Below are 118,439 nucleotides of genomic sequence, written 5' to 3' on the forward strand. Positions count from 1 at the left end.
TTTGACAAAATGAAACCACATATGGTAAAACTAATTAGTACAGAAAGTTCTATAATGTTTCTGGATCCTAAATTTTTTAGACATGAACATATGACCAAAATAGAGTTCCACAAATATTCTCAGATGTTTCTAAGCAATGAAACTATTTATTATAATTAAAGCATACTTAACAAGCATTAAATCAAATATATAGCTAAACAGATCTAAAATTTCTCAAACTTACGCAACAGCAAGGTTTTAGTGACATGCATGCATGGAAAAAGTTTCAAACACAGAACTTTAATATTTCTACCAGCATAAATACATTAGCAAAACTAGTAGATCTAGGAGTCTTGAAACTTTGACCTAGTTAAAGATGTCAAAAAGGGTTCAAATTTTTACCAGATACTAGTAACACTGCAAAACACATTCTAGCCAAAACCACATGAAGTTACTGAGTACAACTCCTAAAACAATTAAAGAATATTTATTCTATTCTTTTTCTTGGATTAACATGCAGACCAAAACTGAAGATGTGTATGTAACAAAACTTGTAGGTATTGTAACAAGGATTCCAAAACATTTGGATTTGTATTTTTCTAATTTTTCTATGAATTTCTAGGTATTTTCAAAGTTCACTGATTTGAATTCTAGAGTTCATGTCGTTTTTACACTTGGACCCCTGGAATCAAGTTTCTAAATTACGAATAGGTGGGGGAAACGATGAGGACCCCTGGATTCCGGTGAAGATCGGCACCGACGGTGAGGGAAAGGTGGGGGAAACGATGAGGAGCTCGAGCCGCACCTTTTGGTGGCTCTGGCTCAGTGGGAGATGGTCGGGACGGGACTCGTCGATGGCGAGCAGCGGCGGTCGGCGTAGGGGATCGGCGGCGAGGATGCTCCGGCGGTCGAGGGTGGAAAAGGAGTGGCCGAGGAGCTGCGCGAGAGCGAGCTGTAGCTGAAGGTGGGGTCTGCGCAGGCGGAGAGGCCGTGGAGAAGCGGGGCGATAGTGAGCTCGAGCTCGCCAGCGTTCGGGTGGGCAGTGGCGGCGTTCTGGGAGTTTGGGGTGGGGAACTAGCGAGAGAGCGAGGGGATTGGAGTGCGGGGGTTCTCCTGGTGCTGAAGCGCACAAGAGAAGGGGAAACCGGGGCTCTTCCCCGAGCTTGCCACGGCGGCGGCGAGGTGGCGGCCGCGGAGCATGACGGGGGTAGCGTGGCGAGGAAAAGGGGGCTCCAACGCGGGTGGAGTGGGGCCAGGGGGTTGCGGGGGTGCCGCGTGTGGCGGTGGGCAGCAGGAGGTGGCCTGCAGCCCTCCCTCAGCGGCGGGCGGCGCCGCTCTGCGCCAGCGGCAGAGGAAGTAGAGAGGGAGAGAGGAGGAAGACACAGGCTGGACCTGTTTGCAATTTCAGAAAAGTTTAGGGGTCCTACAACTTTGATGTTGTGAAAATTTTGATTTGACCAAAGGTTGAAAGGTTATTTTGAAAACATAGAAAGGATTTTGAATTTAATGGACTTTCATCTTTTCCAAAGCAAATTCACCTTAATTTCAGACTGAAAAGTAAAATTTCCTGCCATGTAATGATTACACTGAATTTTACAAAGAAACCCTCCACAAAAGCAATATTCACCCATCTTATTCAAATTAAATTATAGGAAGGTCCTTGCATCAAATCATATTTACACAATTAACCTTATTATTTTTTTTAAATAAGACCCTTGTTCAAGCAATTAAGCACATGATGCATAAAATAAATACAGTTCTACTGTGCAGACACCTAAGGTGTCACAGTATTCTTTCCTCTATGACGCTTCGTCTCATGCACTGGCTCGTTTGATCCGCCGGAGATGGAGTTGATGGCATTCACCGTGCCTCCAACTGGATCATTTCTCTCTCTGGGATTGTGCCGGGTTCTAGCTTCGGTGGTGGAGGGAGGTAACTGGAAGTTTGTGGCTGGTGTTGTGGGCGCCACCCTTGATGTGGGGCCGAAGGGTTTTGGATTTGCGGAAAATGTGGAGCCGAAGGCGCTGGTAGGGCTGGGGGGTATATGTGGGGTTGTAGTGGAATGTTGGGAAGGATGGTGAGAGGGTGGGGTATGCCAAAGTCCAATGGGGTTGATGCGAAGGCTGCCACTGAATTTGTGATGGCGGACCTTGTGGCTGGTTTGTGTGGGTAGAATTGACGGGCTTTGGCGGCTGCTCGTTGTTTGTGGCTCGCTCCAACTCTTCTTTTTTCTCCTTGATGAGGGGGCACTCATTAGTCCAGTGGCCTTTGTCTTTGCCGTGAATGCAGCAGTAGGGGACTTTTTATTTCCGGCCGGAGTTTTCTTTCTGACCACGACTGGAATTTCTTCGATCGCTCCTCCCTCCTCTATTGTTCTGAGGCCGGGAGTCGCGGGCTTCGTCGCCAGAGATTGTGTTTACGGCCTTTGACATCTTTGCTTGCTCGGACTGATACTGGTTTTGTCGGTCACAGTTGCGCCCCCTCTTTTCATTCATCTCTTCTATTCTCCGACGCTTTCCTATGTTAGAAATGCAGTACTCTTGCATAATCTCGAAGAGTTTACTTAGAGTCTTCGGTCTACGGCGTTCGAGGTACTCTCCGCATGGGCTGAGACTCAAGCCGGCAATTGCGGCTTCAATGATGGTCTTCTCGTCTACATTTGGAGCCCTTGCGCGAAGCTTGACAAGATTGTGCAGATATTCTTGCAGCGAAGAACCTCCTTGCTTTAGGTTGTGGAAGGCACAGGAATTGACTTCTTCAGGCTTCGGTGCTCTGAAGGCAGCGGTGAGCTCTCTTCGGAGCTGGTCTCAAGTGTGGATGTGTCCAACCGGGAGATTGGAGTACCAATGTTGAGCGAGTCCCTTCAGCGAGAGGACGAATGCTTTTACTTTGCAAGCCTCGCCGCCCCCGGACGCTTCGATGGCCGCTTCGTACTTGAGTAGAAAATCTCTTGGATTGGAATCCCCATCGAACTGTGGGAGGATGGTTGGGTTGAAACGTGGAGGCCACGGGATCTCTTCGAATTCTACGGAGAGGGGGTGGTGGGGTTCTGCTGTGGGTAATGCTGTTGTGGGCGAAGCTTGTTTGGAATCACGTACTCGCCTTCCTCTTCGTCCGAGTACTGGTCTTCGGTGAAGGGGGGTTGATTGCAAAGTCCTTGAGGCTGAGGCACTTGTTGCACTAGTCTTAGGTCTTGACGAGGGGGTTTCATCATCACCAAATGATCTCTAATGGTCTGTCGCATTGCCTTGCAGCGAAGTTCTTGTTCTTTTAATTTGTTGAGTTGTTCCTCTAACTCTTCAGCAGATAGCTGGTGCCCTTTTCCCTTTGCTGTTGCAGCTGCCGTATTGGATGTGCCGGCTTGTGCTTGCTGCGCTTGAAGTTGCCTCTTTGCGAGGCGTGCGTCGATTCTCTTCATGGCTTGGATGTCTTCGACGGAGATGCCGAGGTCATGGAGGTCGACCTCAAGGCCTCCGTCAGCGAGGTCTTCGACCTCGAGGTCTTCGTCGTGGTCGTGGTTGTTGTCGGCGTTGATTGGGACGATGATGTTGTTTGAAGGCTGGGCTTCGGTCAAAGCATTGGCCTCCGAAGCGCTGGGGTTTGGTTTCTTCTTTGCTGCCATGTGGTCGTATCGAGGACGAACCGCGGGTGGGCGCCAAAACTGTTGGTGTAAGACACTCTTCGGGGTGAAGAGGTCACAACAGCTCGGGTAACGAAAGGTGAAGTCCTTAAAGAAATAGCAAAGGTCATAATAGAATCACGAAAATCAAAGCGACATCATTTGCTCTCTATTTCATCACAATTCTACAGTTACATGGGAGATATTTATAGCCCAAAAACTCAACTACTCCCTGGACAAAATTCCTTTACTGCCCCCCCCCAACTGCCAGCATCTCGGAATATACCTTGGGAAAAACGTAATAATACAACACCTGACACCACTTAGTGGAATTACAGCTGTACACTCCGTACAGAGCTCCGACAGTGGAGCCGCCTTGCTTCGTGCCTCTTCGCAACCGAGGGTCTTCGTTGTTCCGGCGAAGGAGCCACCGGAATCGCCTCGCCGTTTGTCTCTTCGGCCCGTGCGCCGTCCCTTCGCCTCGCTTGCTGCCTCTTCGCTTCTCTTCGGGCGGCTTAGAGCAACTCCGGCCTTCGCTCGGCTTACTTCACAAATTGTCCTCCTCGCTCGATGCCGAACGCCTTCGCCGATGGCCTTCGCTCTGCAGCGAAGGTGGCATCCCCAACAAGAGGCTTGCCGAAAGTCCGGCAACCTCGAGGAAGGTGGCGGCAGGGCCATCTTGGCCGGGTTTCGAGCTTCAGCGGCGCGGGCACGCGGCGTAGCTCGACGACAACGGCGCGGACCAACTCTGGTGCTACTACGGCCGGATCTGGTGGCCCCTTGGCCGGATTTGTCGCACCCTTGGCTGGATCTGGAGGGCCGCAGTGAGTGCTCGCCGACCGGCGGCCGAGCGCGGGCGCGATGGTCGCTGCAAGCACGTTTGAAGGGGCGGTGCCGGCTGCCGTGACGGCGGCCGCCGCGGGCATGGGCTGCTGTGGCGAGGAGAGCAGCGCCGTGGCTCCGCATCGCCCATCCCCCGGGGCCCGTGGCGATTGTTTGCTGGCGTGGTCTTCGCCCGCTCTACTGTTCGACAGCTACGGGGCAACGGTAGCAACGGCGGGCAGCGGTGGTGCACGCAGGCATGGCGGCCTCGCTGGAAAGTGCGCACCAGGCGGGTTCTGCTACCGGGGATGGCATGCGTGTGGCCTCCCCGTCGGTGCCATGGAGGTGCGGCTTGCGGTGGCCTGCATGGGAACCTGCTCGACGGTAGTGGAGGGTGGCTGCGTGGAGGCAACGTGATGATGCGAGATGGCCACGGCGCAGGGAGGCACGGCGGCAATGCCGGCCCCGGGATTGCTACTGTGCTTTGCCGAGATGTGGGCACGCAGCTGGGATGGGATTCTCCGGGAGAAAGCTTGCCGGCGGCGATGACGACGGCACCCGAGGGCGTCGTTCCCCTCTTGGGGGCGTTATCTTGGAGCCCGTCCCTGCGGCTAGTTTCTCTAGGTGAAAACCCTATCCATTTGTGGGACGAGCGATGGCGGCACCATTGGCGTCGTAACCTTCCTGGAGGTGTCCTTGGTGGAGACCCATCTCGGCTAGCTGGTGGATATGGTGGCTTGGCGGGGCAGCTCGTTGCAAGTGGCATGCTTGAAGGGGGTTGTTGAATTCAGCGGTGGCGACCGAAATCATGTTGGAGGCCAGGGGTTGTCGTATGGGCGTTTATTTTGGGCTGCTTGCAGCGGACCGCGGCTGCTGGCATTGCCTGGCAATCGTTAGTGTGGCGTGGGACTGCGTCGAAGGAAGGCGCTTGCGGCACCAACATCATAGGACAACTTGGCTTGCAGCGGACTACGGCGGGTCATTCAGCCTTGTTCGCCGACTCCGGTGTGGTACATCGTCGGAAGATGGCGCTAGCGACAACTTGGTTTCCTACCATGGCGGCGGTGGCTAGTACGCGAGCTTCGCAATGAGATGCTGTCGTCCGGAAGGCATGGTTCGACTATCGATGGGGATTGTGGAAGCGGGGCATCATTGTTCTTCATCCTGGTGGCAACATTATAAACGAATCCGCGACTCGGAGTACTGTGGCGGAAGTGGCGTGGCCCCCGCGTGTGGTGTCATCGGCGAGGCGACGAGAGCGAGGAGGAGTCCAACGACGGTTGTGGCAAGGCCCCCGCACGTTGTGTTTTCGTGGCGGCGACTGCGAGACGGCCTGCGTGCGGTCCGGATTCAGTGGTTCCACTCTGCCAGATGATGTATGATGTTGCAACGGCACTACGGCGGCAGGTTTCGCATGGCGGTGGTCTTATCAGTGCGGTGCTGTCCGTTCCTCTCGTTTCCCTATCGACTTGAGGCCATGGCTCGATGGCGACTTCAGATGATGAGAAAGGTTGTTTGCCGCTGCGGCTATGCTTTTTTCTGCCTCTGTTGCCCTATGTATTGTCCGCGTCGATGTCCCAATCCGACCGGACTGTGTTGTCTCGTTTGAGACATGTGGTGTGGCTTGTGTCGACGCCACAATCCGACCAGCCTGAGTTGAGTTTGGCGTGTGTTGAGGCTCCAATCCAACCCACCAGTGTAGTTGCCGTGATATTTTTCTTTTTTTCCTGATTATGGCCTTCCAGGGACATAATCTTGTATTTTTTCTGCTATATCAATAGAAACGCACTCGTCGAGTATTGTTCGTTCAAAAAAATGTTCAATATCACTCGTTGAGTGTTGTTCGTTCAAAAAAAATGTTCAATATTTGGATGTTGGCTCAGTTACGCTTCGAATGTTGTAACTTGGGCAATCGTTCGTTCAAAAAAAAATGTTCAATATTTGGATGTTGGCTCAGTTACGCTTCGAATGTTGTAACTTGGGATGATTGTGCTGCTATATTGCGCCATGGACAAGTTAAATTTAATCGTTGTTGCAACTTTGGAAACCATTGTCATCTGTTTGTTCTGCATCCATAGTGTAGAGAATGCTCTCTACCTCTTTGATTCAAGAAAAAAAACATATGTACTGGTGGATGGTTCTAACGGTAATTAATGGAAGTCTTGCCATCTGTGAAAAGATATCAGTGCGAATGAAAAATTATTACCACTGGTGGATGGTACTAACGGTAATTATTAGCAGGGGTTGTTTGGATCCATCTACTAATAGTCGGATAGTTGTTTATTGGTGAAAAATGTTTATTAGCACCTATTAGCGGCCTCCAATTAGCTAATGGACCAATTATTAGCTGGGTGGGTCTCTGATAATTAGCATGATTATTAGCACTGATGGTTGTAGACAGTCCACAGACTCTTATTGGAATGTATTTTGTTAAGTGAAACATTAACAAATATTACTAATAAATTTGATCAATCATCAGTAACCTACTCCCTCTGTCTCTTTTTAACTGTCGCCGTCGGTGTGTGTGCCACAAATTTGACTCGATTTGTAGAAAAAACATGCAATATTTGTATCTCCAAATAAATTTATTAAAAAACTAGATTAAAAGATTTATCTAATGATATTAATTATGTATCATAAATGTTAATATATTTTTATATAAAATTAATCAAAGTTTTTTCTCGAGAAACGAAAGCGATAGTTATTTGAGGCTTTAACCTGTATACCCTTATATAAAATGCACTCGACCTCTGTACCCTTAAAAAATTGATTCGCACCTGTATGTCCTAATGTCAAGTTTTTTTACCTCCATATCCTTCCGTCCACGTTCTGTTAGAGCGTCCGCAGTGTTCGTTTCCTAGTTGGTTCGATGCATTAAATTCAGCTATAGGACTGGGTACGAGACACTGTGTGCTTGCTTCTATAGAGAAACAAGTCCCATGGAAAGAATCAAGCACTGTACATTAAAAAAGAATATAACACTGACACAGGTGACGTAGCTCCAACGGCTCCAACCGCCGAGCATTCAGATTTCAGATTTTCAACGGTCATGTGAAATGCACAGAGAAGTGAAATGCAGGTCACTTGACCGTTGCCTTCAAAAAAAAATGTTCCTTGCTACTTCCTACAGCATGACGCTTCTACAAAAGGAGCCCCAGCTTGCTTCCTTCCTCCCAACAATCCTCTGCTGCCTCCTTGTTCCCAGCAGCCTCCTCCTCTCCTCCCAGCAATTTTTCTCTACCTCATTGTTCCCAGCAGGCTACACAAAAATAGAGAAGCAAAATCAAAACAACTCAATACTCATATTTCTTAGTTCACATGGAACCCACAGAGGGGAGTTTTGGTAGGTTGCTTGGCACTGATCCTAGAAATCCAAGAGCTAACACAAACTACCAACATATGCTAAATTTCACACCCAACACTTTCAACCAGACTCAGGTCCCCACCCAACCACCATTCAATTACTCCCATCAACATAGTCAACCTACTCATGCCATGCACAACATGAATCTCTATGGTGGTGTAGGCAACCTCCAACAGTATGGCCAGTTTTCACCAAGTTTTCAAGGTTTTCAACCAGTACCCAACTTTGGCTTCCCAGGTGGAATGTTTGCAGGTGCTGTTGGTGGTGCATCTTCACATGGGTCAGATTCCGCAACCCCGCAGTCACAAATAAGAGAGACGGAGCAAGATGAAGAGAAGGCAGATTCAAGCGGCAGCAGCCCGAATGGAGGAAAGAGGGATGCGAGAATTAATTACTCTGAGGAGGATAACCTACGCCTTGTAAGTCTTTGGATTAAGCATTCAGTAGATCCAATTCGTGGCATAGATCAGAGGAGAGAGACCTACTGGAGCAAGATAGCAGAAGCGTTCAATTCAGGCATGCCTGAAGGTGCACAAAGAAGGACAAGGGGACAGCTCAAAAGCCATTGGGTAAGAATTAATGCAGTTGTTACCAAGTTCAATGGGGTCTATGGTCGAATGGCCTATTGTAGTGGGGAATCTGAGGACATGCTGATGGACAAAGCACGTGCTACATTCAAAAGAGAAAACAAGAAAAAGCCATTTACACTTGAATATGTCTGGAAGATTCTGAGGAAGGAACCCAAATGGTATAGAAATCCTAGCATGGATTGTTCAGAGAAGAACAAAAGGACAAAAGTAGATGAATCTGGAGCATACACTTCATCTTCCAACCAAGACACAGACGAGGCGGAGACATTCAAAGAAGTGCGGCCAGAGGGGCAGAAGAAAGCAAAGGCTAGGATGAGAGGGAAGGGAAAGGCCATACCACAGTCTCCCCTAGGGTCACAACCAGATGAAGACATGGTTTTGTTTCATGATGCAATGTTGAAGAGAGCAAGTGCACTAGAGAAAACAGCAGAAGCGTCTAAGGAGCAGGTTAGAATGGACAAGCTAAAAAACTATATGCAATAGTTGGATAAGGATACTTCGAACATGAGTCCAGCAATTCTGAAGCTCCATGAACAACTCTTACAGGGTTTAGCCAAGGAACTATTTCCATCTTCAGACAACTAAGCAGATCATTATGAATTAGTGTGTCATGTATGTGTTGTAGTAAATGTATGTATCACTACTATTATGTAATAGTGTGTGGAATTTGTGTTGTACTAAATGTATGTGGCACTACCTTTATGTATTAGTGTGTGGAATTTGTGCTGTAGTAAATGTATGTGGCACTACCTTTATGTATTATTTTTCATTATTGATAATATCAATATTGATTTGTACCTGTTTTTGCAATGTGCCACCTGCTCTCCTTGTTCTCATTATCTGAAAAAAAAGGAGACATGAAAATCAGAAATAGCTGTTGGAGAATCTAGCTGTTGGAGAATCAAGCTGTTGGAAAAACTAGCCGTTAGAAAAGCCAGCTCCTGGAGAAGCCATCTATAAATACTATGAAGGACAGGTAACACACAACTCATTCATTCTCATATGCTACAATTCCTTCTACTCCATCCACCAAACCAGACCTCTACCAACAAATGGCTGAAGACTCTGAAAACCAGTCCATCACTAGTGAGGACCTCCAAAAACTAATGTTGGAGGAAATCAATGACCCAATGGTGGCTCGTGTTGAAGCAAAAATGCAAGCTCGGATTGAAGCTATACTTCAAGCTCAGTCAGGCACTAGCATCAACTCGCAAAGGTACATTAATAGGGATCATGAAGCTGGCCATGCAAAATTAGTTGCTGAATACTTTGCTGAAAATCCTTTGTACACTGATTACCAATTTCGTAGAAGGTTTCGGATGAGAAAGCACATTTTCTTGCAAATTGTGGAAGCATTAGAAAATTGGTCCCCATATTTTCAGTTAAGGAGAGATGCATTCGGTAAGGTGGGTCTTTCACCGCTGCAGAAATGCACGGCTGCCCTCCGAATGTTAGCATATGGATCACCGGCCGACCTTATGGATGAATCATTTGGAATTGCTGAAACCACAGCTTTAGAGTGTCTAATCAAGTTTGTTCAAGGTATTAGACACGTATATGGGGAGAAATATATTAGAAAACCTAATGATGAGGATATCCAACAATTACTGCAAGTTGGAGAGGCACGAGGGTTTCCAAGGATGTTGGGAAGTCTAGATTGCATGCATTGGCGATGGGGAAATTGCCCAGTTGCATGGAAGGGACAATTTACCCGTGGTGACTACAAGGTACCCACTATCATGCTCGAAGCTGTTGCCTCATATGACCGTTGGATTTGGCATGCCTTTTTTGGCACACCTGGTTCAAACAATGATCTAAATGTGTTGAACCAATCTCCATTGTTCACACAAGTGCTACAAGGGAGAGCCCCAAAAGTTAAATTTACAATTAATGGTTCAGAGTACAATATGGGTTACTACCTAGCTGATGGAATTTATCCTGAGTGGGCAACATTTGTAAAAACAATTACTTTACCTCTTACTGAAAAGGATAAACTATTCGCTCAGCATCAAGAGGCAGCAAGAAAAGATGTGGAGTGTGCTTTTGGGATTCTACAGAAACGATGGGCCATTATACGTCATCCAGCACGTCTATGGGATAGGCAAGAGCTAGAAGATATTATGATGGCATGTATTATTTTGCATAACATGATAGTTGAGGATGAGATGGACTCCTATCAGTTGCATATTGACACCACATACGAAGAGGGTCGAGCTACCAGACCAATTGAAGGACTGGACCATGGACCAATTAATGGATTTACCATAATTCTAGAGATCAATGATATGATTCATGACAGAGAGACTCATAAACGTCTTCAGGCAGATCTAGTGGAACATATATGGCAAAAGTTTAGTGGCCGACAACCTTAGAACATGTATTCTGTAGATGTCCTTTTCATGTATCTTTTGTTATTTTTATTTTTTTGTATTGTTGTTGTAAACCCAAATCAATGAAAAATTCTATTTGCAACTTCGGTTAGATGCAGAAACAATAATGCAATGCCCTAAACTATCACACCATTCCAAATCTATTAGACGAGCAGAGACAAACCATGCCTGATGCTCTCGGTGCTGAGGAAAGATACGCCTGGTGCTCGTACAGGACGGCCGGCTTCTGCTCGTACAGGACGGCCGGCCACTGGTTCAGTGGTGACGATGGCTGCCTCGTACAGGATGGCCGCCTCGTATAGGATGACCTGGCCTGCCGCCTCGTACCTGGCCTGCAAGGGTCGGCAGGCTTCTGCTCCAATGTTGACGACGGCGGCGACGTGCCCTTGGACGCTCCGCCGTTGGGGCTCTCCTGCGCCGACTTGGGCAGCCCGCAGCGGATGGGGAAGCGCAGGGGCCGCAGCGGATGGGGAAGCGCAGGGGTGCGGCGGATTGGGAAGTGCAGCGGTGGATTTGGCGAGGCAGCGGCCGGATTTGGCGAGGTAGCAGCCGGATCAACGAACTCGGACGGGAGCCACAGGGGAAGAAGAATGGGGAAAGAAGACCGATGAAGATATTATGGGAAGGAATGCTCCGTCTCTTCCCTTGTCTGGCTGTGGGTCCTCTTATCAAACCGCATCCATTTCTATACACTGTGAGATCGGTACTACGACCCGTCATTTCATCTGTGGACCCCATTATCGAACCATACTCGGTGCGACGCACTGCGGACGCTCTTAGAAGATAACAGTTTAGGAGCTATGACAAGTAGGACCAACCTAGGAAACTTTCTATATTGCCCCTCATCCCAGGCTTTTACCGCCACACGAGTCTCCTGCCCGAGCCCTCTCAGGCGCCGCCGCCACCGCAGCCTCCTCCAGCTCTTCCTCGCGGCCGGGGTGCGGCGAGGCCGGCGACCGCGGGCGGGGCCCAAGCCCTCCTCAGGCGCCACCGCCGCCGCCGCCTCCTCCGGCTCTCCCTCGTGGCTGGGGGCGCGGGTGGGGTAGAGCCTCCGCGCGGGCATGGCGAGGCCGGCCGACCGGCCGGCGGCCGCGGGCGGGGCCCCAGCCCTCCTCAGGCGCCGCCGCCACCTCCTCCTCCTCCTCCGGCTCTCCCTCGCGGCCGGGGGCACGGGCGGGGCCGGCCGGTAGCCGCGGGCCTCTACCTCCGCCGGAGCCCCGCTGTCGTGGACCACCGCCATGGCTCCGTGCGGCCTCTACATTGGGGTACGCCGCGCCGGCCGTGGCCGTCGACGCTGTCATCTCCAAGGAGCACAAGGCCACCGCCGCTCCATACCGTCGCCCGGCCTCCGCGCGCGCTTCACCGCCGCCGGCCAACTCTCGGGCCCTCGCCCATGTCTCCGCCCGCCGCGGCCCGCCTCGCGAGGGAGGAGGAAGGCCTCGCCGTGCGCCGCCTCGGCCAGGCCTCCGCCTCGTCGCGCATCACCGTGGCCCGCCTCGCCACGCGCGGATGAGCTCGTCTCGCCACGTGTCAGGCATGGGTAGTGTTGTCTTCATTACTTTGGGTATTTAGCATTGTGTTCCTGGTTATCAGGCCATGGGCCGTTGCTAGTGTGCGTGAGTGTGTCTCCGGCCCAAGAGCCGTGCTATATGTACTGAGACAGCCAATATGGCTTGCCATCGAAGAAAAGGAAATGAACTATCCTATCTAAATCTTTCTTCTTCCTCCCGTGCTCTCCTCTTCTCTCTTGTGTTTCTTCCTCTGAACTTTCCCTCCAATCTCTCTCCCTAGCTCAAATTCAGCTATCGTAGTGCTCTGATCGCTCTCAACAGAGATCGGGACACTACATTTGGTATCAGATTCAGACTATCCTTGGCGCGCCTCCACCCCGTTCCACCATCACCGTCGTATCCTCGGTCTGGTCTGCCTCATCGGCGACTCGACCTGCTCCGCCACGAATCCTTCCGATTCTGGCGTCCACGCCCCGCCCACCGACTCCCAGTCGGCGGCGGCCACCGCAAATCGACGGTTAGCCGCTCCGGCGCCATCGACCACCAAGTTTTATTGCGCCGCTTAGGGTTTTAGTTTGGGGATTTATTCCTGTCGTTCGCTCGGCTGGGCACACGAGTTCGCCACGGCGCCAAATCGTCAAGCCGCACACACCAGACAGCTCTGCGCGGCAATGGATGAGATGGAGGAACGTATCCACAAGCTGTTCGAGGAAAAGCTCACGACAGTCATTACAAAGCTGGAGGACTTGTCCATGGTGAAGGAGCAGCTCGCAGACGTGAACACCAAGCTTTCTGATCAGGTGAGCCGCCTTGAACAAGTTCAGACTAAGGTGGATTTGGCGATGACCTCCCTGGGCACGGTCCAGCAGGAGCAACAGCAAGTCGCTCATGCGCTGAAAACCTCCACGCTGCCAAAACTAACTATTCCAAGGCGAGATACCTCAGGATTAATGGGCTCTCATCCGCGATTTCCTCCTCCACCGCCGCCTCAATATCATCCTTCTACAGTGGTATTTCCCCCATCCCCTGTTCTCCCTTATTCAAATGTCCCTGCGTCCGATGCCAGGGGCGCTGCTGGTGATGATCGCCAACTTGTTCCTCTAGGCACTGGTAGTTCTCGTTCTCTTGGGGTTCCGGATGATTCTGCCTCTCGGCGCCCTTGGTTACCCAAGATGGAATTCCCTCGTTTTGATGGTACTGATGCTAGGATTTGGATAGATAAATGCACCGCTTATTTTTGCTATGTTCCAGATTCCTGATGGATTTCGAGTTACTGCTGCAACCATGTATTTGGATGGTCGTGCAGCACATTGGTTTCAGGCTTATAAAGATTCATATGGAGTGTTGAGTTGGGATGAGTTCCAGTCTGTTGTACTTGCTGAGTTTGATGTCACCTCCCATAGAGAGAAGATTATGGAGCTATTAACTCTTAAGCAGATTGACATTGTGGAAGACTATAAGAAGTCCTTTGAGCAGTTGGTCTATCATATTCGTCTATATGATAAGACAATTAGTGAGCCATTCTTAATCACTCAGTTTGTGCTTGGCCTTAAGGAAGAATTACGAGAAGCTGTTGAGATTCAGTTACCCGACACTGTGACTAAGGCTGCCACATTGGCTGCCATCCAAGAGGGACTGCTACTCCGACAGAAGAAGCCATTCCATGAGCTTTCATCTCCCAAAAGCTATACTGTTGGTAAATCCGACTCTACAGCACCACCTTAGGCTGGTGAGCTCTGGAAGGCTAGACAACTCAAAGAATACAGGAAGCTCAATGGGTTGTGTTTTAAATGTGGTAAAAAGTTTACTCCTGGCCACAAGTGCAAACAGCCTACCAGTCCCACACTGAATTATATTGTAGTGGAAGATGGGGGGGATGGTGGCATTATGCTGTCAGACGAAGTGCTAGAACTGTTGGAATCTCCACAATCTCTGTATGCTCCAGAGGATGTTTTTGTGTCCCTGAATGCTATTTCTGGTGCCAACAAGCCTAAGCTTATTCAATTCCGAGCTTTAGCTTGTAACCAGGTGGTTCTGCAGTTGCTTGATACTGGCAGTTCACACACTTTCATTAATGCTGGTCTCCTTGCCAAAGTGCCATGCAATGTGGTGGACATTACTCCTATGGAGGTCAGAGTAGCTAATGGGCAGACTCTTCTTTGTTCTCAAGCTGTGAAGGATTTTTCATGGTGGGTACAGGGTCACACATTTACAATGGATGCTTTGGTTCTTCCGTTAGGAGCATATGATATGGTACTTAGGATGGACTAGTTGGCACAGTTTCGACCTATGAATTGTGATTGGAAAGAGAAATGGGTTGAGTTTACATATTAGAACAATGTTATCAGGCTGCAAGGCGTACTACCCCAACCTCAATTACAGCTAACTGAAATGTCTTCTGAGCAATTGTACAAGTCTGGTAAGGGCAATGATATCTGGGCACTTGAAGTTGTCACTCTACATGATACACTTGCCCCCTCAGAACAGCATATTCCTCCCATCATTCAGAAAGTGCTCACTGAATATTCCCAAGTTTTTGAAGATCCCAAGACCTTACCACCATCCAGGATTTATGACCACTCCATTCCTTTGGTCCCTAATGCTGCCCCAGTTAACTCAAGGCCTTATAGGTATTCTCCATTGCAAAAAGATGAAATTGAACGACAAGTGGGCGATATGTTGGCAGCTAGCCTTATTACACCCAGTATGAGCCCATTTGCATCTCCTGTTCTTCTAGTCAAGAAAAAGGATGGCTCTTGGAGATTCTGTGTTGACTACAGAAAGCTAAATGATATAACTGTTAAGAACAAGTTTCCCATGCCTACCATCGATGAATTACTAGATGAGCTCGCTGGCGCTAAATACTTTGCCAAATTGGATATGAAATCGGGATTTCATCAAATCAGAATGTTGCCTAGTGATGAATTCAAAACTGCATTCAAGACTCATCACGGCCATTTTCAGTTTAAGGTAATGCCTTTTGGACTTACTAACGCCCTAGCAACATTTCAATGTCTCATGAATGCAATCTTTGCACCTTACTTGAGAAAGTTTGTACTGGTGTTCATGGACGACATCCTAGTTTACAGTCCATCACTAGAGGCCCATGCTGAACACCTCAAGATGGTGTTTCACGTGCTGCAGCATCATCAGTTAGTAGCTAAATTCAGCAAGTGCACTTTTGCCCAGACCAGCCTTGAGTACCTTGGCCACATCATATCTGATAAGGGTGTCTCTACGGATCCTTCTAAAACTCTTGCAATGTTGCAGTGGTCAGTGCCTACCAATGTCACTGAGCTTCGAGGGTTCCTTGGTCTAACGGGCTACTATAGAAAATTTGTGCGTAATTATGGCATTATTGCTAAGCCACTGACAAGCCTTCTCATGTTGAAAACATTTCAGTGGTCTGCCACAGCTCAACAAGCCTTTGAGCAATTGAAACAAGCGATGTCCACTACTCCTGTGCTCTCACTACCCAATTTTCAAGAACCTTTTGAACTAGAAACATATGCTTGTGATACAGGAGTTGGGGCTGTTCTATCTCAAAAAGGTCACCCTGTGGCATTCTACAGTAAGGCACTTGGGGTCAACAATCAGAAGCTTTCTATCTATGAAAAAGAATTCATTGCAATACTAATGGCAGTTGACAAATGGAGAAGTTATCTTCAGCGGGGCGAATTCACCATCAGGACCGATCATAAGAGTCTTTGCCATCTTCAAGACCAGACTCTATCAACTGATTGGCAGAAAAAGGCAATGGCAAAGTTGGCTAGATTACAGTTTAAACTCCATTACAAGAAGGGCTCTGAAAATAAGGTGGCTGATGCTTTGTTTAGAGTGGGACATGCATTCGAATGCTCAGCTATATCTTGTGGGACACCTATATGGCTCCAAGAAGTGGTCAATTCTTATGTTACTGACATCAATGCTCGGCAATTGCTTACTGAGTTAGCTGTGGTTAGTCCCAACTCTCATGGGTTCTCCCTGAAACATGGTCTGATTTACAAGAAAAATCAGGTGTGGGTGGGTGACAATACAGCTTTAAAAACTAAGATCATTTCGGCTTTTCATGACTCTGCTATTGGAGGACACTCTGGTGTGCAAGCTACATACCACAGAGTCAAGAAGTTGTTTTATTGGCATGGACTCAAAGGTGATGTGGACTCATTTGTTAAGCAATGCCAAATTTGCCAGCAGGCCAAGCATGAACATTGTAAATATCCTGGGTTATTGCAGCCTCTGCCCATTCCTGACAGTTCTTGGAAAGATTTATGCATGGATTTCATAGAGGGCTTGCCCAAGTCTTATACATATTCTGTGATTCTGGTGGTGGTGGATAGATTCACCAAATATGCACACTTCTACCCTTTGAAACATCCCTTCACTGCCAAATATGTGGCCCAAGTCTTCTTTGACAATGTGGTGAAGTTACATGGGGTTCCCACTTCAATTGTGTCCGACCGTGACAAGATCTTTACAGCCCATTTTTGGTAGGAACTTTTCACTCTGTTGGGTACCAAATTGCTCATGAGCTCTGCCTACCACCCTCAAACAGATGGGCAGACTGAGAGGATAAACCATTGCCTGGAAATGTTCCTTCGATGTGCTGTGCATGATTCACCTACCAAATGGCATAAATGGCTGCCTTCTGCTGAGCTGTGGTACAATTCCAGCTATCACACAGCCCTCAAATGTTCTCCATTCAAAGCTTTGTATGGGGTTGATCCCAATCCAGGAGCTGTGCCAATGATTACTTCTTCTGGTGATTCTGAGTCTTCTGAAGCTACTGCTGTACTTCAGGACAGGCAACTTCTCCTGGATACACTCAAAGAGAATCTGCTCCAGGCCCAACAAAAGATGAAATCTTATGCTGATAAGAACAGATCCCCTCGACAGTTTCAGCTGGGTGAATCAGTCTTCTTGAAACTTCAACCCTATGCTCAATCCTCAGTTGCTAACAGATCATTTCCCAAGCTGGCCTTCAAATATTTTGGTCCTTACAAAATCTTGGAAATAATTGGCACTACTGCTTACAAATTGGAGCTCCCTGTTCATGCTCAGATACACCCTGTTTTCCTTGTCTCTCAGCTGAAACATTCTGTGCCTGACAATACCCCTGTGTTTTCTGACATTCCTGCAATTCCTCCTCTAGATACAGTAGATGTGGTGCCTGAGCGAATCTTGGACCGCCGCCTTGTGAAGAAAGGAGATACTGCAATCACTCAGGTTCAAGTACAGTGGAGTGGCCTGCCTCCTGAGATGTTTACATGGGAAGATTACTACGGTTTGAAGACTCGGTTTCCATCTGCACCAGCCTGGGGACCGGCTGGCTCTGAAGGGAGGGGAAATGTCAGGCATGGGTAGTGTTGTCTTCATTACTTTGGGTATTTAGCGTTGTGTTCCTAGTTATCGGGCCGTGGGCCATTGCTAGTGTGCGTGAGTGTGTCTCCGGCCCAAGAGCCGTGCTATATGTACTGAGACAGCCAGTATAGCTTGCCATCGAAGAAAAGGAAATGAACTATCCTATCTGAATCTTTCTTCTTCCTCCCGTGCTCTCCTCTTCTCTCTTGCGTTTCTTCCTCTGAACTTTCCCTCCAATCCCTCTCCCTAGCTCAAATTCAGCTATCGTAGTGCTTTGATCGCTCTCAACAAAGATCGGGACACTACACCGCGCTGCACCTCCGCGCCTCCGCCCGCAAGAGGGCCTCTGCCGGCCGTGCCCGCAAGAGGACCTTCGCCGCTCCTTGCTGGGTGATGATGGTCGCCGACGCCACACGGCGCGCGCCGCCGCTGTCGTCCCGCGCTCGCGCCGCGACGGCCGGAGGCGAGCTAAGGGTCGTGGCGTCTGCGGTCGGGCCGGCGCAAAGGAGGCCGGCCTGGAGCAGGGCGCGGGAAGGTGGGCACGTCCGTAGGGGTCCCGGCCGGGTGCCTACGACGGGAGCAGGCCGCGCACCATCCCAACCCTGTCCGCCGCGTCGAATCGAGCAGGGAAGGGTGGCGTGGCCCCACGGCTTGCCGGTGGAGGTAGCAGGAGGAGGCGGCGGCGAGCGCGGCGGCCGGCAAGCGTGGAGGTCGTGCGCGAGCGGGGAGGAGGAAAAGACAGGGGCGGCGGGGGTGGTACAGCAAGCTGGGCGAGAGGGAGCGGCGGCGCGTCGCAGGACACCGGGGCAACATCTTCTCCGAAAGGCAAAATTGTTTTGTCCTAACTCCGTTAGCCACCGTTAGTACTTATTCCGTTTAAAAAAATATACAAGTAAATAAAATTTGATGGCAGGATATACAGGTGTGAATCAATTTTTTAGAAGTATATAGGACAAGTGCTTTTTACATAAAGATATATAAAGATATACAGATTAAAGCCTCTAGTTATTTAGAGACAGAGAGTACACTTGAACAGCTCTGCAAGTGGCAAGTGGCCCACTGGCGACTATTACCGATGCCCTCCACACACTTGAGCGTCGGCCTCATCTCTTCTCCATCCACTCCAGTAAGATCCATCACCCGGCCGGCCGGCGGCGAGGCGATGGCTAAGCTAACCGGCGGCCACCACCACGGGCTATAGTCCACGTGAGGTTTCTGGAGCAGCTCCCCTCGCGGCTCACCGTCTCCTCGAGCTGCCGGAGGGCCGGCGACGTCCTTACATCGGTTCCCTCCAGATTCGGTCAACGCCGACGTGAAGCTGCTGCTGCTGCTGCCGCCGCTGCCCTCGACTGAGTTCTGAGGGGAGGTGGACCACCATAATTCAGAAGAGGCTCCACCAACGCTAGGAGCGGGGAGGAACCGGCAGCCGTGCGACCATGGATGCCGTGCAAGGCGTCCTTTCACTCGTGGGGGGCGTGGTCCGAGCGCCGGCGGATCTGGAGAAAGTGCTGCAGCAACTCGAGACGATGCAGTTGCCCTCCGCTCGCTTGCTCATCAACCAAAGCGAGTGGAGCATGTTCAAGAATACGGAGCTAGACAAACTTATCTGGCAGCTCAAGTACGCCACCTACGATGCTGAGGACCTTCTCCGCGGTTTCAAAGACCAGGCGCAGCGGCGAAAGATTGAGGACGCAGGCCGGAGCAGGGCAGGTCAACTCTGTTCTTCCACTATGAGTAATGTAGCACATATTTTCCACGGTAGCAGTGGAAGGGTAAAGGGAGGCTCAAGATAAGCTAGAAAAGGCTCGGGCTGAGGTTGAGAACGAGCTCACTAAGAGGGGTCTCCATGTTGTGCCAGTGAAGCTCATGCCTATAACAACTGAAATCATCACCGCTCCTCAAGTGTTTGGCCGTGAAACAGAACGGGATCAAGTGATGGAGGTGCTGGGTGTGACTGCGACCATTGACCGCATCGAAGAATTTGATCAGGTGATCACACAAATGGGCATGCCACTCACTATGGGCAGTACATCTGCAGGTTCATCTAAAGGAAAGAGCACCCCAAGGCATCAAAAGAAAAGAAAGAGCACAGCGGCATCTACATGCAAAGCAGCCAAGCGACTCGGTAACAGTAGCAGCAGCCCCAAATTTGTTGAGACTACCAACTTAGCTGGCAATGTTTCTGTCTTGCCGATTTTTGGCATTGGCGGGATTGGGAAGACCACACTAGCTCAGCTCATCTACAATGACGAAAGGGTGAGAGCCCACTTTACTGTGAGGATATGGGTCTGTGTTTCTGACCTCTTTGACGATGAACGAATGACAAAGGAGATCGTCAAGACCATCTCTGAGCCAAACATTGACTTGTCGTGTGATATAGGTGATCTTCAAGTACAACTGAAGGAGCAGTTGAAGAGCCAAAAGTTCCTTTTGGTACTCGATGATATTTGGCTGATTTCCCAACAGCAATGGGAGTATTTTTATGCACCGTTGAGGCGTGGCCTTGAAGGTAGCATGATCTTAGTGACTACAAGACACCAAAACATCGCCCATCTTGTGGCCACCAGCAGTTATGAGCCTGTCCAACTCAAAGGATTGCCTGATGATATATTTTGGGAATTCTTCAAGGAATGTGCATTTGGTAGAAAGCTACCAGAGTCATATCCTCGCTTGCAAGAGATTGGTCGGAAAATTTGCTTTAAGTTGCGCGGTACTCCTTTGGCTGCCAAAACTCTCGGACGCTTGTTGAATAGTAAGCTGTTTGAGGACCATTGGAGCTATATCGAGGGCAGTGAATTATGGGAGCAACCCCAAAAGGATGGCGATATATTACCAGCCCTTAGACTGAGCTACTTGTATCTCCCAATTGAACTTAGGAGATGCTTTGCATTTTGCTCCATGTTTCCAAAAGATTATAGCTTTGAACGACATGAGATCGTTGATATTTGGGTGGCACAAGGCTTTATTGCGACAGAGGGGAGGATGCGTCTTGAAGACGTGGGGGGCAGGTACTTGGATGAATTGAAAGGAAGGTGTCTTTTCCAAACTGATCCGAAGTTCCTTGATCAGGATAGGTATGTAATGCATGACTTGATCCATGATACTGCACAACAAGCTTCTATGCATGAATGCTTATTGATGACAGATTTGCGCAATGAAGTGATACATGAGTGGTGCCATATGTCAGTCGAGGTGAATGTTAGCAAATCCTTGAGCACACTTGGAAACATTCTACATTTGAATAAATTGCGTTCACTTAGGTTTGATACCAAATTGAAGGTTGAGATGACTTGGTTCAGTCTGCTCTCTAACATCCTGTTTTTGAGCCTAAGAGATTGCACACTAGACGGGCTACCTGAAAGCATATGTGAGTTGAGTAGCCTCCGTTATCTTGATATATCCCATAGCCATATAAAAGAATTGCCAGCGAAATTCTGGTGCCTTTACAGCCTACAAGTTGTTGATGCAAGGCATTCACGTCTGACAACAATTCATCAGGATGTAACCAAGCTAACCAACTTGCGTCAACTAGCACTACCCGTGAAAGCTTCCGTGTCCCTAGCAAAGATACCTGGGCTGGGAAATCTGTCTTCCCTTCGGAACTTGAGCTATTTTACAGTTGTAAGAAAGAATGGGGTATTTCAAGAGCTGAATGGCATGAATCAGCTCAGAGGAACGCTATGTATCAGATGTAACCATACTGTGAGGAGCAACGAGGAGGCTGCTGAGGCTAGACTCGTTGACAAGAAATACCTCAAGGAATTGAATCTATACTGGCGAATTAATCCAGGTATTTCGATTTCGAGACCCGGTGAGAATGAAGTGATTGAGGGCTTGTGTCCTTATGAGAGAATTGAACACCTTAAGGTCCATCACTTTTGGGGGAATAGGTTACCAAGTTGGCTTAATCCGAAAAATCTGCAAAATTTAAGAAGCCTGCAGCTTTCAGATTGTTTGTACTTTGAGACTTTGTCAAATCCCTACTTTGCTAGTGGTACACAAGGTGATTCAACGGGTCAGCATGCAAGCAGCAATACCCATTGCAGCAACGGCATTGCATTCATTGCCTTTTCACGTCTCACTTGTGTAAGTCTTGTCAGATGCACAGGACTGAAGAATCTCGATCAGTTCTTATCCCCGAAGAACCTTCCATCCCTTGAGTCGATATCGCTTGATAGATGTTACGATCTGGAATCAATACCTGCCGAAAAGTTTGTGGGATTTGTTCACCTCCGGGACCTGAAAATTAAATTTTGTCCAAGGTTGGTGTGCTCACGGCCATCAGAGGAAATAATGGTTTTACCCCCTTCACTCCGACGGCTCTGTATTTGGGGATGTGGTGAGCTCGACAGATCATTTCCATCCTGCCTACAGAATCTCACCTCTCTCATTGTACTGTGCTTGATTGAATGTGACAACGTCGAGTCGATCTCGTTGGACTCGATCACCTGCATAAACACGCTCAGATTCCTGGCTCTCAAATGGTGCAAGGAGTTATCATCAATTGGTGGATCAGGCGTTCCTTCATCCGTAGTCTATAACCACGTATTCTGGTGTCCTAAGCTAAGCTATGACACTGGTGGCTCCACGAGGGCGCGAAACGAAGAGAAGGAAATCAGACAATGGGCCGGGATAGCTGATATTATATGAACTATATGGCTGAGTAAAGTATATTGTAATTTTTAAAGGCTAGACCTTGATTTTATTTCTTTACTATCCATCAAAGTCCATGCACTTGCGCAGTCCGGTCTCATTTGTTAATACCTGCTGTTTGTCATTATTTCAACTTTGCTAACGAACTTTTCAACTGGAACCCGATATGCAGATCTGCCGAGCCCCGAGGACAAGGCGGAGCCACCAGCCAGCTAGTGCAGACACCTCTCAACGTACTCGCTGCGTTTTGGAATGTAAAGTATTAGAGAGTTTAAAATTTGTATCTAAATATAAGACATTCTAAAGTTCTTTGAAAAAAACATATTAATCTCCTTAATTTTCATACTATTTTTGTAAAAAAAATTAATTGTGGTTGGCTAGGCGTGTAAAAAAATATGCTAATCTTCTTGATTTTGATATAAGTATTGAAAATTAAGCTGTTGACACCGGATTTTGGTAAATCCAATGTAAGTTGAATTACGAAGCAATCGGCTGTTTGTGTTGACTTGAGAGATGACAGCAGTTGCCGATGGAGCTAGAAGCCTGCTAGTTGGGAATTCTCACGTGGCAAGAGGAGCACAAGCTAACAAGATATAAAGTTACTATAAAGGAAACAACACGATCTTCGTTAGCAAACGTGATTTGCGTCTTGACTGGATTATTTTATTTGGATGATTGAAGCACGTCAAATGGAATTTGGGGTCTGCACGTGCATATGTCCATTTATTTGTGTTGCAGATGGCGCACGAATTATTTGGCTCAAGCCGGATAATCATGTAGTTAACATGCAAGTCAAAGCTCAGGAAGCTTCACATACAAGAGATACAAAGAAGGATCAGCATGCGCGGGGCAAAAGAGCTTAGGCTGACCACAGCGGAGGGAGCAAGAGCAAATTTGCTCCCTCCTCGTTTCCCACGCCCTCTCTGTCTACAGTGCCAAACAGTGCATCTAGAGTGTATTTGCTCCTTTCGCTGTGGACGGTCTTAGAATAAAATAAAGAAGGGTTGCCGCATGGAAAGTGATCCAGATTAATGGAGTCCATAGTTGATTCCGCATGCATGCCAGCCTTTCCACGTGCGAGTCGGAGGAAGCTTAATCAAGGAGGGTTCTGTAGAAAGGAAATCAGAGTAGAGTCATGTATCTTAATATTAGTTTGTTTAGATATTTTTTCTTTAGCAAGTTTGGTGTGCCGTGACCGGCTAGGTTGTCTAGGCTATAAATATGTACCCTCATTCATTGTGAAAGGTTTATCACACGATCAACAAATAAACTCTATTTTTTACTTGCAATTTACTTTTCGGCGAGTTCTTTCGAGTTGATCAAGGACGCATCACATTCGAGCGACTTGATCTGCTGGTAAATTTTCGTTTACCGAATAAATCTGAGCTTTACCTTCCGAGCGCATCACTGTGGCTTCGTTCAGATCTATTCAAAAGTTATCGAGTTTATCTAGGCTTTGACTTCCGGCTGTATCGTTGTCGTCTCGTCTAGATTTATTCACCAATTATCGATATCGGCTAGATTTGTAGGTTTTCCTACGCTTTTTGGCCATTATCACACCTAAAAACATATTAGATCGGCTTTAAGTTTTGTAGTAACACTTTTATTATCTCAAGAGCCGATTTAGATCTGTTTTTAGTTTACATCATCTGAGTTACACATTCGTAGCTTAGATTTTATTACAGACGCATAATCGGCTACTCAAAGCCGGTTTTGTGGTCTAGTGCATCGGCTGATCCTGCCGACGCACTCGTTTATTACACGCTTGCATTTAAATATTCTTTTGTCGTGTATTGTATCGGCAAAGCTTGCCGGTACGCCTATCTGAGGGATAATCGGAACTCCAGCCGATACACCCTCAAATTTAATGTTTACTCTGTCTCCTTGTCAATCAACAGGTCAGATTGACTGGCACGCTTGGTCTACTTTCCGTGCTTGGTGAACACTTGCCCTCGGATTCCAGTGTGTTGATTTTTGTGTCAACACATCTTTTGTCACGGTCGGTGGGACCCGACATTATCATCATGAATTTTCCAACGGAGATGTTCGAGCAAGCTATGAAACAAGCGATGATGAATTGGACTAATAGCCTGGCGAGCACGGCAAACAATACAGTCAAAGGTGTGGATGCTGGTAAAATTATTCATCAGTTTAATCATCGTGCATCACAGCCGATGGTTTTTTAGCATCAAACATCGGCTCAGACAGGCGGTTATCAATATTATGCATCGGCTCTGCAGCCGATGGCTTTTCAACAATCGTGGTTAACAGTCCAACGGCCACAACCTGTGGTTCAGCAACCGCAGCCGATGGCTTGTCAGCAAGTCTACATGGGATCTTGCTATCAACAGCCGGAATACTCGGCTAATGCAGCAGCTTGGACCGAATCACAGGCGAGGGTCCAGTATTATGAACAAACATCGGTTCCTCAGCCGATGAGTTTTCAATCGCAGTATTCTCCAATTACTATTCACATCAATTGGATAGCAATCAGCTACAAGTATCGGCTTTACAGCCAATGGCATATCAGCCACAAGCTATGGACCAACAGTGGGTGGCTCAAAAATCTCGGCCAATAGCTCAGCAGTCTTGGCTCAAGGGCAGCAGTTTTCTCAGCTATCGGCCCAGCTACAGCAACCAAGGAATTGGGAGTCACAAGGATTGGTTCAACAACAAGTAGCTTATCAACCACTAACCAATCAGTCTGTTGTATTAGAACCGCAAGGATTTGCACAACTGGTCATATCGGCTCAAGTTGAAGACGTTCAGTCGCAGTTTACACCTCAAGAATTACAGCTGGCAATCCCTCCTCAACAGTTAATCGCTCAACTTCAGCAGCCAATGAATATACCACAGCCAATTAATCATCAGTGTGTTGTAGCACAACCACAATTGCCAACGGATCAGCAGGTCCAATTGGCTATTGGGCGAGAAGACGTTGAATTGGAAGAAATTCCAGCCGATGATAATGACAAGGTTAAGATCAACTCGATCTTATGCCCATGCATCGGAAAGGAATCTGAGAAGTACGGATTTGAGATTAGTAGAGCCGACAAGTCACAATCAGCTATCAAGATGGAGATTAGCGTGCAACCTGTTCCAGGAAACGTAGTTGAAGTCAACGGCCAGAAAGAGACACTTCTAGCGTTGACATATGAAGAGGCTAAGGAATTAGTGGCCGTTGATCGGAAGATTGCTAAGGTAGGGCAGAAGATAATTTCTCAGATTATTTACTCGCTGCCCGGACGTATTGCCTAGAAGTATCGGCCATTTGGAATTTGTTTTCCATGGGATCCAGGCGGACAAGAGATACATGCATGATGCTAAAGGAAACCATCTGGCCTAAATTAGTTGTTCTTACACACAAGAATGGCCGATGGGGGAAAAGAGATGATAAGATATTCTTTCGTCTACATATTATCCGGATTAATTTGGCATGCCAAGTTAATTACGGAGGACCACAAATGATGTGAGAAAAGATCCGTGCATGCAAATATATTTGTTTGATACAATCGGCTGAAAGTTGAACATTCACATGGCCGCATGTACGCATGTACATGCAAAAGGATCAATTCAAATAGTGCCTATCGGCTGATTGGTTCAAGGATTTCACCGACGGAGTTAATGAAAACGTTACATCAAAGATGGGGTTATACTAGCGTACTCCTGCCAAGGCTAGTGGAATATGAAAAAGTTGTTTACTCTTGCCGATTTGCTTAGCTATTGAATTTCTTCATCGGCTAATCATTATGAGGTGTTACCACAAGCCGGTGAGATGACCAGAAGATTGGATTCAGACTACAGGATTTGCACTGGCCTTTTGGCTCTAAAAATAGCCAAGACAGATGCATCCGTCGGTTCTATGAAAGATGGCCGATGCATCTTTATATATGTCAGCTCTACAGTGGAATACGATTGATATATTTCTTTTGGATAACTGAAGGGAGAAAGACAACAGGTAGAAGGTGATTCTTCCCCAGCTAACGTGTTATGCTCTATATCGGCACTATACTGTTTATGATCGCCCAGACACCGGGAGCCAATATCCTTTATACGTTTACGATGAGTACACAGTTCTATCGTCAGACAGATGGCATCGGAAGAAGACATTGAGCACGTTGGAGAGCAATTGGAGCGTCACTATTGATTAAATAAATTAAAGGAGCAGTAATCACTGGAGTGTCTTCGTTAATCACCTCCTTCTCTTGTATTGATGGTGTAACCGATCGGGGCCTTGGCAAGAAGGAGCTTGAGCTTACAAGTGTTTATTCGGAGGGGCAGTGCAGCGGTCTTTTCTGAAGGAATATTTAGCCGATGGAATTATTTAAACTGGATGCTCATTGGCCGGCACTTAAAGAAACATCAGCCCGTGGAAAATATTGAGTCAATGAAGCAAAGCTAACAGATTGTTTTAGCGGCCAAATATCTCCTATTGCGGTGCACTGATCGGACAAAGCCTAGTTTATCGGCTCAGGGGGCAGCGCGAAGCCGAAGACAGCTGGCGTCGAGTTTATTCGTCCCTCCACTATCGTCTGGGCATGCATGCAAGGACGCCTGATATGGGTCATGGTTGGTTCATTAGAATGTTGATCGGCGACATTTTTTTTCTCTTGCTCAAGCTGTGCATGGGGCAGCAATCATTCGGGAGCTTTCATCGGCCACTTGTTTTTCTTATGAATGATAGTGTGGCGCGGCCGATGAGCGCAATAGCATGAGAATCAAGCCTACACATGTTTCTAGTCAGCTGACAGATGGTAACCGGTGAGTGTAACCTTAGAAATCCCTGGAAAAACCAACGTTCTGGAAAATTGCACCGAAGTTAATTTTAAATATCATCGGTTTAACCGGTGTATATAACCTTGAAACACCCTGGAAAACCAACGTTCTGGACAACTGCACCGACGTTAATTTCAAATATCGTCGGTTTAACCGGTGTATGTACTTGTCCAGACTCTGATAACTGCGTTTAACCGACGTATAGAAAAATGGAGTCGTCGGTTAAACCGGTGTATAGACTTTTTCTGATTTTGCCTTTTCTGATTTGAGTCTTGAATGAAATCCAAATATTTTTGAGATATAAGTTGAAAACCACTTATTTGAACTTCTAGGAACATGAGTGACCAAAGTGTGCATCCATTTTTAATTGACCATGTTTATGCTCAAGTTACTTGGCCTTAACCCCTCTTAATAGTGCGACCTCTACAAAACTATAAAACCTATACTAACCTAAGTGTCCTTCTCAACCTTGCGACACTTAGGACTAGAAAGATCCTTAGTATTGTTATATACTTGAGTTGAATACCGAGATCGCCTTTTTGAACAATGAAATTGAGGGGCCTCTTTAACGTATGATCCAATGAGCGATAATATTTCATTAAGCTGCACAAACTCATTAGTCACAATAATGGTTGTCATTAATCACCGAAACAAACCTTAAGGGCCTAGATGCTTATAATCTCCCCCTTTTTGGTGATTGATGACAACACAAACATAAAAATAACGAGAGAGCGAGAAAGATAAACAGGAGAAACTCAAGCAAACTCGAAAAAGAACCAAAGAGCTCAACGGCTCAAATGGAATCCATAGATATGTCTCAAAACACAGCATACGCAAGAGTCAAATGTACATATCCATGAACTAACATCAAATGAGATATAAAACATCAAAGTCCTGTAACTACGAGCTCTCTCTAGCTCTACCCTCCTCCTGACTCCAACTCCCCCTAACTCTCTCTCCCTTTGGCATCAAAGCACCAAAAAGGCAAGCTACGGGTCCTGCTGTCGCGGCACGGCGAGGAAGCGGTCCAGGTCGTCGTCGTCGGACGGAGAACCCTCGGTGACGGACGGGAGCTGCGGGTCTGAACTGACTGGAGGTGTAGCTGTCGTGGAAGCTCTCGTGCTGGCACTGCCTGGGAGAGGGTCCGTAGAAGTGGTAACCGGGTCAACAGAAGAAGTGTCACTATCTGAAGTCGTGACTGCTGAAGCTGTCGGCTGCATCGACTGCGGAAGTATAGACTCCTCTCCTCCTCCTCCCCCTGGAAGTGGTGCCTGTGGAACGATGGGGAGGGCGACTAACTGAACCGCTGACGGTGACTCCTGAAAGAGCGTAGTCACTGGCAGTGGCGAGAAGAGCGGACGACCGGCAGACCCAAGAAGTGCGGACATCGAGAACGTGGTCTCCGGTGTCGTCGAAGGAGCTGGAGCTGCAGTAGGGGCTGGAGCTGGAGTGACTGCAAGCTGAGATGCTCCAACACCCTGAAGTCCTAGCTGTTGCGGGGCGAGTCCGGTGTGAGTGTAAAGCTGTGTGATCATCCCGAACATCGCCATCATGCCCTGCTGCATCTGCTGGAACTGAGCGTCCGTCCTCTGTGAAACTCAGTCAATGAGCCCGACAAAATACTCCTCAGCTGCAGCATGCTCTCGGGCAGCCTCCCTCTGAATAGCTGCAAGCTGAGCCTCATGGGCTCTCCTGGCCTCCTCCTGTGCAATCCGATCCTCTCTCTGCTGAGTGACAAGCTGCTGAAGGAGAGAGATGAGCTCGGACGGCTGAGTCACCTGGGACTCTGAGACAGTAGCAGCTGCTGGTGACATCTGAGGTGGCTATCTGGACCCTCCTGCCTCGTGGTCGTGACTGGCTGGTGCTGCAGGAAAGTACTCGTCATCCTCGGAGGAGTCTGACTCAAGCTCAGACCAGTGAATCTCATCATCTCCTCTGGGAAGCTGTGCCTCTGCTGCTAGAAGTGCCTCGTCCTCCTCTGCCACTCGGGCCTGCACCCCAGCTGACAGCCGTGCCATAGCAGCTCTGTCTGCCTGTATGCCCCTCCTCCGGTCCTGTGGTGCAGTGGGACGGTAGACTGGGAACCTGGGGGCCTCATCCTGACGGTAAACTGCACTGATGGGTGACTCAGCTGGCATGATCATAGAGCAGATGTAACTGATCCAGTGAGCATAAGGAAACTGGCGTACAACACTCATCCCATCAGTGATCACATCCTCTATCTCAGCCAGAATAAAATCCACTATGTCAAACGGCTCGTGAGTGAGGATGTGTAGAAGCAGTAACTGCTGCAGACCTGTGAACCCCTCTGGGTAGCCACTCCTCGGTAACAAGGTCCTCCGGAGTGCCATGTGAACTGCGTACGCCTCTGGGGTCAGCAAGCTGGGAACTCTGGCATACGATGCTGGAAATGGCTGACGGAAGCACTAAGAGATCACCTCGTGAGAAGGTGCACTCCCGCCAATCATCGCCCTGCGAGGTGGATCTGGATCTCCGTATACTCTCTCGTGCAGGGAGACATCGACCAAGTCGACTCCAAGGATCCCTGCAATCGTCGCCCTGGACAAACCAAAGACCTGGCCTCCAAACATGAAGTGCACGGCTCTGTGCTCGGGAGCAATCCAGGCTGTGGCATAGAACACTCTGACCCAGTCCTCAATATATCTGTTCTGCTCCATCTCAAGTAGCCTAGGCAGACCTCTGAAGTGTACAAAGTGCTCTCTAACGTCCGCTCCCCCTGCGGCTGTCCTCAGTGAAACCCAGTCGAGCACTCTATGCGGAAAGATCAGATGTCCCCGCCTCTGATAGGTCTCGTAGAAACTGGCCTGAAGGAGCGACCAGAACCTACGGTCAACCCTGCTGTCACGTGTCACGGGGAACCAGTCCTCCTCTGCTACACTCCACCTGAGCCTCTTGACCTTCGCCGCATTGGCCTTGGTCAAGTTCTGGAGCAACACACCTGGCTCCAAACGCACAACAGTGTCCATACGGAACACTGCGCGCTCGGCCTCTAGGGCCTCGGCTCTGCGAGCTGCTACTGCTGCAGCTGTGGACCTGCGAGGCTCCTGTGGCTGGTGACCTCCTCGCATCCTCGGTCCAGTGCGACGCTCGGTCGCTGGTGAAGACTCTCCTGCTGGGGACATCTGCCGAGTGCGGCCAGAACGTCGTGGAGTCGGTGACCCCTGAGTACTCTGCCCCTGAGACTGCTCTGACTGCGCTGCATCTGAATCTGCATCTGAATCTGAGCGATCTGACTCTGCTGCTGCCTCAGTCGTGGCCCTGATGGCCCTGGCACCTCGGACCCTGCCCATACCTCTGCCTCTGCCTCTGCCTCTGGCAGGCTGCTCCCGAAACGCGAACGGACAAGCACGACCTGACGCCTGCTCCTCGGCGGCCTTGGCCACCATCTTGGCCCTCTTGGCCTCCCTCTCTGCCCAGGTCCGCTTTCGGACCGGCTTCTCGACCACGACCTCCTTCCCCTTCCTTTTCTCGCGACCCATCTCGGTCAGGCAATAAATCGAACACCTCGCGAGCATTGAGCGAGAGTGTGCTGCGGCTGCGGCGTGTAGGGTGCTGCTGCGAGGGCAGCGCGTGGTGCAAGAGCGGTGGCTCTGACCATGGCGGTGGCGCGGAGTGGCACGGCGGCGGCAGCGCGCGGGCAGTGGCGCACGCGGGCGGCAGGGGCTGCGCGTGAGCGGCGCGGGCGCGTGCGGGCGGAGCGCGAGCGGCGATAGCGCAGGCTGCGCGTGGTGGCGGCTTGGGCCGGTGGCGTGCAGGCGGGCGGCGTGAGGAGCGAGCGGCTGCGGCTGCGTGGATCGGCGATGGCGGCGTGCAGGCGAGTGAGCGGCGTGAAGAGAGAAGGAGAAACAGAGGCCGGCGGCACGGGCAAGAAACATATATGACACATGGGCCCCGCATTTTTCCTTAACGCCGGTTAAACCGATGCTTAGGTCTAGAACGCCGGTTGAATGCATCGGTTCAGTTCACCAGAGACTCCAGCAGAAATTCATCTGAACGTCGGTTGATCCGACGATATGCATTTTGAACTCGCCGGTTGAACACTGCTATCACCGGTTGATTGTTAGGTCAGATCAGTGTTGTGTTCACCGGTTGATCCGATGATGTGACAATTGCATACGCCGGTTGAACGCCTGGTTTTGACTGAGCTGAGACAGAACTTAGTAACGCCGGTTAAACCGATGGTGTAGATCCATTAAGCGTCGGTTTAACCGGTGAACCCGAAAAACCTTCACTCAGCTCACTCTTCTATGCTAAATCCAATAAACTTATAAAATTCAACTAAACTCAAGTTAATGGACTTGCATAGGCGACTTTGGCCCTCAAAATACTTAGGATAGCATAGAGCTTAGTAATTTTTCTTTTCGAATACAAGGAAAAGCCGCAAAGCGAGACAAAGCGCCAAATAAAATGTATGAGCCTTGTCATAGGAATATTGAAGATAGAGAGCTTCAAACTCATCATGACATGACTCACTAGGCAATAATGCACCTAACACTTTGCTCTATTCACTTTTCATGAATTAAGATCTTGCATATGAAACAAGTCTCATTTTCATCAAGTGATCTCCTTTGTGACCCTTACGCATGCAATGATGGTGCAAGCTACAACCATATGCGAGAGAAGGATAAACATGAAGTGCACATCTATATGACAAGAAATGCATAACAAGAATTTAAATTATACTTGTCAAGTTTGAACCCACGGAAAGCTTCTTCATGATGAGCCTTTCTACAAGCCTAGAGGAAAACAAGTGGACCACCACCTCTAACTAAACCCATGCTCATCACTATCTTACCATGGTTAGACAAGTGTCCTATATGTATGCATTTTTCTATATGACATGGCAACTTACATGACGTTTGCCGCATCTAATATATTAAGCTCATTCCTTAGCCAAACAAATGTACTCTCGTCCAATGGTTTTGTGAATATATCCGCCAATTGCTCTTCGGATCTGACACCTTGAAGAGATATGTCTCCTTTAGCTTCGTGATCACGCAAGAAGTGATGGCGAATATCAATGTACTTTGTGCGAGAGTGTTGAACCGGATTTTTGGCAATTTTTATGGCACTTTCATTGTCACAAAGGAGTGGAATCCTATCTAGTTTCACACCAAAGTCCAAAAGGGTTTGCTTCATATATAGGATTTGGGCACAACATGCACCGGCCGCTATATATTCCACTTCCGCGGTGGACAAAGCCACGGAATTTTGCTTCTTACTCGACCAAGAAACTAGAGAACGCCCAAGCAAGTGGCAACCCCCGGAGGTACTCTTGCGATCCACACGGCTTCCGGCAAAATCCGAATCCGAGTATCCCAAGAGATCTAAGCTAGCGCCTTTGGGGTACCACAAGCCTATGCTTGGGGTGTGCTTGAGATACCGAAGGATCCTATTCAGAGCCGAGAGGTGTGATTCCTTTGGGTTTGCTTGAAAGCGGGCACACAAGCACACACTAAACATTATATTGGGCCTAGATGCAGTAAGGTAAAGCAAAGACCCTATCATAGAATGATAAAGAGATTGATCAACCGGTTTACCGTCCACATCCAACTCGAGATGCCCATTGGTTGCCATGGGTGTCTTGATCGGCTTGCATTCATCCATCTTGAACTTCTTCAAGATATCTTTAGTATATTTTTCTTGATGGATGAATGTCCCTTCCTTCAATTGTTTGACTTGAAAACCAAGGAAGAAGGTCAATTCGCCGATCATGGACATCTCGAATTCCCTAGACATCATGGTAGCAAACTCATGGCTTAGTAAATCATTAGTTGAGCCAAAGATAATATCGTCAACATAGATTTGACAAATGAAAAGATCCCCGTTGACATCTTTTGTGAACAATGTGGTGTCCACCCTCCCGATCTTGAAGCCTTGCATGATTAGGAAGTCACGAAGCCTCTCATACCAAGCCCTTGGAGCTTTTTTGAGCCCATAGAGTGCCTTGTGCAACCTATAAACATGGTTAGGATTCCTTGGATCTTCAAATCCGGGAGGTTGCTCAACATAAACAAGTTCGTTAATAACGCCATTTAAGAATGCACTTTTCACATCCATTTGATATAACTTGATATTATGATGCGAAGAGTAAGCAAGAATGCGGATAGCTTCAAGTCTTGCGACCAGAGCAAAGGTTTCACCAAAATCCAAACCTTCGACTTGAGAAAAACCTTTTGTCACAAGTCTTGCTTTATTGCGTACCACTACCCCATATTCATCTTGCTTGTTTCGGAAGACCCACTTAGTGCCGATGATGTTCTTGTTTTTCGGAGGAGCTTCGAGGACCCAAACTTCATTGCAGGTGAAGTTGTTCAATTCTTCTTGCATGGCTATCACCCAATCCGAGTTCTCAAGCGCTTCCTCTATTCTAGTGGGTTCAATACAAGAAACAAACGAGTAATGTTCGCAAAATGAAGCATGCTTAGAACGAGTTCTTACTCCTTTGGAAGGACTACCAATGATTTGATTAATTGGATGATCCTTGGAGATACGACCATGCTTCACTAGCGGTTCATGCGTGGATGTTTGTTGAGGTGGATCATGGGTGACTTGTGCTTGTGGTGGAACATTTTGCTCTTCTTGTTCTTGGACTTGGGGTGTTGGCATTGGAACACTTTCTTGAGATTGTGGATCATCCTTTTCTTTATCTTCATCCATTTGGGGTGTCGTGGAGGTGCTTGGTGTAGATGAGGAAGGTCCTCCCCCTTGATCATTGTCTTCATGCATCTCTTCCGGCTTGATATCCCCAATGGACATCTTCTTCAAAGCTTCTTCAATCTCCTCATCACCAATATTGTCATAGCCAACAACCTCCTCTTGGGAGCCATTGGATTCATCAAACTCCACATCACATGTTTCTTCAACTAACCCGGAGGTTTGATTGAATACTCTATATGCTTTGGAGTTTGATGCATAACCAAGAAAGATTCCTTCATCACATCTACTCTCAAACTTACCGAGCCTTTTCTTCTTATAAATGAAGCATTTGCAACCAAAGACTCGAAAGTAGGATATGTTTGGTTTCTTCCCGGTGATGAGTTCATATGGCATTTTCTTGAGGAGTCGGTGGGGATACACTCGGTTGGATGCATGGCAAGCCGTATTGATTGCTTCCGCCTAAAACTTCTCGGACGTGCCATAACCATCCAACATTGCTCTTGCTAGAGTGATTAGTGTTTTATTCTTTCTTTCGACCACTCCATTTTGTTGAGGTGTGTAGGTGGCGGAGAACTCATGCTTGATGCCCTCTTCATCGCACCATTCTTAAATCTTAATATTCTTGAACTCGGTGCTGTTGTCACTCCGGATCTTCACAATTGGGGAGTTGTACTCCCTTTGAGCTCTTCTTGCAAATGTCTTGAAGACTTCCGGAGTTTCACTCTTATCGCCTAGAAACATGACCCAAGTATAACGTGAAAAATCATCAACGATTACTAGGCAATAGAGATTACCACCAATGCTCTTGTATGTGGTTGGACCAAAAAGATCCATGTGAAGTAGCTCGAGCGGCTTGGAGGTAGACAACATCGTCTTGATGGGATGATGTGTTGCAACTTGCTTTCCGGCTTGACATGCTTTACATAGTTTGTTTTTGTCAAAGGTGACATCCTTCAAGCCGGTGATCATCCCTCTCATGTGGGCATTTTTGAGGTTGCTCATGCCAATATGAGCAATTCTTCTATGCCAAAGCCACCCAAGAGACGACTTAGTGAAGAGGCATGTCATGGAGCTTGTTTGCTTTGAAGAGAAATCCACCAAGTAAATGTTGTCATGCCTAAACCCCGTGAATACCAATGACTTGTCTTCTTCAAGGGTTACTACAACACCATTCTTTTCAAAGGTACACGTTAGTCCAAGATCACATAATTGAGCAATTGAAATAAGATTAAAACTAAATGCTTCTACAAACAAGACATTAGAAATGTATAAATCTTTAGAAATTGCTATTCTAGCCAAACCTAAAACTTTTCCCCTTGAGTTATCACCATAGGTGACATGTTCATGATCGCCGGGGTCTTCAAGAGAGGTGAACATGCTATCATTGCCGGTCATGTGTTGAGAGCAACCGCTATCAAGTACCCAATGTTTTCCACCGGCTTTGTAGTTCACCTACACACATGAGAATCAATTTTGAGTTTTTGGAACCCAAGCGAGCTTTGGGCCTTGCACATGTGTGACAAGAGCTTTGGAAACCCAAAGTTGCTTGGGGAGCTTCTTCTTTGCTTCCTTTGTGATTTTGCCAATGAATTTGGCCTTCACCTTGCCCTTTACCTTACTCAAAAGAAAATGTTTATTTTAATGCATAGATGAGTAATTCTTAGGTAAAGTAGGGAAAGAACGTGATGGCAAAGGACACTCCCTAGTGTGGTGCCCGGTGACTTGGCAATATTGACAATATGATCCAACTTCTTTTATGAAGCTAGTCTTGATCTCCGGAGATGGAGTAGTGCCTTGATTTGGCTCCGGAAATGAACCAAGACCTCTCTTGCCATAGTCGCCAGCATTGTTGAAGAGAATTTCCTTGTGGATGTATTCTCCTCGTGAGAGCTTCTCCACACTACTCTTGAGGCTTGCCACTTGATCCATCAATTCCTTTTCCCTAGAAGGAGCAAGCTCGGGCACAATATTAGTAGCATGTGCATCATTGAGTAGGTCATCACATGAAATAGAAGCATTGACCATTTCAATATTTTCATTGAAAGAGTTCTCAAGACTTGGGTCAATTGCTTCATAGGCAAACTCAAGCTCTTGATATTTGTGAGCTAACTCCCTATGCTCTTGCTTGAGTTTTTTGTGGCTCTCTTCAACTTGCTTAGCAAGTGCAAGTGACTCATTGTGCTTTTTGAGCAAGTCATTGTAATTTCCAAGCAAATCGGAGTGAGCTAGCTCTAACTTGGCATGAGTGCTCTCAAGAAGTTTGACATTGCCATTTTCCCTCTTGATGACGGATGTATACTCATTGATGAGGTTAGCAAATTCATTAGGATCAAGCTCATCATCACTATCACTATCACTATCACTATCCCTGTCACTATCCTCCTCACATACCTTTGTGTTACCTTTTGCCATGAGGCACATGGGAGGTGGAGATAGCGATGGTTCTTCATTGGTGAGAGCAATGGTGACGATGTCTTCTTCATCACTTGAATCTTCACTTGATGAGACATCGGTCACCAATTCTTGTTTTTCCACCAAGAAACTTCTCTTGTTGTGGCCTTTCTTCTTTGGGAAGAGCTTGGTCTTCTTGTCATGACTCTTCTTCTTCCCAAGTTTCTTGTTCTTGATCTTCTTTTCATCTTCATCATCATCGCTTGAATCATGGCGATGCTTGCTCTTGTTGTCCTTCTTTCTCTTGTCCGGCTTGGGGCAATCGGGGGAGATGTGACATTTTTCTCCACAATTGTAGCATGTTTTGTTCTTGACATCTTCCCTTGGCCGGAATATTCTTCTTTTAGGGTCAAAGTTGTACCCCTTCTTGTTGATCTTGTCACTCAAGCGTGTGAACTTTCTCATCATGAGAGCAAGTTCTCCATCATCTTCATCATCGGATGAGCTTTCACGATGATCTTCTTCTTCATTGCTTGAGCTTGATTCTTACTTGATCATCTTGAACTTGCGGGGCTTGTTGGTCTTGGTTTTGAGAGCGATTGATTTGCTTGTATTTGGCTCTTCGGACATACCAAGAAAACCCATTTCATGAGCGCGAATTTCACCCACAAGCTCTCCCACTTCCATCATATCAAGATTCTCCTTTTGAAGCATTGCATTGATGATATTGTACTTGGGCTTCGGAAGGAGCATGAGTATCTTGCGGTTGATGGAGCCACTGTCAATTTTAGATATTTCAAGTGCATTAATGTTCTTGACAATGACATTCAAGCGAGAATACATATCATTGTAATTTTCATGAGCTAGTATTTTAAAAGAATCATATTTAGCTCTAAACAAGTGATATTTTTTCTCACGAACTTTTGTGGAGCCTTCATGAATTTCAATGAGCTCTTTCCAAATATCACTTGCCAAGTCTATGCCATTAACTCTAGCAAAGACTTCCTCACTATTAGCTTTGAAAATTGCATTTCTAACCTTAGCATTCCACTTTAATTGTTCGGGGGTGGGATTTCCGGTGAACCCGGTCTTAGTCGCTAACCACACTTCGGGGGCAATCGCATCAAGATATGCGGCCATGCGAACTTTCCAATAAGTAAAGTTCTTGCCCTCGAAGTGAGGCGGCGAACCACCCATCTTGGCCATAGCTCTAGGCGGTGAAGCCTAATGATCCAAATGAGCAACGAGGCTCTGATACCAATTGTAAGGATCGATGGACAAAGGGGGGGGTGAATTGGGCCTTTTTCAAATTTCTAAAATAAAGTAAAGCAACCTTAACCTATGCAATACTAGTAAGGCTCAATTCACCAACCGGCTAACTAAGCAAACTACACAAGCTATAAAGGATACACCAAGATGTGAAACTAAGCAAGGTAGAGCTAAGTTGTGATCTCTAAGGTCAAGCACATGAATAATTGCATGAAAGTAAGTGCTTGAAAGTAAAGAGTGGGCAGGAGACGACCAGATTTTTTCTCGTGGTGTCGATGTGTTGGCATACACCCCTAATCCACGTTGTGACACTCACTAAGAGTCTTGTCACCTCCCATGTCACCGAGACGAGGGTGCTCAGTAAGAGTCTCCGTTCACCATCCCGGCATGGTGGAGTTCAAGCCACGTACAAACTTCTTCGGGCTCCCACAATCAACTTGACAAGCTCCGGAAGAAACACCTCAATCACCAAGATCGCCTAGGTGCTGCCAATCACCAAGAGTAACAAGTTAGGGCCTTCACTTGAGTAAGAACCGATCACCAAGAACGGATGCACACAAGCTTCTCTCTACTCAAGTCCTTAGTCTTGCTTCTTGAATGATTGAATGAACAAATGTGTGGAATATGAAGCTCAATGTGGCTCTCAACAATAATATGAGTGTATGAATGTTGCCTGGTGTCTAGAGACTGCAAAATGACCCATTGGAGGGGTATATATAGGCAGCTCACGCGGATAGAGCCGTTGGAGAAAAGCTGCCAGAAAAGTACGCAACGCCGGTTAATCCGACGGTCCTCCAAAAGTCATCGTCGGTTTAACCGATGAATGTAAACTGCCCATTTGGAAAACTAGCCGTTACAACTTGGGCAAATTAACCGACATATCATCGGTTTAACCGGTGAGTGTAGTTGTCCACTAATCAACTGAAAAACCAACTCTCTGGACAACTGCACCGACGCTAACTCAAATCCATCGTCGGTTTAACTGATGAGTGTAACCTTAGAAATCCCTGGAAAAACCAACGTTCTGGACAATTGCACCGACGTTAATTTTAAATATCGTCGGTTTAACCGGTGTATATAACCTTGAAACACCCTGGAAAACCAACGTTCTGGACAACTGCACCGACGTTAATTTCAAATATCGTCGGTTTAACCCCTCTTAATAGTGCGACCTCTACAAAACTATAAAACCTATACTAATATAAGTGTCATTCTCAACCTTGCGACACTTAGGACTAGAAAGATCTTTAGTCTTGTTATATACTTGAGTTGAATACCGAGATCGCCTTTTTGAACAATGAAATTGAGGGGCCTCTTTAACATATGATCCAATGAGCAATAATATTTCATTAAGCTGCACAAACTCATTAGTCACAATAATAGTTGTCATTAATCACCGAAACAAACCTTAAAAGGCCTAGATGCTTACAAGAGTCATTGAGGAGCAAGGTTATATTTTGATTTAAAATCTTTCAAAAAACCCAAATTATTTAGCAGGGGAAGTAAAGTGGATTTGATTCTTTGCATCGGTTTAAAAGATTGTGATAAAAAAGCCTGAAGAAGATCTTCGGCTATAAAAAAGGATTGTACCAGAAAAGTTTATTGCAGTTTCCGGTTTGCTACTGTCTTCATCTTTCAGCTGAATTATGGTGGGAAATTGGAAGAAAGACTTTGGTTATGGAAAAGCAGTATCAGAAGAGCCGAGGTGTTAGCTATCAAGCAGATTGAGGCATCGGGTTTACAAAATTTCGAAGCATGAAGCATTCATATTCCGAAACTGGGGGGGGCTTGTGTTGACACCGAATTTTGGTAAATCCAATGTAAGTTGAATTACGAAGCAATCGGCTGTTTGTGTTGACTTGAGAGACGACAGCAATTGCCGATGGAGCTAGAAGCCTGCTAGTTGGGAATTCTCACGTGGCAAGAGGAGCACAAGCTAACAAGATATGAAGTTACTATAAAGGAAACAACACGATCTTCGTTAGCAAACGTGATTTGTGTCTTGGCTGGATTATTTTATTTGGATGATTGAAGCACGTCAAATGGAATTTGGGGTCTGCACGTGCATATGTCCATTTATTTGTGTTGCAGATGGCGCACGAATTATTTGGCTTAATCTAGCCGGATAATCATGTAGTTAACATGCAAGTCAAAGCTCAGGAAGCTTCTCATACGAGAGATACAAAGAAGGATCAGCATGCGTGGGGCAAAAGAGCTTAGAATAAAATAAAGAAGGGTTGCCGCATGGAAAGTGATCCAGGTTAATGAAGTCCATAGTTGATTCTACATGCATGCCAGCCTTTCCACTTGCGAATCGGAGGAAGCTTAATCAAGGAGGGTTCAAAAATTAGAGTCCATGTATTTTAATATTAGTTTGTTTAGATATTTCTTTTTTAGCAAGTTTGGTGTACCGTGACCGGCTAGGTGGTCTAGGCTATAAATATGTACCCTTATTTATTGTGAAAGATTTATCACACGATCAACAAAGAAACTCTACTTTTTACCTGCAACTTACTTTTCGGCGACTTCGCCACTTTTTTTTTCTTTTCGGTAAGTTCTTTCGAGTTGATTAAGGACGCATCACATTCGAGCGACTTGATCTACTGGTAAGTTTTCGTTTACCGAATAAATCTGAGTTTTAGCTTCCGGGCGCATTGATGTGGCTTCGTTCAGATCTATTCAAAAGTTATCGAGTTTATCTAGGCTTTGACTTCCAGATGTATCGCTGTTGTCTCGTCTAGATTTATTCACCAATTATCGATATCGACTAGATTTGTAGGTTTTTCTACACTTTTTGGCTATTATCACACCTAAAAATATATTAGATCGGCTTTAGATTTTGCAGTAATACCTTAGTTATCTCAAGAACCAGTTTAGATCTGTTTTTAGTTTACATCATCTGAGTTACACATTCGTAGTTTAGATTTTGTTACACACGCAAAATCGGCTACTCAAAGCCGGTTTTGTCGTCTAGTGCATCGACTGATCCTGCTGACGCACTCGTTTATTACACGCTTGTATTTAAATTTTTTTTTGTCGTGTATTGTATCGACAAAGCTTGTCGATACGACTGTCTGAGGGATAATCGGAACTCCAGCCGATACACCCTCGAATTTAACATTTACTCTGTCTACTTGTCAATCAACAGATCAGATTTTAACATTTACTCTGTCTCCTTGTCAATCAACAGATCAGATTGACTGGCACGCTTGGTCTACTTTCCGTGCTTGATGAACACTTGCCCTCGGATTCCAGTGTGTTGATTTTTGCGTCAACACAAGTAATTGATTAACTAAGCAATGCACTAATAAAAAATACATGCGTTTGTTCTCTACCTCCATAATCTATCTGTAAAAACCCAGTAGAGTAAATCGATTCTTTGGAGCATCTTCAAAGACCCTCTTTTTTATCCATTATACATTAATTTTATTTCTATCGAAACGTGGAAGGCAAATGGGAGCTGCACCCGCAATGATAGAACTCTTCCCTCCTCAGAGAGGGCACAAAAAAAATATTATAAACATGGGTAACGGGTTGTTGGGTTGGGCACAAAACAAAACCGCGTGTCGAATTTTACAACAGACAAAACACAGCACTAACACATAGGCCGCCCGTTTCAATTGGTATGCTACATACACTAGAATAAGCATAAATTAAGGGTCTACTTGAAGAAAAGGCCTTTCTTTCTTCCTCTTCTCCTCTCAACAGCCTGCGAAGGTCGGATGTTGAGCGTTAGTGCAGAAACAACACGCAGATGTGAGTAGTATCTTTGCAGGTATTTGATGGACTATGGATAAAAGTCCCCACCCCTCCCACTATAACACCTGGATTTTATGGTCGGGTTGGCTAGATGGGGCGCGCTAACATGGTATCAGAGCCGAGGTCCCGGGTTCGAACCCACCCGGCCACGCATTTCCGCTACGCGATTTTCCCTGCGCCTCTCTTGTGCTGAGACCTGCTGCGGGCTACATCGGGCACTAGAACCTGCTGCGGGCTACGCCGGGCTCGCACGTCGTAGGGGGAATGATGGACTATGGATAAAAGCCTCCACCCCTCCCACTATAACACCTGAGTTTTATGGTCGGGTTGGCTAGGTGGGGCGCGCTAACAGTATTAACGCAAGATACCGCCATAACTGACTGGGCATGTTGCTAGCCAACAAAACCATCTGTCACGCTGCAGGTTCTAAGCAACACATTAATTGCTAGGGGTGCGCACTAATTGTTTCACAGTTAACAAGTAATGTTTTAGAGCAGAAGAGATTGCTGTGCCATCAAACATGCTAATAATAAGGGCAATTTCTGGCTAACTTGGACACCACGTGTCATAAAAAGTCATCTTCGATTAGGAGGGTTGTGTGTTACCCTGGTGCTGAGGCATTTGCAAGCACTCGTTGTTCTAGGGGGGCAAAAAAATAGTTTTGGAGTTTGAGGTCATAAAGTGCAGTTTTCTAGCTCAATGTTCAAAATGAATGAAGGACAAAAGTTAAGGATTATAATGGGCCCTTCTCATTATAAAAAATTTACTATTGGTTTCATTAAACTGGGTTCACAAGCTCATGACACCCACTTACTATTGGTGAATGAAGATTACATTAAAGATAGGATGCTAATATGCTATGCCTTGTACAAGAGATAGTTCATACCATATTTTTGAACAATCTTAACACAAGAACAATGGTATCCCGCAACCTGCAAAGTTAAAACATGAAACAAGATAGGCAGTACATATTTATGTTCAGCATGATATTATTGTTATGTAAAGCATAAAGAGATTGTCTAGTGGATTATTCCGAAAGCCAAGGAAATTCGAGTAAAATTTTCAGATATCCAAATCAAAAGAGGGGGGGTGGGGGTGGGGGGTATAGGGTTCTAGACTGCCACACTTTCAATACTAAAAGACATGGAAAAAGGAGTTTCAACAGTGCCAATTGAAGTGATGATGCATGCAGTTTTTTGGCTCAAACAGTAGCAGATATCACTGCTGCTAATATATTTAGCCACTTGGGACTGTCAAAAATTTTACTGCTAGTAACTGAAGCAAACAGAAGCCTCATTTGGTACTCACAGTGTATTTTCTGCTGGCTTCAGATTATAATCAACACCATCAGCAGATATAATCGAAAACTCCGTTTGACGCCCATATGGAATCTTAATCTGAATAAGGACATAAGGTATTATAAGATTTGTTGTAAAGTGCACTTCATAAGCATATACTATGCATGCACGGGTTAAAATCAAATATGTGAAATTGAAGCAGTTTCAAAGACAGCTGAAGGGGTGTGTTTTTTTTTTTTTGGGGGGGGGGGGGGGGGGTAGCAGGTGACAACGTAGAAACTTTTTTTCGAATTTAAAAAAAAATTCAAGCAATGACAACATAGAAACTTCAAGTGCAAAACAGAATTGTGCTAACCTTTCTCTTAAAAAACTGTGTCAACCCACGCTGGTTAAAATGAAGTAAATTATAATTGCAAACACAAAACACAAGCAGATACAGCACTCCATTTCCTGAAACGGCTTATGCTAAAGAGTAAAGACTTACAGCAGTTGCTTCCTGAAATTTCTCTGTGATAACAACACCACGCTGCCCATTACATTTAATGCTGTAACCTTCCCTCTTTATTGCTAGAACAGCTGGTTCCCACATGTCTAAAAATCTGACCTGCTGTTGGAGAATTTGATACTTCAGACAGTTGCATGACATCGGAAGTAACAAGAATACTTTTGCTATGTGAATGGGTAACTGCAAATGACAGAGAGCATACAGGCAGTTGAACTTGGACTTCATAGGTCATGTGCCCAATTTCAAGAGTTTTCTTAATAAGCTCCTTTGTTTCAGGATCTGCATCAAAGATGGTTGCTCAATTCAGAACTAAACTATGCAATGCTGCTGCTATATTATTATCTAGGTACTCCATCCAAAATAACAAGGCATGCATACATTTCAAAATTCAAACTTTGTAACTTTTGACCAACAATTATGCTAACTATACATGAGTCGAGTGATACAAAAGTGGTAACACCGGAATCACATTTGAATTATGATTATGTAACTAGCAGAAATACTACTAGAGAAATTTATGATCAAAATTCAGCTTAGAAGAACGTGCGCCAAATCAAGTTACACCCTATAAAAAATGGACACTTGGAGCATCAATAATGACCAGTGTTCTTGGGAATTAAGGAATGCAAGGAGATCAAACACAGTCTCTTTGGCGCTCTTCAAACTTGCCCACTGGCCAAAATACCATTAGTTTGTTATACTTCAACACAGATCAACTGCACCAACACATTGGCTTAGTATAAACGAGCTCTGCCAATATTAGACCGAGCACCAAAATATTTGCTTTCTACTAAAGTTCAATCCAAAATGAAAAAGCTAAGGAAGTACTGCATTATCTCAGGTATCTGTACCATCTCATGAGCATCCAACAAAGCTGAATGCATCATGGAAGCTTAAAAGATGTGAACCCTAGCACCCAAATTCTTTAAAGTTGCACTTTGTTTGAACAATACTGAAGTGTAAGGGCAAATACCATAATCACAATTCACAGTTCCTAAAACTCACCACACGAAATTTTTCTTTGCTCGTTAGCAAAAACCTTGATAAATTCCCCCTGCAACAGGAAATAGAATATTTCAAGAAAAATTAACACTAGAAGTGATAGAAGAAAATCAATTTTCTAATTTCTAGAAAGCATTTAACTTTGCATCATATCTCAAGTTCTTAACTCATTTGACATAGCATATTGGTGAGTAAACTTTACAGAAAAGTTACTTTCACCAGAAAATCCAATGACCCAGTTATCCAAATGCAAGTGTGATTCTGTACATCAGCGGAAACTTTCACTGCAACCATTGGGTTACGATGAAAATAAATATTATCTGCTAACACACTAGATTTAGTTTCAAAATAATATTTCTCAGAAACAGGGTTCCACACAAAAACAAAATTCTTCCCATGAAATCTTTCTCACAGTACCAAATGTGAACGGTATATCCATTGCTCACTGGAAAATTGTACATCAGATTTCGTCTGAAATTATTTGTGCATTCTGCTGTGATGTGTGAATGGAATGGAAAATAATGGTATCAGTATTGACTACAATGGCAGAAGTGGTCAGAGCACCCTACTGACCTACCGTCAGATCTGGGACCAAACAAACAAAGTAGAAATGAGAGGCAGCTCTGATTTTTAAAGGCTAGATGCCATGATATTTTCGCATTTTTGCCCTTTACTCATATTGGTGGGGATAAGAGCTGAAATTTTGCATTAGGGTCCCTACATCAAATATCCATCTCCTAGAACTATTTTGATCATTTCTTGTGATATTAATTGGATTCTATTGCCAAAATTCAGAAATCAACATAGCACTGGAATTGCTATCATACAAATGGTATAAAAAAATATCTAGCCCCCAAATTCCCAAATGTTCGGAAAGTACAGTATTGTAGTATAGCTTTTCAAAAAAAACAGTATTGTAGTATAAGGATCAATCATGCCAGATCTCTACAGACTAATCTGTCACGTCACCAGGGCAGGTACCAAATGTCCAGCAGACCTTAGGGCACGTGTTTTTACCATGATAGCTGTTTCTTTTCTTTAAATGGTTGTCCTGTTTCGTAGCATAGTAGCATAATGTAACTGTGGCCAGGGCCTGCATGACTTTAACAAGTCTCACATTGTAGAACTCAGTTATGCTCTTCTTAATACAAATATATGCACCTCTCCTGCAAGTTCCCGAAAAAGAAAGATCAACCACATGACAATAAGTACCTTTCTTTTCCTATCATCTAGGGGCTGGACTTCAATGGCTAGTAAAGTGTCCACATCATCAGCTGTAACAACATAGCTAGGCTGCCTTGCTCCTATATAAACAAAATAAAATCAAAATCATTGAGACATCATGACATCCTAGTTAATGCAACAAGTTAACAGAGCATAAGCTCACTTATAGCGTATCAGCACAAAAGGGAAGAAAAGAGAAATGGTACCCTCTATGAAATTTACAGAACCATCTTCTAAGTGGCGCACCCACTGCAGACACAAATAATTTGCAAGAAGTGAAACTATGTTGAAAATTTGAAACTCACAACTTAAGTGGTGAGCAAGAAATTTATTTCCTTATTCAGAATGTGGATAGACAAGAACTTGAAGCACACCTCAAAATTACAAGTGGTGGTACCATTGATGGGGTACCCACTTGCTAAAAGTTCTCGTCCAGGAAAAGCTTCACCTGTGATTCGAAGCCCTTCTATGCCTGGCAATGGATCATCATCTGCAGCTGCATATTCATAACAGGCATCTATCAATAGTATAAGGCTTATTTAGTCTTAAACAATATCAACTTAATTGAATAGTAGTTACCCTCAGAGAAAGAAGAACCAGGCTCCTCAAGGACTGTAGGGAGATAAGGATATGAAGGGTTTGTGTCCTCAAGGCCAGATGCCAAGTTAGGTGAGTCCCCAGGACCCCATCGAGCAGAAGGTTCTTGAGTGTTTTGGACTTCAGCAACCTCTGAACCATCCAGTACATCATTTCTACTGAGACCCTTGAATGGTGAGTTCTGACTCGGGGTCTCGTGAAAACGGACACCATGATAATCACCTTGGGATACTTGAGCAGGAACGTCTGTCCTAAATTGGTTTCTGAAAATCATACAAATTCGTATTGTGTTAGGCATTCTAGTAATGCGACAAGATAATAGAATATTATTTTCTCGAAGGCGCAGGAGAGTTGCATGTCATTTCATTAAAGAAGAATAGAGATCAAGCACAACACTACACCAGACCAAACCACAAGACACAGAAAACATAAAACATTCGCGAACCCTTAGACTATCAAGCAACTAGACCCTGGAGGTCCTTGGCACTAGTGGTGCAAAAAGGCGCACCTAAGGGTATCCACCGACCCTCTTTAATTCAAAAGTTTGCACTAATTTTTCAGAGTGGGAGCTCATTTTGAAAAACTAGTTCAATTTTTTAACTAAAGAGGGGCAATGGATACCCTAAGGGGCACTCATTTGCACCTCTACTTGGCACCAGCATCACACCACAATATGCATTGATCTGTCACGGCCCTTACTACAGCCGCCACATCAGGATTGACACCAGAAAAAAACACAGTAGTTCCTGTATTTCCAAATTTCCCAAGTAACTTGATGATTAATGATAAACAAATTAAACCCCTTATTGAGTTGCTTTCGACCTCTTTCAAATCCTTGCACCACCACCTAGAAAAACTTATTGTCTGGCTGTGGAGCCACTGCCAGCAAGGCAAGTTGATGTAGGATGATAAACCAAAGTTGTTTAGAAACCACACATGAGATCAGTATATGTTGGATAGTTTCCTCATCTTGGTCACAGCGAGGGCAAGCAAGAGGATGTGGCAGAGCTTGTTTGGCCAGTCTATCAGCTGTCCAAACAGGGTAAATATAATAGAATATTTTTTTATTTAGAACTACGTGAAATGGTTTCCTAAATATTACGTATGAACAGTCGATGTTTACCAAAATAGTATAACAAAAACATGAAAGGGAAAGAGACAAAAATTTGCTAATAGTAGTGTCAGTAATTCGTGAAGTGTTCATAATTTTAGCACGCTCAACGGCTCAAGAGATGACTAATACCGGTAGAGAACCAAAGTAATTGGGTATATTATTTCAATAATCCCATAAAGAGACACTACCTGCTTGAAAGAGAGTTCCCTCCCATGTCATCATGTTCAGCATTTCTTGTAGGAACCTCACTTGGAATAACTTGATGGTTTTTGTTACCGAATGCACCCCAATCACCTCTAGCTTGAACTGGGGAAGACATTGGTGATTGTACATGAGGATATGCTGTCTGGTGAATAATATCAAGGTTGCTTTTGCTCTGACAAAGTAAAGGTGTAGAAGCATGTGAATGGGAAACATGTGTTCAAAGAGTAATAGATGAAAGAGTATTTAACTAAAGATTCATACTGTAGTCACCAATATTTTTCCAGCAGGAGGATCGGTAGGAACAGGATGGCTGGTACTATTCAACAATTCAGTATGCCATGGAGTAATTTGATACCGTGACTCCCTTAATTTCTCCTGCATGATCCAAGTTTGCATACAAGGCAACTTCAAAGTTCTGTTAAGAAAAATATCAGCAGTAAGCTCTGCAAGCATGAGAAACTCACTACTGATTGCAGTATGACATGTTGTTCAGAGAGTAAATGCATGTTTTCAGTTGCTTAGTGTGGCTTACCTCAGTAACAATAAGTTGCTCCTGCATATGCTTAAACAAAATCTACAGAGGAAAGGAGCACACATTTAGCAAATAGTTAGCTCAGATGCTGGCTTCAATAGAACTAGGTACGATATTGAAGCAATTTTATAACAGTTTTTTTCTCAAACGTGCAGGAGACCTGCGCGTCAATATATTAAGCAATTTGGTAACAGGTTATCAATGTTAATTGAGTTCAGGTTGCTTTATCCATAATTAACATTGTCATGTTATGTTTGTTGATTACTTTGTACAAGGAAAAGAAAATGTATAGCACATAAAATTATTTCAGCCTTAATCTGATTCTCCCTTGCGTCCAATAATAAAGTAATAAACAGTTCAGGTCATCAAGTCCATGCTAAATGACAGCTCACTTGCCACAGCAAATACAAGAAAACAGAACTTACCTTTAGATTACCGACAATTGATTGGGCATCAAAAACAGAAGGCTGGAGATTGTCGTATTCAGACAGAAGAGGCAGCAAGGAATCTATGAAAGTCGATCTTTCTTGTTGGGCTGCCTGGACAGTAACATAAGCAAAAACTGAGTATCCTTTAATCTTTAAGTGCTAAATCCAAACAATGAACACAATACAAGATAAAATGGTATTATTACTATCAAGAGCAGATAAACTTGTACTAACATTATAACACTCAACCCCACCCCAATACCACTTGTAACACCCCGTGCCCAAAACCCACTTATTGCCCAACCCACCAACAGGGCGAGCCTCATATGCACAGCAACTCTACTTTGTACCTGCTTCGTGTATAAGAGTCAATGCGCGGGTGCTATTTGGAACGCAAGGGCTTATAAGCTGTCCCCAACTTATCTAAACTTTCCATAAGGGACTAATCCCACTACACTAAGGTCTGGGGCTACACGGGCCAACATTAATACTAATGGGCTGGGGTATTGCAAAAAAAAATGTTAATCCATATGAATGACTGCAGCACATAGTATGAATCTAGATGCCAAATCTAGTTCAACAAACCTATGTTAAGGTCTGCAGACTAATCCCACTGCACTAAGGTCTGCAGACTATATTAAGGTGATACTTCAACAAAGCCTATAATGGATGCACAGTCATGGCAATGAGTTATTTACTTTTAATGTCCTTATGAAGTAGAATTACCAACAGAATTGTTCAAAAGAAATCATCTGGCATATAGTCTACCTTAAGTACTTAGGACAGACAGTACAATGAATCTTAGCATCAACCATCAAGGAGCTAGAAGAAATTGCATTTTTCATAATTATCTTCAGGTATTGCAATAAAACAATAAAAGAAAATGTGTCGCATTCCGGATTGAAATTTGAACCAGTCTCATGGTATAAACTCAAGTAAGCACTGAGAAAGAACATTCATGAACTTCTGGAACAGAACTATTTTTGCTCCATGCTACATAAAAAGTCATGCTACCATCACTTTTTGTAAACATTTAGGATATTTTAAATAAACAGTGTGTTTTATAATGGAAATTTTGCATAAGTAACATCAAGCTTATATGAATAAAGTAATTAGATTTTTATTCTCATGGTTATGGTAAAACCAGTCACAATCTTGAAATGATTATATATGTGAGACTGTGAGTGCAGGCAAAGATATAATATACATCGATCATTCCCATGATATATCTCATGAAAGTTACCTGCAATGCATACGTTAGACGGATGTTTTCCTCAATAATATCTTGCCTGTATGACAAAGCTTTTGATGCTGCATCAACTAAATCTTGCTGCTGCTGATCAAATGCCTGAAAACAATTTATCATGATTAGATGATAAGCTCGCTCCAACGAATTATTGATTTGTGATATAATGAACATCTTACCAAACGCATATAGGCAATACGTTTTTCCAACATATATTTATCAGTGAGTATTCGGGCTTCCTGTCAGGAATTGCTTGTGGTCAATAGAAGATAGAAAAGGAAAAATACAGAGCAAGTGACCTTTATATGCAAAATTGATTACCTTCACAGTGTAGTCAGCAAGATGCTTCTTTAATTGCTTAATCTCTTCTTCACCTTCTTTGACCTTAACAATGAGGTCCTGTGTAGGAAATATCTTTGTTGGAAACAGAAGATATAGGTATGCATATGACGCTGTACAATAACTAACTAACCTGCTTCCAGGACATATTTGAGTTGATCCCTGAAACTGGCAGTAACCTAGATTCATACTCCCCATCTTTTCTATGCCTGTAAGCAAAGGATTTTTTTATAACTATAATGGAACCAAAAATCCAAAATGTCATCCCAAGGCAGGAATGTAGATGGCATCAAATATGCAAAGTTACCTATTTGGAGAAAGGGACCGAGATGAGGGAGTGGAGAACTGTGAGGGGCCACCATTGTCAACAGGAGTCTGTTCTCCTAATGACCTTTTAAATGCTCCGTTAGACTGGGGACTGTCAACGTACTTCTGTTTCATGGTTTCCTGAATCAGATGCTCTCTGCTTCCAAAACTCCCATTCTGAGGATAAATTGAGGTAATTTGGGGATTTATTGAAGAGCCGTTCTCAAATGATTTTGTGCCATCCATTTTATTAGCAACAGAATTGCGCTCTTGGCCTACCCCACTTGAAGAACTTTGGGATGTAGCATCTTCCCTCTGAAACCAAATCAAAGTACACCTTTCAAACAAAAGCTTGATGCCCACAAATATCCCGCAGAAGTATAATTGTAGCTGTTACATGTGAAGCAAGAGTTTTGTTTTTTCATAATGATTTCATGAGAGAAGTTGACAAAGCTGTTACAGTGCGTACAACAGAGCAATTGCTCAACCTGAATGTTGTTAGCATTTCAAATACAAACATAAACCATACAGAAAACTCTAGTCAATGAAAGTATCATATGCAAAACTATGAAACAGCTCGATTGTGTTAATCCTTTATGCCAAAAAAAAACATGCAGTGAAACCATTTGTTTTGCTGTTTCAGTATAAGAGAATAGGCAGAAGGTGTTTCAAGCTCCATGATAAACCACAGATCCAGTTGAGATTTTGCTCCCCTAGAACTTGACAGAATTCATACTAAGCTTTGCCAGTAACAATTTTCAGTAGAGCTGCTAGAGCATATATCTCAACAAAAACACGTGTACATGCCATGCTTCAATTTTAATACGACGGAAACAGCAGAACGAGATCACGGCCTGAAGAACTATATGCCTCTGGTAAGACTAAAATCCCGCATGAAACAGAAATGGACTTACAATCCTCTGTAGCTGTTGTGTTTTTCGCAAAAGCTCCTCCTTAAGGCGGTTATTCTCTTCCATCTGAAACGGAATAAAAATTTAAAACCAGCCGGCACATATTTACCCCCACAACAATCATCACCATTTCGCGCAAAGCTGCTGCGACAATAAAAACGAAGCGAAGCAGCCGCGGGCTAAGGGGGAGACGCGACGGAATTCGGAGGGACGCGCACGCAGGAAAGCGAAGGCGGGGATGGTACGAAGTGGGTTACCTGGCTGCGGATGGTGGCGTCTGCGCCCTCGACGGCGCGCATGACGCTGAGGAGGTAATCGGCGCTGGACCCGCCTCCGGGGGCCGCGGCGCCCTGGTCCGCGGGGTCGGAGATGGTCGCTGCGGCGAGGCCATCGGCGAGTTGGTCCATTTTGGCTGGCGGGCGGGCGCGGGCTTGGGCGAGACGTGGGAGCTCGGCGCACCGCAGGGTTCGGTCGGGGATGCGTCGTGGCCGTGACCGGGGGGGACTCTTGTCGAGTCGGCGCTCCACTCCGCTTTCGCCGGTGGAATTGCGCGGAAGGAGCCGAGCCCCACCCCCGCGGTGGTGGTGGACTCGACGCGACCCGCGGGGCGGGGGGGAGGGGTGCCGCCGCGTGAGGGCGGAACGGATTCCAAGCGCGGAATCGGCGTGATTAGTTTTTCGAAAAGAAATGTGGAATCGGTCAGCCGCCGGTGAGGGGCGGCCGCGGGCGGGGGTCACGCGTGCCGCGCGGAGGAAAGGACGGGGAGGGGGGGAGGGAGGGGCGGGGTGGTGGGTAGGTAGGCGGCTAGGCGCGGGCGCGGCGGAGGTGTGGATTCATGATGACGACGAACGAATTCGATCGATGCGAATAGCTCTCATCCGATGCGCCCGTGGCCGTGTGGGATGGATGCCGGGGGAATGATGGTCGTCGACTCGTCGTCGCGCGACTAGACTCGCAAGTCCACCACCACCTCGCTGCGCTTCGCCTTCGGTCGTATTCCTCTAACGTTGCCCAGGAAGCACGTTCCGTCTCGTCCCCAACGGCCCATGTCAACTAGACAGTGCCTCTCGCAAAATTCCGTTCTCACGCAAGTGCAACATTTTTCGCGAAGTACAATGTTTCGTGACGAGCGTCTCTTATTATTCCGGAGTTTTTAAGATCTGCCGTTTATAGCCATATAACTAAGGATGGAAACGGAGAGAGATGGGCATCCAAAATATTCGAATCCTCTGTATCCTAGGAATGGAAATGAGAACATGGATAGTTAAAATATTTGAATCCGTTTCCATGCAAATTCAGCGCGCTTCCATCCTGCATGTAATTAGGGTTACCAAATTTGTTTTTTGTGTCTAAAAATAAAGTTAGCAAACTGAAACTTTTGTTTTATGTGTTTGCTTGCCACATGCAATGCAACTATGCAATTGTGCGTTGGAAAAATTGTAGCAGAACAAACATGTCCGCTACAAATTTAGCATGCGATTAAACTATCTAACTTTTTCTTTTATCTTCTAGAAGTAGACACATGGAGCTGGATCCTCTCGCTTTTTTTATGGAAACGTCAGCAATACGGCATATTTGTCCCGAGATGATGATCAATCCATTGGTGGAGAAAAGTGAGAACAAATGCATCATTGTCGATTCGTGCCGTGGCTAACAAGGAGTGATGATTTTGTTATAGCAAAGTCGACAATTAGTGGGTAGGTGCAGTTTGTTATGGTACATGTATGTCGTGTTCATTGGCAATGGCAAAGTCGCCGGGGAACAGTTAATTTCAAAAGGATTATTGTCACATTAGAATATTGTCTTTTAAAAAATGGAATAAAAAATGGAAACTGACTTGTAGTTCATACTAATCCCAGCCACGAACAAATCGCCCTTCCGAATCGCTTGAATTTTGAATTTAGCATGAATTTTGTGGGCAACAATTGCGGCTATCTATAAAAGGGGAAAAGCAAGAACAAAAAGGCCTCGCAAAAAAAACAAAAAAAAGAAAAAGAAAGAAAACAGCGGCCGCGGCGGGGCCCATTTAGCAGTGGGAGAGGGAGCACGCAGGACGCAACGCGAAGCAACGACATGCCCCCAATGCAGGTGGGCCCCGCCCCTGGCTCGCTCGCTCGCTCGCCACTTCGCAATCAACTCAGGAGCCAGGCCCGTCTTCCTTATCTGCATCGCGTGCCTGCCAGCCTCTCTGCCCGCTGTGCCCCACCCACCCATCGCCATGTCCCCCGCGGCCACCGCGTGCGCCACGCCGGCGGCGGCGCGCCCGCCCTTCAACACCGTCCCGGCCCGCCGAGCGACGCCCTCCGCCGCGCGCCCGCCCTCCGCCGCCGGGTGCTGCTTCTGCACCGCGGCCTCCTCGGCGTCGTCGCCCTCCACCTGGGACTGGACCCGATGGAGCCGCCACTTCGACGAGGTCGAGCAGGCCGAGAGCTACGCGTCCCTCCTACAGGTAATCGCCAATTCATCACCCTCGAGTCACTAATCGAACCAATCTGATGATACGCTCCTGCCTTGGCCGCGCAGTTCCAGCTGGAGGAGGCGGTGGAGAACGAGGACTTCGCCGAGGCCGCCAAGCTCAAGCGGGCCATCCTCGAGGCCACCGGCAGCGACGCCGTTGCCCACGTCATGGCCGAGCTGAAGGTTCGTCGCTGCTGTGATATGACGACCATCCTGTTTAATCACCAATTTTGGACTGAGATGCGTCAGCTCTTATGTTCTAGTTTCATTTCCCGCAGATTTAGAGTAGATTGTGCTAACTATTGTATTCTTTTACTCTTGTATTGCTCTCGCTCTTCCCGATTCTTGCAGAATGCTATACAGGAACAGCGTTATCAGGACGCCTCAAGGTTGTCAAGGCTTGCTGGAACCAGCTTGGTAATAACTAAGTCCCTTATGACCTTATCACACATTGCCATTTCTGGTGCCTTTCGATTGCCAGGTACTATATTCAGCAACAAGTCAGTTTTAGCACCTCCTGATCTCCCTTGCTAAACAAACCACTTATATGGCAAATCGCCAATCTCCTGATAAAATTGGTAAGCACAAGAAAAATAATGTCCCGTGTCCTTAGGTTGCTTTAACTAAGCGGTAACACCATGGATGAACCAATATTAGCCGAAACCATATGTATCATTAAGAAAGGCACTTTTAATGTGACCCCACAGGAATTGTCGTTGGGATGGATCTAACCATTTTTTGTTTCAGGTAGGTTGGTGGGTGGGATACGCTAAGGACACTGATGACTCCATTGGGAGAATTGTGCGAATAAGCCCTGGTGTCGGGAGATACGTGGCAAAGAGCTACAGCCCAAGGTGGTTTCTCTCAGTTCATAGTTCAATATTATAGAAGTTAAAATCAGGCAAGAATTCTAACTTACCAAATACTCCTTTTTCTTAAGGCAATTGGTGACTGCATCTTCTGGGACTCCATTATTCGAAATTTTTCTTGTCAGAGAAAATGATGAGACATATACAATGAAGGTGCGGTGATCAAAATGATATTCATCCATACTGTAATTTGTGCATTTATCAAGAAATCAGAAGAAACTCACTGTTATGCACAGTTTTGATATTTGTATTTACGAAAAAATTAGACAGGTGGTACACTTGCGACCAACAAAAGGAACTTCAAGTGCATCATCCATCTCAGCGATAGCTACTGAAGGTCCAGCTAAGGTGGAGAATGAAAGTTCATCAGAAAGTAGTGCTATGTCTGATAGCGTTACAGAGGAAGCAAATACAGATACTACGGTAAAAGGAAGTGAGGATGTTGAGGAGAAAGAACAAGATGTTGGTAGCAACAAGGATAGTAGTGTCGAAGGATTAAAAAGTGTTTTGAATTTTTTCAAGTCTCGGATTCCTGAATTCAAAGTTCAAGTAATAAATGTAGATGTGTCTGAGGAAACTGAATTGGCTGCAAATTCATCGGAAGAATTAGCGCAAGATGATGTGAAGAGCACATCAGAAAACTCGTTGGAAGAGACTACCGCTGAGGAACTCGAGCAGGAGGAAGATGTTTCAGAAGATATGGATGAAGAAAGTAAAAGTACGGAGGTGAAGCTTTTCATCAGTGGAGTGGTTCACAACAAAGAAGATGCTGGAGCAAAATCATATGTTCGAGTTCCAGCTGAAATAAATAACATGGAAAAGGACTCCTTTGAACTTTACATACCTGGAAAAGGTTCTGATCGAGATCTGGCTGAAACAAAGGCTGCAAAACAGAAAGTTGCCGATATGGCAGCCAAATTAGCATCAGAGCTTATGCCATCTGATGTCGCAAAGGCATTATGGGGCACAACCAAGAGCTCTTCAAAGGTAGGAATGAGTCAAACTGTCAAAGACATTGGCTTAGTTATTTATGTCTGCGACTTTGAATATTATGAATGTGAGATATATTCAAGTATATCAATATTTGTTCACAGTTCGGTAAAAATCTTATGATCCATGTACATAAATTCAGAAAGTTTCTAAGCATTAAGGACATTCATGTCATTCTAGAGGTCTTTGTCCCTAGTTACTGTGCCAGTTTAGGATGTTACTACTGCATCAGTAGCCTTGCATGCCTTCCAGTATAAGCAAGCACAAGTGCTTGCCTTGCATAGGAGTATAAATTTACAGAAAGTTTGGGAGAACTGGCTGCAAGCTGGTTCCATACATCTCTTGGTCTCTAGATTTGGTTTCTTACCCAAAAAGAACTAGTAATTGCTACCTGCACCAATTAACGTTCTACATCTCGATTTAGGATAGTCTGGTGCTTTTCTGTTATGGTAACTGTCTTTTGCCACCAGTTTTTCAAAGCATATTTCTATTATTGCAAGCAAGCTAACTGACAAATGGCATGATAATTACAGATAAATAAAGAAGTTCAGGAGCTTTTAAGGCTTACATTAAGCAAGGCCCGAGTAAAGTTGACCGAGAATACCATTTTTAATCGGATCATTACGGATACTAACAGCACAGATCCATTTAGTGGTAAAGTTTTCTCAGCTAAACTGATGACCTATTCTTGTATAGTCTGATACAGTGTTTTTCTCTTTTCTCTTTCCGGGCTTCATGTAGGTCTCTATGTGGGAGCATTTAGTCCATATGGGCCAGAAATTGTGCAGCTCCGTCGGAAGTTTGGCCACTGGAACAGTACTGATGATGTTGAGTTTTTGGAGTACGTTGAAGCAGTAAAGTTGACTGGTGATCTGAGTGTCCCTGCTGGCCAGGTTTTCCTTCTCTCTTTTCCAATGTTCGAAAAAACGTTATTAATCGTATGCTTAGGCGCGCTTAATCGCGAACGGACCCGCAGCGTTTCGTTTAGGCCATAAACGCCCAATTAAACGCGGGGTGAACAGAGGAACCCATGGATGGTGAAGGAAGCAAGAGCAGAGATGAGATTAGGATCGCAAAATGGGTTGTCGGGGGTGTGATTCCATCTATGCTTACTTCATGGTGCCCATATTGCTCGATTTCACCCCTCCTCAGCTTGATTTTGCTGCTGCGTCGTACGCCATGGAAGAGGAGCGGACAGAGCAGGGGTGGTTCGCCATGGAGGAGAGCAGATGGAGCAGGGGCGATGCGCCGTGGAGGGGAGGCAGGCTGCTGTGCGCACCACCGCCGGGGATGTGGCCAGCCCGGAGAGATTCAGCCTGCAGTGGAAGGAGATGAGATTGGGGGGGGGAGAGGAGATACGACTGGCGGCGGCTGCACGTCTGTGTCGTGTGTGCTCTTTCATGGAGGTGCTAGGGCAAGTATGAGGTGGAGACGGGCTGGATGGGTCAAATTGCAGCCCATGTAGTACAAGGTTAGTTGGCCCAAATGTATAATAGGCTGAGATCGTGTATGTAAATGGTCCAAATGTTCTTTTGTTATTGTTTTATTGATATATATGTGTAACGTTTAGTTGCGTTTAATCACGTTTAATCTACGTTTACTCGCTATCAGTGGCCTAGCGCCTAGTGTTTTCTTGAACCTTGCTCTTTTCTAGAAAAGATTGTTAATCAGGCTCCCATGTTCCTTTACTGATCATACTTTGTGACAGATAACATTCCGTGCTAAGATTGGGAAAGGAAAGCGTCTTGAGAATTGTGGCGCATACCCAGAGGAATTTGGTGTGGTAATTCCTGTCTGCATATCTGATTGTTTAACATATGTTTTAACTCAGATGCTGGTTTGGTATTTTGTGACAATTGAAAGTCTCTTGCTTTAGTTAGATTCGCTAGTTCTGTTCTGAGGAATATCTTAGTGCTCTAGAGTCTTGAGCTGTATGTCACATGCAACTTTTTCATTCTACAATGAAGTTTGATTCTTTTCTTTTCTTTCTCTTTCTTTTTCTTTGCAGATTGCCAGTTATAAAGGTCAGGGTAGAATAGCACAACCTGGATTCAAAAATCCTCGATGGGTGGATGGTGAGCTATTGGTGCTCAATGGCAAGGTAAAATGAAATACCAACAGTGGTTCTTTTTCATTTGCTGGTGCAATGCTCCTGAAATTGATATTAAGTAGTAACTGCAGGCTTAATATCGAACCGGACATGCCATAACTTACAGTTTGGTTTATGGTGAAATCACTTGTGTTGTCTTTTTGGGAACTTATAGAATATGGAGTTATATAGCCAGGACACAAACTTTTAAAACACCAATATATGTTGCCAGGAGACATGATTCCCAGGTTAGCATATCTCGCATGGGCAAGGCTAACCATGCCAGCCTGGGTCAGCTGAATGCATGTGCTCGTGGCACGTGGCAGCAAGGAAAATCTCATCGTAACCAGGCCGGCATGGACCAAAAACACAGCTGCCTATCCAAACACTTCGGTGTCCCAGTATTTTTGTGCAAATTAGAGAAATTGCATGAAGGTGTCTACGTAGCTCGAGAACAACATCCACCAGTGGTTTTGGAACTGTTTATACAATTACCTGTTTCCTTCAGAATTCCGTGCTGTTCCAATGTTTTGTTTGACATGCGATGCATATTTTGCAGAGTACAATCCCACACCTAGGAGGTGCCGAGCTTGGTTTCCTGTACAGCGTACCCGAGCAGAGTTTTCTAGTTCTCTTCGACCGGCTGAATCTTCCCGAGTAACGAGACTGCTGAAATGTGCTGATTCTCAATGCAAATCGCATCAACAGTTGAACACAGAGGGCACCCTTGGTTTCAAAGCTGATTGAACAGATCACCTGCGGCTTTTTCCCCGTCGGCCTCCGAGCTTCCCTGACATGCCTGCTTCCTCTTCGCCGCTCCGGCTTGGCAAGAGCTAATCTGCCCGACTCATTCAGAGAGTGAGGATAGCTGGCCTCGTTGGTCTAAAACTAACGGTAGAGTCTTGATATGATATAGTACCATGTTATGCTTCCTAATGATGCAGTACTTTTGTATGAGCGTGACAGTTGTGTGAGTTTTTTTTTCCTCCGTTGCTTTCATTGAGCTAGCGAAGGAAACCAAAATAAACAAACTCATTCTGCTAATGAGATAATAGAACGGCCTATGTTATGATATGACTTGCTATGAGTTATGAATAAGATGGATGACCCATCAGTACGTTTTCCCTCTCTTTTAATGTGGGCATGGCGCTGTCCTAGGTTTTGATGTTGAGTTCCGGAAAGGTTGAGGAAAAAATAGACATGGTCGTTACCCCGCTCAATGGCCTCTCGTCAGTGGGTGAAAGTAATTAGCAAAACAGAGCATGAAAAAGATATTCCGTTGCCTGGATTCGAACCCGGGTCTCTCGGGTGAGTGAGAGCCAAGTATCCTAACCAGCTAGACTACAACGGAATGTTGATTCGGTAGTAAGATTTACATAATTTAATATCTCTTACCTCCAGCACACAATTTATTCATCAGACATATTTTTCCTGATCTAATTCCAGTGCGCCGTAGAGATCTTCTGGGTGAGGCAACACCCATGCGCTGAGCGGCAGACACGAGGGGCTGAGGAAAAAAGGACCAGTTTCCACACAAAAAGGTAAAGACCGGCCAAGTTGCGACAGATTTACTCCACACAAAAGCAAACTTGCCTTCTTCGTGCTTTTTCGCCAGATCTCAGCATCCTATCCCCTCCCCCAGTTAAAAAGATGAAAGGATTTTAGAATCTTTCAGAAAAAGAACGTCTTCACATGGTTACCAATCTTCACTTGCCAGCTTTCCTCAACACTTACAACACTTACATCAGGGAAATTACCAGTAATGCAAAACTTACAAACTCTAAGCCGCTCGTATATGCAACTGTCTATTATCCACAGATTATGTCAGGTTCTGTTGTCAGATTGTTATCTCCATTCATAACCTTCAGTAACACCTGCAGTGACCAAACCACCATCCAAATAATACCACATCAGCTGCTTCCTTCAGACCAAGGTCACACGCCAGAAATGGATCAGCTGAGAGCCAACAACCATCACATGAAATTGAGGTGGTTCTAATCGATTTGCATCTGATTTACCCTGCTAAACCAAACTGAGTGTAGTATCATGTGGAAAATGTCGTACTTGATGGGATTTGGATGCCACAGAAAATGCTTCTGCACCCTCTTCACATTTGATTGCAGGGTGATGTACTGACTCTCAGGTATGGCAAGCAGAATGTCCTTCAGCTTAGGTACATCCCTCTCTGGTACTACCACAGAGAACGCACTCCAGTTGAGTGCATCATCGAATGGAAGCACAAAGTTATCGGCGATTATTACCGGAACACACTCATAGTATATTGCCTCGACTATCCTTGGGCTATTTACCTCGTATCCCATGGGACAGATACAGTACTTGCTCGACTTCATATGCTGAACATAATTCCTCCTCCTAGTGATTCGGTGTGGCAGCCGACTGTATATTCTCATATCTGCATCCTTGTCACCCCAATACTTGAGAAGTACAGGTCGAACTCGACCGTGCATCTGCCCTGCAAAGAAGGCAAGGATAGTTCTCTGCGCAACTGGTCTCCCCCCAATATCTCTTAGAGGTCTTCTTGGTGCTCTAAGAAATGTTTCCGGAAGGGAAACATCTTTACCACGGATAAAAATTCCTTCAGAGAGGTCTGCATTGCAGAGAGCTTTAATTGTGTTCTTCCGCAATTCATCATGTAATTTGGTTGTGTAAGGCCCCTGCAAGAAAATACAATGTCAGGAACATAAGTTGGTTTCAAGTTTCAAATGTCAATCTCTAGTTTACTGAATAACTGATCAAAATTTTTCTATAAAAAAAGTTGATCAAATAAGTGAAAAAATGGCGTTAATTAAAATCCATATTTATATGATGGTCACTCAAAGAAGAAAATACAGTGTAGAAAACATACCCAGTCGTGGCAGGCAATAATGAAATGATCAGCTCCTTTTGTCCTATTCCAATATGGGTACTTGGCAGAGATCATGTCAATGTAATTTTTGATGAATATAGACAGGGGCTCCATAGTATTTGAGCCAGGCACATAAAGATTGTGCTCCAGTTGACGAGAGCTATATGGGAGATAGAATAAATGGGCTCTATTTGGATCTCTCACGACAAAATTTTGGTTTGCCTCCATCAATTTCATGAACCACCCCTCAGATGCATAGATGCCTTTCAATTCTGGGGAATGAAAAATAGGTTTTGCTCCATCATGATATATGAAAACCTTGAGAAGTCTCTCCATCAGTTCATAACTCCTGGAAGCATGAGTTGAACACATTTAATAAGAACTACTAGCCCAACATACAAACAGTAGTGCGATAAGTTAGAAACACAATGTATGGTATTAGGAACTTAAGTTATCATTGCAGCTTCCTTTATTTGGTATTTCAGATTACATGCTAACAAACACAAGTGGTTGGCAGAATTGTACATCATAAATGCAGACGGTTAACGAAGTATTCCAGTAAGATACACATATGTAGCCGATAAAATAGAACAACTCCACTAAGCGATCCTAGTGTCAACTATCAAGCAAATTAATAATTAGTTATCCTTATAAACGGACGAACAAATAAGAATACTGTTTACCACAGAACTGGGCCTTTCATCCTGGGTCATGGTATTATGAAACACATGAATTGCAAGACAAGAAGCCAAACCAATGCTTTACCTTTTAAACATGGACACATTCCGGAACAGGGGCGCATATAGATCAGGGTCATCCAATGTCAATGGTGCATTGGTGATATCTTTCTTTGCATATATAAGCTCTTCGTCAGCTGCTGTTGACCAAAGTGGCGCCTGCTAAATTCACAATCCATGAATCCAAGAAAAGTATTCTTATGATATTGATTCCTAATACAAAAAACTTGAATTACATCCTAAAAGAGGTAAAGCATCAACCTTTAGCCTTACAGGCAGAACAGGTTTTCTATCCATGTCATGTTCTTCATTGACATCTGAGCCCATTGTAGGCAAACCGGTAGAAATGGGCTTCACAAGTAAGGAGATTAAGAAAAAAATACAACATTTAGCTGCCAAACATAAACTCCCATGATTAGATATGTACCTCTTGGAGAAGAGGAGCTGGATCTTTTGGTGGATTTCCCTGAAGTGTCAGTAACCTTTTATTAGAAACTGTTAGAGAAAACATGATTTCCTTTTAAAGAGAACAGTTTCCAAGCGGTCTCCTATTTGCATGAATTTGAAAAATAACACAACATGCAACAACTAAATGCACATGTATGTCCCGGAATTATGTTAAAAATAAATATATGCATAACTGGACTAAATAGAGCATACCACGACATGCAATGACATTCATAGAAGAAATGTCAATTTTTGCAGTGATTGGTACCTTTATCTCAGGACGTTCAGGTTCCTCCATTGAACCATCATCAAAATTCTCTGCAGGCGAAGGTGAAGGGACCAAAAACATAGAAGGGGCTGGTGTTGGTTCAATCTCGCCTGACAAATTAGTCTGCAAGCAGACAGTTCGCTTTAAGCAATCAAATTCAATGGCATCCCCATTGGCTTTATTTACATGCGGACTGAATATAAAAGATATTTTATAAGCTGCTACTAAATCAAGTTTCATTAGAATTCCCAAAAATGCTCTTAAAATGTGCCACGATTATGACAGGATTTACACGTTATGTACTCGGGGCTTTAAGTTGCCACCAAGTAGTGTTGATTTGCAATTGAAATTCGGCGTAGGTTCGTCAAATTTCTCCAAGTAGACTACGTTCCCAACTAAGCAATGGCAAACAAGCACCATTTCTCCATTAAAAGGATGCCATTTTTCTTTCCAAGCCTCCCCACAACAGAAACTCAGCACCTACCTCGCCGAGGGAAGAAAGAGGCGCTCCGGTGGGTGAAGGCGAGGCGGCGGCGGCGGCGGCGACCGCGAAGCTTCCCGCCACGGCCGCGGCCACCACCGTCTCCTCGCGGGTGCCGCCGGGGAGAGGGCCCACGAGGTAGGAGTGCCACCGGCTGGGATCCTCCGCGGCCGGGGCGGCGGACAGGAGGAGCGCGAGCGCCGCGACAGCCGCGCAGGCCGCGACCACGCGGGGTCGGGAAAGGATCTTGCGCACCGCAGGAGGATGCTGAGGGGTGGCGTGGTGCGGCATTGCGGAGGATTCAGCCGCAAGAGAAGTGCTACGGACGGCGGCGCTTGCAGCTGGGAGCACAGTGCGGACGGCGGAGCAGGCGGGCCGCTGGGGACGGCGAGGGGTTCCTGTGCCGTTTTCGTGTGTCTCGGGGGAGACAGCCGGTGGGTGAGAATTGACCGTGTTGCCCTCGGTGCCACATGGTCAGTTTCCTCTCCATCCAAGATTTTCCAGCTATTTCTTAAAAGGAAGATTTTCCAGCTAACAAATATTTTCCTGCCCTGAGAAAAAGCTAACAAATCATTTTCCTGTATAACATTGTAAGATGCATTCATGCATCCTCCATCGGGTTCAAAATATCATTCTATGATTGGTCAAACTTTTTAATTTGACTAACAATATAAAATGCTATATAGATTGACAAATTAAGTTAGATATTAAGAGATTGGTGAACATTAAAAATGCCTTCAAAATGTTTAATTTCTTTGAAATTTCCTGTTGTGTATAAATAATTAATCGAAGCTTTGATATCCTAAACGACAAATATTTTGAACCAGAGAGGGTACTATCCCTTTCTAGAAACTAGCTAGGTTTATCTTTTTTAATATAGTAATTTTATTTCTTAGTAAGGTCTCTATTAAAGGAAAATTTTAAATGAAACTAGAAATTAATTGTATCAACAAAAGTCCCCCACGAGCTACTTTGGGCAAAGTAAAGAGGATTTATCTGTTAAATAATAACTAGAGTAAACTAGCTCGGTACAGAATTCAAAACCTTGATTTAGAAAAGTTTGAAATTCTAACTTGAGCCTCAATTTGGAACCTAACATTTGCTAAGTGACAAAAGTTTGTTTTCTCCCTAAGAGTAAGTATATTGGTCTAGTCTAATAGACAGTCTCATACATTGACATGTTATCTTGAGATGATGTAACGAGCAATACATACAATAGGTTATCTTATAAGATATATATATCTTATAGTAAATACATAATTCGATAATTTATGCATAGAAAAAAGAAATTTTTTATTTGCATAGCAGCAATTTTTTGTACAATGGTGAGGAAGTGGTCTTATACTCGTAAATTTTAGCCTACCAGACAGTTGTCTTAGCGAAACAAGCATCTTATTCTCTCCTCTCTCCGCCACTTCATAAAAAATTATATGTGGACTTGCATGAGACTGACCTATGAAACCGATGCGTGTAGCAATGTATTTGCCGTAAGGCCAGTATTAGCAATATATCCCGTATCTCCACGAGCATTCAAAAAAAGTATCAACGAATTGAATTTTTTTGGAACCGAGATCAACCCCCATTTCCATTGTACAAAGCGTCTTACAAGAAGAACAAGATAGAGGAGCGGCAGAAAGGGGGACAAAAGGGAGTGTTCACCAGACAAAGGGACCAACGAATTGAAATGAGCGCTGAAACAACAGTTATATGAGACTTTCCCAATTGCATACTTATTTTGCCTAAGATAACATATTAAGTGATTATCAGTGACACTCGTACTACTGATGCATCATAAATCATACTATTACTCGGAGGGGTCACACACACTTTATGAGTATATAGAGTAATTCTTTGAGCCGGAGCTGACGCATGCCTGATCGGTGAAGAATCATATCCGTCCGCGTCGTCGTCATGGGACGACGACGTGATGACGATGGCGCGCTCGATCTGGCTCCGCTGCCGGAGCTAGCCATGGCTGGCTAGTCGTCGAGGCACCAGCAGCGGTAGTCCGGCGTGGAGAGCCGGAGCAGCTCCTCGGGCGTCATGCGCTCCAGCTCCCGCTGCCTCCACGCCGGGAACGCCTGTTCCGCGCTCGCCGCCGGTTCGTCGGCGTCGCCGTCATGCCTGGGGTGCTGCTGCTGCTTCATCCTGTGGTAGAGGCGCATGGCGGCGACGCAGTCCTCGTAGGGGTGCTGGTGCCCCGTCTGGATGTCGTAGCCGAGGTAGGTGTGCGTGAGGAACCTGAGCGAGTTGCTGAGCTTGCTCGTCTTCATCAGCGGCGGGTACGTGGCCGTGTCACGCTTGAGGTAGGCCGGGTAGTCCATGCCGAGCGCGTCGAGGTCGTGGTCCAGGCCGTGGCCGACCAGCAGCCTGGCCCTGCCCCGGCTGGTGCGCGCCTTCCACGGCTGCTCGCCGTTGAGCAGCAGGTCCTGCACCCGCCGCTGCGCGCTCTTGACCGTCACGCCGTCGCGGAGGAGGTGCTCCGGCCGGATCCCCGTCGTCTCGTACCGGTAGTGCGTCACCGGGATGAGCGGCTTCACGAAGGTCTCGAACACGATCTTCTCCTGCTCGTCGACGACGCACACCCGCGCCACCACGTCCAGGGAGCCGTCGCTCCCGGCGCCGACCATCTTGCAGCCCAGCGCCAGCACCCGCCCTCCTCCCGGCGGCTGCTGCTGCTGCTGGTGCAGCCTCGCCATCGGCGGGGTGCGCGAGAGCTGGCAGTCGCGGTGGGCGCGGAGCGCGGCGGCGCTGGCGAGGACGCGGAGGCAGAGCTTGCAGCCGCGCACGGCGAACTCGCTGGCGCAGCTCGCGGCCTTGGGCAGCGTGGAGCCGCCGACGCCGAGGTGGTCCCTGAGCGCCTCGAAGGAGCGGCAGTGCTTGCCGCAGACGCCGCAGCGGGGCTCGTGCGGCGAGTGCCGCGCCGCCCGCATGTGCTCCACCAGGTGCTCCATCTTGTTAAACTGCCGGAAGCACGCCGCGCACTTGTGACGCCTGCCGGGAGAACAATCACATTTTGCAAGGGTTGGTTAGGCGGAGACATTGTACAATTAAGCTGTCTAACTGTGCCATCAAAAGCATGGATTGTCATCGAGTAACCCTGCACAAATGTTACTCTACGGAAGTACTGAACCCTTTAGTGAGGTACTCATATCTTCGAGCTAGGGATCGACATGTTCAGCTTTGTAGGAGCAGAGCATATTTTTGTTGCTTTTTAAGGCCTCCTCCAACGGGCTGGCATAGAGCTAGCATAAACATTATTCTATATAGTGAACAGTAGAAAACAGCCCGCGCTAGCGCTTGCGGAGCAGATTAGCTCGCTGGCTTCCCGATACATCTTCCTCTCACAGTGCATCTCCCGAAGCTCCTACATGGCCACTTTTTTCTTCTCTCTCCTGCTGGCTTAGAGCTATCACTAGCTGGGACCTTTGGAGGAGGCCTAAGATCTCGCAGCATAGATTCCGTGCCTGTCAGACCATGGTAACATTTGGCTCGAGAAATGTGTCCATGACGAGTGGGCCATGCAGCAGATGTCGTGTTCCATACATGATGTATCTTTGGATATTAAGCAGATCCTAACCACACTTTGTTGAGAAATTACTGAAGAAATTCAGAATGTGAAAGCTGCAGAAAACGGAGGCATGATCTGAAGAGCAGCAGCAGCAGCAACTCACCCATGAGCATCGGAGGAGCTATCCATTGTCAGTTCAGTCAGTTGGTCACCAACAAAACTCTCTGAACCGGTCGACTGGTGGTCGGTCGAGCTGTCGGGGTGAAGGCTGCGCACGGGTGCCTGCCTATTTATCCGCCGGAGCAACCGAGTGGAATCAGATCCTCTCTCTCGCCAGTGTGTTGTCATTGCCATCGATCTACACATCATATCCGCCGCTGTTCCTTCGCTGAATAATCTTTCTGCAGTGTGTGGCATGCAAACGTTGTTCTAGGACTGCCCACCAACTGCACATCACACTTTACTTTCCATGAGATGCAACAGCTTTAGTGACCACTCTGTTCGCTTAGCTTGCCAGCTAACCAGCCAATGGTGTTTTTCACATACCAAATCAACACCAATTACCAACCACCACAGCAAACCAGCAGTATTTTTCTCTCATAACAAATCAGCATCAGCCACCAACCACAGCCAAGCGAATAGAGTGAAACCGTGAAAGTTCATAAAGAATCTGATTACTTGATATTACTGCAGTTCCTTGTTCCACTTCAGTTGTGTCCCATGAATGAATGAACCTCACTGTTCTGAAAAGGTAAGAAATCTCTCTGAAAAAATCAGCGCATGGAAGGGTGCAAAAAGGAAAATTCAGAGTTTCTCTGCAGGATTTCGTCCATGGAAGTAGCTTAACTCGTCTGCAGCTGCAAACCAAACTAAGGATTGAGTGCTTTCTTTCTCTAAACTGTATTGTCGTCAAGAAAGCTCGAACAGCATTGCGTCAGTCATCAGGCATGGACACCGTTCTTTTATCCTTTGCCTACTTTCTACAAAGCTAGCCACGGTTTATGCTCAGCTACTTGCAAGGACGAAGGATGCTGCGCCTGTGCACATAGGAGTTGATACCTTCAGACACGGGTTGGAAGGCTTAGCTCCTGCTTCTACTAGCCTTGCTTGTTGATTCAGGTCCTGTCTGAACAATTACTCCGCTGTCAGCACAACTCCGGTTACTTGCCTTTCAATCAGTTACCACACATTTACTCAGTTCTCAGTTAGACAGTTATTACTGCACAGAAGCTGTGGATTATTGTCCGGCAGATGCGTCCACTGCAACAGAGTCTAGGCTGGGAATGCCTGAAGCACAGGTAGATCAGTCGCTTTGCCAAGAAAAAGAACAGATTCCCCGGTCAAAAGAAGGGTTTGGAAAAAGCGCCGACAGGGATGGATCGATCGACAGATTCCGCAGATTCAGATGCGATCCCCCATCGGAAATCCTTTTGGCCCGAAAGGAAGAAGGAGGGAAAAGCACGGCGAACAATGCCGGTGCGAAAGAGAAGAAATCGCTGGCCCGAGCTAGGGGATAATGCCGTGAACATACCCTTGGCTTTGTGACGAGCGGAGGATGAATCCGGATGGGAACGCGGCATATATCTTGCTGCGTGTGCGTCGTGGGGTGAGCGGCCGCGCGCGTGCATGCTGATCGGCAACGGCAAGGGGGAATGCGATCGAGAGCATCGCTCGCTCGATCGCTGCTTTGGCCGCTTTGGTCGATCGTGCCGTTAGGATCGGAATAGATTCAGAAAGCAGCTAGCGGAGATGTTTTTTTTCTTTTTTCTTTTTTGATTTGACATGATCGCAACACGACGCCGTACCCGTACATATTCCATGTCGAGGGAAGCCATAGCCCAGTGCCCTTGGCATTTGGCATGTCACGTAGCTAGCTAGGGTTAGTCTCTCCGTCTCGGCTTACGGCTAATTATTCATTATTCTTTAAGAGATAATTAACCAGACTGGTGCGGTAACTTCGCCAATAAGATCCGCTAGCTTTCTAATATAGATAGTATATTATACAGATGTATTGTTGTAACGGTGTAGTAACTTTGTCAATAAGATAACACTACTACAGAAAAGATTTTTGATCCAACAGATTAGTCCCGACTGCCATTGGATCTGAGACTAATGAAGACTTTAATCCCAGGTCCAAAGGCTGGGGAGTGGCAGGGAGCTTCAATCCCGGTTGGAGCCACCGACCGGGACTAAAAGTCACCCTTTAGTCCCGGTTGGTGGCTCCAATAGGGAGTAAAAGTCCAAAACATTTAGTCCTGGGTGGTAACACCGACTGGGACTAAAGGATGACCTTTTGATTCAGGTTGGTGGCTCTAATCCGGACTAAAAGGACCTTTAATTCCGGTTTATGGCTTCAACCCGGATTAAAGGGTCTTTCACGGGTTAATTTAAAATAAAAAAATCTCATCTAAAGTCACATGTGTTGTATAGAGGGGTGGTAAAAAGGCTACATGCGAGACAAGATATCTTGAGTTTGAGTCTTGTGTTGCGCAGAATAACTTTTAGGGTTTAGGGTTATTAGAGTTTAGGGTTTAGAGTTATTAGAGTTTAGGGTTTAGGGCCCTAAACCCTAGAATAACTTTTACCTTGCACATGCCATTTGGTCCTGATTATTTTACCCAGGACCAAAGTTTTAAATAGCCGGCTATAGCTTCCGCTATAGACCGCTATAGCTTCTAGAAAGAGTGGACGCTATGGCATTTAGCCCGCTAAAGCCGGCTATAACCCGCTAAATTCCGGCTATAACCCGCTAAACGCCGTAACAGCAGCTCTGCCGCTAAACGTCTTAGCCGGCGATTTAAAACCTTGCCCAGGACTAAAGGGTCAGTACCTTTAGTTCCGGACTCCTGATCCTGATTTGAAAACCGGATTAAAAGGAGTTATGGTTGTGGCTCGGAGCTAAAGGCCTGTTATGTATACTCGTGTAATGATGTCAAAACCATTCTCACATAGCATAATCTATTCCTCAACCTTACCCTATGCAGTGTCCGGTAGAATGTTGGGGGTTTCAATCGTCTGACTCGTTATCCCCGTATTAGTTTCGCCAGCACCACCCACACCTATGGTGGTAAGGAAAGAAGCATGAAAATTCCAGGAAGATGAACTGACTTCTGGACTAGCGGGTCTGGAGAAGCGGATGCACAAAGCCTTTTCTTCTGGTAGGTCGTCGGCCCATGTTCTTTGATTTGATCAACCTAAGAGCCTGGTGACGCACGTCCTCAATGTAAGAACCGCCCAATTTGATATTATTTTAAGCAAACCGCCCACGTGGCATGCTCTCAGACGAGTGCGTGTTAGCTCTCATCTTTACGATAAATTGATAATAACCGGTGGTTTGTCTAAAATAGTGTCAAATTTGGTGGTTCTTACACTCAACAGCTCAGACCTGATCTTTGATCTCATCGACCCAAGAACTTTGGTATCGATGGTGATTGAAAACTGAAATTGCTTTTGTATATCTTCAGAGATGTGTTGAGTAGCCTATGGATTCCGTTGCTTCATTCTCAATCTCTCCTTTTGTACCTTTTATTTTTTATATATTATATAATCAGTAGGGGCCTAGCCCCTCCTGTTACGTCAAAAAGAAAATCTCATCCGGCGTGCTTCTCTTTTGCTGCTTCGTCTTGGTTTGTTTTCCCTCTTTTTTTTCTTTGGAGAGATAGAAGCTTCACATATGGGCTAGTAGAAATGGGGCAAACGGGCTGGTTTAGAAATTCTCTGGAGAGAATGAACGGTGTGGAGGCCTAAATACAGCCCATTCCTACTGGGCTACTCTGGACTCTGGAGCAACAAGGTGCCACGGTGTGGAGGCCCAATACAGCCCATTCCCTCCTAACTTCGCTGCGTGTGGTGTAATTAAAAAGAAACTTGGCGTTTCTCAAAAAAAAAGAAGAAAGAAACATGGCTTCCATTCTATATTCATGGATGTAAACGTTTTACATTGAAGAAAATAAAACCTCTCTCTCTCTCTCAAGAAAAAGCAAGGTGCCACGGTAAAAGAGGGGGAAAGGATCCGAAAGCAAATGAAAGGAGTCCTCTCCAGAAGGCTATACAAAACACTAAAAAAAAGTAATCCTCTGACCTCTAAGAAAACAAACAAACAAACAAAAAGGAGCATCCCGGATGGCTTGGCGCTAGGGCCGCCCACACGCGTCTCAGAACCCGACCGAGCGACCGACACGGAACGTGGTGGCATTGCAGGATAGACGACACGGAGCAGCAGGGCATTGCACGTTGATCACTGCTCCATTAAGCTAGGCTGAAGCCCTGCAAAGCTTGCCCCGTGAACTCCACGTCAACCTGCCATCAACCCTCCTCCTCTGACTAATCCCATCAACTCGTCACAAGATAACCAGCTAGTATGGCTACTAGAGAGTATCATTGTAAAGGTGTTCCTCCGACATGACACAAGGGTGGCTGTCCCTGCCAGGCCATCTCGCCGTGTCTCAATGAACGCATGCGCCGGGCCACCACCTGAATCCGAATGAGTCGGCCGCAATTTTTGCAATTTAGTTTTTTTTTCACGAAAAAATTTCACATATAGGTTCTTTTTGTAATTTTTTTGTACAAATGGACCCTGGGGTCGGCGCCGTAAACTGCGGCGCCGAGCTAACACGTCTCGGCGCCACAGATCACGGCGCCGAGGCGCCACGCTCGCACAATCACCTGGCCAACCTGGCATCCGACGTGGCCCTAGGCTCGGCGCCGTGGATCTTGGCACCGAGATCGACGCCACCGTTCTCGGCGCCGAGCCTGTTTCACCATCGGGCAAAGAGGGCAGTCAATCCATTTGACCGCGCCGCCCGCCCGCCGTTTACCCCGCCCCAGCCCTCGCCCCCGCCGCCGCCGCCGCCGTCGTCCCCGAAGCAAGGTGCCGGGGCCGGGCGCCATCGTCGTCGCCCCTCCCCCGGAACCAGGCACCGGAGCGGGGCGCCTTCCTCCCCGGCCCCTCCCTCGGCCCCGCACACGCCGCCGCCACCGCCGTCATCCTCCCGCCGCCGCCGCCACCACCGTCGTCCGCAGTCGTCCTCCCCGCCTCAGCCCTCGCCCGCCGTCCCCTGCCTCGGCCCTCCCCCGAAACCAGGCGCCGGGGCCGCGGCCGGCTCGGAGGGCGAGCGGGCAGCGCCCGGCCGCTGCGTTCCGCGGCTTGCTGCCGCGCCCCGGCCGGAGCCGACGCCGGGGTGGGGGAGGCGAGGCCCGCCGGTGGTTGAGGGCCCCCTCCAAGGTATATAAGTTTTTCTCTCTTTTTTTGCAAAATAGTAACACTGAATATTAATGTAATTAGTTGATTTGAGATAGTTGTTTACTACAACTAGTTTGATCGATATTTAGTTGACATACTTAGCTATCAATTTATGTAGTTTAGTTATCAATTTTATTTAGAAAATGAAGGTAGTAATGGACGATAATTAGTTTTCTTAGAAAATTACTATAGTTAGGTATCAAGTTATATAGAAAATTTATTTACTTCATCTTTAGAAGTCTTTTTGGATTATAATTAGTTTAGTTCACATAGTTATTTAGTATAATTAGTTTAGTAGTTATAGTTATTGACTATAACTAAGTTAGTTGATATAGTTATTGACTACAATTAGGTTAGTGGATATATTTACTTATGTAGTTCACTAATATTTTTAGAAATGTTAAAGTAGAAAAGAATGATATTTAGTTTAGTTAGGAAATTAATACAATTAGCTATCAAGTTTAGATAGAAAATTTATGTATAGTGATATGAGCAAGTTTAGTTAAGAAATGCGTCAATCTAATTACAAGTTTCGTGTCGTGCACACCAACTAGATGGACAATGTAGTGACCGTTTATCATGGAGGAATTGTGGAGACAAATCAGTTTTCGAATGTCACATTTGTTGGAATGGAGAGTGTTTCTTTGATGTTTGATACTCGGCCGCTGTTTAGTGAGCTGATTGCTAGGGCTCGTGAGGAGCTAGATTGGAATTCAACAGATGATGACATCGCAGTTGTGGGGGTATTGCATTATGATAAATCTGGCCGAGTTTTTAGCCGGCAAGTCCGAATTGCATCTGAGGTTGGATGGGATAGATATGTCAATATTGTCATGAAGAATGAGATACAATGTCTTGATTTGGTTATGCGGAAGGTTTGAAAAGATCCCACCCCACTAGTGTGTCCACCTCGTAATGATCAGCCAATGCCTCATGTGCTATCGTCCGAAGGGGGTAATTCGACACCCGCAGATCTGTCTTTACCAAACATTCAGATCGATGATGATGATGGGGTTCGGGTCCCTGATGTTCAATCCGGTCCGAATCAAACTGGGATTGTTCTTGATGTTGGTATATCTCCTCAGGAGATACCTACTAGCCAGAATCATCCAAGTAAGTCGCTTTGGTAAATATTTTCATTCAGTTCGATTTGACCCTTTATTCCATTTGTTGGTACCAACATATTTTTTCCTATTTATGAACGAAATGCAGGAGATGTCCCTAATAATGTAGGTATTACTCCAAAGATAGCACCAGTCCATACAGTGCGGGGCTCTAATAATGTGGAATGGTCGAATCATGATCAAGAGGAGCCTTATGAGAATGAAAGAGTTGTAGATTCAGATGATGACCGTCCTATACCCCCATTGAGCGCAGAAGATAGAGAGCTCATCAGACAAGTTTGTCCTGATATTGATCCAGACGTGCCAGAATTCAGTGATGTCCGGAATCTTGACAAGGCATATGCAGAAGGAAGAGAAGTTGATCTCTTAGAGTGTCGTGAGCATGGTGATGATGAAGTACTAGAAGTTAAGAAGGGCATTGTTTTCAGGGACCTGCCTACACTGCGGAGGTGGTTGCAGGAGTACTCAGTGAAACGAAAAAGGCCTTTCAAGGTGAAGCATGCTTATGTGCAGAGACGCTACACAGTTGTGTGCGACAAGGCAAATTGCAATTGGCGGGTCTGTGCTCGGAAACAGAAAGTCACGGGAAAGTTCAAGATCACAAAGGTTGTAGGACCTCACACTTGTGCCGAAGAAGAGCTAGAACAGAGGCACCGACAGCTGACATCTACCCTAATTGCAGTAAGATTGTGCTCCATATTGAAGGAACAGCCCAATATGAAGATTAACTCAATTATTGCATTAACAGAGAAACTATTCCATTACAGAATCAAGTATGGAAAAGCATGGCGGGAAAAGCAACGGGCCTGGAAGATGATATATGGGGATTGGGAGGAGGCTTATGAGAAGTTGCCAGCAATGTTTAATGTAATGAAAGCAGCTAATCCAGGCATGCATTATGAGTACATCCCAAAACCGGATGAATGGAGGAATGGGAGACAAATTTTCTTCTGTGCTTTCTGGTGTTTTCCGCAGTCCGTGGAGGCCTTCAGACAATGTCGGCCGGTGTTTTTCCATTGATGGTACATTTCTCCTCGGCAAGTATATGGGCACACTATTGATAGCCATTGCATGTGATGCTAACAATACGTTGGTTCCTCTGGCATTTGCTTTGGTGGAGAGGGAGAACAAAGACAGTTGGGGATGGTTCTTGTGGCTTGTTCGGAGACATGTTGTAGGCCCTAGCAGAGAGGTTTGTGTCATTTCAGATAGGCACCATGGTATACTTAGTGCTGTAGAGGAGCAGATTCCGGGCTACCCACCGTTGCACCACCGTTGGTGCACTCGTCATCTTGCTGAGAATTTGTTTAAGAAAGATGATGACAACGATAACTTTGCACTATTTGAGTTAGTAGCTCGACAGTTGGAGGTGCAATTATTTGAGGAGAAGTTTGAGCAATTAAAGACGGCCACAAACGAACAAGGCAGGAGTTGGCTAAGAGGACTGCTGAGGCACCGTGAGAAATGGACAAGAGCTTATGACAAAGCTGGGTGGAGGTACTCATTTCAGACTAGCAACATGGCTGAGTCTTTTAACAGTGCGCTCAAGGGTATAGGTGGCATGCCGGTAAATGCTATTGTAGAGTTCACATTCACAAAATTGGTAGCGATGTTCAATACCAAACACGAAGACGCTGTCGAACTTCAGAACAAAGGTGATTTGTTGCCATCAAAACCCAATGAGCATCTAAACGATGCGAAGGGATTTGCCCACACACATGAGGTCAGATTGTTCGATCTTAGCATGGGTAAATATGAGGTCACGGAACGGGGAGGTACAACGTCCGACGGAGAGGTGCGGGCTCGAAGAAAATATGTTGTCCTTCTGTCGAATTTTTCATGCACATGTGGGAGACCGAGGCAGTATCACTTTCCATGCTCTCATTACATTGCAGCAGCACGGCATCACAATTTTTCCTACATGAGGAGCATACCCCCAGAGTTCACTGTAGACAAACTTGTGCAAACTTGGTCTCCGCGATTCGAGCCATTCCTCGATGAGAGTCAGTGGCCACAGTACACGGGGCCGGTATACATTGCCGATAGAGCATGCCGTTGGGACAAACGTGGAAGCAGAAAGAGGTCTAGACATGGTATGGCTATGGACCAGATTTCGGGCAGGACAAAGAGGGGAAGAGCGAGGCCCTTCGTGGAAGAGCCCGAGCAAAACCAGTGCGGCCGCTGCGGCAGGCTAGGGCACAATTCACGAACATGCTTTTGGACTCTTAGTCAGGTGCCCATAAATCTTGTATAAAGTTCTACAATTGTTATTATACTAGTTGTTACCATTAATTTCAATATTATTCTTATTTTTTTTATATTTTGTCATGAAAATTTCATTGCAAAAATATGCGTCTAACATGTTAATTATTTTTTGTAGGATGGCACTACCCCACCTGCTGGAGCACTACTACGAGGACCATCGAGGACGACGCATTGCAGCGGGGGCGGTAATTGGTTTTGCCGGTCTCTCTCTTTTTTCAACTATGTTGTACTGTACTAACGAGCAATTTGCATTTGTGCAAGTACTGCCCCTGCTTTGTCCTCGAACCCATAACAGGTTCTTGGAGATGTGGTACGATGACAAGTGTTGCAATACAAAGAGTTGCAAAACGGTTACGCCGTGTTGCCAGCCGTCTTGGATGCAGGACTTCGGTGCAAAGGGACGTGCAAGGCGTCACCCACACCTTTCCAGGCGTTGGCACTTCTACGCCCTCCGTTACAGCCTCAGCAGGATAGAGCTCGTCCCGTAATACACAGGATACTTTCGACTACGTCGCTCAGGAGATTGGAATGTCTCAGCTGCAGGATGCTCCTTCGACACAGCAGACATAGCCTCGTGCGCATAGGCAGTGCCGTCCTAGGGAACGGTACACTCCAGGCACGGATGCTCTTGGAAAGGGCAAGACTAGGAGTAGCAAGGAGGGAGGAATTAATTGGGTTGTACATATATACTTTATGGACTGTCTGATTGTGCTATTTTTTTATTTGAATAGTATGGACTGTTTTGACTGTTTGGATTACGGTTGTTTATGATTGTGGTAGTTTACTTGTCATTTGTTTCTATAGATACTATTGATGTGAACTTGTTTTGTTTGTGGGTTCCATAATGCTCGTGAAATAAGGGAAGTTCTTGCGAATTTTTTCCGTGATTTAATGAAGGACAAGTTAGGTGCGGTAGGAGTTAGCGGCCGAGATCCCGCCGACGATGATGACGACTATCGCATACAGTGTAAACTTCGTGACATGCTCGTATAGCTCAAAATAGGGACCATAGTGTATCTAGCTGCGAGTACGAGATCACAGGTTGCCACTGCTCAGCACGGCGATCACGGGTTTTCCACATGTCGCATTGTTTGCCCAGACATACATGACAAAAGACGACAGCCCAATAGCAGTGCCCTTTCACCATTTCAAAAAGATGTGACAACACGGCAACCACACCAGCTCACCTTCAAAGCAGTCTCTCTGGCGAGGACGACGGACCTGTCATTCTACAGCGAAGGTCTGTGGCATGTAGTGGGGAAGGCGGCATCTAGGCACGATCGACCGAGCGGCAGCAATGCAGTGCTGTGAGTCTGCATGCACTTAGATGCTCTGCATGCACAGAGATGCATCGAGTAGTCAGTTCGAGAATCGAATCTAGCCTTTTCAGTGTTCGGTCAGCTAGCCTCTTCACTGTGTTGTCATGTAGTCTTTTCAGGTGCATTTACACTCCACAGTCCAGGTATCAGACCTTTGTGCGCCTATAAATACTTCAAAGTTTGTGAACTCCCAACAACACTCAAACACCAAAGCTCATTGTATACCCAATGTTTGGAGGTGGGTCTAGCGGGAAGAATTACTACGGTTTTGGGAAAGGAAAAGGGGGAAGAAAGGGAGACCCCATAATATGGGAGGGGCCTCTTGGACCAGATTCCTTTCCGAAACTCCTCTTCGACAATACGATAACCGTAGAGAACCGTGGCCAAAATGCAGACATGGTGAGGACTGCTTAGTGCAGATGTGCACCGACGGGATGGATGGCAGTCGGCGTTTCTTCAAATGTCCACACGCATGGGTAATACTCGGTTGTTTCATTTCTTTATCTTCATTGAGACACCTTACATGAAATTTGTTTTGCAGTCTTTCAATGCTCCAGAAAACTGTGGTTTTACTAGGCGGGTCAATCCTGCACCAATTGTTTCAGTTCAGGAGTTCATCGAGTACCTCCAGAAAAAGATCTTTGATCTGGAATGCAAGGTGAACCATTATGAGGAAGTAAGCGAGGGTAACAAAGATGACGAAGATGCTGATACCAGCATTGCTGCCGCTTAACAGGATGAACCATGCACTATTCCTTACTGCAACTGCCCTTGTCACAAGAAGAAGGGCCCTGCGCCTCCAGCACCACCGCCTGCACCACCTGCAATGGGTGGATACCGCGGAGAAGACTCAACGTAGTTTGCTATGTGGGGGTACGGCTACTAGGACTACCCTAGTGCTAGTGACATGCTGTGTCGTGGTGTGCAAGCCCACAGCCGGGTGGCGGAATGCACCCGCCTAAGCCCTAAGGGAGTATGAACTCGAGAGGTAGCTGCGCTTAGTTCGATCTCGATCTAGAACACAATGAACACCAGCGTTTAGAGTGGTTCGGGTCGCCGAAGCGTAATACCCTATGTCCACTGAGTGTTGTATTGCTTGTGCCCGAGAGCTTGAGCGCCCGTGTGTGACTAGTGCTGAGTCCAGAGTGAGTCTGAGGATCTCGAGAGAGTCTATGTGAACCTGTGTTCTAGCGGGCGTGCTCTCCCTTTTATATGTCCAAGGGGAGTACGTACACTGAGCGGGGCCCCGACAGGTGGGCCCGGCGATGTATTATAAACTACACTTTGGCCTTCAATGCTTCAGATCCGGAGATCTTGTCGTCGGCTTCCGTGCGTAGCTTCTGACCAGGGATGGTCTTGAGCTGTCCTGTCGGAGTAGAGTCTAGGCTCTGGAGCCGCGCGTCGAGGTCATGATGAAGCGCCGAACTACTGACTCAGTCCTCTTTAGCACCCGCCTAATCCCAGAGGGTGGTTACTCGGGGAAGTGCAATCGATTATCCAGATCTTCTCATGAAGCAAGAACACAAGAAAACTCGAGGATTTAGAGTGGTTCGGGCCGCCAGAGCGTAATACCCTACATCCAATGAGAGTTGTATTGCTCTTGTGTCTGTGGATGAGTCTATCCTCTCCTCAAGTCCCCTGGTTCTACTTGAGTTCTTCTCTAACGGGCGTCTCCCTTTTATAGCGCAAGGGAGGCACGTACACAGGTGTTGGACCCCGACAGGTGGGCCCAACGAGGATGTATAGTATACCACGAGAAAGACATTAACAGTGTTTTGTGAATCTCTTGCCGGATACGCTTCATCGCCCTGTAGACTCTCTGACCGAGGGCAGTCTTCACCTGTCCCATCGGCGAGGTGCCCGTTGAGGCGGTGTAGGTTGCAGCGTAGTATGTTGGGTCTACCGCGTAGGCGTTATAATACTCCGTCGCCGAGCTGTCGTGTCTAACTGGCATTGCAGACTGACGTGCGTGGCCTGGGTGGCACCAGCGGCTGCACTGTGCTCCTCGGTAACGCGCGATCAACAGTACAGCCTGGCAAAAGTCACATCGGGCTCTACTGTGGCAGAGCGCACTTAACGACTCCCGTAATGATTGCGATAGGTGGGCGAGTCTTCCCGAGGAAGCCTCGCAGCCGCGCGCGTGCCTGCGCCTGCGAATACGTGGCGGCTCCGGACCCCCCAAGCGGGGTGTCTGTTCCCTCCCCGCTGAGGGGTCCGGATAAAATATGGGGGTCCGGGACCCCGTGGGGGGTCCAGGGCCCCCGGCTGTTTTGGGTGAGCGTTCCCTTCTCTGGAACATGTGGCGACTCCGGACCTTTCCCTAGCAAGGGACGGGTTCGGGGCCGTTGACCGGGTGAGAAGGGCCTCGGACCACGAGGGCCTGGCTGCTCAGGCCGTCAGCACGTAGTCAAGGATAACTACGAGGCTCTCGCCTAGACACAGCAACACCTCTAGGACACGTGGTGACACCGGACCCGTCCCCGAGCGGAAAGTGGGTCCGGGTCTGTTGGTCTGATGAGATGGAGCCAGACCCCAGGGGTCCGACTGTTTAGCCCCTTAGGGCGTAGTTACGGATAACTACGCGAGTCTTGACACAGCAAGAGGGGTGTACCCTAGTCCAGAGGTACCGACAGTGGCCCCCGGGCCCCACCTCGGGGGAGGTACGAACCCGCAGGTGGGGCCATTATCGTGATGTGTTCTTGCGCAACTTGGCTGTGTTGGCTTGCTCATGTCGCGAGCGGGTGCTCCGGACCCCCTAAAGGCCGGAGCACTTGTTGCCAGGTTCAGGTACTAGAGCGCTCTCCGCAGGGCGGCGAAGGTGCAGGCTTAGGGTACGGAACCAAGCTAAGTGGCTGCACGGACCTCAGACCGCCCAGGGAGCGAGCACCACTTCCCCGTACCCAGCTCCAGGCGACCGTGGCGAGCGGTCTCCGCCGGAGCGGGCCACCGGAGTGGACTTGAGCGACCGTGGCGAGCGGTCTCTGCCGGAGCGGGCCACCGGAGTGGACTTGAGCGACCGTGAGGAGCGGTCTCCGCCGGAGCGGGCCACCGGAGTGGACTTAAGCGACCGTGGCGAGCGGTCTCCACCGGAGCTGGCCACCGGAGTGGACTTGAGCGACCGTGGCGAGCGGTCTCCGCCGGAGCGGGCCACTGGAGTGGACTTGAGCGACCGTGGCGAGCGGACTCCGCCGGAGCGGTCCACCGGAATGGACTTGAGCTGTCGCCATCGATCTAATGAGATATGTCCCGTGGTAGGGCATAGGAAACCACGCCTTATACTAGAAAGGAGTCCGGACCCCTAGGTATGGCAGCTTCAGATACTAGGGTACTCGTAACAGGGCAGTGAAGTGCGTAGGCTTAGGGTACATTACCAGGCTAAGCGGCTACGCAGAAATTCTCCACCCCAGGATACAAGCACCACTTCCCCATAGCAGGTCTCTAGGAGTTCGAGCCGACTTCCAGCTAGAAGGGGTATCACAGCCTGTCCACAAGCCAGCAACTCAATGTGGATCGTTAGCAACAACGGAAAGACTCCGCACGAAAGAAGGAAACAGTCAAGCCGAACGGACAAGTACCATTAAGTTAATGTAAAGATAAGACTGAGAAAGCAAATCTCCTTCATTACTTGATTCGTGGTGTACATCAGAGGTCGGGATTACGAGGGCGAACCTCTACCGCTCTGGACCACTTGCTGGTGTCGCCTGTTTGTGCGATGAAGCCAGAGGTCGGGTTTACAAGGGCGGACCCTTATCGCTCTGGACCACTCGTAGGCACCACATCATTACAAAGGAGAAACACACTCAATCCTATCTAGTGGTAACCTACGGCCGTCGCCCCGTAAGGCATGCACGTTCTCCGCCGGAGTGGAGCTGCCACCTTGGAGGTTCCTCTCAGTCGTTGGGGGCGAAGGCGCCCTGGACGTGCCTATACAACATCATCCAGCATCACCTCGGGAGCTTGCAGGGCCCTCCTCAGCACAAGAGTTGTTTCATGCTCAGATAGCATGAGAACATCTTCTTTGGCTTTGAATGGGAGTGGCCCTGCCGTTGCCAGCTGCCGTCGGAAGCCAGCCCGATGGCCGCTCATAGTGAGCTGAAGCTAGCTTGTCACCCTAGCGCAGCGGAAGGACGGGTGCTCGTTTGGACGAGCACGGAGCGTGGAGAAGGGCGGTCGTTCGCCGGCTCCACCTTGGTGCTGGCACAGGGCCCCCGCGCCTTACGGTTGAGGTCGATGCCTGTCTGCAGTAGCTCCAAGGGAGGCTTGAGCCAGGCGAGGGAGAAGGCGACAGACATCCTTCCCGAGTCACAGCCGTCAGCTCCAGGCTCCATCTTGAGAGGAAACCTTGAGCCGACGCTGTGCCGCCGCAGAGGACCCTCGGTGGTTGCTTGAGAGAAAACCTTGAGCCGATGCTAAGGTGTCGCAGGGTGACGCGCAGCAGGCGTCGCCCCTGCGTGCCACCGTGCCGGCTCTGAGGTGTCGTAGTGGCGACGCACAGCAGGCGCCGCTGCCGTGCGCCACCACACCGAGGACACTGCTGCCTCAGTGTCAGGGCATGCGGCGTAGGTGATGCCGTGCCACTCTTCATCTTCCCGTCGTCGTTGCAGAGGATGACCTCAACCTCAGAAGCCAGGAGGTGAGTGAAGATCTGGCCAATGCTTGCGCGTCCCCACGGTCGGCGCCAGATGTCGCGGCTCTAGAAAGAGGACCACAGCAGGGTGGCATAGTGCACCCGCCTAATCCCAGAGGGTGGTTACTCGGGGAAGTGCAAGCGATTACCCAGATCTTCTCATGAAGCAAGAACACAAGAACACTCGAGGATTTAGAGTGGTTTGGGCCGCCGGAGCGTAATACCCTACGTCCACTGAGAGTTGTATTGCTCTTGTGTCTGTGGATGAGTCTATCCTCTCCTCAAGTCCCCTGTTTCGACTTGAGTTCTACTCTAACGGGCGTCTCCCTTTTATAGCGCAAGGGAGGCGCGTACACAGGTGTTGGACCCCGACAGGTGGGCCCAACGAGGATGTATAGTATACCACGAGAAAGACATTAACAGTGCTTTGTGAATCTCTTGCCGGATACGCTTCATCGCCCTATAGACTCTCTGACCGAGGGGGGGGGTCTTCACATGTCCCATCGGCGAGGTGCCCATTGAGGTGGTGTAGGTTGCGGCGTAGTCTGTTGGGTCTACCGCGTAGGCGTTATAATACTCCGTCGCCGAGATGTCGTGTCTAACTGGCGTTGCAGACTGACGCGCGTGGCGTGGGTGGCGCCAGCGGCTGCACTGTGCGCCTCGGTAACGCGCGATCAACAGTACAGCCTGGCAAAAATCACCTCGGGCTCTACTGTGGTAGAGCGCACTTAACACCTCCCGTAATGAATGCGGTAGGTGGGCGAGTCTTCCTGCAGAAGCCTCGCAGCCGTGCGCGTGCCTGTGCCTGCGAATACGTGGCGGCTCCAGACCCCCCCAAGCGGGGTGTCTGTTCCCTCCCCGCTGAGGGGTCCGGATAGAATATGGGGGTCCGGGACCCCATGGGGGGTCCGGGGCCCCCGGCTGTTTTGGCTAAGCGTTCCCTTCTCCGGAACACGTGGCGACTACGGACCCTTCCCTAGCAAGGGACGGGTCCGGGGCCGCTGACCGGGTGAGAAGGGCCTCAGACCGCGAGGGTCTGGCTGCTCAGGCCGTCAGCTCGTAGTCAAGGATAACTACGAGGCTCTCGCCTAGACACAGCAACACCTCTAGGACACGTGGTGCCACCGGACCCGTCCCCGAGCGGAAAGCGGGTCCGGGACTGTTGGTCTGATGAGATGGAGCCGGACCCCAGGGGTCGGCTGCTCAGCCCCTAAGGGCGTAGTTACGGATAACTACGCGAGTCTTGACACAGCAAGAGGGGGTACCCTAGTCAAGAGGTACCGCCGGAGCGGGCTTCCCCACGGACAACGCCAGGTGTGCAAGCCCACAGCCGGGTGGCGGAATACACCTGCCTAAGCCCTAAGGGAGTATGAACTCGAGGGGTAGCTGCGCTTAGTTCGATCTCGATGTAGAACACATTGAACACCAGCGTTTAAGTGGTTCGGGCCGCCGAAGCGTAATACCCTACGTCCACTGAGTGCTGTATTGCTTGTGCCCGAGAGCTTGAGCGCCCGTGTGTGACTAGTGCTGAGTCCAGAGTGAGTCTAAGGATCTCGGGAGAGTCTGTGTGAACCTGTGTTCTAGCGGGCGTGCTCTCCCTTTTATATGTCTAAGGGGAGCACATACACTGAGCGGGGCCCCGACAGGTGGGCCCGGCGATGTATTATAAACTACACTTTGGCCTTCAATGCCTCAGATCCGGAGATCTTGTCGTCGGCTTCCGTGCGTAGCTTCTGACCAGGGATGGTCTTGAGCTGTTCTGTCGGAGTAGAGTCTAGCGTTTGGAGCCGCGCGTCGAGGTCATGATGAAGCGCCGAACTACTGACTCAGTCCACTGTAGCAGCGTGCACTGTTGCTCCAGTTAGTAGCTTGTCATCATGACTCGTCGCCCACTCACGCGGCACTGAGACACTGCTTACCATGTTGTCATGTCACGCCTGTCCAACCCGTGAGTGGGTATCCGATGCCCTGCTCTAGCAGCGCACGCCCCAACCACCAGCATTTAATGCGGCAGGAGGGCTGGCGATCCACAGTGTGGACTGACAAAAGCTGCCCCGTACCCAGCGGCAGTAGAGCATGCCTCAACCGCTTGCACTTAATGCGGGTGGGTGAGGGAGCTTCCAGTGGAAGGCTTGCGCCCGCGCCCGCGTCTGCGTGACACGTGGCGGCTCCGGACCCCTCCCGAGCAGCTAGCTGAGCCGAGAGCTCACGGGGGTCCGGATAGGCACGTGGAGGTCCCGGACCCACCTGCGGGGGTCCGGGTCCGCAGCCACATGTGCTGATCATTTTCACCTCTGGGACACGTGGTGACACCGGACCCGTCCCCGAGCGGGAAGCGGGTTCGGGACCGTTGGTCCGGTGAGATGGAGCCGGACCCCAGGGGTCCGGCTGCTCAGCTCCTTAGCACAGTAGGAGTGGGTACCCCAGTTGCAGGGTAACGACATGCTGCATCGTTGTGTTTGTTGTGTTTTTTTAAATTACCTAAGGCATGTTAGGTTAGTTCAGAATCTGTTTACCGTAGTTTGCAACGGGTTCTGCCATGCCACTGCATGTCTGATGTGTGTTTCATTAACGTTGTATTATGATGTAATTCCGATGGTTTACATTGTGTAATGCAGTTTTCAGTTCTTAATACTTACCGTTATATTTGATGTGTGGTTCACAGTATTTTAGTCTCCTGAAAAGGTCCGAAAATATTAAAGGCAAGTTCGAAGGTTCAATAGATTCCTGGCTAGAACTGCAAATTAATGCTAAAAGTTACAAGACACAGATTCAAGCTCTCAACAGAAAACATAAACAACTAACTGCATTGGCATGTGCACGCGACAAGGTAACTTCTTGTTGCATCTAAATCTACCATGCCTTAGGGAATGTTAAATGCCGGGATTACATGGTTGTACTCTACTGAGTGCACCGAGGATATTTGCCCTTGCTAATTGCTTCGGGCCCGGCTTCCTTCGCACGACGTGCCCTCTCTCTCTTTCTCTCCCTGTCAGCTTCACGTTCCGCCGCCGCCTTACGATCCACCTCCTCCATCCTCTTACGGATATCTTTTTGCTTTTTCTTGCGCTTCTCCTCTTGCCGTTTCTCGTGCTTCATTCGGCGCCAACGTTCCGCAGCCCACCTTGCTTGTTGTTCCACAAAGTCCTTTGCCTGCTGCGACTGCACGGTGTCGAACCACTGCACAAAATCACAAAGAGGCGGAGGAGACTATGTCCAACAAAAGTTAGAATCATAACACAATGTTAGGTCACAAAGGAAAAAAGCGTATGTTGTCGTGCTACCTTAGCCTGGTTTTTGCCGTATCGCTTAGGTGGATCATATTCGTAGTTCGCACACATAAAGAACCTCATTCCGTAATCATCGCCTAAAACATCTGATTTCATTAACTTGCACAACGAACCGCAGAAACACATTGACACATCAGTTCCTTCAGGTATGGTTGTTTCATGCTTGCTCCATGGAATGTAGGTTGATCCCGAGGAAGACATTGGGGTTTTGGTGTAGTGGCTCTAATGACGAATATTTATTTCAACAATGCACCTATTCGAAACAAAATTCATGCGTCAAAAATTAAGAGGACATCGAGGATACATTCGGGTACCTTGCTGTTGTAGATCTATGGTTTTAATCGGACTTCCCAAGGTTAAATTTCTCGTTTAGGCGAGTGAAGGTTCTGATAAAAACCGAGAAGGGGAAACAAATGATAGACGCTCGGGAAGAATGGAAGAAAGGGGTATATATGGCGCCAAGCTCGGCGCCACAAATTAAGGCGCCGAGCTCGGCGTCAAGATCTGCGGCGCCGAGCCTAGGCCCACGTCGGATCGGCTCCAAGATCTGCGGCGCCGAGCCTAGGCCCACATCGGATGCCAGGTTGGCCAGGTGATTGTGCGTGCGTGGCACCTCGGCGCCATGATTTGTGGCGCCGAGACGTGTTAGTTCGGCGCCACAGTTTATGACGCCGACCCTAGAGTTCATTTGTACAAAAAAAATTATAAAAAAACCTATTCACGAAATGAATTGGGTCATCCTCATCAGATAGATGCTCGCGTCCAGATCGGCCAACCTAGCGCCGTACTGTACTTGTCGCCGCTGGCCCACAGGCCACACAGCCACAGGCTCACCACCCACCTCCAATGGAAAATCATTGAACGAAATGGCCTGTCGGAGCTTTGCCTGACGACGGAGTTCAGAGTCCGGTGTAATCGTGATGCGCTTGCAAGTTGCAGTGGCAATCGATGATGAGCACTGGACTTTTATTAGCAGTAGGATCACTCTTGCAAAGTTCAGCAGTTCACATGCTGTGTGCAATGCAGAACCAAATGAACTTGGGTCCTGTTTAGTTTTTATAGCACATGTTACTGTAGCAAAATCAAAGCCATATGTTTAGCACCTGGTTTAATAATCAACATAAAAAGACTAGACATTTGATTTGGATTGGGGTCGCTGCTGTATGCTGGGCCATTTGGCGATGTCGAAATGATACTATTTTTAACAAAATCAAAGTTAATTCAATTTTACAGGTTATCTTCAGGAGGACGTACTGGTTACATCTCTGGGCGCAGCTGCAGCGTGATGAGCAAGCCAAGAACACACTCTCCTTGATGAGCAAAAATATTGAGATGATTGCTTTGGAGCTGTCCAATGGAGGGTGGAAGCATTTTTATCGTTTGTTTTAGTTCTTTTGTTCGTCTTAGAGACTGGTCTTGCTCTTTTTGTGTTTTGACAAACTCTGTAATAATTGGCTGTGTACATCTGCGGACGTAGAGGCCCGATGTTTCATTCTTTATCTAAAAAATGTTACTGTAGCAAAATTTGACCATTAATTAGAGGTAGTAAAATCTAATGAAGTCTTTGACCGTATGATTAGAGAATGATTACTATAGTTTTATTGTAGCCAATCATTAATTAATTAATATTAATAGATTCATCGCAAAAAATTACACTCATTTCAAATAAATTTTATAAATAGATTTTATTTAATACTACATACATATAAAATTCTCTGGTAGCGCTAGGAAAGCCTAGGAGGAACCAGACGGAGCCTTTCTGGATGGAGAACAGAGTAGCAGCAAGCTATCCGTGTGCAGCGAGAGCCGAGATACGTGTGCCGTACGTGGTTCGATCGGAGCAGCAGGAAACCAAACCACCATCACCGGTCATCATCACATCCCGAGTACGGAGCACCCAGCTGCTAGTAATCAAGCATCAAACAAATAATGGGTCCTAAACAGCTTGCTTAAACAAAAACAACCGACTCGATCGCTTTGGGGGGTTCGAGAAGTAGCCGTTGATCGGTGGTGTAGGCGTGTAGCTGCTAGGCCGGTGGTGGCGCGTGAGCGGGCAGACGGCAGAGGCAGGGCAAGCAAAGCCCCCCTGTCTGTTCAGTCCGTGAGCCCTCCGTCCTCTGGGCTCGTCTTCCACCTGTCAACTTCCGTCTAAACGTGACCATCGCGTTGCGCTTTTGCACATGCAGCCGCCGGATATTCCGATTCCCTACTGCCATTCGAGCACAAGAAGAAAGTCACCAACTCAGACAAATGTTTCAGGTCAAATTTTTGCAGAGTACCCATCACATCGAATCTTCGAACACATACATAAAATATTAAATACAGTCAAAAAATAACTAATTACACAGTCTAACTAATTAGTAGAAGCTAAATCTTTTAAACCTAATTAATTTATAATGAACATTATTTATCAAGTAACAAACAAAATATGTTACAGTACTAAAACCCAAATTTTTTCACCAACTAAATACACCCTGAATTTTAGCAAAAATCCAAACCGGAAGGTTCCTGCAATTCATGCAAATTTGAAACACCCCTCGTAACTAATAAGCCAGCGGAGTCGATTGGGAAAATTTTGGTAGCATTTTGCATCAACTATATCACTCCTCTACACAATTCAAAATGCCAAGCCAAGCACATTCATCTCCTCGGCTCTGCACATCGGTCGCCATCGCCGCCGCCGCCGCCGCGCGTCCCTCCCTCCATTCAAAGTGCCGCCGGTCTTCCCGTGACCTTGAGCTAGCTACCATCACTCATCATGGATCCCATCCCGGCACCGTCAGCCAGAAACAACGCAACAGCGAGCAGAAGCATTAACGGGTCGCTTTGCTGATGATGGGAAAAGATCAGGCCGGGCGGCCGGCGGGCGCCCCTGCACTTTTGCTGCTCCGGCTTTCTCTCGCTCAAGCGCGTCCGATCCGAAAGCGATCCGTGCGCGACCGTGACCGGGGCCAACGGTGATCGTTTGGCCTTTCTGGAAAGGAGACAGCAAAGCGCACACGGCGCAATCGGTGGACAGAGGTCACACTCCTCGCGCCCCATGTTTCTCGCTCGCTTTCCGCGTGGCTGCGCTCTATTCGACCGCTACTGAATCAGCCAATCGTGGTGTCAAGTTCACGGTACTTCAGAACTGCTGCTTATTTACGTACCCCCTACCGTTCCAATTAGTATAAAAGAGTTAAACTATTTTTATATTTAATCGAAATTATATACAGGATTACAAATATCTATGGCACCAAATAGATATATAATAATAAAAGTATATTCAATGAAATTACTTATTTGGTATCGTAAATGTTAGTATTTTATTGTATAGATTTCTTCAAATTTAAAATATTTTTACTCTCTAGAAAAGTTAGAATAAGTTACCATTTAAACAAAGGCTAGCTACCTAGGGTGAAAAATATCCGCAGAAGTTGACGAAAGCATAGGATAGGATAGAGATTTACCATTTGCACTGTAGGAATACGTACTTCACTAAGTGCTAGTTCGCACAATCTGCTAGCTACTAGTAGCTAGGGTGGAAAAAATCAGCATAGGATGTGGACTACCACCATCTATAAAGCCTCGTCAGCTGGCTAAGAGTTAAGTATTATAAGAGGCGTTAAGCAGGTTAAATATTGAGATGGAAAAGAGAGAAGAGAGATGAGAAACAGACTGTAAACTTACAGATAGTTTTAACACAAGAATCAAGAAATTTTGTGAGAGGAAAAAATGGGTCATATATTAATGATGAAGGACTAACTATTATACAAGTGAGCTAAGAGGTAGACCGTAAAAATCTTTGAAGCCAACATACGATTGTATTATTAACCTTACTCTAAGAGAAGGGAGCGGGTGCTGCAGGCCAGCACAAGCTTGCGCTTCATCCTCCACTTGATCCCGTGCTCCACCGATCCGCCCCCTTCGCTCTTGAAGTTATATATTCATTGTGATGGTATTTCAGCTCTGCTGGTTCTTTTGCAATGACATTTTGCAATTTGTTTAGCTATTTAATATTTATCAAAGCTGCACACTAACCATATTTTCATCTTTTACAAGGAAAATGAACGAACCGCTTCTCTCCTCTTAGTCCTCTAGTGACGAGTATAACAAGGGGGAAAAATCATCTGCTACTTTGGAGTTTGGGAGCAAAATCATCATGTCACATGATACCGTGCGCCTACTTGAACTCAACTTGGTTTAATTTCTTCTGCATGCTTTTCTAGTGGTGGTACGTACAACTGTACAAGCCCCTCCCACCACACTGTACACTACTTGGAGATTTATGTGCACTACTAGTTTTTAGCTATTTTAACTTGCATTGGTCCCCACAGCAGCTGGTCATATTTGTTATCATCAGGTTGATACGTACGTAGTACACTAAAGTTTTTTCTTCTTTTTTTTATAGGAAGTTTTTTATTCTTCTGAAATAGTTATAATCTGTTTTTACGCGCAAACCGTCCCGTTCTTATATTCTTAAGCCGGATATTGTTTTATATTAGGAAAAAGGGGCTTTATGAAACATCCTGCATGTGATTGGTTGGAAGTTTGAAGACGAAAGCTGCACATGATGGGTGGGGATGTTGCGCATCGAAGGATGAGATAACGACATCCGTCTCCAAGAACTTGACAAAAAGAAATATTTTATCAAGATATACACGGGCAATATTGATTGATTGAGGAAGAGAGGAGATTAACTTCTTTTTGTAATGCATTCAAATTATGTCTTTCTAATAACAGGCAGTGGCGGATGTACACCCCGGGCCACCCGTGCCATGGCCCGGGGTTCGGCCCAAAAAATTGCTGAAGAAGCCTAAAAAATTGCTGAAGAAGAATAAATATACTACTTCGCGATGACACTTGTTGTGTGTTTCTATCTTTCCATTATGTTCTCGTGTATCTTTTGAACTTCCATTATGTTCTCGTGTATCTTTTGAACTATGAGTTTGTCGACATCTGGTTTTTGTCACAACTATATTTAAAACTCGGCCCGGGGTTCAACTCAATCCTAGTTCCGCCACTGATAACAGGTGAACCCAAAGTTTAATAATTAAGCAATAATTTTTTTCCCAAAACATAGTTAGATGCAAATGCCCATATACATACTTATCCTTGTAATGCACGACACTCTACGATTATGAGTATGTCTACGAGCCTCTTAATAAAATACGTGATCAGACATGTTCGCAAAGAAATAAGTATGTCTATGAGACTGAGTTGGCATATTTTAGGATTGAAGGAGTTAGCCGCCACACCACGTGATATTGTCGATGAGAATGTCCCCTATTAATGAAAAAATAACTAGCCATGAATACGAGTAACCGTTCTGAATTTGTGACTCAAACGAAGGTGAATAGATTCCATCACAATGCAATGAACCTAATATGCTATTTTTTTAAAAAAAATACTCGGTCACATACAAAAACTGATTATCTACTGTAACAGGATCACGATCTCTTAACCGAATCAGCACACAGCAGTACTTAAAACAAACGGTTAAAACCTTATTACAACGACGAACCACCGGTGGCGGCGAAAGATCATTGAGAAACGAAAAAAAGACGAAAGTTGATAGGTAAGGTACATGACGAGGATTCAGAAGAAACGGCGAAACGCACCGGAAGTGAGCACGATTAATGATGGACCTGGTCAGGGAGGGAAGCAACGTACGCCGAGTTCCGTTCCTTCCGTATGCTACGGAGTTACGGACGGGTGGTGGTCCAAGTCCGGGTGTCCGACACCCGGCAAGACAAAAAAAAACAAGGCCAGGTCCAGGGACCACCACCCCCTCTCGCTCTCCATCACCATGTGCCGGCCTGGCGTGTGGCCTCTGTGACGCAACCACCAAATTAAAACTCTCAATTAAACGTAATGGTTGTCATTTAAACACATCGGACGTATTAGTTTAATGGTTTAATTTGACAGTCCTTTCTCAGCACACGTCCCGATCGAAACAACACCGATAGTCCCACGCGAAGATGAGCGCATATGGTACAAGCACGACATATAATTAAAAATACAGTAATATCCACAAGACTTTGACATAAGTTTTACAAACCAAATTTGAATACATACATAATTTACAAACTTTACATTACTGAAATTCCGGTTCGAACAGAGGGAAAATGCCTTCAACTACCACAAGTGTACACCGGGGAGACCCCTAACTAAGTGTCTGCCTCCACAACCTCCCATCCCTCTACGTCCCGGCGGATGAACTTAACGCAGCAGGGACAGAAGTCTACGTCTGAGTGTCCTGAAATATGTTTCAACAAAAGCCATGAGCAACTAATACTCAGTAAGGCTTACCCGACTATGGGTATACATAGCCACTATCTAGACATGCACGGCTTTCTGGCTAGTGGGTTGTTTTGCAGAAAAACATCAATAGTTGGATCCTTACTTTCAATATTTTAGCCACATATTTTATATAGAAAGACTCTCATCTAATGTTGGCATATCTAAAACAATCATGTTGGAACATTACAATAATGATTCAAAATAGTTCCATCATTTATCACTAATATTTCTAATTCATTTCTACGAGGCGACAGAGAGATCGAGGCCCTCATATCTGCGAGACACGGCGAATCGATTCGATTTAACCTTGCAAGGTTGACCTAACCAACACGACACGTATTTGCCCCGTCGGACGATACGAGCCAACCATTCCCCTCCCCGCCTCGAACTACAGAACCGCCCCACCTACATATAGTCAGCTGGGCTCAACGAGAGACCACCAAAAATAAATACATGCATCCCAATTCTCCGCGACTACCCGACTCGCCATAAGGGGTGGTGATGAAGTTCTGTACTTTCGACGCGAGTCAGTACTAGGCTTACCGGTTTCGACTACCTCCTACTCCCGGCATGCGGTTAGTACAGTTCAATCCCCGATTAGCACTGCCAACAACGGATCGGTCCTTAATCGACACAGACGGACTAAACATTTTCCGCCCGGTCCCCACTTCCATTTCCTTTCATTCTTGAATTCAGTAGCTTGTATTGCTGAAATATAGAGACACCCTATATCTCGCGAGTAACAGGAAATTACTCGACTTTTACCGAACTCAATATAGCATAGCACATCTATCGTCTGACAAATTCTAGTATAGAACTCATGGTACCTAAGGGTTATGCATCTAAGGTTCCATTCAACTCCTATACTTTAATGCACAAGATATATATATATATATATATTTATATATTGTTGCATAATTTGAAATAAAGGTTATGCACCAGGGCTTGCCTCCAGGCGGTTGCTCAGAGCTAGGGTCAGACGGGCCATGGGCCGGGTTCTCGCGCCTCTCCTTCTGGTCTTGCTCTGGCTGCTCCTGCGGTGCCGCAATCACCTCATACACGGTGTCCTCAACTGCGGATGTTACACGAATACATATGAAATGATTGAATGCAACTCAAACTATACAATCACTATACTTTAAAAAAGAAATGTCTTACGGACTGTCCGCAGACCCACCATACCCAACTACGTCTCTGGACAAACTTCAAAACTATAGGGCGGACTGTCCGCTCCAAAATAGCGGACCGTCCGCGGTTCAACTCTGCAAAACCACCAGAGGCATCGACGTCTCTGGACAAATTTTTAAACTCTACGGCGGACCGTCCGACCCTCCTTGGCGGACCGTCCGCGGTTCACTCTACCAACCCACCAGAGACGACCACGTCTCTGGACAAAATTCTATACTCTACGGCGGACTGTCCGCTCTCCAATAGCGGACCGTCCGCAGTTCAACCCTGCGAAAGCCACCAGAGACAACATCGTCTCTGGACAAATCTCGAACTCTACAGCGGACTGTCCGCTCTCCAATAGCGGACCGTCCGCAGTTCAATTCTGCGAAACCATCAGAGACAACAACGTCTCTGGACAACTTCTAATCTGACATGCGGACTGTCCGGCCCTCCTAGGTGGACCGTCCGCGATTCATATCTGTTAACACCGCGCGCCGCCACCAGTGAGGCCGGCGCGGCAGCGCGGCGCGCCGTTTTCGCTGACGGTGGCCCGACCGACGGCGAGGCTAGCACTACACCATCTACTGGACGAGACACATATGGGCATGGGTGATGCACGCTAAGAAATCAAGCCTAACCTAGTCCGCGATGTGCGGCCCGTGGCGGTAAAATGACCTCGTCGAGAACGTGTGTGGAAACAACGTGAACGAGGAGGAACGAGGGGAGCACGAGCATGAGTGGCTCACTTATAGTCGATTTGAGCCCTTGGACAAAAGAAACGGTGCCCGGACGATGGAGTTCCACGGTGAGGTCGAGTTTGGGTGAAATTCGAACTGACGGCCGGGGAATCCGAGATTCCCGGCGAGGTGGGGGGTTGTGGCGGTGGTTGGAGGGGTTGAGGAGGAAGCTAGGGAGGTGGTTGAGTTTTGAGTGCGGTAGATTTGAAATCCATGGAGGGGAGCGCGCGGATTCGGCCGGCGAACGGGAGTCGCTCAAGCGTTGTCCATGGCGTCGCGAAGGAGGGGGAGTGAACTGAGAGAGAGAGAGAGAGTGGGCACGAGTGGAGTGGGCACGGGTGGGTGGAGAGGATGTGCCCACCTTCAATGCGGCATACGGGATGGCCGGGAATAGGCTCGACGGCTGGCACGTGGCGGCGACCGACGAACCTCGGTCACGAAGTGGTTGAAACAGAGCCGTCGTGGACCGTCTGCCGTGCCAAGCGGACTGTCCGCAAGACAGGGTGTTACAGCCTCCCTCGTGTACGCACGTACACACACCTCCATCGACGGATCATTAGTCATTTGATCATATTGCTGCTGTTACGCGCTAGCGTACAGTAACCGGTGGGCCCCTACCAGCTGCATCTTCTCGTTAATGTATATGCTACCCCGGAGGAGGAGGACGATGATGATAATGGAGATGGAGATATGCCTTATTCAAGTCCGTTGGGGGTCTATCAGGAGTCACATTGCAGACCGAGCGTAGCTCGATTGGTGCGACTCCCAGCTGGGGAGCGCACCCGCCCGGGTTCGAGCCCGGGCGCCTGCACGCTGGGGCGCGGCCCCTCTGCGGCGCGTCCCAGGCCGCCTCTGGTGGCACCGGCGGCCCCTCTGTGGTCTTGCCTAGTGAAAAAAAAATCAGGAGTCACATTTGTGGTACGGTATAACTAACCTAAGATTCGATTCCTCCAACACTTCATACCGCCCACGCTTGATCTGTTTTTTTTTATAAAAAAACACAGACAAGCCATGACCTATGGACATCGACTATTTGAAGAAGAATTAGTTTGTAAATGCAGAAACTTAAACCGAAGAATGTGAAAAATCTGCAGTTTTATATTCCATGTGGCACGTGCTTAGTATTGGTCGAAATTGCCCTAAAAAGGGGTCGGCAGGAATTGTTCTCCCAATCATGGGTGTAAGACCAGTCTCACTGAGAGGTTTAGTTTAATACAAAATTGCCGATATTGAGAGAAGTTCCATCACTAAAAAAACCAACTGCAATAAGTAAAAAACCAACTGCAATAAGTACTATCTAATTTCTAATTTTAATAACTATGATATTTAAAACTGTACATCGAGACAAACCTAATGTAACCACGCCACCTCCAGACTCCGGGCGCACTGTCGGCGTCCTCCATGCCATACCATCAGCATGTGGCACTCGGTTTTAGGAGCTAGCTACCGGATAGCTGCAACCCTACCTGCTGCCAGTGAGGACCGGCCCGAATGAGTTGTGGCAGGGGTAAAATAGGAATTCATGAATGCCTTATTTTTCAAATAAAATTAGAGCCGCAAAACGAAATGCGCGGACCAATCATCAGAAAATCGCAAATCCAGCAATGGCAAAGTAGATAGTGCCAAATGAACGTTGCCTGTATGCATGCGCTCTTCATCTCATTAATTCATACCCAACATCATCTATTTTATGTTTTACTTTTATTACCAAACAGATTTATATTTATTTATTTGGAATAACGAGATTATTTGAGAAAATTGCACGTTTTTTAATTTGATGATTGGATGATCCTATCATGAAAAAGAATGGTTTCTTCTACTTTTCTGCTAACTGTCATCTTGCGTTGCTCGCTTTCAGAGTGACGTAGAAAAAGGGAAGCACATAACAAGGTGTCTCTTTCACGTAGCCGCCGGACGATGAAACCAAGTCCTTTTACACTATTTAGAGCAGTCAGGTTGGAACCAAATTCTAATTACCTGTTAATCCTCACACGGAAACACTAGATGATGGATCAAGACGTTAAGGACTAAACAAATGCAGGCCATCATTACACTACTCTAAGGAATCAAATAGCTATACGGGCCTACCATGTTGCCTTTGCCTTGTTGCTCCATGACTATGGCCGTGTTCAAAACGTAATATTTTTGTAAATCGTTTGCATGGTGTACTAAATGTAGTAAAAAAATAAATCGCATTACAAAAATAGATTGTAAATCGAGAGACGAATCTAATGAGCATAATTAGGATGTGATTAGACACCAGATTGCTACAGTAATGCTACAGTAACATGCTCTAATAATCCTTCACTTAGGCTCATTAGATTCGTCTCATAGTTTACAGACGAGATATGTAATTAGTTTTATAATTAGTCTACATTTAATACTTCAAATATTGAAGATTCCTTTGAAAAACACAAAATACAAAGTGAACTAAACACACCCTATGATTTGAACGACGTTGAAATATTTGTTGCTTTCATGGTACCTGCGTTTCTTCTTCTCGCGTTGAAGGAAAGCTTCGATGGAGCAAGTGAAGTAACAGATCTCGAATTATCATCGCATGGTTTTAGGGGAAAAAGATTAACCTAAAAAGAACAAGGTGGATTTATATTAAGAAGAAATAGAGGTGCAAATTGGTGATCCTTGGGTGCACCTCCAACTCTTTTTACTTCAAAATTTTGTATTAATTTTTCAAAATGAGATCTGATTTTGGAGAGATAGTACAAAATTTTAAACTAAATAAAATTAGAGGTGCACCTCAGGGTCATTAATTGACACCCCTAAGAAGAAACATAATCACCCAAAATCACTTGATGAGGATTTGCACTTGGATGATGTCGCTGAACAACTACACCAAGTCCTCAACCAACCAAGCTAGTTCAAATTCCTCAACACGTATGTTTTTAAAGAATCCATATAGGCATTATTAGTGAATTTCACTAACGACCTCATAATTTCAAGTGGAACTATATACTTGAAGCAAATAGAAACAGCGGCATCTTTTATGCTGTGTTTAGTTTATGTTTTTTTTTGCATTTGGGTACTGTAGCACTTTCGTTGTTATTTGTTAATTAATATTTAATTATGGATTAATTAGGCTTAAAAGATTCATCTCGTCATTGTAGTTAATTATTTTTTTAACTGCATTTAATGCTCTATGCATGTGCTCGATGTGACAGATACGGTAGCAATTTTTTGGGAACTAATTTTTTGGGATCAAGTGTGAGAAGAAACTTTTTGGGAACTAATTTTTTGGGATCAAGTGTGAGAAGAAACGCGTTTTTCTTCTTCAGATATCCACCGCTGTTAAACTGCCACCAAAGAGAGCCCTGTGTCCGTACGGACATGTGTGCTTCGTCTCGTTCTGCTTGGCTGCGCGCCTGCGCCAAGTAGAAACCGTCACCGGATAAATAAGTCCGTGTTTAGTTGCAATTTTTTTTGAAATTTTGGTATCGTAGCACTTTCGTTTGTATTTAGTAATTATTATTTGATCATGAGTTAACTAGACTCAAAAGATTCGTCTCGTAAATTACAGACAAACTACGTAATTAGTTATTTTGTTTAGTTATATTTAATATTTTATACATGTGTTTAAAAATTCGATACGATGGAAAATCTTGTAAAGTTTTGAAATTTTAGATACAACTAAATAAGAGCCAACTTGAACCGTCGACAGGATAATGATTCATCTCCTCCCTACGGTAGTGGCAGTGTTTGGTTCCCAATAAAATTTGCGTAGTATTCGTCACATCAAATTTTCAGACATGTATAGAGCATTAAATTAAATAAAATAAAATAATAACTAATTACATAGTGTAATTGATTCCTACGAAATAAATCTAATAACACTAATTAATCTATGATTGTACATTAATTATTAAATAATAAAAAAATATGCTACAATAACCAAATCCAAATTTTTTCCCCAACTAAACACACCCTCCGCTGAGGGTCTCTCTCTTCCATCTTCTTTCTCTAGCGCTCTCTCTCTCAACAAAACTCCCTGAATTGCATCGCATGTTACTCTTTCTTACTCTCTACCAAAACTCCAAAGCCATCACTCTCTCCCCCTGCCCCCTCCTCAGTTGCAACGATCTGCCTTGCATCTTCTCCTCCGTCCGTTTCCAATCCCATGCGTAATCATCTTTCGGGACTGAATCTTTCGATCTCCTGCCGCCCTGAGCGAGTTCGGCTCCAGCCAGTGAGAGAAATGTAGGCGCCACAGATCGCCCCAAATTCCCTGCTCTATCGGAAATCCAATCTTTTTCCAGACCGAATCCTCCTCCTCCTGCCGTAAAGTTTGGATTTTAAGAAGCCTTTCAGACGTGCGAGATTTCTGTCACCAGTCTCCAGAAGCGATTCATCTTCACAGACGCTTCGGTTCGTTCGCATTGCTTCAAAGATCCATCCAAACTCTCCACGCCATTCGCACCCCGACGAGGCTGCGGTCGCTTGGGGGGGGGGGGGGGGGGGGGAGATGAAGAGCCTGCAGTGCTTCAAGCAGAGCGGCGGCGGCGGTAATGGTTGCGGGCCGGGGAAGCGGCTGGAGCGGCGGCTGTCGCTGGGCGAGTACAAGAAGGCGGTGTCGTGGTCCAAGTACCTGATAGCTCCGCCGGGCGCCAGGATCCGGGGCGGCGGCGAGGAGCTCTGGAGCGCCGACCTGTCCAAGCTGGAGATCCGGGGCAAGTTCGCCTCAGGTCGCCACAGCCGCGTTTACTCCGGCAGGTACGCCGGCCGTGAGGTGGCCATCAAGATGGTCAGCCAGCCAGAGGAGGACGCTGCGCTTGCCACCGAGCTGGAGCGCCAGTTCGCCTCCGAGGTCGCACTCCTCCTCCGTCTCCACCACCCCAACATCATCTCGGTATGAACTTATTTCTGTGTTTTTTCTTTCACATTTTCTAAATTTAAAAGTGATATCTTTAACTTTTACCTCGCAATTGTTCTTGTCATGGTTTTTTTTAAACCCCCCGACAGCTTTGCTGTCCGGCATGTATTGATAGGGAAGAGTTGTCATGGATTTAGTCGAGTGCCGGATAACCATCTTAGCAATTTTGGGTCATGTCTCTTTGCCTTTGCCACTAGTGTGACAAACTCTGTCCTGGGTCCTGTAAAAAAAGGGCAAAAAAAACTGTCATGGGAAAAGTGGAATCTGGTGGGGATTCTGAATCTGAGGTATGGAACTATTTTTGTGCATTCGTTAAGCTGAAGCTAAATTCATCGCCTGTGATATGAAGATGCTTGCTGAGTTTTTGGTTTGGTTGGTTGTTATCTCTACAACATGCTGAATTATTGCTCGTCTGAACACGTTTTTCAGTCTAAGTTGCATGTCCCACGTCATTGTTCCTTTGTGGATCCAATCCGTGCAGCAGGCTGTAGGAGTTGTTAGGCTAACTGATCTTCACATTAAAGTTAAACCCTTTATGCTGTGCTTGGATTGGTGGAGGGATGGGGGCAAAGATAAGATACCTCTGGTGTGAGGCCATTTGTGCTTTACCTACACAGCGACCTGACAAACATGGAGATAACTTTTTCTAATGAACAGTATGAAATTGATGCTCGGGATAGTGAAATTATGAAGAAAACATAAAATTTGACAGTAGAATTGTTCAGGAAAGACAAATCTTCCCTACTGTGTGTCCTTTTTCATCTTTTATAATCAACCCCTTTGATCCATAAGCAGTGCTGTTAGTTGGTAATAGCACTTCTGTCAAATGATATCAGTTTGTTTTCAGAATGTTTTTCTGGCACTATCTGTACTGCTATTTAGTGGAACCTTGCATCAGTTCATGTAAAAGTTAAGTACATCGAGAACTCCGTAAACACTGCTTCAATTATAGATGTTGATTGACAAAAAAAACTTTGATTTAGCTGTTCTTTGATTCTTTGAATCCCCTCTGTGAAAAGGATTTAATCTCATATGTCAATGGTGGAATATCTGAATATTATGCACAATTGGGTTGAAAAAAAAGAGACTAATTATTTAGACTAATATGATTAGTTCAATCGCTATCTAGGGGTACCTTTTTGCTGGAAGGATGTGTTTGGCTTCATTGTGATGATGTTGGGTTAAGAGATCCATGGGCCAATGGTTATATTGAGATTGTTATCCTTGTTTGATCAATCATGCTATCTACTGCACCATAAGTGATGCCATTAGATGCTTGTTTGGCAAGTTATGGAAACGATGGTGTCTTTCTGGATAACATTAACATCCAAGCTTAGTTGCTTGCGCTTGTAGAGAAAAGTGTATCTTGCTAGCAATACATAAGGGAGAATTGACACAGAGAGTGATAGTTCATGTACAAATAAACATCAGTCTAACTTTTCGCTTTACAAAGTGACTGCTTTGTTCATTTGACCCCACAAGTCACATGGGGAAAGTTTGCTTAACCGGTTAAGCCTACATATCTGAGGAAGCTTGGGAATTCAAATGATATACCGATGCAAGTTGCAAATTTGCAATTCCATGGCTGGCAAATCTCTTCAAGTTCTTTTTCGATGAACCTATCACCAAAATATATTAGCTTATGTGAACTTGAGTGGCATGCTGCATATGATCACTTAAACGTTATTTGTTTCATGCTGTGTCCTATATTACACCTTTAGTTAATTATGAGTTCATTTTGTTAAAACTCTATTGGATATGCAGTTTTGTCTAATATCTTAGTTTTTCAGTTTGTTGCAGCATGCAAGAAGCCACCAGTATTCTGTATCATCACCGAGTACATGGCAGGGGGCTCCCTTCGTAAATATCTGCATCAGCAGGAGCCTCATTCAGTTCCCATCGAATTAGTGCTGAAGTTATCTTTAGATATTGCTCGGGGGATGAGCTACCTCCACTCTCAGGGTATACTTCACAGAGACCTGAAATCAGAGAATATACTTCTGGGAGAAGATATGTCAGTCAAAGTGGCAGATTTTGGGATTTCATGCTTGGAATCACAGTGTGGAAGTGGCAAGGGGTTTACAGGAACCTACAGGTGGATGGCTCCAGAAATGATCAAAGAGAAGCATCATACTAGGAAAGTTGATGTGTACAGCTTTGGAATCGTCATGTGGGAGATTTTGACCGCTTTGGTTCCGTTCAGTGACATGACTTCTGAGCAGGCTGCTGTTGCTGTTGCATTGAAGGTATGGCTCTTGATACACAGCGGCAATGTTCATCTTCATGAGTTTATGTATCCATGCGGTTAACATTGAAATTCATCTATCAGTTTCTTCTAACTGATAAACCTTGTGCAGAATGCTAGGCCACCACTGCCTGCTTCATGCCCTGTGGCAATAAGCCACCTGATAATGCAGTGCTGGGCGACCAGCCCGGACAAAAGACCTCAGTTTGATGACATTGTTGCAATCCTCGAGAGCTACAAAGAAGCCCTTGACGAGGACCCATCGTTCTTGTCATACATACCACCTTCACCGCACCACAGCCACCACCATCACCACCACCACCACCACCACCACCACCACCACCATCAGAGCCTTCTTCGGTGCCTCCCTCGCTCCATGAGACGCTCTGCATCTCTGAAAGTATGAGTCTCTGAATACAGCCTTTGTTCATCGATGCAATGTACAATATGCACCTCTTTTCGAATTCCTTTGTTTTCTTTGTTTCTCTATATGCGCGCGTTAGCCCTCTATTATGCGGCATTAGCATGCTATGGTTTAGTTTCTTCTTTACTCTTGTTGGTAAATTATTTCCGTCATTGATGCCTTGAGTAATGTAGAGATTAGAGGCAGGCAGGCAGGCAGCTTCCGGTTATTATCTATGGATGCCATTTGCTTTGAGTGATGGAAAACTTGAGCCTCAGCAACTGTAATATAATTCAGCTCTTCCCTGAACTCTGTTTGTGCCTCTCGATTTCAGTTGTTATGGTACTCGCTGCACTTTGCAAATACGTTTGCAGGCAGTAAATGAGTAGTGTGTGTCTGAATCGATTGGGTATTTGTTCGGAACTGAAAAACATCAACTGAGAACACTACGAGTGGCCAGTGTAACCTAGTTACTGCCTTTGGACTCAACCACATAAACACGCTTCAGAAAAGTTCAAAAAGATAGCGTGAGTATTCTGAATCCTGACAGTTTTAGGAAATTAAAAATGAAGGTCCAAATCACTTCCAAACATCTTCAGTCCTCACAAGTTCGCAGTTCGGTCACTAACGATCGAGCAATGGGAAGTGGGTGGTACGCGACTCCGCGTGTTAGGATTGCTGGATTGGGCCGTAAATTTAGGTTTCTATATTTGGATTCGGAGTGGGCTTTTGAGGAGTAAGAGGCGGCGCCGGCCCGTTGGAGCTCCGACCATAGTACCCAAATCGGTTTCCTTTTTCTTCTTTCTCAAGTTCTTATTTATCACGACGATGACGAATCCTGTGGATGATGACGCGGCGTCCCGTTCCATGGCCACTTTGGCAGTTTGCCACCACAGGTGCCCTAAAATTTTTTGCCACAGTTCGCCGCTACTATTGACAAGAGCACAATTTTGTCAGGTCCACCGTAAATTTAAGGGCGCTACTTAGACGGTGTTTAGTTGCCTCCAAAGTCTAAAATCTAAAAAAAATTCTTCATCACATCAAATTTACGGAACATGCATGGAGCACTAAATATAGATAAAATTTAAAACTAATTATACAGTTTGGTTCTAATTTACGAGACGAACATTTTGAGCCTAGTTAGTCAATGATTGGACAATAATTACTAAATACAAACAAAAAGTGCTACAGTGTGCTACTAAACACACCCTTACTGGCACCCAGATGTACGATGGGAGATGTTCCTGTCGAACGGTCGACAATGTTAATATCATTATACCTTCATACGTTATAGTTCACTATCTAGTTTGATAGATGTTGTTATTTAAAAAACTTCAAAAAGTTGTATTGAAGCGCATGTTCTTGTTCCAATGTTGCGTTAGTAGTCAAGATGATAGGAACCAGCACGTGTGATTGTGTGAATCCCAATTCTTATTTTCTGAGACGAGTAAATAAATCATCCAGCTTTTGCTTCTTTTAGGTGTGAATCCAAAATTTGCATCGAACAGCAAACAGTGACGAATATTCTCTTCCTTCTAAAAATAATGCAATTATCCTTTCTCAAGAAATTAAACAATTTCAAAAGTTTACTAATATTTATGTCTCTAAAAAATGTTAAAATAATTTAATAATATTTAACTTAAAATATAAATATTAGTACTATTTTTATATAAATTTAGTTACATTTGAATTGTTTGATTCTTAGGAAAAACAATAGTTAATTTGTTTTAGGACACAAGACCGACCTGTTGACTGACCTACGCACGGCGTCGTCCTCCTCCGACTCGTCCCTCGAGTCGAGAGTTGCTTTTGTTCCTCCACCCGCCATCCACGCAGTGAGGTTCCCCGATGGCGGAGCAGCCTCCTAGCTCTGCGCCGCAAGGTCAGATCCTTTTCCTTTCTCGTCAATTGTTGAAAACAGCTCAGAACCCTTCGTAGCTTTGGTGTTCTCTCTCTTCTCCTTGCGATTCTTGTGCCAAGCCGTGGCCTTTCCTTGCCGTGGGGTCTCCAGTGCCGGATTGATTTCTCAATTCTCCCTGATTAATTAAGTAGTAACACTGATGCGGATTTTATGGGTATCCTGTCGAGTATTAGCGGCGGCGAGTGTATGGTGCCTGTGGCGTTGTTGGAATCCGGCAGCTTGCGGCTGCCGGCTGGAGGGAATAAAAGACTAGGGATTCATCGAATTCGTGGAATTGGTCAACAGAGAATGGATTCCCGCGGACTGAAACTGTAGGCTAGAACTAAGAAATTGCAGAGAAAAAGTGCAGATAAAGGTTGATGAACTAGGGTTCTATGCTAGAATAAGAAAGTAAGAAAAAGAAACAGTACTGTTTTCATTCTTCAGCTTACAAGACAAACAGTACATCCTGGGCTTATGTACCCTAGAGGTCACAACAATAAAAAGGTAAACATAAGTGCAGTAATTTGGTGATAAACATAAGGAAAAAGTATATTTTCATCACTTACATTCTAATTATTGCAACTCAATCCCTTGACTAACTAAATCGGTGCACAATCATGCACACCTTGGTTTAACAATTGTTTAGTGTCATCTGGCAGCTGGCAAGGGTTTGGGTGGCAATAAAGGGGAAGGAAAAAAAATTTCAGGAAAATTAACAAAACCTATTCCCTTCAGACTGTTATAATAATTTGTTCAACTCTACGAATAAATTGAGTAGGAATCTATCCTTATTTCTTATTAGTAAGTGCATGAAGAAGCTTATTTCACTCTAGCAATTATGACATGGTTAACCAGTGATTTTCAAATAATTATATGTCCTAAACGGCTAAACCATTGTTAGGTTGCACCAAACAGTTGTTAAGCCTAGGTAGGAATGATTTCTGCACCGGTTTAATTAGTAAGGGATTTATTTGCACCAATTGAAATGTAAGGGATGAAAGTTACGCTTTTGGAATACTTAAGGGATGGGAATGTATTTCCCTAAACGGAACTCCCCTTGGATGCTTCTCATATATCTTGATGTATCTGGACCATTAGATCTTCATCTTGATCCTCATATATTTTTCTCTAGTAGTCCTGACATGCCCTTTTGTGGAAAGCAGCCTAACGGCTGCGGGTTGTTGCAAGGCTGAGAAATCATATCGCAAGGCATCAAACCAAATTGGAACCAGTGCATTTCTTGGCCCTATACAAAAATCAGGAGATGTAGGTTGCAGGACATGACTTGATTCCTGTTTGGAATTTATAAGCAGCTTTCTGCAAATGGAATGCTGTGGACAAAGTAGCAGCCCTGAGGCTTTGTGTTGTTCTCTTATTTACGGCTCACTGTGCTTAAGCCTTATGCTTCCACTGCTCTCAAAACATAATGGTACATTCTGTTTTTTCTGGCGCTGCAGATAGTTCTGGTGGGACTGAATCCTTCGACAATCTGGTAATTCAAGCTCCACAGCCGGTGAGGGAGGATTACATACAGAATGCTGTTAAGTTTCTTTCACATCCGAAGGTGAAGGGTTCTCCCGTATTCCACAGGCGATCCTTCCTTGAAAAGAAAGGCCTTACAAATGAAGAAATTGATGAAGCCTTTCGTAGGGTTCCTGTAAGATTTTATTTTCCTGCTACCCCTACTGTTTACTGTGGATGAAAAGAGGATCAAGTGTTTCTAAACAAACTTAATGCCTTGTAGGACCCTAAGCCAAATGGAACTGAAACTGCATCTGCTGGTTCACAACAAGGTAGTCTATGGTTCTAGATACAGTGTCTGTTTTCTGATCTGTATTGTTTGGATCTTCTGATTATAAAAAGTCCCAGATATCAGTATACTATCGTTGTTAAGTCGATACCAAAATGCCAGATCAGATTTTGTAAGAAATCATATCGAAGCTTGATCTTGCACAATTTTCTTTCCACCTGCACACTGAAGATTTACTTCCTGTTTTCTGAGCTTTGGCAGGATAACTGACAAACAAACAACACTCGTGAAACTTATAGTAACTGTTTCTGCTTGACGAAGCTACTTCACTGTTCTTTCATTTCATCAATTGCAATTGCTCTTGTTTCTTGTGTAGCACTTGTGGCCAACTTATTTCAAATGTTGATATCTTGATGTATCCATAGGCCTAACTATGATTTTTTGTTGTTGATGATAGTCCGTACATTTTACTCGTAACTTTTTGTTGAGAATCATACCATAGACTGAAAAAGTGAGGATGCATTCTGCTGTTAGTAATTGTCTTGTTTTCTTTGATTCTTCCAGCAAACAACCACAACCAATCTGATGCACTGCAACCTTATGCGGAACAACCACAAGCTGCTACTGGCTCTATCACTGCTGGAACTATTTCGCCACATATGAAGGCACAGTTTAGCTGGGTCAACACACTCCTTGGTGCAGGTCTTTTTCTTGGTTTGGGGGCTAGTGCTGCCATAACCCTCAAGGTACATCTGATGATTATGCGAAGGTGCTAGCTTATTTAGAAAATTATTTCAGATAGTTAACTTATTTCCATGTAAATTTTGCACAGAAATGGTTTATCCCTAGTCTAAAATCTTGGACCCGTACAGTCGTTGCTGAAGAAGATGAGAATGCGAAGGATGAACTCAGTTGCAATCTCTACGAAGAAATTAGGGAAGCCATAAACATTTCTGCATCAACCTTTTCTGATATAGCTAGAACAAACCAAGAAGTGCTTGCTTCGAAAGATGAAGGTTCCAGAATTGTTTTTGATAATTTATCGTATTTGACAGTACAATATACATTGTTATTTGAATTTTGTTATCTGAATGATTAACTCTTTTTTACAGATAGGAAGGTACTTATGAAGTTAACGGAAGCATTTGAGTCACAAGCAAATGTGTTTAAATCCTTGAATGAGACCTTATTAAATCATATCAGGGAGAATCGGTTTTCACAATACAACCTATTGGAAGAGCATGTTCAGCCTGCACCATGGAATGGTCAGTGTCTGTTATGGCTAAATTGCTGGCTTTATTGATAATGATGTAGGTTGAGGTAGATGGAATCTCGCCCTCACGCTGGAGGCTCTGAGATTGATCCTCTACTTCTTCCTTGATTACAAAAGATCCTGCCGTGCTCCTTATAAGAGCCCGAAACTAACAAACCTCCCTAATTTAGCTAACCTGTCCCTCAAGGAAACTATCAACCGACTAAGAAACCAAAACAAATATCTAAACCGAACCAGGACTCGTCTCCTTGGACCTGCGCCTGAACTTGGCACCAAAGAACTTGTCCATAACAGTGTCAAACTTAATGAGTGATGCATCATACTGAACTGCAGAGATAGTTAACTTATATTAGCATTTTGGGCAGAATCATTTGTAAATTTTGATCTGGTTATGCTTATCTCAATCCCCTGTAGTTCTGGACCATATATGAATAATTTATTAAACTTTAGGCTTTAAATAGCTATGTGCAAACACGGCTCTCACCATATTGGTATTATTTTCTCTGTGTAGGGGCGATTGACTATCAAGGGAGAGCTTCTCCGGTACGACTTGAAGACTTGCAGTTACCAATCCTTTCTAGCAGTATTCAAAAACTTTATATTATTTTTTTATCTCACACAATGTTTCTATTTGTAGCAAACTAATATGTATCCAACACCACCAAACAGCAGTTTTGACCCAGGTAAAGAACTGTGTGGCGTACCATCTCACAGTGAACCCACCAAAGATATTTCTTTTAGCTCCCAGACAAAGGTTTTTGGTTTGTCACACTTGTTATGTCTTCACTCATGGTTTATCTTGAACAGGGAGGCATTCATTCATGCCATTGCCTGAACCCACTTATGGATCATATTCTGGATCTTACACTGAGGTAATCCTGGGATCATGCTGAAGTACTTAGGAGTTAGGAATGCCATATTTGTGTTTGAATTTCATGCATCAACTTAATGTAGATAAAACATGTTGTCCCTATAGCAGAGCGACGTAACTAATTGGTGGCAAGACTACACTGAATCATGTGTCGTTCCATTTCTTAGTAGAAGGTAGTTGCCTTAAATTTGAAATTTTGTGATCCAGCAGCGCGTGCAGAGGCCAGGGTACGGATTCCAGCCCCAGATGAGCAATGACCGACAGAACCTCAGTTTGCGGAGCAACTACCAAGGGGTTTCTTTGAATCACCACACCGGCAATGCCATTGATGACCCTGCAGTGGAATTCCAGCGCCGCTGGGTCCCCCCGCAGCCACCAGGTGTCATCATGCCGGAAGCTGCGGCCGCGATCCGACATCCCAGGTCTGTTCCAAGGCAGCAGTCGCAGCCAGTCGATGGTCACTCGAGCACCGATGTTCTGAGACCATCTGAGCGCGTTGTGGCGACAACAGAGCAGATGAACGGCACCCCTGGAGCACCTGATGGAGAGTTGGCAGGTGATGGCGGTGCCGCGACAGCCAGCGCCAGCAGCAGCGGTGGGAGTGAAGAGCAGCAGCAGGAAGCCGCTTGAGGGAAGCTTTTGGTGATGCCCTTGCAGAGCTCCATTGCTGAGTGGTATATTTGGGTTTTGCTGCACCTATTTGTGTTTAGCGTACAGCAGATATGAAAGTTTACCCATCTCATGTATAAAGTTGCAACTGTATGACTGTATGTACATATACCACTGCCACTCAGGAAAGTAATAATTCGATGTATGTCTGAATGTCTAAGCAGCTCATGAAATGAACAGGAATCGAGTGTGTTCTTGTTTTGGGCCCTGCTGAAAATTTATTGTCGCGAAAGGTTGGGCCAGGCATGGGCTGGAAAACGCACTGAAATAAAATTCAGACTTTTCATTGTCTGAAACAAAAAGTTCAGAGTTTTGTTGGGGCAACACCAAAGATGAATTTCAGGGCTCGAAAAAAAAATGTCGCCGCCGCCTTGGAAGGAAGCCACGGCCTCCTTTTGGTCACCACGGAGCAAGAAATAATTGGCTCTTGGTTGTATGTCTCAGCAGCTCAAGAAATGAACAGGAATCGAGTGTGTGTTCTTGTTTTGGGGCTTTGGGCCCTGCTGAAAGGTTGGGCCAGGCATGGGTTGGAAAACGCACTGAAATAAAATCCAGACTTTATTTGTCTGAAACAAAAAGTTCAGAGTTTTGTTGGGGCAACACCAAAGATGTTTTTCAGGGATCGAAAAAAATGTCGCAGCCGTCTTGAAAGGAAACCACGGCCTCGTTTTGGTCCCCGGTCGCATTCACGAACCCTGCACGCCGAAACAAAAATGGAAACCTTCTTTTCCTCTAGGCGTTGCTGCAGCAGTAGCGATTGCCGAGCAACTACTTCGGCAATTCGCTGTCTTGTTTTCCATGCGGATTCGTGCGCTGAATACCGGCCGGCACAAAAAATACATGCGGCGGGTGAAGGAGGGACGTCGGTCACATGAGTACATGACTCCCACATCACATGATCATGACTCACATCGCACGATCACGAGGAGGAAGAGAATTAAAAAGCCAACAGGGGCTTTGGATCCGCCGTCACAAAAAAAAAAAGAGGAGACAGAAGCTGAAGACTCTGAAGAAGCCGAGAGGCGGTCACGCACGCCTAGGGATTTTCCGGCCTCGTGGCACAGGAATTCTCCGGGCTCCCTTGCCGGGAGACTCCAAGAAGTTCAGACTTCAAAGTTCAAACCACATGAGTTGACTTGTCCCCGAGTTGAACATGTGCCGGGAACCGAGCAGGCTGGCGGCACCGGGCTCGGACTTTCAAACTCGTGGCCCGGGGGAGGATGCAGTAGCTTCCCGCCGCACGCGAATCGATCAGTTTGACCCTGGAGAGATGCCGCCAGCTGAGCTCAAGTCAAACCACGCGGATGACGAGGATCAGCACGTTGTTTGTCAGTTGATGCACCTGATTACCCCGATGCAGACTGACTGGACCAGGCCTCGTTTTACGCGATGTAAAAAATAACTCACTCCATCGCAAAATGAATGCGGCGCTGGCTTCCCGAGAAGTCAACCAATTCTTAGATCCCAAAAATTTACATCCCAAAACGTCACATCAAATATTTGGACACATAGATGAAGGATTAAACAAAATTTATTTATAAAGCCTTTTTGCACGAATGAGTTGTAAATCGCGAGATAAATCTAATAGACCTACTTAATCCATGATTTGCAACAGTGACGCTATAGTAATCATTCGCTAATTATGAATTAATTAGGCTCATTAGATTCATCTCGCGATTTATAACATATCCGTGCAAAAAAATTTGTTAGATTTTATTTAATACTCCAAATTAGCAAGATTATCTTTCAATTTTTTTGGCAAAATGATCTAAACACGACCTTATACAAATAGTATTAACATTTACTCCTACATTACAAATAAGTATCATTATATTAATCATGAAATATATTTTCATATTAAATCTATTTGGAGGCATAAATATTCATAAATTTCTGTACATATTTTATTAAACTTAAAATTATAGCAAGACATGGTAGAGAAATGTTAGATTTTACAGAGATTTGACTGAGAGAGAGATGCAGATACTCGTTGGCGTTGCATCTCCGAGTTCAGGTTTGATCTGACCAGAGGCTTACGATCAGTAATGAGGCTACGCTTGATCTAACGACCAAACAAACACACCTTTGGACTTTGGCCTCTTGAGGCAGCTAGCCGTCAGATGATCTTCAGATGCAACTCCTGGTCTGGTCCGGCACCTCTCCCCATCCTCGCCATCACTCCATCAGTGCAGTGCGTGTGCTCTCCGTCGGCCATCGCATTGAAGCGAGTCGAAAGGGTCCGGCATCCCCATCGCTTTCAGTAAGTGGATCCGCCACCCAATAATCGCCCTCTAATCTCATCACGCTGGGAGCACTCCACTACTAAACGGCGACCGGCACGCATGCTGCCGGCGCACATGTGTCCACGCACGGAGCTCGCGAGGGGGCCAGGAGTGGCGGCAGGAACATGCATGAGCCCCGGGATCGGCCACCTGTTAGGCTGTTACTCTGTTAAGTATAGGCGGTCCCGGTCCCTCCGGCCCAGTGTGGCCGACCACGCCTTTCGCGTGCCGACCGAAGGCAGACTGGATGTTCAGAGGTGTTTGGAGTTTAGCTCTTGTATCAGATGTTTTATGTCAATTAGAAAAATTAAATATGAATTACTTCCTTCATTCTAAATTATTAATTATTTTAATTTTTCTAGATGTATAGTTTTTATTATGCATATAGTAAAAATCGATGTATCTGGAAAAATCAAAATAACTAATAATTTGGAACAGGAAAAATAATTATAAAACTAATTGTAGAAATCTAGTCCTAATTCGTGAGGTGAGATGAATCTATTAAACTATTTATCGTCATTGGATACTTGTTACATAGTCTAGACACTATTTGAATCTATCGAGCCATTGGTTGACACCACAATTCATGCTACACGGTCCCAAGGCGGTCCACCTATATATCCTTGTTAAGTCTCACTATCTCTCTGATTTGTTATCAATATCCGTAGCAAGATCTAGCAGACCTAGCATTAAAGATGGCAGCGGCTAGATGCCCTTGAGTTATCGTCCTCCTCTATACTCAGGAGCAAGTCATTGGTCATGCCAAATAAGTTAACTTAGAGCAACCAATGAGCAAGCATGTAGTAGATACTTGTTGACGAGGAGCTCCCAAAGTTGGCCCCCCCCACGTGGTAGTGGTGCATGTCAATGACAAAGTGGAATAGTGGATATAGGTTAGTTTAGACTTTTCAGACATCTAGCATCCAATGTTCATTGTCAGAACAGTTCTACAGTGTGGTTGGTGGTGATCCCAAGTGCCGTGACAACCTGATTGGCCTTGAGGGGCATTCTTCATTCTTCAACTGACTCTTGATGAGTCCATTATTGTGTTGTGGTACTATTTTTACTATATCCTTATGTGTTGTTGCAAGATCTCGCATCGCATGTCATATAAATTATTTATATCACAAGGTTGTTTATTAGTTTCTTAGTATTAATCCTTTCCCTTTTTCATGCTTTTGACGGTTCTTATCTAGATATCAATTGTTTGTTCAAGTGTTTATGCCCCTTCACTTGATGAAATACATGCATTGCATATTTTCAAGGAAAAAAGAAGTATTGAACAAAGTCGGTAATTACTAACACGTGGTGCTAATATAGTAGGGTGGTGATGTTGTCGATTTCATAGGTTAATTAGTCATATTAGTATAACAACAATTAGAAACTTGGTACATAGGCTCGTTAGGTTGTTGTTTCATGAATGCTTGGTGATGGCCAATAAGAGATTATGTGTTTAGGACACCAAGTTATGGCAAGTTAGTACAATGTTGGAAGTTGTGGACAGTAATGTATAGTAGTGAAAGGAGACAAACGAGTGGAGCTCCTCTCCTCTCCTCTCCTCTCGAATCTCTGCTAGATACCGTTGAGAGAGGGGAGAAAAGATGATTCGGTTGCCGTCGGCAAAGACGGCGGTCTCTTACGCCTCCGATGGCCTGAGGGTCGTCGGGAGGTGGCGGAGACCGCTGACCTCTTGCTGGATGGTGGAGGTTGCAAAGTTTTAGGTCCTAGTACATCTAAGGTTAGGTTTCCTAGCGTTAGTGGCGATGCGGCGGCACTGACATGAAGACCTCTCAGGTTTATCCTCGCCCCTATGTAGTGGCGGATCTAGAAATAGATCAAGGAGGGCTGAGTTTCTTCTTCCTCTCTCGTTCTTTCTTCTTCCTCCCCTTCTTCCTCATTCCTTCTCCTCAAAAATGGAGGGGGCTCCATTGTTTGTGCTGGAGCCCTCCTAGACCCACCGCTAGCTCCGCCCCTGCCTCTATGGCGCTTCTCCCTGGCGTCATCAGCGAGCTCGTGGAGGTGGTGCTCCTGGCGTGGAGCTCGTGTACATGAGGTGTTTGCCAGCGACTCGTAGGCTCGAAATGGAGGTGAGTTTGCTGGGCTTTTGTTTGGTGGATAGAGATGCAGCTTTGGACCTCATGGAAGTTAGGAAGGTGGAGCAGATCCAGTCTTCTAATGGTCGTCGCCGGTGGATCTGCCTCCATGGTCTCCGGAGCTTGGGGGTGTCCCTGGATCTCCAGCACTAGCTTCAGCTCATCCATGACGACAAGCGTCTATTGCAGCTTTTCTGAAAGCTTCGAAGTGATGGAGCTCTGGTTGATCTGAGGTTGGTGGCAGACGACGGTAGAATCTGACGTGCAAAGGTTTCAGGGTCCTAATTGTAATTTTAGTATTTTTCAAGTCTTTCTGCAAATAGTCTAGTGGTACAGTTGTCGTCTGTGTTCTACCAGAATGTACCTGAACGTGTACTCATATTTGTACGGTATCTTCATGGCTAATACATGTATGTTTGCTAAAAAAAAGGAAGGAGACAAACGAATCTAGTTAATGGTGAAGCGGGTTAGGCTGTTGACAATATCACAAAGAGCTGCATGATGCCTGAAGTTGGGATATAAATAACCACTTTGTATCCCTTATGGGAAACTTCTTGTTTTTTTTGTCTATAAGAAAGTCTCTATATGTCGGGTACCATGATTAGGGGCACCCTAACTAGGAGACTAAATCACCCCTAAAACGCAAAACACATGCCAGGCCATCGGGCCCACAAAGGCCTACAGCCTCCTTCCAATCCAGAAGAAAGGAAATGACTCAAAGAAGCCCAATCCACGGCCCATGTACACAGTGCGGCCCCTCCGAGCCCCCTCGAACCCGTGGGGCAATCTCTGCCTCGCTCGAGGGCCTCCCGCCGAGACCCTCGACAAACGCCTCACGTTTCCGCTTCGCTCGAGGGTAGTGAGCCTACCCTCGAGAGAGCGGACTGACTCCGCCTCACTCGAGGGTAGTGAGCCTACCCTCGGGGGAGCGGATCGTCTCCGCCTCGCTCGAGGCCACCCCTCGACGGAAAAGACAAGCGGCCCTTCCGCTCACCCGCCCGCCGTACAGAGGCATTAAATGCCAACCACTCCGTCGCAGCTCCCGGATCAGATGGCATCAGGCCTCCACTCCGCACAGTGGCTGTGACCAGGGTCTTATCAGCCAACTCCGGTCACTGCTTAGGCCATCTCCGGCGCTGTGGCGACACTGTGGGAACCTGCGACGCTGTGCGAGACGTGCTCGGCACTGCTCCAGCCATTGTGTTGCCAAATCCCCGTACTTCCCTTGTACTTTCCCCTCCGCGGAACCCTCGAACAGCATGGGCACGGCCCTCGAAAGCGGCCCCGACCTTGACTAGGGCAGGACCCCCGCATGCAGGACCCTCGGAGTGCTGCCACGTCGAATGCGGGGGACGGTACTCTCCACAGGGACCGCCACGCCACCCGCTGGAGCTGCCAGGACGCCGGCGCGATCTCCGCAGGGCCAAGGACGATGCCGAGGACGACTGCCACGCCAGGCGCCATACCCCACAATGTACTTTCTACAGTGCTCGACCACTGCACCCCCGCGCTTCGGGGAAAAGACGACGACTTCCGCGATCTCCTCCCGTGCATGTACATCGCCCCTCCTTGTGTCTATAAAAGGGGGAGGCGGGCTCTATCTTATCCATCTGGGCTGTTCTACACACTTAGCACAACTCACAAGAGCACACACGCTCTTCTGAGTCCCGATATTGGCACTCGCCTCAATCAACTTCTCCTCTAGCAGAGACTTGGGAGCTCCCCCCCCTCTCTCGCCTCGCTTGTACCCCTACTACAGGCACCCCCGGTGCAAGACAGTACAGTACACTCGCACACCCCTTTGCTGGATGTACGGCCCCACGGTCGGAATCGGGATAAACCCGTGCGTTACCGTGTTGCCTCTTGCATCAACCATCTGGGACTAGGGACACGCAGCATCATCACTAGTTGGTGCCGGACCATCGGGTCAAGACACCGACAGTTGGCGCGCCAGGTAGGGGACGCTGCGTGACATTTCTCTTTTGTTCTCATTTGATCTCCAGGGATGGCGAGCAGATCCAACCCATTTCCCATGGGCGCCTCGGATCCGCTCCCAGCGGGATACGAGATTTGGTTCGGGAGTCTTGAGTTCAGGGCAACCGGCAACGGTTAACTCATGGAGTTCCTCTCGCCTAAATGCAACCCCGACACTCCGACTTCACCAGCCCGGCGCAACAGGCGCTCGGACCAGCGCTCGCGACAAGCGTGCATGGAGCGGCGTAGGGCGGCACGACTCAGCTCCCCCACGTGGGTTGGGGTTGGCATGTCGCAGCTCAGCGTCACGGCCGACGGAGCCACCACTTCGTCATCACGTGCTCCGGCGCCATCTGCGCCGGCACCACCATCGACTGCAGCCCCAGTGCCTCCTAGGGAGGGCGCGACTGCACCGTCGCCCTTACCCTTCGGGATGCGCAACGCTGCCACCTACGCCTCTTCATCCAGCACCAACTTCACCGAGTACGAGGATCTGCCGGGTCATCATCTCTTCTCGATCCGCAACCTCATCGCATCATCTCCTGACGACTCCTACCCCGAGATGGCGGGCTCGATCGCCGACGACATCAACTTCTTCATGGACAACTTCATGGACGAGGAGGCCGAGGACTACTCCGGGGTCCGTGACCTTGACGCTTTCCACTCGTTCCAGCTCGCGGCGGCGTACTGCCTCACCTGCTCCGAGGACTCCAGCGAGGGGGATTACGATCCCACTCGGGAGTGCTTCATGGTCTAGCTCGCGGACGGGAACGGCGGGGCAGACCCGCATGCAAACCAAGCGGTGGTGCCTGCCGCGAACCCTTCTTCTTCGTCAAGCTCGGCGGTGCGGCAAGCACAGCTGGCGCAACTCAAGGAGCTTCAAGCCAAGCTCGACGACGTAGCTAAGCCGTCTGTCGACTTCAAGAACCCTGCAGAAGCCCTCGGGGCGGCGCCCGGACCCTCGGGGGCTGCGACCACGAGGCCATCAGCCGGGGACCCCTCGACGGAGAAGCCCGAGGCCATGGACACTGACTTCGAGACCACCTCTGTGGACGAGGCCGAAGCAATGGAGATTGACAAGGCCCAGCCTCCACGAGATTGGCACACCCAGTACCTTGACTGGATGATTCGAGGGGTCCTACCCTCGGACCGTGCTCAGGCACGGTGCATCGCTAGACGGGCCAAGTCCTTCATTCTGATCGACGACGAACTGTACAAGCGCAGTCCCTCGGGCATTCTGCAATGGTGCATCCCCATCCGCAAGGGCAAGGAGCAGATCCGAGACATACACGCCGGCATCTGCGGTCACCACGCCGCGCCGCGCACCCTCGTGGGCAACGCGTTTCGGCAGGGCTTTTACTGGCCCACCGCGGTCGCCGACGCCACCAACGTCGTGCGGACCTGTGAGGGTTGCCAGTTCTACGCCCGGAAGATGCACCTCCCGGCACATGCTCTGCAAATCATCCCCATCACATGGCCTTTCGCCGTGTGGGGACTGGACCTCGTCGGCCCACTGCAGAAGGCGCCTGGGGGCTTCACCCACTTGTTGGTGGCAATCGACAAGTTCTCCAAGTGGATCGAGACTCGACCCATCGGCAAGATCAAGTCTGAGCAAGCTGTTCTGTTCTTCACTGACATTGTCTTCAGGTTTGGGGTCCCGAATTCGATCATCACCGACAATGGCACCCAATTCACGGGCAAGAAATTCTTGGCATTCTACGACAGCTACCACATACGCATGGACTGGTCGGCTATGACGCACCCACAGACGAATGGGCAAGTGGAGCGTGCCAATGGCATGATCCTCCAAGGCCTCAAGCCAAGGATCTTCAACAAGCTGAACAAGTTTGGCTGGAAGTGGCTCACAGAGCTGCCCTCGATTATCTGGAGCCTGAGGATGACCCCAAGCAGAGCCACGGGCTTTACCCCATTCTTCCTCGTCTATGGCGCCGAGGCCATGCTCCCCACAGACTTGGAGTACAGGTCACCGAGGCTCAAGGCCTACCAAGAGTAGCAGAACTAGCAAACCCGCGAAGACTCGCTAGACCAAGTGGACGAGGCTCGAGACGTGGCGCTCCTTCACTCAGCACGTTATCAGCAGTCCCTGCGAAGGTATCAAGCACAGAGAGTTCGACGCCGAGACCTCAACAAGGGCGACTTGGTGCTGAGGCTTCGGCAAGACAACAGGGGACGCCACAAGCTCTTACCACCGTGGGAAGGCCCATATATCATCGCTGAGGTGCTCAAGCCCGGCACGTACAAACTGGCGAACGAAAAATGCAAAGTCTTCACCAATGCTTGGAACATACAGCAGCTATGTCGCTTCTATCCTTAGAATTCCAAGCTATTTGTACATCGTTTGTACTCGTATTTAAGATTTCCCAAAACAATAAAGGAGTATGCTTTACTTATTTATTTTTTGGGAACTTTCCGGACCCTCGGGGGCTCGGATACGCATGATGTAACACCCGGTTTATAAAAGAACATAAACCGAGCAATCATATACGTGCCAGGATCAAGTCACACGTATATACAACAGAATGAACAGTATATCACAGCACATATCACGAATAAGTCATAATAAATCGAAATACGAATGTTATTTATTACATTAATGACAAAAATGTCTGATACAGCGGAAGCAAAGTACAAATACGATAAAAACTCTCCGAAGCTGAGCAGGGCGCCACAGGGACGACGACTGGGAGATGAACGCCTAGAAGTCCTCATAGTCCTGGTAGCGCTGAGCGAACTCCCTCGTGTCGGCAGGAACTGAGCAGCAGTAGCGTAGCCAAGAGGAAAAAGTAGAGAAGAGGCAAGAGTGAGTACACAACTTGTACTCAACAAGTATAACACAAACTATGAGGCTCTAAGGTTGGCTGACTGACTGCATTAGCTTTTAAGTCTTGGCAAAATTTCATTAAAACTATTTACTACCAGTTGATGAATCACCATTAACCCAGTTATATAGTAATTAATCAGAATTAATTCAGAAACTACTGAGTGCCAAACCAAACCAAACCAAATCAAGGTAACCCCAAGAGGCACCTCCCTCGTCGGAAGGAGACAACCCCACTAATCAAAAGGAGGATCTGGGCCGCTCATAACCGTGAGCACAGCTAGTATACCAGTTTTACACTCTGCAGAGGTTGCACATCTTTACCCACAAGTCGTGAGCTACGCCAGTTGTTCATCACACTTCCTTAGGTGAGATGACTAGCGACTCACTACAAGGCCTTTACAAAGAATCTCGTTGGTAGGGAGTAACCGCGAGGGTGGATCGGCGACTATGGAGCAGGTCTAGTGGGCGTCAAGACACGAAGCACAGACGAGGCCACTCAGCACGAGGGACATAGAAGCTTACCACCCCTGCCCCGCAGGTAAGTTACTCCAAACCAAAAAGACCTAATTATTACGCCAAGACCGTCCCATTCCAGTCTTGTGGTAGCGCTGTTGTCCCAGGTTGTCGCTCTATGAACCGGTCCTTATGGAGAGTGGCCAACCAAGCACTAAGCACCGTGCTGGCCCCCTAAACCATGTTTCTACAAAAATCATATTTTAACGAGACGTGAGCCACCCAAGCACGAAGCACAGAGGGCCACTCTCAGAATTAAGTTTAAGTAAACCATTAATCCAATTAATTAAAAAGGACCAGAGTGTGTTATAGCGCGGCACCTAGCACAACTAACCAAAATGCAACCCAAGGTAATATATAAATGATAAATGTGGCTAGGAAATCCTTATAGGCATACAATATTAAAATGCAGTATGAAAATATATTTAAAAGTGATAGGTTGTTCATATTATACTTGCCTTCCTCGTACTGCTCCTGCTGCTGCTCAAACTGGTCAGAAGACGGCTGCTCCGAGTACTGGTACTGGGGCTCCTCCGGTAGCTCAACGTCTACTCACGAACATATGGCCAAAACGAGGCACAACAATGAGCATACATGCAACCAAAAGCTAACACTAATAAACAGTACAACAATACATAAAAACAGCACAGTAAACTAGTCTGAAACTATTCTACGCGTTACAACGATCGTGTGGATATAAAGAACACTAAAAACGGAGCTAAGACGCAAAATCTAGGCCAAAAACAAGTTCTAGGGGCTTATTTGTAAGAAAACTGAAGTTCCAGGGGGTTTTCTGCAAAAATCGAGGACTAAAACATAATTAAACTAAAACTCTGGGGTCTAACTCGCAAAAACGTCAAGTGTGGACTGCGGGTTCTATTTTAAAGAAACTCAGGGGCTACGCGTTAAAACCAGGACTTAAATCTAATTATTTTTGAACTCAGGTGGACCGCGGGTTAAAATCTAATAAACCGAGGGTCTCTTTAACAAATTTACCAAGCCGAACCGGTATCTTCGATTTCCAGCCGCAGGATTTGGATCTGGCGGCCTAGATCTAATGTAACCTTGATCTAATCGCGGCCGCTGACTCTCCTCCGCAGCGCAACGACCGCGCCCAATCCGCCGAGATCACCGGCGAGTTTCCCTTTGGGGCACGCCTCCCCACTTGACGTTTTAATTACGGAGCTAAGACGCAAAATCTAGGCCAAAAACAAGTTCTTTATATCCACGCGATCGTTGTAACGCGTAGAATAGTTTTAGACTAGTTTAGTGTGCTGTTTTTATGTATTGTTGTACTGTTTATTAGTGTTAGCTTTTGGTTGCATGTATGCTCATTGTTGTGCCTCGTTTTGGCCTTGTGTTCGTGAGTAGACGTTGAGCTACCGGAGGAGCCCCAGTACCAGTACTCAGAGCAGCCGTCTTCTGACCAGTTTGAGCAGCAGCAGGAGCAGTACGAGGAAGGCAAGTATAATATGAACAACCTATCACTTTTAAATACATTTTCATACTGCATTTTAATACTGTATGCCTATAAGGATTTCCTAGCCACATTTATCCTTTATATATTACCTTGGGTTGCATTTTGGTTAGTTGTGCTAGGTGCCACGCTATAACACACTCTGGTCCTTTTTAATTAATTGGATTAATGGTTTACTTAAACTTAATTCTGAGAGTGGCCCTCTGTGCTTCGTGCTTGGGTGGCTCACGTCTCGTTAAAATATGGTTTTTGTAGAAACATGGTTTAGGGGGCCAGCACAGTGCTTAGTGCTTGGTTGGCCACTCTCCATAAGGACCGGTTCATAGAGCGACAACCTGGGACAACAGCGCTACCACAAGACTGGAATGGGACGGTCTTGGCGTAATAATTAGGTCTTTTTGGTTTGGAGTAACTTACCTGCGGGGCAGGGGCGGTAAGCTTCTATGTCCCTCGTGCTGAGTGGCCTCGTCTGTGCTTCGTGTCTTGACGCCCACTAGACCTGCTCCATAGTCGCCGATCCACACTCGCGGTTACTCCCTACCAACGAGATTCTTTGTAAAGGCCTCGTAGTGAGTCGCTAGTCATCTCACCTAAGGAAGTGTGATGAATAACTGGCGTAGCTCACGACTTGTGGGTAAAGATGTGCAACCTCTGCAGAGTGTAAACTGGTATACTAGCCGTGCTCACGGTTATGAGCGGCCCAGATCCTCCTTTTGATTAGTGGGGTTGTCTCCTTCCGACGAGGGAGGTGCCTCTTGGGGTTACCTTGATTTGGTTTGGTTTGGTTTGGCACTCAGTAGTTTCTGAATTAATTCTGATTAATTACTATGTAATTGGGTTAATGGTGATTCATCAACTGGTAGTAAATAGCTTTAATAAAATTTTGCCAATACTTAAAAGCTAATGCAGTCAGTCAGCCAACCTTAGAGCCTCATAGTTTGTGTTATACTTATTGAGTACAAGTTGTGTACTCACTCTTGCCTCTTCTCTACTTTTTCCTCTTGGCTACGCTACTGCTGCTCAGTTCCTGCCGACACGAGGGAGTTCGCTCAGCGCTACCAGGACTACGAGGACTTCTAGGCATTCGTCTCCCAGTCGTCGTCCCTGTGGCGCCCTGCTCAGCTTCGGAGAGTTTTTATCGTATTTGTACTTCGCTTCCGCTGTATCAGACTTTTTTGTCATTAATGTAATAAATAACATTCGTATTTCGATTTATTATGACTTATTCATGATATGTGCTGTGATATACTGTTCATTCTATTATATATACGTGTGACTTGATCCTGGCACGTATATGATTGCTCGGTTTATGTTCTTTTATAAACCGGGTGTTACACATGAACACTGAGCTACGCCTGGCTTTACCCTCGGCAAAGCCAAGCCTCCCTCGGGGGCTACTACGGGGGGAACCCCTGAACGTCCCCAAAAATCGGCAATGTTTTTTCAAAAAAATCTCTGTATCTAAGTTTCTCGTATACTTAGAAAGCTAGACGCAAGGCGCAAACGACTAAGGAATGGGATCGGCCGAGCCGCGGGACCGCCTACGCCTCCGGGATCGGCCGAGCCCCGGGACCGCCTACGCCTCCGGGATACGGCATCCCCACTCACCTCCCTACG

The 118,439-nt window shown here is 46.4% G+C and overlaps 7 protein-coding genes and 1 non-coding gene across 18 annotated transcripts; 4 read left to right on the forward strand and 4 right to left on the reverse strand.

Annotated features, from left to right (window-relative positions):
- Positions 1-18,670: 18,670 nt before the first annotated feature.
- On the forward strand, positions 18,671-22,397 carry LOC120673625 (putative disease resistance protein RGA3). Its single transcript, XM_039954569.1, has one exon. It carries the CDS (start codon positions 19,503-19,505, stop codon positions 22,284-22,286), a length of 2,784 nt encoding a protein of 927 aa, XP_039810503.1. The 5' UTR covers positions 18,671-19,502; the 3' UTR covers positions 22,287-22,397.
- An 18,481-nt stretch (positions 22,398-40,878) lies between these two features.
- LOC120673390 lies at positions 40,879-51,800 on the reverse strand. Of its 8 annotated transcripts, none has more exons than XM_039954199.1 (22): positions 51,129-51,619; positions 50,875-50,937; positions 50,240-50,275; positions 49,962-50,137; positions 49,788-49,863; positions 49,637-49,714; positions 49,495-49,554; positions 49,313-49,417; positions 48,067-48,180; positions 47,642-47,683; positions 47,371-47,484; positions 47,094-47,281; positions 45,774-46,054; positions 45,569-45,690; positions 45,401-45,443; positions 45,183-45,274; positions 43,974-44,022; positions 43,171-43,247; positions 42,948-43,070; positions 42,474-42,562; positions 42,052-42,097; positions 40,879-41,115 (listed from the first exon to the last, which is right to left on the reverse strand). In XM_039954199.1, the coding sequence occupies exons 1-22, from the start codon at positions 51,276-51,278 to the stop codon at positions 41,068-41,070; spliced, it is 2,172 nt and encodes a 723-aa protein (XP_039810133.1). In that variant the 5' UTR covers positions 51,279-51,619; the 3' UTR covers positions 40,879-41,067. The 8 variants fall into 8 exon arrangements, with proteins under 8 accessions (XP_039810133.1, XP_039810128.1, XP_039810130.1 ...); XM_039954200.1 differs by having other exon boundaries at positions 40,908-41,115; positions 47,380-47,484; positions 51,129-51,786; XM_039954194.1 differs by having other exon boundaries at positions 49,962-50,275; positions 51,129-51,800.
- A 1,138-nt stretch (positions 51,801-52,938) lies between these two features.
- Positions 52,939-58,405, forward strand: LOC120673391 (protein EXECUTER 2, chloroplastic-like). Of its 2 annotated transcripts, none has more exons than XM_039954204.1 (11): positions 52,939-53,320; positions 53,395-53,511; positions 53,680-53,745; positions 54,080-54,182; positions 54,269-54,350; positions 54,468-55,184; positions 55,721-55,841; positions 55,929-56,080; positions 56,896-56,970; positions 57,196-57,288; positions 57,836-58,405. In XM_039954204.1, the coding sequence occupies exons 1-11, from the start codon at positions 52,945-52,947 to the stop codon at positions 57,935-57,937; spliced, it is 2,004 nt and encodes a 667-aa protein (XP_039810138.1). In that variant the 5' UTR covers positions 52,939-52,944; the 3' UTR covers positions 57,938-58,405. The 2 variants fall into 2 exon arrangements, with proteins under 2 accessions (XP_039810138.1, XP_039810139.1); XM_039954205.1 differs by having other exon boundaries at positions 52,980-53,320; positions 54,076-54,182.
- Positions 58,406-58,550: 145 nt separating this feature from the next.
- TRNAE-CUC lies at positions 58,551-58,627 on the reverse strand. Its single transcript is given in 2 exon segments — positions 58,551-58,585; positions 58,590-58,627. It is a non-coding gene; the product is annotated as a tRNA-Glu (tRNA).
- A 291-nt stretch (positions 58,628-58,918) lies between these two features.
- LOC120673392 (probable glycosyltransferase At3g07620) lies at positions 58,919-62,533 on the reverse strand. 2 transcript variants are annotated; one of them, XM_039954206.1, is made up of 7 exons: positions 62,079-62,533; positions 61,595-61,717; positions 61,307-61,345; positions 61,141-61,230; positions 60,908-61,041; positions 60,143-60,491; positions 58,919-59,951 (listed from the first exon to the last, which is right to left on the reverse strand). In XM_039954206.1, the coding sequence occupies exons 1-7, from the start codon at positions 62,364-62,366 to the stop codon at positions 59,271-59,273; spliced, it is 1,704 nt and encodes a 567-aa protein (XP_039810140.1). In that variant the 5' UTR covers positions 62,367-62,533; the 3' UTR covers positions 58,919-59,270. The 2 variants fall into 2 exon arrangements, with proteins under 2 accessions (XP_039810140.1, XP_039810141.1); XM_039954207.1 differs by having other exon boundaries at positions 60,908-61,038; positions 62,079-62,532.
- Positions 62,534-63,754: 1,221 nt separating this feature from the next.
- On the reverse strand, positions 63,755-66,122 carry LOC120671845. The gene is made up of 2 exons (XM_039952100.1): positions 65,750-66,122; positions 63,755-65,069 (listed from the first exon to the last, which is right to left on the reverse strand). Exons 1-2 carry the CDS (start codon positions 66,001-66,003, stop codon positions 64,055-64,057), a joined length of 1,269 nt encoding a protein of 422 aa, XP_039808034.1. The 5' UTR covers positions 66,004-66,122; the 3' UTR covers positions 63,755-64,054.
- Positions 66,123-95,588: 29,466 nt separating this feature from the next.
- On the forward strand, positions 95,589-99,484 carry LOC120674301 (serine/threonine/tyrosine-protein kinase HT1-like). The gene is made up of 3 exons (XM_039955469.1): positions 95,589-96,503; positions 98,318-98,773; positions 98,885-99,484. The coding sequence occupies exons 1-3, from the start codon at positions 96,120-96,122 to the stop codon at positions 99,176-99,178; spliced, it is 1,134 nt and encodes a 377-aa protein (XP_039811403.1). The 5' UTR covers positions 95,589-96,119; the 3' UTR covers positions 99,179-99,484.
- Positions 99,485-100,898: 1,414 nt separating this feature from the next.
- LOC120674040 (peroxisomal membrane protein PEX14-like) lies at positions 100,899-105,837 on the forward strand. Of its 2 annotated transcripts, none has more exons than XM_039955102.1 (10): positions 100,899-101,057; positions 102,536-102,735; positions 102,823-102,871; positions 103,393-103,574; positions 103,661-103,844; positions 103,941-104,093; positions 104,613-104,644; positions 104,739-104,784; positions 104,909-104,973; positions 105,180-105,837. In XM_039955102.1, the coding sequence occupies exons 1-10, from the start codon at positions 101,024-101,026 to the stop codon at positions 105,600-105,602; spliced, it is 1,368 nt and encodes a 455-aa protein (XP_039811036.1). In that variant the 5' UTR covers positions 100,899-101,023; the 3' UTR covers positions 105,603-105,837. The 2 variants fall into 2 exon arrangements, with proteins under 2 accessions (XP_039811036.1, XP_039811037.1); XM_039955103.1 differs by having other exon boundaries at positions 100,900-101,057; positions 105,183-105,801.
- Positions 105,838-118,439: the final 12,602 nt, after the last annotated feature.

This window comes from Panicum virgatum, chromosome 5N, assembly GCF_016808335.1.
Source record: "Panicum virgatum strain AP13 chromosome 5N, P.virgatum_v5, whole genome shotgun sequence".
Classification (NCBI taxonomy): domain Eukaryota; kingdom Viridiplantae; phylum Streptophyta; class Magnoliopsida; order Poales; family Poaceae; genus Panicum; species Panicum virgatum.

Bases quoted from the DNA above. Each gene is read 5' to 3' on its own strand.
- LOC120673625 (XM_039954569.1), top strand. From the start codon at position 19,503: ATGCCTATAACAACTGAAATCATCACCGCTCCTCAAGTGTTTGGCCGT.
- LOC120673390 (XM_039954194.1), bottom strand. From the start codon at position 51,278: ATGGACCAACTCGCCGATGGCCTCGCCGCAGCGACCATCTCCGACCCC. The intron at 50,276-50,874 runs GTAAGTCCATTT...ATTTGGTTTCAG, and splicing joins CACAACAGCTACAGAGGATT to AGGGAAGATGCTACATCCCA. The intron at 43,071-43,170 runs GTATGCTCTCTG...ATTCTCCAACAG, and splicing joins AAGTCCAAGTTCAACTGCCT to CAGGTCAGATTTTTAGACAT.
- LOC120673391 (XM_039954204.1), top strand. From the start codon at position 52,945: ATGCCCCCAATGCAGGTGGGCCCCGCCCCTGGCTCGCTCGCTCGCTCG. The intron at 54,183-54,268 runs GTGGTTTCTCTC...CTTTTTCTTAAG, and splicing joins GCAAAGAGCTACAGCCCAAG to GCAATTGGTGACTGCATCTT. The intron at 55,185-55,720 runs GTAGGAATGAGT...TGATAATTACAG, and splicing joins CAACCAAGAGCTCTTCAAAG to ATAAATAAAGAAGTTCAGGA.
- LOC120673392 (XM_039954206.1), bottom strand. From the start codon at position 62,366: ATGCCGCACCACGCCACCCCTCAGCATCCTCCTGCGGTGCGCAAGATC. The intron at 61,718-62,078 runs GTAGGTGCTGAG...GTCTGCTTGCAG, and splicing joins CTCTTTCTTCCCTCGGCGAG to ACTAATTTGTCAGGCGAGAT. The intron at 61,231-61,306 runs GTACATATCTAA...TTACTTGTGAAG, and splicing joins CAGCTCCTCTTCTCCAAGAG to CCCATTTCTACCGGTTTGCC.
- LOC120671845 (XM_039952100.1), bottom strand. From the start codon at position 66,003: ATGCCACACACTGCAGAAAGATTATTCAGCGAAGGAACAGCGGCGGAT. The intron at 65,070-65,749 runs GTGAGTTGCTGC...TTCTCCCGGCAG, and splicing joins AGCTCCTCCGATGCTCATGG to GCGTCACAAGTGCGCGGCGT.
- LOC120674301 (XM_039955469.1), top strand. From the start codon at position 96,120: ATGAAGAGCCTGCAGTGCTTCAAGCAGAGCGGCGGCGGCGGTAATGGT. The intron at 96,504-98,317 runs GTATGAACTTAT...TTAGTTTTTCAG, and splicing joins ACCACCCCAACATCATCTCG to TTTGTTGCAGCATGCAAGAA. The intron at 98,774-98,884 runs GTATGGCTCTTG...AACCTTGTGCAG, and splicing joins CTGTTGCTGTTGCATTGAAG to AATGCTAGGCCACCACTGCC.
- LOC120674040 (XM_039955102.1), top strand. From the start codon at position 101,024: ATGGCGGAGCAGCCTCCTAGCTCTGCGCCGCAAG. The intron at 101,058-102,535 runs GTCAGATCCTTT...CTGGCGCTGCAG, and splicing joins TCCTAGCTCTGCGCCGCAAG to ATAGTTCTGGTGGGACTGAA. The intron at 103,845-103,940 runs GTTCCAGAATTG...TCTTTTTTACAG, and splicing joins GCTTGCTTCGAAAGATGAAG to ATAGGAAGGTACTTATGAAG.